The 124480-nt window shown below is 48.9% G+C and overlaps 1 protein-coding gene across 4 annotated transcripts; it reads right to left on the reverse strand.

Annotated features, from left to right (window-relative positions):
* Positions 1-15288: 15288 nt before the first annotated feature.
* Positions 15289-106351, reverse strand: LOC140720296 (NACHT, LRR and PYD domains-containing protein 3-like). Of its 4 annotated transcripts, none has more exons than XM_073035160.1 (12): positions 106242-106351; positions 84190-84357; positions 77051-77147; positions 73400-73831; positions 72668-72834; positions 67979-68150; positions 67800-67865; positions 51513-53250; positions 16851-16937; positions 16525-16695; positions 16202-16369; positions 15289-16037 (listed from the first exon to the last, which is right to left on the reverse strand). In XM_073035160.1, exons 3-12 carry the CDS (start codon positions 77058-77060, stop codon positions 15950-15952), a joined length of 3099 nt encoding a protein of 1032 aa, XP_072891261.1. In that variant the 5' UTR covers positions 77061-77147; positions 84190-84357; positions 106242-106351; the 3' UTR covers positions 15289-15949. The 4 variants fall into 4 exon arrangements, with proteins under 4 accessions (XP_072891261.1, XP_072891262.1, XP_072891263.1 ...); XM_073035161.1 differs by lacking the exon at positions 106242-106351 and adding an exon at positions 91057-91173 and having other exon boundaries at positions 84190-84353; XM_073035162.1 differs by lacking the exon at positions 106242-106351 and adding an exon at positions 91057-91173 and having other exon boundaries at positions 73406-73831.
* Positions 106352-124480: the final 18129 nt, after the last annotated feature.

The following is a 124480-nucleotide window of genomic DNA, read 5'->3' on the forward strand; positions in this document are numbered from 1 at the left end:
ACTGGAAATCTGAAGAAAGTGAGAATTTGCGGTTTGTGAGAGAGACCGAGGAGGGGAGAAAGATACAAGGCGGAGTGGGATGTGTCGATGGATGGAGAGAGGGACCGGGGTAAGGATAGATATGTACGGTACCCAGAGAGTAGGGTTGTGGAGAGATTTTGCATGGACAAAGATCGATATGTGGCGAGAGATTAGACTGTGGAAAGACAGGGAGGGGGAAACAGAGAGATCGGGGCGCAACGAAAGTGGGACAGAGAGAGACACGAGGAGATAGCGGGAAGTGTGGGAAAGAGAGACTCCGCAGAGAGACTCGAGGTCAAGAGAGTAACGAGGTGGAGAACGGGAATGGCGGAGAGTCTGCAGGAGAGCGACACCGAACGGGTATGAGTAGCGAGACAGGGGCGGGCGTTGGGAAGAGGCGCGATGTTGGAGAGAGACTGGGGGGAGGCAGAGACTGTGAAAGACGGATGGGAGAGCAAAGAGACTGCGGGTAGAGAGAGACCGGAGGATGTGGAGAGAAGGACGGGAGAGATAAATGTGGGAAAGAAGGCGGGGAGAGAGAGATGGAGACGAGAGTCTAGGCAGTTGGAGGAAGAAAATGAGGGAGAGAGTGGGAGGAGGGAAGGGGAAACTATAACAAAATTAATGTTTTGGTGTGATTATTCCAGCCGCCTCCCTTCGTAAACGGGAAATACACAATAATCAACCTCAGTCCACTACCCAAAATAATCCCACTGCCTCGTCATGTCCTCCTAACCCGTCAGTCCCTAAACTATTCCCACTCCCTGTTCATTGCCTGCAGCTCTACATCAGTCCCCAAACTAATCCTGCTTTATCATTCTTTCCCGAAAGCTCCAGATCAGTCCCGAAACTAAATCACCAGCCCGTGTCAGTCCCCAAACTAATCCTGCTTTCACACTCTCTCTCAGCAGCCCCATGTCTGTCCCGAAACTAGTTCCACAGCCCCGTGCTCTCCCCACAGCCCGCGTCCATCTCCAGGCTAATCCCAGAACTCATTCTCTCCCCACAGCCCCTTGATAATTCTAAACAGATCCCATTGCCCCTTTTCCCGCACAGCTCTGTGCCAGTCTCTAAAGTGATTAATTGTGAGGTGAATTTCTGAGCCTAGTCGGCTGCAACCTCGGAGTATAAATCTTGAAAAATGTGGAGGTTGCATGGGGGTTCTCGATGGATTTTTGCCATTGAGTCAGGGAAATAATGGTAGGGTGAAGGAAACACGGTTGACAGGAGATGTGGAACATCTGGCTAAGACGATGAAAGGAGCATTCTTAGAGTTTAGGAAGCAAGCTTCAGACAGAACTGTAGAGAGTTATAAGGTAGTCAGGGACGAACTGAAGAATGGAATGAAGAGAACTAGAAAAAAGGGCTCAAGGACGTAGCAAGGAGGATTAAGGAAAATCCCAAGACATTCTAAATTTAAGTGAAGTAGCGGATGACTCGAGGAAGGGTAGTACTGGTTAAGGAGAGAAGACTAAAAAAAAACGCCTGGAGGTAGGAGAGGGTGTGTAGGTTCTTAATGAAGATTTTACAAGACAGGGATCTTGACGTCTGTCAGGACAACGTTAAACAGGCTGATATACGACAACATTTCGAGGTCAAGGGAGACAATATGCTAGAAATTTTGACAATCATTATGATAGATAAGTTCTATCTTGTGTGGCCGGGATGCAGCCGCGGCTACTGTGGAAAGTGGGGGAAGAAATTGTCTCGCCACTGGAGATGACCTTCGCCTTATCATTGGCTTCAGAAGTAGTGTCAGAGGATTGGACATGGAAAATATTGTTCATTTGTTCAAGAGAAGGAGTAGGGATAACCCGAAAATTATACTCCAGTCTTACTTCGGAGGTAGAAAACTATTGGAGCAGGTTCTTAAGAGCCATGATTTACGAGAATGCGGATAAGCTTAACATGATTAGGGAGGGTCAGCAAGGCTTTGTGAGGGAAAGGTCATCTCTCGCGAGTCTGGTTAAAGTCTGCGGGGATGTGACAAAGCACATTGATAAAGGTAGAGAAATTGATCTGGTGTCAGTGGATTTTAAAGAGATGTTCGATACACTTCATCATGATAGGTTCTTTCAGGAGGCATGGTTACCATGGAAAGGTTACCAGGGAAAGCTGGCTGCAGGATTCAGAATTGGCGTTTGTCCATAGAAGGCAGAGGATAATTATGCAGGGAGCGTTGTCTCACTGGAGGTTGGTGCCCTGCAGTGATCGGTTCTGAGAATCGCGGCTTTTTGTGTTTCATAAATTATTTGCATGAGGAAGGGTAAGGGTGGGATATTGTATTTGGAATGATGTGGAGGTTGGTAGAGTTGTGGATAGTGTAAACGGTTACTGTATGTTACCACGAGATATTGACAGGATGCAGAACAGTGCTGAGAAGTGTCAGATGGAGTTCAACCCCGAAAGGTACGAAGCGATTCACTTTGGAAGGACGAATCTGAAGACAGAATGCAGGGTAATCGCAGGACTGTTAATTGGGAGCAGCTGTTTTAGGGAAAATCCACATCTGACATTTGGAGTATGTTGAAAGACCATTTGCACAGAGCACAGGACCGGTATGTTCTAGTCAGAAGGAAGGACAAGGAAGTAAGAGAACCATGGGTGTTGAGGGATATCATGAATATATCCAGGAAAGAAAAGCAAAAGTATATAAAGCTGAGAAAGCTGGAATCAATGGGAACGCTGGGTGGTTTGAAGAAACCAGAAAAGATCTTAAAAGGGGAATGAGGAAAGTTCCTGGCAAGTGGGAATAAAGGCGCTCTCGACATGCAGAAAGAGAATCACTAGGAAGTGCACTCGAAGATAAAGGAGTGGGGAGAATTTGATTGGATGCGAAAGATGTCAATGAAGTCCTTAATGAGTACTTTATATCAGTATTTACCAAGATAGATGTGGAGATTAAGACGATCAGTGTTGAGAACATTAACATGTTAGGGCATTTGGAAGTAAACGTAGTGTTGCGTCTCTTACAGAGCATTACGTTGGGTAAGTCCCAGCACCTGATTCCGCGGGTTATTGACCATTGCTGGGGACCTCGCCAATATCGCTGTGTCCGCCCTAGACAGAATGTCTACTCCAGATTTGCCAATCCAAAGGATTCCCACATCACACCCTGGGATTGAGAGCTTTTCTCCATCACCAGGCTGAGGAAGATGGGGTTCCCTTCTCTATGAGTTATGTGGTTTCCTGTAAACAATAAACTTGTTGAGTGACAGAGAATGGAGAAGACAATACTTGATCAGTAATGGGACATCCCAGTGACTTAGAGCACAGGAAGACACTCAACAGCCTGTGCACCCATTCTGCAAATTTCTGGGTTCAGTCATTAGCAGCAAAGTACTGACTGTGGAAATTACACATCAGAATGTTATTCGGGACACAGAGCCCAGCAGCACTTCGGCCCTTCTAGTCAATGCCGACTTCTTTGTGTTTTTACTGCCTAGTTCCATTCACCTTACTATACCCTTCATACACTCTCAGCCACGTCCTCATCCAAATTTCTCTTTAGTGTCTAAATCAAACCCAAATCCTCTACTTCCACTGGCAGCTCATTCTACACTCTCACCAACCTCTGAGTGAAGAATCCCCCTTCAGATTCCCCAAGAATATTTCTCCTTTCGCTCCGTGGGGGTGAGAGGGAAGACGGAGCGGAGAGAGATGGAGTTAAGGGGAGGGGGAGGCCAATTACAGAGAAGGAAACACAGGACAGTCATCGAACACAGAAGCAAAGATACAAACCCTGCGGCTCAACTTGTCCGTGCCAAACGGATATTTCTTCCTAGACCCACCTACCTGCATATTATCCTCTCCCCGTACATCTCCCGTTCTGTACTTCTCCAACTTTCTCTCAAATGTCAAAAGCGAACCCACATCCACCACTTCCACAGGCAGCTCGTTCCACACCCCCAACAACATCTGAGTGAAGAAATTCACCCTCAGGTTCCCCTAAAACATTTCACTTTTCAACCTTGAACTATGACTCCTGGGGGATTTGGGTGAATAGCGGGTAGGTGCGGGAGGAGGGCGAAGATGGTGGACTGTGAGAAGCTGAGCGGGGAGAGTGCATTAGACGAGGTGTTTATACTTACTGTTGCTCAGAAGAAAAGGTAATTGTTTGAACTTACTTGCTGTAAACTTACCACCCATACCCTGCACATTCTCAACCAAATAATTGATACAGCTGACAGGTAACACAAAGCTCACACCTGTGAGCTGCCTTAATGACTATCGTCCAGTGACACTCACATCTCTGGTGATGAAATACTTCGAGAATTTGGTCATGGCTAGAATCAATTTCTGCCTCAGCAAGGAACTGGACCCACTGCAATTTGCCTATCACCAAAATAGCTCTACAGCAGATGCGATCTCAATGGACTTCACACGGCTTTAGATCACCTGGACAGTTGAAAACAGTTCTGCTAAACAACGGAAAATTGCATCTCCACAAAGTCCTCACTTGAGGCGACTATCTATACCCGTGACACAGGAAATCACATCATCACTCTCCTAATACCGTGTATGATAATCTAAAACAACAGCGAAAATGGACTATTCGATAGCTCCTGTTCCCACACACCCGAGACCATGCTTCCCTAGGTAAAACCTTCTCTCCCCTCACCCCTTCCCTGCCCCTTTGTCACTCCCGATTGGCCACTACATACGAATGCACTCTCCCATTATATCTCCCACGAGGCTGTACAAACCCGTTTCCATCTCTGATGCAGAGGTCACATCGACAACCCCCCCCCCCCAACCTTCCCAATGTGCACTCGCAGCCTATGACGGTGACAGCCTTCCCAGACTCTGGGGTTTTGTAGCAAACACAATGTTAGCAGCAAGATTAGACAGTAACTAATATGAACAGAGAATTGTTGCTTTCTGAAAGAATACACGAGCTGAACTGTATTATGCATTGGACAGGATCCTCCTTTGTTATGCAAATTAATTTGTCCCGTATCCATCCTTCCCGGGTCACGGAATGTCCAATCATCCTCCAACAGCTTCTGCACCGCTGCCCTCCTCGACTGCGGCTCCAAACCTTTGCCACCACTCATCCCACATATATACGCTCACCAATCACCTCCAACCACAAACACAAACCGATCCCCTTCACCCACACCCTTTTCCAGCTTTGGGAACCACAACTAACTCATCACACAGACTGGGCTCGGGCGCAAAGCTAAACGTGCGCCGCGGGACCGGAGAACCCGGACACTCCAACCGTCCGGCAGAACTCGTTCCCAGGCCTTTCCCACTGCAAACGCCCCCGGATTTACGGAAACCAGGGATTAGCCCCTTCCTCACCGTCGCCCAAACAGGAGAACCGCCGTCAATCCCTGGGCTCGGCACTGCGCTTGCAGTGACCAGAGGAATCCGCAGCACCCCTACGCGTTGGAGGAGGTTACCGCAAAAATATCAGTGCCTCGAGGTTCTCGCAGCGCCCCTGCGCGTCGCCGGAGTTGACAGCGCCACCAGCGTCTGAGATTCCAGCAGCGTCCCAGCCCGTCGCCGAAGGTAACTACAGCGCCAACAGTGGCTGGAGGCGGACAACGCGAAGTGTACAGCTATCGGTCGGTCCTGTCACTGGGAGACGACCAACCTCCACATCAAATCCATCCAAACGAATCAGGGCGAAATTTGATGATAAACAAACATAATTCCTCTCAGCAATTAGCAGCCTGAACAATTCTTTGAATTTTAATGGAAGGGGTACCTATGGTTTACATTGTCAGACTGACCAGTTTACCAGTGACAAAGATTGTAGCGACGAGAGATCTGTTGACTAATACACTGCGTGTAGAGCCCGCTGATAATTCCGGTTTGCACGAGTAAAACAGTTGTTTATCAAAATACGAGATAGTTCACTGACGGAAGCCTCCCCAAACCACATCATCCTGAGAAGGTCCTCCCCACTAGATTTGGGGTTTTATAACCTAAGTTGAGAGGAACACCACGCTGCCCGCTCCAACAACAACACAGCACAGCCGGACACATAACAGGGGACTTTACATCCTACAACAGTGGATTCAGTGATGAAACCCGTGATTAATGTTGTTGTCCCACTGAAATCATGAGAAACGTCCATTAAGGTGTTTTAAATACAAGCGCTTCCCCACAGTTGACGTCACACTAGCGGCCCCACGCGCCTGACGTCATGCTTGGCTTCTCCTCTTCGGGAACTGTCGTCACGGACACGGTGCCTTACGTCACACACGCGCTGCTGTGCTCGGGCTTGCTTGGTGTAACAGCTGAGTAAAAATCACGCCTCCTCAGTCGCAAACAAACAGTCAACAGAGGATTCAGAGGGTCCGCTATTCTCGTTGGTGTGAAGCGATGTCATTCACTGGTTACGTCCAAAAGCAGAGGTGAACCTGTCGAGAAGGCGTTACCTCCGCTGATTCCGCCTTCCGCTCCGTCGCTGAATTCCCCATCAAAGCGGAACAAATCCCAAAGTAAATATCCTGCTTTTTCCGACGAGGGAAGTTGGGGGTGTTTGTGAGGCTTTTCCTGCGGCTGAAGTCTGATGTATCACTGAGTGGTAGAATGAGAGCGATCAGCGTATCGGCCTGTTGCCCTCTCTCCGGGGAGGAACAAATCCCGGCAGAAGAAAGGAGGAAATTTTCTTGAAAGAATTAGGATGATGTGAGAGGGGGGCGAATAGGTTGTTCTGGGTAGCCACGTCAGAGGAATCATCCTATCTACCTAAATACACTCTCGTCCTTTCAGCATTCGATATCTTTCAATGCGACCCCCACACATTTCTCTGAATTCCAGTGAGTACAAGCCCAGACCCACCAAACGCTCATCATATGTTGAGCCCTTCATTCCCGGAATCATCCTCATGAACCTCCTCCGGATTTTCTCCAATGACAGCACATCCTTTCTGCGATATGGGGTCCAGAACTGTAGACAATACTCCAAATGCAGCCTGACTAGCGTCTTAGAAAGGCGCAACAATGTCTCTTTGCATTTATATTCAATTCCCTATGAAGTAAACACTAACATTCCACTTGCCTTCTTAACCATAGAAACAACCTGTAAATTAACCTTCTGGAAGACTTGCACGGGCACTCCTGTGTCATCTGCACCTCTGTTGTTTGGACCTTCTCGACATTTCGATAATAGTCCGCTACTGTTCCTTCTACCAAAATGCATTTTCGTACATTTCCCAACAGTGTATTCCATCTGCCACTTTTTTGCCCATTCTTCCAATTGGTCTTAGTCCTGCAGCAATTTCATTGTTTCCCCAGCACTGCCGACCCCTTCACCTATTCGTAGCATCCGCAGACTTTGCCACAAAGCCATCAACACCACTATCTGAATCATCGACAAACAATGTGAAAAGAAGCGGTCCCAATACTGACCGCTGAGGATCACTAATAGTAACACCAGACCACCAGAAAAGACCCGTCTATTCCCACTCGCTGCCTACTACCTACAAGACGTTCCGCTACCTATGCCAGTATCGTTCTTGTAAGGCCATAGGATTTTATCTTGTTGAGCAGTGTCATGTGTGGCACCTTATCAAATGTCTTCTGACAAGTAAATGAACTCACTGCATCTCATTTGTCCACCCTGCTTGTTGCTTTAAAGAACTCGAACAGATCTGTCAGGGGAAAATTTGACTTTGCTGACTTTGACTTATTTTATCAGTCGTGCACATACACCCCGAAACCTCATCCTTAATAATAGATTCCAAGACTTTTCCAGCCACTGGGGTTAGACTAACTGGCCTATAATTTCCTTTCTTTTGCCTTTCTCCCTTCCTAAAGTGTGGAGACACATTTTTTCAATCTTTCAGTCCTCCTGGACCATGCCAGAATGAAGTGATTCTTGGAAGATCATGAACCAGTTAACTTTTCAGCAACAGCTCTCAGGATGTAGTCCATCTGACCCAGGTGACATGGCCCCAGGATTATGTGATGTGCCGGAGTGACGGGAGCAGTACGCTGCGTCTGAGCCCATGTCTGTATAACGGGAAAGTGAGGAGGGGGATTCACTCTGCCTGACCCTGGTAGTGTTTGAAGAGACGGTGAGGAACGAGCTTAACTCTGTGTCTGACCCACAGAACGTGTGATGTGCCGGAGTGACGGGAGCAGTACCCTGTGTCTGAGCCGAGCAGTACAATTTGTTTTCGGACGGTACGGAGGGACCTTCACTCTTGGTGTGACCTCGGGGGTCTGTGATGGGAGGGTGTTGGGGAGCTTCACTCTGTGTCTCATCCAGGGAGTGTGATGGGACGGTGTGGTTAGAGCTTCGCCGCGTGCCTGACACCCGCAGTGTGTGAAGGAATGTTGTCGAGGGACCTTCACAGCATGTCTGACACCCGGAGTGTGTGAAGGAATGTTGTCGAGGGACCTTCACAGCATGTCTGACACCCGGAGTGTGTGAAGGAATGGTGTCGAGGGACCTTCGCAGCATGTCTGACACCCGGATTGTGTGAAGGAATGGTGTCGAGGGACCTTCACAGCATGTCTGACTGCTGAACCGTGAATGTCGCAAGGAGCTTCACCCAGTTTCCGACACTTCTTTTCATACAAAATATCTTTATTACAAACTCACGACAAATAGACAAAATACGTTAAACCAAAATGTTCCCACCTCTATCAATAATGGCAATTGCACCCCGCGGAGCCCAACGGCTCCGGAACGCCTCCATGGTCGCCGCGGAATGCACGTGTTCCTTCTCAATATTTACCATGGCAAGAACATACCCCCTAAATATTGCCAGGCCGTCTACCCGGGCAGATCCTCCCGCAAGACTTTTCCAAGACCCACGGATGGCTGTTGTCGCCAGCCTAAGCAGCAAATTGACAAGGATGTCCTCATCCCTCCATGCCCCCCTCCTTACTGGATGACCATATATAAACAGGCTGGGGCTAAAATGCAACCAGAAGGCGAGAAGCAGCCCACGCAAATACGCAAAAAGAGGCTGCAGCCTCGCGCACTCCGGGTACATGTGGTACACCGTCTCCTCCAACCGGCAGAAATGACACACGGGTGGGAGATCCGTGTACTAACTATAGAACGTATTGCAGGGCACCGCTCTATGCAGCACCCTCCAGCCGAGATCCCCCAGGTGCATGGGAAGAACCCCCTCGTAAAGGGACTTCCAGTGGGGACCCTCCTCACTTCCGGGTGGAAAGATCGAACGCCATGGCGTGTCGGGACGGTGGCCAAGGGCAAGGAAGTGGAGGGTGTGGAGCAGCAGCCCATACAAATACCTCCTACTTGCATCCCTGAATGGGACTGTGGGTATCAATGAGAGACGGCTCAAGATGTGTGGACACGGCTCACGGAGAAGTTTGCGGGGCCTGGGCAAGACAAGCAGCTCGGCCTGAGTCGGTTCACACACCTGCGCCGCACTGACATCCACTGAGGTAGGGCAAGAGTCGGCCAGGACAGACCCCGCCCTCTGCTAGAGTAGGGGATTCCCGGCCTGAGGCGACCATGTTCCAGACTCTCAGTAGGTCCTGATAGAAACCGGGCAGACTCCGCAAAGCAGCACGACTGACGCCCACCGGTGGTAGCCGCACGTCTTCGTGAAGACAGCAGCCCCTCCGGAGGAAGGAAGTCCCCAACACGTGCCACCTGGGAGGGTGCTCGGCGTACAGGAATCTCTGCAGAGTCCTGAGGTATAGAGCCACCAGTCGCGTTCGAACGCACACCAGCGACTGTCCGCCCTCTCCCACTGGGAGACTCAAGACCTCTGCAGAGACCCAGTGGTTCCTGTTGCCCCAGAAGTAGTCCACTAACTTCCTCTGCATTCTCGCAACAAATGGGGCAGGAGGGGCCAAGGTGACCATCCGATACCACAACATGGAGGCCACCAGCTGGTTTATGACCGCCACCCTGCCTCGATAGGAAAGCACCCTGAGAAGGCCTGACCAGCGTCCCAGCCGGGCCAAGACTTTTGTCTCCAAGTCCTGCCGGTTCGACAGCCAGTTCTCCCCAGAAGGACTCAGGTAGTTTTCCAGATAGTGGAGGCGCCTAGTGCTCCACTCAAAAGCTCTCATCTCCTCCGGCAGGGAGTCCACTGCCACTGACCCACTAAGAGTCCGGAACATTTCGCCCAGTTGATCCTAGCGGAGAATGCCGCCGGGAAAACGTCTTGGCACTCGCGCATCCTCCGCAGGTCATTGGGATCTGTCATCATGAGGAGTACATCATCGGCGTAGGCCGACAGGATGACCTCCATGTCCGGTTCACGCAGAACCAGAGCTGTCAACCTTCGCTGTGGGAGGCTCAGGAATGGCTCGACACAGATCGCGTACAATTGACCGGACATGGGGCATCCCTGACGTACTCCCCTCCTGAAGGGAATGGGCGCTGCCAGTGATCCATTGATCTTAACAAGGCACTCCGCGGCAGAGTATAGGAGCCGAACTCGGGCCACAAACTGTCTCAGTACTGTCTCAGTACTGAACCAAGACGGATGGCCTTTGCCCGGGCGAAGATCTTGTAGTCCAGTAGCTCCACCAGATGCTTTTGAACTCCCCGCCACTTCTCCAACGAGTAGAAGAAGGGTGAGCCGCGGTCCGAATCTTGCAGCATTTGGATCCGCGACTTCACATATGCACCTTGGGACTGCTGAAGCTGCAGATGCCTGAGTGCGTCCTTCTTCTCCTGGTATTTCTGCCACGATTGTTGATCTCCTGCGGTCGGACCAAGACGGGACTCTAGGTCAAGCAACGCTCTCACAAGCCGCTCAATCTCAGAGCCCCGCCTCTTTGTCGATCCCCCAGTGTACTCCCGACATAAAAACCGGAAGTGGGCCTTGCCCACATCTCACCACAGCCGTAGGGAGCAGAACTTTCTCCGTATCTCTCTCCAGGTTGCCCAGACCGCTCGGAATGAATCCCGGAATTGGCTGTCCTCCAGCAGCCTGTTGTTAAAGTGCCAATACCCGGATCCCACCCGACGGTGCAGAGGAGTAAATTCCATCCACACAAGGTGATGATCCGAGCACGACACTGGCCGCATGGAGGACACCGACACGCGGGAGATACAAGCCCGAGAGATATACAGCCGGTCTATCCGGGAACTCCCTTCTCTAGATATTCTCGAGAAGGTGCTAGAGTCAGGGTGAACATTCCGCCAGCTGTCCACCAAGCCAAAGGAGCCGACAAGCTCCTTTAACTTTTTCGCCGATGCTGGGTCGCCTTGGAGGCCCAAGCGGTCCTCCACCTCGAGGGTACAGTTGAAGTCTCCCCCGAGGATGACGCAGTCCCCAGGATCGATGGGACTCAGCAAGGTGGACAGCTGACAGAATAGGCGCGTCTGCATCACCCCGTGCCTCGGAGCATACACGTTGATAAAATGCAGCAGTACACCATCGAGGCGCACAGCCAGGTGGAGCAGACAGCCGGGCACAACATCTTGGACTCCCACGGTTTCTGGCCGAAAGGTTGGGGCCAACAGGATCGCCACCCCGCTAGAGTTGGAGCTAAGGTGACTCATGTAGACCCCGCCCTGCCACTCCAGGAGCCAAGCGGACTCGTCCCCCGGGTTGGTATGGGTTTCCTGCAGTAAACGCATTCCTGAGGACTGAGAGATAGTTATATCTGCGGAGAGAGCCCCTGTAAGACTAGCTATGGTAAGTTTCATGTCGGGAGCACACTAGGCCTCAGCACCAGTACCCTTCCCGCTGAGAGCGGTGGCGCCCTCAGCCGCACTATCCCGAAGAAAACCAAGAATATTCTTTGCTTTCCCGGCCCGACTGCTACCATCGCTACCCTGTGACCCACCATCTCCCGAACGAGCAAGACTGCTTTTCACTCTGATGTCCCTCTCCAGGTTATCCAGGAAGGATTTCAGCTGCCGTCTGTCGTTCCTGACACAGCATTCCTGTTCCCCTTCCCCTTCCCTCCGAGGATGACTCGCAGGGACTTCACCAGCCTCGGTATGCCAGGCCAGCGAAGCGAGGCTAGTATAGGCCGATGCCTTGCACCCTCAGAGGAATGAATAAACTCTCTGATCTCCTCCACAGGTATCAATGGGGGTTTCTCAGGAGGTGTGAGGATGTCCATTGTCTCGCTATTAATAGAGTCTCCCTCCAACCCCTCACTGCAGACAGATTCCCCATCTTCCTCCTCATGTGGTGTATTAGGTGGCTGCACTTGTAACCCACACTGCGCAGCGGGTACCTCCCTCATACCTTCCCGCTCCACCGTCGCATCAGTCTTATCCACAGTTGCGACGATGGAGGGAAAACCCCCAGATACTCCCTGCAGGCCATTAGTTGATGGGGTCGGCATGCAGGTTATATCACCCTCCCCAGGAGACAAGTATGAAGGGGACCCCAGCACCTCTGATCCAAGGGATTCACCGGCAGCCTGATGCTGACAGTGAGAGAGCTTGGTCTCCTCTCCGCTTGCCCTATTTAATACATTTGCCTCCAGGGAGGCGCTTACTGCTAAGTCCTGGGTGGAGGGCTCCAGGTCTGTTTTGGTTGTGCAAACAGGCCCAGCACTAGCTTCCTGCACAACCACACCACCTACCACAGGACTGGTGGCTACATCTGGGGATTCAGGGTTAGACACATCTTCCACCCGGATTCCCACCCCTTTCTGGGATTCCCCCTCATCTACACTCTCTGCCCTCTTGGGGGACCATTCCCTTCTCCTCTTCAAGCCGGAGGAGCACACAGGTGCGGGATTCACCGATGGAGCGTTACTCTCCGCTTCCATCACCCCGTCCGACTGTGCACTTTCTCGAGCCTCCCGCTCCACATCAGGGCAAATGGGCGTGAGCTCTGCGGGCTCGGGGGCCGACTTCTTCATGTGTTTGGATTTCTTCCTCACTTTCCTTCCCCGCACAGGCCCCACCCCGTCCCTCGCCTGACCTTCCCTGCACGTAGCCTCAGGAACACCCGCCTGAACCACAGGGGTAGGAGCAGAGACTGGAACAGACGTAGGAATAGGGACAGGGGTAGAGACAGGGTCAGGGGCAGGAGCAGGGGCCGTCACAGGTGTAGGAGCAGGAATGGGATCAGGGGCAGAGGTAGCTGGGGCACTAGCTCCGGAAGTGGACTCCCTGGGTTTTCGGGTGTTCGGACAGTCCCTCCGAAAGTGCCCCACCTCCCCGCACGCATGGCACCGTGGGCGCTCAGAGCTCCAATACACCTGATAACCTACCCCCTCGTGCCGGACAGTAAACCGGCCCTGAACTTCGTCCTCCTTTTCCAGCTGCATGAATACCTGTCTCCGGAAAGAGATTACGGTACGGAGGGTGCGTCTCCTGAATTTGTGCCTGATGGCAGTTATTTCTGACCGTACTTGCCCCAAGCGTGTTAGTGCAGGAAGCAGGTCCTCGTTGGGGATGAAAAGTTTTCGTGACCGAGGACGATGCGTTGTGTGGGAGCTGTCACTAGTTCCATCTGTAAAAAATATGTTCTCCACCGTGATCCTAGTACTGAGGGCCCGATGCACCAACTCATCATTCCTCAGATAAAACACTGCCTTCCCGACCGCTTTCTCGATTGCCAAAACACCATCTCTCCCCAACAAGTCCTCCATAGCCTCCGCGCACTTTTCCAGGGTAGTTCCAGTTCGCAAAATACATTGCACCCTGCGTTCCACTTTCACCGACCGAAACAGGGCGTTGTCCGAGGCTGGAGAGGCAGCCGCCTTTGCATAACACCCCGAAGGCCTGCGACTCCCTGTAGACTGATCAGGCATGTTGCTTCTGTGTCCGAATCGAGAATGATACGGTGGTGGTGCGGCTTATACAGTCCTGGAGCGAGTTGAGCAACTGGCTGGAAAAGTTTGTACTCGACAGTACCTTGCTGGCTCAGTGCCAGAAATTCCAACGCCAGGAAAGGCTCCGTTAGTCCTGCAGAACTTCCAGGCCGTGAGAGGTCGAGACGTCTCAAACGATGTTTCGGCTCCGACACCGAACGAGAATCCCGACGATCGAGATGGAAGGATGTTGTCCCGATGTCAGTGAGGGAACAACGGCGTTTGTCTCCGGTTTTTGGAGCGACCCGGCTTCCCGGCGAGTTGCCGGCGGCCACAGCCCGGAGCTACGCAGTTCGCAGCCGTCAACGAACCCCGTCCAAACTGCAAGAAAAACTCCAAACGAAGCTTCCACACTAAACCAGCCGCTCACTTAGATGTTCAAGAGACGTTTCAAACCAATTTCCAAGTACCTCACGACCTACATGCAGCAGTTTTTCGTCGATTTCTCCCAGCGCAATCAGAACAGCTCCACTCTGTGTCTGACCCCGGGAGTGTGTGATGGGACGGTGTCGATGGAGATTCGCTCTGTGTCTGACCCCGGGAGTCTGTGATGGGACGGTGTGGAGGGAGATTCACTCTGTGTCTGATCCCGGGAGTGTGTGATGGGACGGTGTGGACGGAGATTCGCTCTGTATCTGACCCCGGGAGTGTGTGATGGGACGGTGTGGACGGAGATTCGCTCTGTGTCTGACCCCGGGAGTGTGTGATGGAACGGTGTGGAGGGAGATTCACTCTGTGTCTGACCCCGGGAGTGCGTGATGGGACGGTGTGGATGGAGTTTCGCTCTGTGTCTGACCCCGGGAGTGTGTGATGGGACGGTGTGGAGGGAGATTCGCTCTGTGTCTGACCCCGAGAGTGTGTGATGGGACGGTGTGGATGGAGATTCGCTCTGTGTCTGACCCCGGGAGTGTGTGATGGGACGGTGTGGAGGGAGATTCACTCTGTCTGACCCCGGGAGCGTGTGATAGGACAGTGTGGAGGGAGATTCACTCTGTGTCTGACCCCGGGAGTGAGTGATGGGACGGTGTGGAGGGAGATTCACTCTGTGTCTGAACCCGAGAATGTGTGATGGGACGATGTGGAGAGAGATTCACTCTGTGTCTGACCCCGGGATAGTGTGATGACACGGTGTGGAGGGAGATTCACCCTGTGTCTGACCCCGGGAGTGTGTGATGGGACGGTGTGGAGGGAGATTCACTCTGTGACTGACCCCGGGAGTGTGTGATGGGACGGTGTGGAGGGAGAATCATTCTGTGTCTGACGCCGGTTTTCCACCCCCCCCCCCATCACTCTCGTACTCGATTCACGTCGATTTTAACTGCGGGGGACAGGCGCGGGTCAATTAGCCAGGAATGGGCTTTGGTGGAGATGAGTTCTTGGGCTCCTAGACTCTGCTTGTCCGACCTCCCTCAGCCTGGAGCTGAGACGCTGCTGTGTCAGTGTGAGGAGCTCCTACCCACTGTTGCAGTGCACAGGGTGCGGGGGGCAGCAGAAACCTCAAATAAAACTCGAGTCCGACACAAGACAGGAAGATACAGTGGTTTATTGATTTTTTTATGAGAAGTATAAATAAAACAATGTGTGAGCTGCTAACGCGCGGGAATAAATGATCTGCTCACAGTCACACACAATTAACTGACCGGCGACAAGGAGTGACCGTTTGAATAATCAGTCCCGTTTCTCACCGCCACTCTGCATCGGGGAAGCGATGATTATAAAATCACACTTCAGGGCCGTGTCCGGGATCGCTGCAGATCCAGGGTAACTGCCGAGGGATTTGTCAATTTAACATCATTATATCGGCCAGGCTGCCGAATGCACCGCCCTCAGCAAAGGGAGCAAAAGGATTCTCTCCCGGGATAATCCAACCCCGGGACACCGGTGACCCAGACTAATCCCCGGACCGGGGGCTCTTCCTGTCTGGGTAATTCCCCGTGGTATCACGTGGGACTCTCGAAAACGCGCATCCGACGGAAGTTAACCAGCCGGACAACAGGCGGAAACACGTCTCTGCGGGACCGCTGCGAGCTACGCACAGCTCGAGGCCCGAGCCGGTTCCGTTAAAACAATTGGGAATCAGCCCCGGCGCGCGGCCATTAAAGGTAAGGTCGGGAGTTAAAGGGGAGGGCGGGGACATGGCCAAATGTCCCCATCCCGCGGGCGGGGATTTTCACACATTCAGATGTTCAGATCCACACTCTCAGTCGGCGTCTGGCTCCCTGCAGAGATCTCAGTTTCTTCCCCCCGGTCCGACTGAACCGATTCCCCCCCAGCCTGAAACAGATGGGAGAATAAAGATGAAATAAACAGATTACACAACAGTGTCAGTAACAGGGGACCGGGGTTAATGTTTCAACAACACTCACAGACAAATATCACCAGAAAACCCGCGGATCCGCTGATATTTTATCACATTGAACATCAACACAAACACTCACCCAATCCGCCCCAGACTCGGATGGGTCAGTATGAGGTGGCGGAGAGCAGGGACAGATCGGTCTGTCAGAGAGTTTGATCCCAGGCTCAGCTCCGTCAGTGATGGGTTTGTACTGAGAGCGGAGACGAGATCCTTGGCACCAGAATCTGTGAGACCGACTTTGTCCAGCCTGGAGATGAGAGAGAGTGAGGGTGAAGGACACAGACAGACAGGAGACGGTACAAATCCCCAGTGTTCATCAGTAACACAATTACTGATCACATTAATGTTCAGTGTCAGACACCCAGTGACTGTAAACACAATCTCCCACAGTCTGGTACTTACCGCAGTTTCTGTATTTTACACTCCGGGTTCCTCAGAGCCGCAGACACCAGTTTCACTCCTGAATCTCCCAGTTTATTACCACTCAGGTTCAGCTCCGTCAGTGATGGGTTTGTACTGACAGCGGAGGTGAGATCCTCGGCACCAGAATCTGTGAGACCGACATACCCCAGCCTGGAGATGAGAGAGAGTTTGGGTGAATGACACAGAGAGACAGGAAATGGTACAGATCCCCAATGTTTATCAGTAACACAATTACTGATCACATTAATGTTCAGTGTCAGACACCCAGTGACTGTAAGCACAATCTCCCACAGTCTGGTACTTACCCCAGTCTCTGTATTTTACACTCCGGGTTCCCCAGAGCCGCAGACACCAGTTTCACTCCTGAATCCCCCAGTTTATTATCGTTCAGTCTAAACGCAAACAGACAAATTGATGAACATAATGATTAAAACCGTGGGTCTGAGGGCATTTCTCTCACTCGGATATTTCAGGAAACACTAAACCCTTTATTAATTCACTGATCGTCGTTCCCATCACTGTCAATGTCCCTCACTGCCCAGCTCCAATCAATTCACCGAAGGTCAGTAATTTCGTCTGTCGGTGTGACCCTGTAAACTCCACATATTCTCTCTCATTCCCTGATGGTGAGAAAAGTGTTCCTGACGTGAGACAGTCGGAAAGGGCAGGGGTGAAGGGGAGAAAGTCAAACAGTGAGGAAGATTTGAGATCGGGAAATATCGATGGGAGATGGAGGAAGAGACATCATCTAAGGTAAAGGATGGAAAGAGACAGAAGAAAGCGGATGTGGAAGAGAGATCCCACAGGAGGAAGGGGGCTGGGGGATTGCGATCCCACAAGAGGAAGGGGGATGGAGGAGAGAGATCCAACAGGAGGAAGGGGGATGGCGGAGAGAGACCCCACAGGAAGAAGGGGGCTGGGGAAGAGAGATCCCACAGGAGGAAGGGGGATGGGGAAGAGAGATCCCACAGGAGGAAGGGGGATGGGGAAGAGAGATCCCACCGGAGGAAGGGGGCTGGGGGATTGCGATCCCACAAGAGGAAGGGGGATGGAGGAGAGAGATCCAACAGGAGGAAGGGGGATGGCGGAGAGAGACCCCACAGGAAGAAGGGGGCTGGGGAAGAGAGATCCCACAGGAGGAAGGGGAATGGGGGAGAGAGATCCCACAGGAGGAAGGGGGATGGGGAAGACACATCCCACAGGAGGAAAGGGATGGGGGAACGAGATCCCACAAGAGGAACGGGGATAGAGAAGAGAGATCGCACAGGAGGAAGGGGGATGGGGAAGAGAGATCCCACAGGAGGAAGGGGATAGGGAAGGGAGATCCCACAGGAGGAAGGGGGATGGGGGATAGAGATCCCACAGGAGGAAGGGGGATGGGGGATAGAGATACCACAGAAGGAAGGGATGGAGAATAGAGGTCCCACAGGAGGAAGGGGGATGGGGAAGACAGATCCCAGAGGAGGAAAGGGATGGGGGAACGAGATCCCACAAGAGGAACGGGGATAGAGAAGAGAGATCGCACAGGAGGAAGGGGGATGGGGAAGAGAGATCCCACAGGAGGAAGGGGATAGGGAAGGGAGATCCCACAGGAGGAAGGGGGTTGGGGAAGGGTGAGCCCACAGGAGGAAGTGGGATGGGGGAAGAGAGATCCCACAGGAGGAAGGGGGATGGGGGATAGAGATACCACAGAAGGAAGGGATGGAGAATAGAGGTCCCACAGGAGGAAGGGGCATGGGAAAGAGAGATCCCACAGGACGAAAGGGATGGGGGAACGAGATCCCACAAGAGGAACGAGGATAGGGAAAGGAGATCGCACAGGAGGAAGGGGGATGGGGAAGAGAGATCACACAGGAGGAACGGGAATGGGGAAGAGATATCCCACAGGAGGAAGGGGGATGGTGGGGGAAGATATCACAGGAGGGGGGATGGGGGGGAAGATACCACAGGAGGGGGGATGGGGGAGAGAGATACCACGGGAGGAAGGGGGTTGGGGAAGGGTGAGCCCACAGGAGGAAGGGGGAAGGGGGAGAGAGATCCCACAGGAGGAAAGGGATGGGGGAACGAGATCCCACAAGAGGAACGGGGATAGAGAAGAGAGATCGCACAGGAGGAAGAGGGATGGGGAAGAGAGATCCCACAGGAGGAAGGGGGATGGGGGAGAGAGATCCCACAGGAGGAACGGGAATGGGGAAGAGAGATCCCTCAGGAGGAAGGGGGTTGTGGAAGGGTGAGCCCACAGGAGGAAGGGGGATGGGGGAAGAGAGTTCCCACAGGAGGAAGGGGGATGTGGGATAGAGATCCCACAGAAGGAAGGGATGGAGAATAGAGGTCCCACAGGAAGAAGGGGGATCGGGAAGAGAGATCCCACAGGACGAAAGGGATGGGGGAACGAGATCCCACAAGAGGAACGGGGATAGGGAGGAGAGATCGCACAGGAGGAAGGGGGATGGGGAAGAGAGATCCCACAGGAGGAACGGGAATGGGGAAGAGAGATCCCACAGGAGGAAGGGGGATGGTGGGGGAATATATCACAGGAGGGGGGATGGTGGGGGAAGATACCACAGGAGGGGGGATGAGGGGGGGCAGATACCACAGGAGGGAGGATGGGGGAGAGAGATCCCACAGGAGGAAGGGGATGGGGAAGGGAGATCCCACAGGAGGAAGGGGGATGGGGAAGGGTGAGACCACAGGAGGAAGGGGGATGGGGAAAGGAGATCCCACAGGAGGAAAGGGATGGGGGAACGAGATCCCACAAGAGGAACGGGGATAGGGAAGAGAGATCGCACAGGTGGAAGGGAGATGGGGAAGAGAGATCCCACAGGAGGAACGGGAATGGGGAAGAGAGGTCCCACAGGAGGAAGGGGGATGGGGGAAGAGAGATCCCACAGGAGGAAGGGGGATGGGGGATAGAGATCCCACAGGGGGATGGGGGAGAGAGATCCCACAGGAGGAAAGGGATGGGGGAACGAGATCCCACAAGAGGAACGGGGATAGGGAAGAGAGATCCCACAGGAGGAAGGGGAATAGGGAAGAGAGATCCCACAGGACGAAGGGGGATGGCAAGAGATATCCCACAGAAGGAAGGGATGGAGAATAGATGTCCCACAGGAGGAAAGGGGATGGGTAAGTGAGATCCAACAGGAGGAAAGGGATGGGGGAACGACATCCCACAGGAGGAAAGCGATGGGGGAACGAGATCCCACAAGAGGAACGGGGATAGGGAAGAGAGATCGCACAGGAGGAAGGGGGATGAGGAAGAGAGATCCCACAGGAGGAACGGGAATGCGGAAGAGAGATCCCACAGGAGGAAGGGGGATGGTGGGGGAAGATACCACAGGAGGGGGGATGGGAAGATACCACAGGAGGGGTGATGGGGGAGAGAGATCCCACAGGAGGAAGGCGGTTGGGGAAGGGTGAGCCCACAGGAGGAAGGGGGATGGGGGAGAGAGATCCCACAGGAGGAAGGGGGATGGGGGATAGAGATCCCACAAGGGGATGGGGGAGAGAGATCACACAAGAGGAAGGGGGATCGGGAAGAGATATCAAACTAGAGGAAGGGGGATTGGGAACACAGGCCCAACAGCGCGATGCGGAAGAGAGGTACCTCAGGATGAATGTGTATGGAAAAGACAGATCCCACAGGAAGTGGGGTGATGGGAGCAGAATCCCCACAGGAGGAAGGGGGATGGGGAAGAGAGATCCCACAGAAGGAAGGGGGATGGGGAATAGCGATCCCACAGGAGGAAGGGGATGGGGGAACGAGATCCCACAAGAGGAACTGGGATAGGGAAGAGAGATCGCACAGGAGGAAGGAGGATGGGGAAGAGAGATCCCACAGGAGGAACGGGAATGGGGAAGAGAGATCCCACAGGAGGAAGGGGGATGGTGGGGGAAGATACCACAGGAGGGGGGATGGGGGGGTAGATACCACAGGAGTGGGAATGGGGGAGAGAGATCCCACAGGAGGAAGGGGTTGGGGGATAGAGATCCCACAAGGGGATGGGGGAGAGAGATCACACAGGAGGAAGGGGGATTGGGAAGAGAGATCCCACAGAAGGAAGGGGGATGGGGAATAGCGATCCCACAGGAGGAAGGGGGATGGGGATGAGAGATCCCACAGGAGGAAGGGGGATGGGGAAGAGAGATCCCACAGGAGGAAAGGGATGGGGGAACGAGATCCCACAGGAGGAAAGGGATGGGGGAACGAGATCCCACAAGAGGAACTGGGATAGGGAAGAGAGATCGCACAGGAGGAAGGGGGATGGTGGGGGAAGATACCACAGGAGGGGGGATGGGAAGATACCACAGGAGGGGTGATGGGGGAGAGAGATCCCACAGGAGGAAGGCGGTTGGGGAAGGGTGAGCCCACAGGAGGAAGGGGGATGGGGGAGAGAGATCCCACAGGAGGAAGGGGGATGGGGGATAGAGATCCCACAAGGGGATGGGGGAGAGAGATCACACAAGAGGAAGGGGGATCGGGAAGAGATATCAAACTAGAGGAAGGGGGATTGGGAACACAGGCCCAACAGCGCGATGCGGAAGAGAGGTACCTCAGGATGAATGTGTATGGAAAAGACAGATCCCACAGGAAGTGGGGTGATGGGAGCAGAATCCCCACAGGAGGAAGGGGGATGGGGAAGAGAGATCCCACAGAAGGAAGGGGGATGGGGAATAGCGATCCCACAGGAGGAAGGGGATGGGGGAACGAGATCCCACAAGAGGAACTGGGATAGGGAAGAGAGATCGCACAGGAGGAAGGAGGATGGGGAAGAGAGATCCCACAGGAGGAACGGGAATGGGGAAGAGAGATCCCACAGGAGGAAGGGGGATGGTGGGGGAAGATACCACAGGAGGGGGGATGGGGGGGTAGATACCACAGGAGTGGGAATGGGGGAGAGAGATCCCACAGGAGGAAGGGGTTGGGGGATAGAGATCCCACAAGGGGATGGGGGAGAGAGATCACACAGGAGGAAGGGGGATTCGGAAGAGAGATCCCACAGAAGGAAGGGGGATGGGGAATAGCGATCCCACAGGAGGAAGGGGGATGGGGATGAGAGATCCCACAGGAGGAAGGGGGATGGGGAAGAGAGATCCCACAGGAGGAAAGGGATGGGGGAACGAGATCCCACAGGAGGAAAGGGATGGGGGAACGAGATCCCACAAGAGGAACTGGGATAGGGAAGAGAGATCGCACAGGAGGAAGGGGGATGGGGAAGAGAGATCCCACAGGAGGAACGGGAATGGGGAAGAGAGATCCCACAGGAGGAAGGGGGATGGTGGGGGAAGATACCACAGGAGGGGGGATGGGGGGGTAGATACCACAGGAGGGGGAATGGGGGAGAGAGATCCCACAGGAGGAAGGGTTTGGGGGATAGAGATCCCACAAGAGGAACGGGGATAGGGAAGAGAGATTGCACAGGAATAAGCGGGATGGGGAAGAGAGATCCCACAGGAGGAACGGGAATGGGGAAGAGAGATCCCACAGGAGGAAGGGGGATGGTGGGGGAAGATACCACAGGAGGGGGGATGGGGGGGGGGGAATATACCACAGGAGAGGGGATGGGGGAGAGAGATCCCACAGGAGGAAGGGGGTTGGGGAAGGTTGAGCCCACAGGAGGAAGGGGGATGGGGGAGAGAGATCCCACAGGAGGAAGGGGGATGGGGGATAGAGATTCCACAAGGGGATGGGGGAGAGAGATCACACAGGTGGAAGGGGGATCAGGAAGAGATATCCCACTAGAGGAAGGGGGATTGGGAACACAGGCCCAACAGCGCGCTGCGGAAGAGAGGTACCTCAGGATGAATGTGTATTGAAAAGACAGATCCCACAGGAAGTGGGGTGATGGGAGCAGAATCCCCACAGGAGGAAGGGGGATGGGGAAGAGAGATCCCACAGAAGGAAGGGGGATGGGGAATAGCGATCCCACAGGAGGAAGGGGGATGGGGATGAGAGATCCCACAGGAGGAAGGGGGATGGGGAAGAGAGATCCCACAGAAGGAAGGGGGATGGGGAATAGTGATCCCACAGGAGAAAGGGGGTGGGGATGAGAGAACCCACAGGAGGAAGGGGGATGGGGAAGAGAGATCCCACAGGAGGAAGGGGGATAGGGAAGAGAGATCCCACAGGAGGAAGGGGGATGGCAAGAGAGATCCCATAGAAGGAAGGGATGGAGAATAGAGGTCCCACAGGAGGAAGGGGGACGGGGGAGGGTGATCCCACAGGAGGAAGGCGGACGGGGGAGCGAGATCCCACAGGAGGAAGTGGGACGGGGGAGAGAGATCCCACAGAAGGAAGGGGGATAGAGAAGAGAGACCCCACAGGAGGAAGTGGGATGGGGGAGTGAGATCCCACAGTAGGAAGGGGATAGGGAAGGGAGATCCCACAGGTGGAAGGGGGTTGGGGAAGGGTGAGCCCACAGGACGAAAGGGATGGGGGAACGAGATCCCACAAGAGGAACGAGGTTAGGGAGGAGAGATCGCACAGGAGGAAGGGGGATGGGGAAGAGAGATCCCACAGGAGGAACGGGAATGGGGAAGAGAGATCCCACAGGAGGAAGGGGATAGGGAAGGGAGATCCCACAGAAGAAAGGGATGGAGAATAGAGGTCCTAAAGGAGGAAGGGGGATGGGGAAGAGAGATCCCACAGGACGAAAGGGATGGGGGAACGAGATCCCACAAGAGGAACGGGGATAGGGAAGAGAGATCGCACAGGAGGAAGGGGGATGGGGAAGAGAGATCCCACAGGAGGAACGGGAATGGGGAAGAGAGATCCCACAGGAGGAAGGGGGATGGTGGGGGAAGATATCACAGTAGGGGGGGTGGGGGGAAGATACCACAGGAGGGGGGATGGGGGAGAGAGATCCCACGGGAGGAAGGGGGTTGGGGAAGGGTGAGCCCACAGGAGGAAGGGGGATGGGGGAGAGAGTTCCCACAGGAGGAAGGGGGATAGGGGATAGAGATCCCACAAGCGGGTGGGGAAGAGAGATCCCTCAGGAGGAAGGGGATGGGGGAACGAGATCCCACAAGAGGAACGGGGATAGGGAAGAGCGATCGCACAGGAGGAAGGGGGATGGGGAAGAGAGATCCCACAGGAGGAAGTGGGATGGTGGGGGAAGATACCACAGTAGGGGCGATGGGGGAGAGAGATCCCACAGGAGGAAGCGGATGGGGAAGGGAGATCCCACAGGAGGAAGGGGGATGGGGAAGGGTGAGACCACAGGAGGAAGGGTGATGGGGAAGGCAGATCCCACAGGAGGAAAGGGATGGTGGAACGAGATCCCACAAGAGGAACGGGGATAGGGAAGAGAGATCGCACAGGAGGAAAGGGGATGGGGAAGAGAGATCCCACAGGAGGAAGGGGGATGGGGGAGAGAGATCCCACAGGAGGAACGGGAATGGGGAAGAGAGGTCCCACAGGAGGAAGGGGGATGGGGAAGGGTGAGCCCACAGGAGGAAGAGGGATGGGGAAGACAGATCCCACAGGAGGAAAGGGATGGGGGAACGAGATCCCACAAGAGGAACGGGGATAGAGAAGAGAGATCGCACAGGAGGAAGGGGGATGGGGAAGAGAGATCCCACAGGACGAAAGGGATGGGGGAACGAGATCCCACAAGAGGAACGGGGATAGGGAGGAGAGATCGCACAGGAGGAACGGGGATAGGGAAGAGAGATCCCACAGCAGGAAGGGGGATGGGGGAGAGAGATCCCACAGGAGCAACGAGAATGGGGAAGAGAGATCCCACAGGAGGAAGGGGAATGGGGGAGAGAGATCCCACAGGAGGAAGGGGATGTAGAAGGGAGATCCCACAGGTGGAAGGGGGATGGGGAAGGGTGAGCCCACAGGAGGAAGAGGGATGGGGAAGACAGATCCCACAGGAGGAAAGGGATGGGGAAACGAGATCCCACAAGAGGAACGGGGATAGAGAAGAGAGATCGCACAGGAGAAGGGGAATGGGGAAGAGAGGTCCCACAGGCGGAAGGGGGATGGGAGAGAGAGATCCCACAGGAGGAACGGGAATGGGGAAGAGAGATCCCACAGGAGGAAGGGGATAGGGAAGGGACATCCCACAGGAGGAAGGGGGTTGGGGAAGGGTGAGCCCACAGGAGGAAGGGGGATAGGGGAAGAGAGATCCCACAGGAGGAAGGGGGATGGGGGATAGAGATCCCACAGAAGGAAGGGATGGAGAATAGAGGTCCCACAGGAGGAAGGGGGATTGGGAAGAGAGATCCCACAGGACGAAAGGGATGGGGGAACGAGATCCCACAAGAGGAACGGGGATAGGGAGGAGAGATCGCACAGGAGGAAGGGGGATGGGGAAGAGAGATCCCACAGGAGGAACGGGAATGGGGAAGTGAGAACCCACAGGAGGAACGGGGATGGTGGGGGAAGATATCACAGGAGGGGGGATGGGGGGAAGATACCACAGGAGGGGGGATGGGGGAGAGAGATCCCACGGGAGGAAGGGGGTTGGGGAAGGGTGAGCCCACAGGAGGAAGGGGGATGGGGGAGAGAGTTCCCACAGGAGGAAGGGGGATAGGGGATAGAGATCCCACAAGCGGGTGGGGAAGAGAGATCCCACAGGAGGAAGGGGATGGGGGAACGAGATCCCACAAGAGGAACGGGAATAGGGAAGAGAATCGCACAGGAGGAAGGGGGATGGGGAAGAGAGATCCCACAGGAGGAACGGGAATGGGGAAGAGAGATCCCACAGGAGGAAGGGGGTGGGGAAGGGAGATCCCACAGGAGGAAGGAGGATGGGGAAGGGTGAGACCACAGGTGGAAGGGTGATGGGGAAGGGAGATCCCACAGGAGGAAAGGGATGGGGGAACGAGATCCCACAAGAGGAACGGGGATAGGGAAGAGAGATCGCACAGGAGGAAGGGGATGAGGAAGAGAGATCCCACAGGAGGAACGGAAATGGGGAAGAGAGGTCCCACAGGAGGAAGGGGGACGGGGGAAAAGATACCACAGGAGGGCGGATGGGTGAGGGAGATCCCACAGGAGGAAGGGGATAGTGAAGGGAGATCCTACAGGTGGAAGGGGGTTGGGGAAGGGTGAGCCCACAGGAGGAAGGGTGATGGGGGAGAGAGATCCCACAGGATGAAAGTGGACGGGGGAGAGAGATCCCACAGGAGGAAGGGGGACGGGGGATGGGAGATCCCTCAAGAGGAAGGGGGACGGGAGATGGGAGATGCCACAGGGGGAAGTGGGACGGGGGATGGGAAATCCCACAGGAGGAAGGGGGACGGGGGAGGGTGATCCCACAGGAGGAAGGGGGACGGGGGGAGCGAGATCCCACAAGAGGAAGGGGGATAGAGAAGAGTGATCCCACAGGAGGAAGGGGGATGGGGGAGTGAGTTCGCACGGGAGGAAGTGGGATGGGGGAGAGAGATCCCACAGTAGGAAGAGGATGGGGAAGATAGATCCCACAAGAGGAAGGGGGTTGGGGCAGAGAGATCCCACAGGAGGAAGGGTGATGGCTCAGAGAGATCCCACAGGAGGAAGGGGGATGGAGGAGAGAGATCCCACAGGAGGAAGGGGGATGGTGGGGGAAGATACCACAGGAGGGGGGATGGGGGGGTAGATACCACAGGAGTGGGAATGGGGGAGAGAGATCCCACAGGAGGAAGGGGTTGGGGGATAGAGATCCCACAAGGGGATGGGGGAGAGAGATCACACAGGAGGAAGGGGGATTGGGAAGAGAGATCCCACAGAAGGAAGGGGGATGGGGAATAGCGATCCCACAGGAGGAAGGGGGATGGGGATGAGAGATCCCACAGGAGGAAGGGGGATGGGGAAGAGAGATCCCACAGGAGGAAAGGGATGGGGGAACGAGATCCCACAGGAGGAAAGGGATGGGGGAGAGAGATCCCACAGGAGGAAGGGGGATGGTGGGGGAAGATACCACAGGAGGGGGGATGGGGGGGTAGATACCACAGGAGTGGGAATGGGGGAGAGAGATCCCACAGGAGGAAGGGGTTGGGGGATAGAGATCCCACAAGGGGATGGGGGAGAGAGATCACACAGGAGGAAGGGGGATTGGGAAGAGAGATCCCACAGAAGGAAGGGGGATGGGGAATAGCGATCCCACAGGAGGAAGGGGGATGGGGATGAGAGATCCCACAGGAGGAAGGGGGATGGGGAAGAGAGATCCCACAGGAGGAAAGGGATGGGGGAACGAGATCCCACAGGAGGAAAGGGATGGGGGAACGAGATCCCACAAGAGGAACTGGGATAGGGAAGAGAGATCGCACAGGAGGAAGGGGGATGGGGAAGAGAGATCCCACAGGAGGAACGGGAATGGGGAAGAGAGATCCCACAGGAGGAAGGGGGATGGTGGGGGAAGATACCACAGGAGGGGGGATGGGGGGGTAGATACCACAGGAGGGGGAATGGGGGAGAGAGATCCCACAGGAGGAAGGGTTTGGGGGATAGAGATCCCACAAGAGGAACGGGGATAGGGAAGAGAGATTGCACAGGAATAAGCGGGATGGGGAAGAGAGATCCCACAGGAGGAACGGGAATGGGGAAGAGAGATCCCACAGGAGGAAGGGGGATGGTGGGGGAAGATACCACAGGAGGGGGGATGGGGGGGGGAATATACCACAGGAGAGGGGATGGGGGAGAGAGATCCCACAGGAGGAAGGGGGTTGGGGAAGGTTGAGCCCACAGGAGGAAGGGGGATGGGGGAGAGAGATCCCACAGGAGGAAGGGGGATGGGGGATAGAGATTCCACAAGGGGATGGGGGAGAGAGATCACACAGGTGGAAGGGGGATCAGGAAGAGATATCCCACTAGAGGAAGGGGGATTGGGAACACAGGCCCAACAGCGCGCTGCGGAAGAGAGGTACCTCAGGATGAATGTGTATTGAAAAGACAGATCCCACAGGAAGTGGGGTGATGGGAGCAGAATCCCCACAGGAGGAAGGGGGATGGGGAAGAGAGATCCCACAGAAGGAAGGGGGATGGGGAATAGCGATCCCACAGGAGGAAGGGGGATGGGGATGAGAGATCCCACAGGAGGAAGGGGGATGGGGAAGAGAGATCCCACAGAAGGAAGGGGGATGGGGAATAGTGATCCCACAGGAGAAAGGGGGTGGGGATGAGAGAACCCACAGGAGGAAGGGGGATGGGGAAGAGAGATCCCACAGGAGGAAGGGGGATAGGGAAGAGAGATCCCACAGGAGGAAGGGGGATGGCAAGAGAGATCCCATAGAAGGAAGGGATGGAGAATAGAGGTCCCACAGGAGGAAGGGGGACGGGGGAGGGTGATCCCACAGGAGGAAGGCGGACGGGGGAGCGAGATCCCACAGGAGGAAGTGGGACGGGGGAGAGAGATCCCACAGAAGGAAGGGGGATAGAGAAGAGAGACCCCACAGGAGGAAGTGGGATGGGGGAGTGAGATCCCACAGTAGGAAGGGGATAGGGAAGGGAGATCCCACAGGTGGAAGGGGGTTGGGGAAGGGTGAGCCCACAGGACGAAAGGGATGGGGGAACGAGATCCCACAAGAGGAACGAGGTTAGGGAGGAGAGATCGCACAGGAGGAAGGGGGATGGGGAAGAGAGATCCCACAGGAGGAACGGGAATGGGGAAGAGAGATCCCACAGGAGGAAGGGGATAGGGAAGGGAGATCCCACAGAAGAAAGGGATGGAGAATAGAGGTCCTAAAGGAGGAAGGGGGATGGGGAAGAGAGATCCCACAGGACGAAAGGGATGGGGGAACGAGATCCCACAAGAGGAACGGGGATAGGGAAGAGAGATCGCACAGGAGGAAGGGGGATGGGGAAGAGAGATCCCACAGGAGGAACGGGAATGGGGAAGAGAGATCCCACAGGAGGAAGGGGGATGGTGGGGGAAGATATCACAGTAGGGGGGGTGGGGGGAAGATACCACAGGAGGGGGGATGGGGGAGAGAGATCCCACGGGAGGAAGGGGGTTGGGGAAGGGTGAGCCCACAGGAGGAAGGGGGATGGGGGAGAGAGTTCCCACAGGAGGAAGGGGGATAGGGGATAGAGATCCCACAAGCGGGTGGGGAAGAGAGATCCCTCAGGAGGAAGGGGATGGGGGAACGAGATCCCACAAGAGGAACGGGGATAGGGAAGAGCGATCGCACAGGAGGAAGGGGGATGGGGAAGAGAGATCCCACAGGAGGAAGTGGGATGGTGGGGGAAGATACCACAGTAGGGGCGATGGGGGAGAGAGATCCCACAGGAGGAAGCGGATGGGGAAGGGAGATCCCACAGGAGGAAGGGGGATGGGGAAGGGTGAGACCACAGGAGGAAGGGTGATGGGGAAGGCAGATCCCACAGGAGGAAAGGGATGGTGGAACGAGATCCCACAAGAGGAACGGGGATAGGGAAGAGAGATCGCACAGGAGGAAAGGGGATGGGGAAGAGAGATCCCACAGGAGGAAGGGGGATGGGGGAGAGAGATCCCACAGGAGGAACGGGAATGGGGAAGAGAGGTCCCACAGGAGGAAGGGGGATGGGGAAGGGTGAGCCCACAGGAGGAAGAGGGATGGGGAAGACAGATCCCACAGGAGGAAAGGGATGGGGGAACGAGATCCCACAAGAGGAACGGGGATAGAGAAGAGAGATCGCACAGGAGAAGGGGGATGGGGAAGAGAGGTCCCACAGGCGGAAGGGGGATGGGAGAGAGAGATCCCACAGGAGGAACGGGAATGGGGAAGAGAGATCCCACAGGAGGAAGGGGATAGGGAAGGGAGATCCCACAGGAGGAAGGGGGTTGGGGAAGGGTGAGCCCACAGGAGGAAGGGGGACAGGGGAAGAGAGATCCCACAGGAGGAAGGGGGATGGGGGATAGAGATCCCACAGAAGGAAGGGATGGAGAATAGAGGTCCCACAGGAGGAAGGGGGATGGGGAAGAGAGATCCCACAGGACGAAAGGGATGGGGGAACGAGATCCCACAAGAGGAACGGGGATAGGGAGGAGAGATCGCACAGGAGGAACGGGGATAGGGAAGAGAGATCCCACAGCAGGAAGGGGGATGGGGGAGAGAGATCCCACAGGAGCAACGAGAATGGGGAAGAGAGATCCCACAGGAGGAAGGGGAATGGGGGAGAGAGATCCCACAGGAGGAAGGGGATGTAGAAGGGAGATCCCACAGGTGGAAGGGGGATGGGGAAGGGTGAGCCCACAGGAGGAAGAGGGATGGGGAAGACAGATCCCACAGGAGGAAAGGGATGGGGAAACGAGATCCCACAAGAGGAACGGGGATAGAGAAGAGAGATCGCACAGGAGAAGGGGAATGGGGAAGAGAGGTCCCACAGGCGGAAGGGGGATGGGAGAGAGAGATCCCACAGGAGGAACGGGAATGGGGAAGAGAGATCCCACAGGAGGAAGGGGATAGGGAAGGGACATCCCACAGGAGGAAGGGGGTTGGGGAAGGGTGAGCCCACAGGAGGAAGGGGGATAGGGGAAGAGAGATCCCACAGGAGGAAGGGGGATGGGGGATAGAGATCCCACAGAAGGAAGGGATGGAGAATAGAGGTCCCACAGGAGGAAGGGGGATTGGGAAGAGAGATCCCACAGGACGAAAGGGATGGGGGAACGAGATCCCACAAGAGGAACGGGGATAGGGAGGAGAGATCGCACAGGAGGAAGGGGGATGGGGAAGAGAGATCCCACAGGAGGAACGGGAATGGGGAAGTGAGAACCCACAGGAGGAACGGGGATGGTGGGGGAAGATATCACAGGAGGGGGGATGGGGGGAAGATACCACAGGAGGGGGGATGGGGGAGAGAGATCCCACGGGAGGAAGGGGGTTGGGGAAGGGTGAGCCCACAGGAGGAAGGGGGATGGGGGAGAGAGTTCCCACAGGAGGAAGGGGGATAGGGGATAGAGATCCCACAAGCGGGTGGGGAAGAGAGATCCCACAGGAGGAAGGGGATGGGGGAACGAGATCCCACAAGAGGAACGGGAATAGGGAAGAGAATCGCACAGGAGGAAGGGGGATGGGGAAGAGAGATCCCACAGGAGGAACGGGAATGGGGAAGAGAGATCCCACAGGAGGAAGGGGGTGGGGAAGGGAGATCCCACAGGAGGAAGGAGGATGGGGAAGGGTGAGACCACAGGTGGAAGGGTGATGGGGAAGGGAGATCCCACAGGAGGAAAGGGATGGGGGAACGAGATCCCACAAGAGGAACGGGGATAGGGAAGAGAGATCGCACAGGAGGAAGGGGATGAGGAAGAGAGATCCCACAGGAGGAACGGAAATGGGGAAGAGAGGTCCCACAGGAGGAAGGGGGACGGGGGAAAAGATACCACAGGAGGGCGGATGGGTGAGGGAGATCCCACAGGAGGAAGGGGATAGTGAAGGGAGATCCTACAGGTGGAAGGGGGTTGGGGAAGGGTGAGCCCACAGGAGGAAGGGTGATGGGGGAGAGAGATCCCACAGGATGAAAGTGGACGGGGGAGAGAGATCCCACAGGAGGAAGGGGGACGGGGGATGGGAGATCCCTCAAGAGGAAGGGGGACGGGAGATGGGAGATGCCACAGGGGGAAGTGGGACGGGGGATGGGAAATCCCACAGGAGGAAGGGGGACGGGGGAGGGTGATCCCACAGGAGGAAGGGGGACGGGGGAGCGAGATCCCACAAGAGGAAGGGGGATAGAGAAGAGTGATCCCACAGGAGGAAGGGGGATGGGGGAGTGAGTTCGCACGGGAGGAAGTGGGATGGGGGAGAGAGATCCCACAGTAGGAAGAGGATGGGGAAGATAGATCCCACAAGAGGAAGGGGGTTGGGGCAGAGAGATCCCACAGGAGGAAGGGTGATGGCTCAGAGAGATCCCACAGGAGGAAGGGGGATGGAGGAGAGAGATCCCACAGGAGGAAGGGGGATGGTGGGGGAAGATACCACAGGAGGGGGGATGGGGGGGTAGATACCACAGGAGTGGGAATGGGGGAGAGAGATCCCACAGGAGGAAGGGGTTGGGGGATAGAGATCCCACAAGGGGATGGGGGAGAGAGATCACACAGAAGGAAGGGGGATGGGGAATAGCGATCCCACAGGAGGAAGGGGGATGGGGATGAGAGATCCCACAGGAGGAAGGGGGATGGGGAAGAGAGATCCCACAGGAGGAAAGGGATGGGGGAACGAGATCCCACAGGAGGAAAGGGATGGGGGAGAGAGATCCCACAGGAGGAAGGGGGATGGTGGGGGAAGATACCACAGGAGGGGGGATGGGGGGGTAGATACCACAGGAGTGGGAATGGGGGAGAGAGATCCCACAGGAGGAAGGGGTTGGGGGATAGAGATCCCACAAGGGGATGGGGGAGAGAGATCACACAGGAGGAAGGGGAATTGGGAAGAGAGATCCCACAGAAGGAAGGGGGATGGGGAATAGCGATCCCACAGGAGGAAGGGGGATGGGGATGAGAGATCCCACAGGAGGAAGGGGGATGGGGAAGAGAGATCCCACAGGAGGAAAGGGATGGGGGAACGAGATCCCACAGGAGGAAAGGGATGGGGGAACGAGATCCCACAAGAGGAACTGGGATAGGGAAGAGAGATCGCACAGGAGGAAGGGGGATGGGGAAGAGAGATCCCACAGGAGGAACGGGAATGGGGAAGAGAGATCCCACAGGAGGAAGGGGGATGGTGGGGGAAGATACCACAGGAGGGGGGATGGGGGGGTAGATACCACAGGAGGGGGAATGGGGGAGAGAGATCCCACAGGAGGAAGGGTTTGGGGGATAGAGATCCCACAAGAGGAACGGGGATAGGGAAGAGAGATTGCACAGGAATAAGCGGGATGGGGAAGAGAGATCCCACAGGAGGAACGGGAATGGGGAAGAGAGATCCCACAGGAGGAAGGGGGATGGTGGGGGAAGATACCACAGGAGGGGGGATGGGGGGGGGAATATACCACAGGAGAGGGGATGGGGGAGAGAGATCCCACAGGAGGAAGGGGGTTGGGGAAGGTTGAGCCCACAGGAGGAAGGGGGATGGGGGAGAGAGATCCCACAGGAGGAAGGGGGATGGGGGATAGAGATTCCACAAGGGGATGGGGGAGAGAGATCACACAGGTGGAAGGGGGATCAGGAAGAGATATCCCACTAGAGGAAGGGGGATTGGGAACACAGGCCCAACAGCGCGCTGCGGAAGAGAGGTACCTCAGGATGAATGTGTATTGAAAAGACAGATCCCACAGGAAGTGGGGTGATGGGAGCAGAATCCCCACAGGAGGAAGGGGGATGGGGAAGAGAGATCCCACAGAAGGAAGGGGGATGGGGAATAGCGATCCCACAGGAGGAAGGGGGATGGGGATGAGAGATCCCACAGGAGGAAGGGGGATGGGGAAGAGAGATCCCACAGAAGGAAGGGGGATGGGGAATAGTGATCCCACAGGAGAAAGGGGGGTGGGGATGAGAGAACCCACAGGAGGAAGGGGGATGGGGAAGAGAGATCCCACAGGAGGAAGGGGGATAGGGAAGAGAGATCCCACAGGAGGAAGGGGGATGGCAAGAGAGATCCCATAGAAGGAAGGGATGGAGAATAGAGGTCCCACAGGAGGAAGGGGGACGGGGGAGGGTGATCCCACAGGAGGAAGGCGGACGGGGGAGCGAGATCCCACAGGAGGAAGTGGGACGGGGGAGAGAGATCCCACAGAAGGAAGGGGGATAGAGAAGAGAGACCCCACAGGAGGAAGTGGGATGGGGGAGTGAGATCCCACAGTAGGAAGGGGATAGGGAAGGGAGATCCCACAGGTGGAAGGGGGTTGGGGAAGGGTGAGCCCACAGGACGAAAGGGATGGGGGAACGAGATCCCACAAGAGGAACGAGGTTAGGGAGGAGAGATCGCACAGGAGGAAGGGGGATGGGGAAGAGAGATCCCACAGGAGGAACGGGAATGGGGAAGAGAGATCCCACAGGAGGAAGGGGATAGGGAAGGGAGATCCCACAGAAGAAAGGGATGGAGAATAGAGGTCCTAAAGGAGGAAGGGGGATGGGGAAGAGAGATCCCACAGGACGAAAGGGATGGGGGAACGAGATCCCACAAGAGGAACGGGGATAGGGAAGAGAGATCGCACAGGAGGAAGGGGGATGGGGAAGAGAGATCCCACAGGAGGAACGGGAATGGGGAAGAGAGATCCCACAGGAGGAAGGGGGATGGTGGGGGAAGATATCACAGTAGGGGGGGTGGGGGGAAGATACCACAGGAGGGGGGATGGGGGAGAGAGATCCCACGGGAGGAAGGGGGTTGGGGAAGGGTGAGCCCACAGGAGGAAGGGGGATGGGGGAGAGAGTTCCCACAGGAGGAAGGGGGATAGGGGATAGAGATCCCACAAGCGGGTGGGGAAGAGAGATCCCTCAGGAGGAAGGGGATGGGGGAACGAGATCCCACAAGAGGAACGGGGATAGGGAAGAGCGATCGCACAGGAGGAAGGGGGATGGGGAAGAGAGATCCCACAGGAGGAAGTGGGATGGTGGGGGAAGATACCACAGTAGGGGCGATGGGGGAGAGAGATCCCACAGGAGGAAGCGGATGGGGAAGGGAGATCCCACAGGAGGAAGGGGGATGGGGAAGGGTGAGACCACAGGAGGAAGGGTGATGGGGAAGGCAGATCCCACAGGAGGAAAGGGATGGTGGAACGAGATCCCACAAGAGGAACGGGGATAGGGAAGAGAGATCGCACAGGAGGAAAGGGGATGGGGAAGAGAGATCCCACAGGAGGAAGGGGGATGGGGGAGAGAGATCCCACAGGAGGAACGGGAATGGGGAAGAGAGGTCCCACAGGAGGAAGGGGGATGGGGAAGGGTGAGCCCACAGGAGGAAGAGGGATGGGGAAGACAGATCCCACAGGAGGAAAGGGATGGGGGAACGAGATCCCACAAGAGGAACGGGGATAGAGAAGAGAGATCGCACAGGAGAAGGGGGATGGGGAAGAGAGGTCCCACAGGCGGAAGGGGGATGGGAGAGAGAGATCCCACAGGAGGAACGGGAATGGGGAAGAGAGATCCCACAGGAGGAAGGGGATAGGGAAGGGAGATCCCACAGGAGGAAGGGGGTTGGGGAAGGGTGAGCCCACAGGAGGAAGGGGGACAGGGGAAGAGAGATCCCACAGGAGGAAGGGGGATGGGGGATAGAGATCCCACAGAAGGAAGGGATGGAGAATAGAGGTCCCACAGGAGGAAGGGGGATGGGGAAGAGAGATCCCACAGGACGAAAGGGATGGGGGAACGAGATCCCACAAGAGGAACGGGGATAGGGAGGAGAGATCGCACAGGAGGAACGGGGATAGGGAAGAGAGATCCCACAGCAGGAAGGGGGATGGGGGAGAGAGATCCCACAGGAGCAACGAGAATGGGGAAGAGAGATCCCACAGGAGGAAGGGGAATGGGGGAGAGAGATCCCACAGGAGGAAGGGGATGTAGAAGGGAGATCCCACAGGTGGAAGGGGGATGGGGAAGGGTGAGCCCACAGGAGGAAGAGGGATGGGGAAGACAGATCCCACAGGAGGAAAGGGATGGGGAAACGAGATCCCACAAGAGGAACGGGGATAGAGAAGAGAGATCGCACAGGAGAAGGGGAATGGGGAAGAGAGGTCCCACAGGCGGAAGGGGGATGGGAGAGAGAGATCCCACAGGAGGAACGGGAATGGGGAAGAGAGATCCCACAGGAGGAAGGGGATAGGGAAGGGACATCCCACAGGAGGAAGGGGGTTGGGGAAGGGTGAGCCCACAGGAGGAAGGGGGATAGGGGAAGAGAGATCCCACAGGAGGAAGGGGGATGGGGGATAGAGATCCCACAGAAGGAAGGGATGGAGAATAGAGGTCCCACAGGAGGAAGGGGGATTGGGAAGAGAGATCCCACAGGACGAAAGGGATGGGGGAACGAGATCCCACAAGAGGAACGGGGATAGGGAGGAGAGATCGCACAGGAGGAAGGGGGATGGGGAAGAGAGATCCCACAGGAGGAACGGGAATGGGGAAGTGAGAACCCACAGGAGGAACGGGGATGGTGGGGGAAGATATCACAGGAGGGGGGATGGGGGGAAGATACCACAGGAGGGGGGATGGGGGAGAGAGATCCCACGGGAGGAAGGGGGTTGGGGAAGGGTGAGCCCACAGGAGGAAGGGGGATGGGGGAGAGAGTTCCCACAGGAGGAAGGGGGATAGGGGATAGAGATCCCACAAGCGGGTGGGGAAGAGAGATCCCACAGGAGGAAGGGGATGGGGGAACGAGATCCCACAAGAGGAACGGGAATAGGGAAGAGAATCGCACAGGAGGAAGGGGGATGGGGAAGAGAGATCCCACAGGAGGAACGGGAATGGGGAAGAGAGATCCCACAGGAGGAAGGGGGTGGGGAAGGGAGATCCCACAGGAGGAAGGAGGATGGGGAAGGGTGAGACCACAGGTGGAAGGGTGATGGGGAAGGGAGATCCCACAGGAGGAAAGGGATGGGGGAACGAGATCCCACAAGAGGAACGGGGATAGGGAAGAGAGATCGCACAGGAGGAAGGGGATGAGGAAGAGAGATCCCACAGGAGGAACGGAAATGGGGAAGAGAGGTCCCACAGGAGGAAGGGGGACGGGGGAAAAGATACCACAGGAGGGCGGATGGGTGAGGGAGATCCCACAGGAGGAAGGGGATAGTGAAGGGAGATCCTACAGGTGGAAGGGGGTTGGGGAAGGGTGAGCCCACAGGAGGAAGGGTGATGGGGGAGAGAGATCCCACAGGATGAAAGTGGACGGGGGAGAGAGATCCCACAGGAGGAAGGGGGACGGGGGATGGGAGATCCCTCAAGAGGAAGGGGGACGGGAGATGGGAGATGCCACAGGGGGAAGTGGGACGGGGGATGGGAAATCCCACAGGAGGAAGGGGGACGGGGGAGGGTGATCCCACAGGAGGAAGGGGGACGGGGGAGCGAGATCCCACAAGAGGAAGGGGGATAGAGAAGAGTGATCCCACAGGAGGAAGGGGGATGGGGGAGTGAGTTCGCACGGGAGGAAGTGGGATGGGGGAGAGAGATCCCACAGTAGGAAGAGGATGGGGAAGATAGATCCCACAAGAGGAAGGGGGTTGGGGCAGAGAGATCCCACAGGAGGAAGGGTGATGGCTCAGAGAGATCCCACAGGAGGAAGGGGGATGGAGGAGAGAGATCCCACAGGAGGAAGGGGGATGGTGGGGGAAGATACCACAGGAGGGGGGATGGGGGGGGTAGATACCACAGGAGTGGGAATGGGGGAGAGAGATCCCACAGGAGGAAGGGGTTGGGGGATAGAGATCCCACAAGGGGATGGGGGAGAGAGATCACACAGGAGGAAGGGGGATTGGGAAGAGAGATCCCACAGAAGGAAGGGGGATGGGGAATAGCGATCCCACAGGAGGAAGGGGGATGGGGATGAGAGATCCCACAGGAGGAAGGGGGATGGGGAAGAGAGATCCCACAGGAGGAAAGGGATGGGGGAACGAGATCCCACAGGAGGAAAGGGATGGGGGAACGAGATCCCACAAGAGGAACTGGGATAGGGAAGAGAGATTGCACAGGAATAAGGGGGATGGGGAAGAGAGATCCCACAGGAGGAACGGGAATGGGGAAGAGAGATCCCACAGGAGGAAGGGGATAGTGAAGGGAGATCCTACAGGTGGAAGGGGGTTGGGGAAGGGTGAGCCCACAGGAGGAAGGGTGATGGGGGAGAGAGATCCCACAGGATGAAAGTGGACGGGGGAGAGAGATCCCACAGGAGGAAGGGGGACGGGGGATGGGAGATCCCTCAAGAGGAAGGGGGACGGGAGATGGGAGATGCCACAGGGGGAAGTGGGACGGGGGATGGGAAATCCCACAGGAGGAAGGGGGACGGGGGAGGGTGATCCCACAGGAGGAAGGGGGACGGGGGAGCGAGATCCCACAAGAGGAAGGGGGATAGAGAAGAGTGATCCCACAGGAGGAAGGGGGATGGGGGAGTGAGTTCGCACGGGAGGAAGTGGGATGGGGGAGAGAGATCCCACAGTAGGAAGAGGATGGGGAAGATAGATCCCACAAGAGGAAGGGGGTTGGGGCAGAGAGATCCCACAGGAGGAAGGGTGATGGCTCAGAGAGATCCCACAGGAGGAAGGGGGATGGAGGAGAGAGATCCCACAGGAGGAAGGGGGATGGTGGGGGAAGATACCACAGGAGGGGGGATGGGGGGGTAGATACCACAGGAGTGGGAATGGGGGAGAGAGATCCCACAGGAGGAAGGGGTTGGGGGATAGAGATCCCACAAGGGGATGGGGGAGAGAGATCACACAGGAGGAAGGGGGATTGGGAAGAGAGATCCCACAGAAGGAAGGGGGATGGGGAATAGCGATCCCACAGGAGGAAGGGGGATGGGGATGAGAGATCCCACAGGAGGAAGGGGGATGGGGAAGAGAGATCCAACAGGAGGAAAGGGATGGGGGAACGAGATCCCACAGGAGGAAAGGGATGGGGGAACGAGATCCCACAAGAGGAACTGGGATAGGGAAGAGAGATCGCACAGGAGGAAGGGGGATGGGGAAGAGAGATCCCACAGGAGGAACGGGAATGGGGAAGAGAGATCCCACAGGAGGAAGGGGGATGGTGGGGGAAGATACCACAGGAGGGGGGATGGGGGGTAGATACCACAGGAGGGGGAATGGGGGAGAGAGATCCCACAGGAGGAAGGGTTTGGGGGATAGAGATCCCACAAGAGGAACGGGGATAGGGAAGAGAGATTGCACAGGAGGAAGGGGGATGGGGAAGAGAGATCCCACAGGAGGAACGGGAATGGGGAAGAGAGATCCCACAGGAGGAAGGGGGATGGTGGGGGAAGATACCACAGGAGGGGGGATGGGGGGGTAGATACCACAGGAGGGGGAATGGGGGAGAGAGATCCCACAGGAGGAAGGGTTTGGGGGATAGAGATCCCACAAGAGGAACGGGGATAGGGAAGAGAGATTGCACAGGAATAAGGGGGATGGGGAAGAGAGATCCCACAGGAGGAACGGGAATGGGGAAGAGAGATCCCACAGGAGGAAGGGGATAGTGAAGGGAGATCCTACAGGTGGAAGGGGGTTGGGGAAGGGTGAGCCCACAGGAGGAAGGGTGATGGGGGAGAGAGATCCCACAGGATGAAAGTGGACGGGGGAGAGAGATCCCACAGGAGGAAGGGGGACGGGGGATGGGAGATCCCTCAAGAGGAAGGGGGACGGGAGATGGGAGATGCCACAGGGGGAAGTGGGACGGGGGATGGGAAATCCCACAGGAGGAAGGGGGACGGGGGAGGGTGATCCCACAGGAGGAAGGGGGACGGGGGGAGCGAGATCCCACAAGAGGAAGGGGGATAGAGAAGAGTGATCCCACAGGAGGAAGGGGGATGGGGGAGTGAGTTCGCACGGGAGGAAGTGGGATGGGGGAGAGAGATCCCACAGTAGGAAGAGGATGGGGAAGATAGATCCCACAAGAGGAAGGGGGTTGGGGCAGAGAGATCCCACAGGAGGAAGGGTGATGGCTCAGAGAGATCCCACAGGAGGAAGGGGGATGGAGGAGAGAGATCCCACAGGAGGAAGGGGGATGGTGGGGGAAGATACCACAGGAGGGGGGATGGGGGGGTAGATACCACAGGAGTGGGAATGGGGGAGAGAGATCCCACAGGAGGAAGGGGTTGGGGGATAGAGATCCCACAAGGGGATGGGGGAGAGAGATCACACAGGAGGAAGGGGGATTGGGAAGAGAGATCCCACAGAAGGAAGGGGGATGGGGAATAGCGATCCCACAGGAGGAAGGGGGATGGGGATGAGAGATCCCACAGGAGGAAGGGGGATGGGGAAGAGAGATCCCACAGGAGGAAAGGGATGGGGGAACGAGATCCCACAGGAGGAAAGGGATGGGGGAACGAGATCCCACAAGAGGAACTGGGATAGGGAAGAGAGATCGCACAGGAGGAAGGGGGATGGGGAAGAGAGATCCCACAGGAGGAACGGGAATGGGGAAGAGAGATCCCACAGGAGGAAGGGGGATGGTGGGGGAAGATACCACAGGAGGGGGGATGGGGGGGTAGATACCACAGGAGGGGGAATGGGGGAGAGAGATCCCACAGGAGGAAGGGTTTGGGGGATAGAGATCCCACAAGAGGAACGGGGATAGGGAAGAGAGATTGCACAGGAATAAGGGGGATGGGGAAGAGAGATCCCACAGGAGGAACGGGAATGGGGAAGAGAGATCCCACAGGAGGAAGGGGGATGGTGGGGGAAGATACCACAGGAGGGGGGATGGGGGGGGGAATATACCACAGGAGAGGGGATGGGGGAGAGAGATCCCACAGGAGGAAGGGGGTTGGGGAAGGTTGAGCCCACAGGAGGAAGGGGGATGTGGGAGAGAGATCCCACAGGAGGAAGGGGGATGGGGGATAGAGATTCCACAAGGGGATGGGGGAGAGAGATCACACAGGTGGAAGGGGGATCAGGAAGAGATATCCCACTAGAGGAAGGGGGATTGGGAACACAGGCCCAACAGCGCGCTGCGGAAGAGAGGTACCTCAGGATGAATGTGTATTGAAAAGACAGATCCCACAGGAAGTGGGGTGATGGGAGCAGAATCCCCACAGGAGGAAGGGGGATGGGGAAGAGAGATCCCACAGAAGGAAGGGGGATGGGGAATAGCGATCCCACAGGAGGAAGGGGGATGGGGATGAGAGATCCCACAGGAGGAAGGGGGATGGGGAAGAGAGATCCCACAGAAGGAAGGGGGATGGGGAATAGTGATCCCACAGGAGAAAGGGGGTGGGGATGAGAGAACCCACAGGAGGAAGGGGGATGGGGAAGAGAGATCCCACAGGAGGAAGGGGGATAGGGAAGAGAGATCCCACAGGAGGAAGGGGGATGGCAAGAGAGATCCCATAGAAGGAAGGGATGGAGAATAGAGGTCCCACAGGAGGAAGGGGGACGGGGGAGGGTGATCCCACAGGAGGAAGGCGGACGGGGGAGCGAGATCCCACAGGAGGAAGTGGGACGGGGGAGAGAGATCCCACAGAAGGAAGGGGGATAGAGAAGAGAGACCCCACAGGAGGAAGTGGGATGGGGGAGTGAGATCCCACAGTAGGAAGGGGATAGGGAAGGGAGATCCCACAGGTGGAAGGGGGTTGGGGAAGGGTGAGCCCACAGGACGAAAGGGATGGGGGAACGAGATCCCACAAGAGGAACGAGGTTAGGGAGGAGAGATCGCACAGGAGGAAGGGGGATGGGGAAGAGAGATCCCACAGGAGGAACGGGAATGGGGAAGAGAGATCCCACAGGAGGAAGGGGATAGGGAAGGGAGATCCCACAGAAGAAAGGGATGGAGAATAGAGGTCCTAAAGGAGGAAGGGGGATGGGGAAGAGAGATCCCACAGGACGAAAGGGATGGGGGGAACGAGATCCCACAAGAGGAACGGGGATAGGGAAGAGAGATCGCACAGGAGGAAGGGGGATGGGGAAGAGAGATCCCACAGGAGGAACGGGAATGGGGAAGAGAGATCCCACAGGAGGAAGGGGGATGGTGGGGGAAGATATCACAGTAGGGGGGGTGGGGGGAAGATACCACAGGAGGGGGGATGGGGGAGAGAGATCCCACGGGAGGAAGGGGGTTGGGGAAGGGTGAGCCCACAGGAGGAAGGGGGATGGGGGAGAGAGTTCCCACAGGAGGAAGGGGGATAGGGGATAGAGATCCCACAAGCGGGTGGGGAAGAGAGATCCCTCAGGAGGAAGGGGATGGGGGAACGAGATCCCACAAGAGGAACGGGGATAGGGAAGAGCGATCGCACAGGAGGAAGGGGGATGGGGAAGAGAGATCCCACAGGAGGAAGTGGGATGGTGGGGGAAGATACCACAGTAGGGGCGATGGGGGAGAGAGATCCCACAGGAGGAAGCGGATGGGGAAGGGAGATCCCACAGGAGGAAGGGGGATGGGGAAGGGTGAGACCACAGGAGGAAGGGTGATGGGGAAGGCAGATCCCACAGGAGGAAAGGGATGGTGGAACGAGATCCCACAAGAGGAACGGGGATAGGGAAGAGAGATCGCACAGGAGGAAAGGGGATGGGGAAGAGAGATCCCACAGGAGGAAGGGGGATGGGGGAGAGAGATCCCACAGGAGGAACGGGAATGGGGAAGAGAGGTCCCACAGGAGGAAGGGGGATGGGGAAGGGTGAGCCCACAGGAGGAAGAGGGATGGGGAAGACAGATCCCACAGGAGGAAAGGGATGGGGGAACGAGATCCCACAAGAGGAACGGGGATAGAGAAGAGAGATCGCACAGGAGAAGGGGGATGGGGAAGAGAGGTCCCACAGGCGGAAGGGGGATGGGAGAGAGAGATCCCACAGGAGGAACGGGAATGGGGAAGAGAGATCCCACAGGAGGAAGGGGATAGGGAAGGGAGATCCCACAGGAGGAAGGGGGTTGGGGAAGGGTGAGCCCACAGGAGGAAGGGGGACAGGGGAAGAGAGATCCCACAGGAGGAAGGGGGATGGGGGATAGAGATCCCACAGAAGGAAGGGATGGAGAATAGAGGTCCCACAGGAGGAAGGGGGATGGGGAAGAGAGATCCCACAGGACGAAAGGGATGGGGGAACGAGATCCCACAAGAGGAACGGGGATAGGGAGGAGAGATCGCACAGGAGGAACGGGGATAGGGAAGAGAGATCCCACAGCAGGAAGGGGGATGGGGGAGAGAGATCCCACAGGAGCAACGAGAATGGGGAAGAGAGATCCCACAGGAGGAAGGGGAATGGGGGAGAGAGATCCCACAGGAGGAAGGGGATGTAGAAGGGAGATCCCACAGGTGGAAGGGGGATGGGGAAGGGTGAGCCCACAGGAGGAAGAGGGATGGGGAAGACAGATCCCACAGGAGGAAAGGGATGGGGAAACGAGATCCCACAAGAGGAACGGGGATAGAGAAGAGAGATCGCACAGGAGAAGGGGAATGGGGAAGAGAGGTCCCACAGGCGGAAGGGGGATGGGAGAGAGAGATCCCACAGGAGGAACGGGAATGGGGAAGAGAGATCCCACAGGAGGAAGGGGATAGGGAAGGGACATCCCACAGGAGGAAGGGGGTTGGGGAAGGGTGAGCCCACAGGAGGAAGGGGGATAGGGGAAGAGAGATCCCACAGGAGGAAGGGGGATGGGGGATAGAGATCCCACAGAAGGAAGGGATGGAGAATAGAGGTCCCACAGGAGGAAGGGGGATTGGGAAGAGAGATCCCACAGGACGAAAGGGATGGGGGAACGAGATCCCACAAGAGGAACGGGGATAGGGAGGAGAGATCGCACAGGAGGAAGGGGGATGGGGAAGAGAGATCCCACAGGAGGAACGGGAATGGGGAAGTGAGAACCCACAGGAGGAACGGGGATGGTGGGGGAATATATCACAGGAGGGGGGATGGGGGGAAGATACCACAGGAGGGGGGATGGGGGAGAGAGATCCCACGGGAGGAAGGGGGTTGGGGAAGGGTGAGCCCACAGGAGGAAGGGGGATGGGGGAGAGAGTTCCCACAGGAGGAAGGGGGATAGGGGATAGAGATCCCACAAGCGGGTGGGGAAGAGAGATCCCACAGGAGGAAGGGGATGGGGGAACGAGATCCCACAAGAGGAACGGGAATAGGGAAGAGAATCGCACAGGAGGAAGGGGGATGGGGAAGAGAGATCCCACAGGAGGAACGGGAATGGGGAAGAGAGATCCCACAGGAGGAAGGGGGTGGGGAAGGGAGATCCCACAGGAGGAAGGAGGATGGGGAAGGGTGAGACCACAGGAGGAAGGGTGATGGGGAAGGGAGATCCCACAGGAGGAAAGGGATGGGGGAACGAGATCCCACAAGAGGAACGGGGATAGGGAAGAGAGATCGCACAGGAGGAAGGGGATGAGGAAGAGAGATCCCACAGGAGGAACGGAAATGGGGAAGAGAGGTCCCACAGGAGGAAGGGGGACGGGGGAAAAGATACCACAGGAGGGCGGATGGGTGAGGGAGATCCCACAGGTGGAAGGGGATAGTGAAGGGAGATCCTACAGGTGGAAGGGGTTTGGGGAAGGGTGAGCCCACAGGAGGAAGGGTGATGGGGGAGAGAGATCCCACAGGATGAAAGTGGACGGGGGAGAGAGATCCCACAGGAGGAAGGGGGACGGGGGATGGGAGATCCCTCAAGAGGAAGGGGGACGGGAGATGGGAGATGCCACAGGGGGAAGTGGGACGGGGGATGGGAAATCCCACAGGAGGAAGGGGGACGGGGGAGGGTGATCCCACAGGAGGAAGGGGGACGGGGGGAGCGAGATCCCACAAGAGGAAGGGGGATAGAGAAGAGTGATCCCACAGGAGGAAGGGGGATGGGGGAGTGAGTTCGCACGGGAGGAAGTGGGATGGGGGAGAGAGATCCCACAGTAGGAAGAGGATGGGGAAGATAGATCCCACAAGAGGAAGGGGGTTGGGGCAGAGAGATCCCACAGGAGGAAGGGTGATGGCTCAGAGAGATCCCACAGGAGGAAGGGGGATGGAGGAGAGAGATCCCACAGGAGGAAGGGGGTAGGGAAGAGAGGTCCCTCAGAAGGAAGGGGGATCGGGAAGAGATATCCCACTAGAGGAAGGGGGATTGGGAACACAGGCCCAACAGCGCGATGCGGAAGAGAGGTACCTCAGGATGAATGTGTATGTAAAAGACAGATCCCACAGGAAGTGGGGTGATGGGAACAGAGGCTCCACAGGAGGAAGGGGGATGGGGAAGAGAGATCCCACAGAAGGAAGGGGGATGGGGAATAGGGATCCCACAGGAGGAAGGGGGATGGGGATGAGAGATCCCACAGGAGGAAGGGGGATGCTGAGGAGAGATCCAACAGCAGCAATGGGGAGTGGGGACAGAGAGCCCAGAGGATGAATGGGGGATGGGAAAGTGGGATCCCACAGGAGGATTGCTGCCCGTGCCTCGTGCTAGTGAGGCTAGAAATAATGCAGCTAAATACGTGGATGAGGGGATGGTGCATGAGGGAGGGGTTCATGTTTCTGGACAATTGGGCTTTCTTCCAGGGGAGGTGGGACCAGTTCGAATTGGACAGTTTGCACCTGAACTGGAGCGGGACTAACATCCTTGCCGGTAGGTTAGCACGTTCTGCTCCGGGGGTTTTAAACAAGGTTGCAGGGAAAAAGGGCAGAGTGTTAGAGCAGATAGTGAGGTGGAGGAGGATAAGGGTCATGCGAGGACTGCCTGTATAGACAGATATCAATGGTTTGTACGTGATAGAATTGTTCTCAGGTGCATTTATTTCAATGCAAGGAGTATTGTATGTAAGGCAGATGAGTTTAGGGCGTTGATTGGCACATGATGATTTCGACATTATTGCTATTAGTAAGACTTGGTTTGCAGGAGGGTCAGGACTGGCAGCTTCATGTTCCGAGGTTACGTTGTTTCAGACGTGATAAAGGGGGAGGGATGAAAGGGGGAGGAGTGGCATTACTATTCAGGGGAATCTCACAGCTGTGCGTAGACGGGACAGCCCGGAGGACTTGTCTACAGAGGCCATATGGGTGGAGCTGAGGAACGGGAAAGGAGTGACCACACGAATAGGGTTGTATTATAGACCGTCCAATAGGCAGAGAGAATCAGAGGAGCAAATCTGTAGAGAGTTAGCAGACCGATGTAATAAACAGAAAGTTGTAATCGTAGGGGATTTTAACTTTCCACATATTGACGGGGACGCCCACTCTGAGAAAGGGTTAGATGGCGTGGAGTTTGTCAAATGTGTTCAGGAAAGTTTTCTAAATCAATATATTGAGGTACCAACGAGAGAGGGTGCAGTACCTGATCCCCTATTAGGAAACCAGACAGGTCAGGTGACAGAAGTATGTGTAAGCAAACATTTTGGGTCCAGTGACCATAATGTCATTAATTTCAAGATAATTATTGATAAGGATAGGACTGGTCCACCAGTTAAGGTTCTGAATTGGAGAAGGGCCAATTTTGTGGAAATGAGAGAGGATCTGGGAAGAGTGGATTGGGATAAGTTGTTTTCTGGCAATGATGTATTCAGTAAGTGGAGTTACTGAACTGCGCTTACATCCGGAGTTTGCATGTTCCTGCCAGGATTAAAGGCAGAGTTAACAGGGATAGGGAACCTTGTTGTTCAAGGGATATTGGCAATCTGGTTAAGTAGGTGTTTAGCAGGTACAGGCAACAAGGAACAAATGAGATACTTGAAGAGTATAAAGAATGTAAGGGAATACTAAAGAAGGAAATCAGGAAGGCAAAAAGAAGACATGAGGTTGTGTTGGCAGATAATGTGAAGGAAAACCCGAAGGGTTTCTACAAGTATATTAAGAGTAAAAGGATAGTAAAGGACAAAATTGGTCCCCTAGAAGATCACAGTGGTTGTCTATGTGTGGAGCATCATGAGATGGGGAAGATCTTAAACAGTTTTTTTGCGTCTGTCTACTCAGGAAATTGGCATAGCGGATATGGAATTAAAGGAAACAAACAGTAGTGCCATGGAACGCGGCCAGTGAGTGAGTGGGCCAGTGAAGGAGTGGAGAGTTGAGGCTTTGAATCGAGAGATTCTGGCAGTTTCGGCAGTTGGACTGTGTAAATCAAGACAACCAAGATCTGAATAGCTCAGACTCAGCAGAAAGCAGCTGATTGACCAAGCAGTTTGAAAAGCTCAAACAAATAAATAGAGGGGTAGCTCAAGCTGAGCGGCCTGTTGAAAGCGGCCAGTGAGTGAGTGGAGATTTGAGGCTTTGACAGGTCTTTACAATGGCTCCTGAGACGGTGATGTGTCTTTCCTGTGAGATGTGGCAGTCTTGGGGGAACTCCCCTCTCCCGCAGAGTCACATCTGCCAGACGTGTATGCGGCTGGGCGATCTGAAAGACCGTGTGAGGAATCTGGAGCAGCAGCTGGATGACCTTCGACTCATAAAGGAGAATGAGGCAGTCACTGATGAGAGCTACAGGGAGGTAGTCACATGCTAGGCTGCCAGAAGCAGGTCGTTGGGTGACAGTCCGAGGGGGGAAAGCGAAGTTGAGTGGACAGGTAGTGCAGAGCACCCCTGTAGCCATCCCCTGAATAATAAGTTTACCGTCCTGGATGCTGTTGGTGAGGACGACCGACCAGGTGCGAGCCACGGTGGCAGGGCCTCTGTCACTGAGTCTGACCCTGTGGTGCAGAAGGGTGGAACGGAGAGGAGGAGAGCTGTCGTCATTGGAGACACTATAGTCAGGGGAGCAGAGAGGAGATTTTGTGGACGTGAGAAAGAAACCCCCATGATTTGTTGCCTCCCGGGTGCCAGGGTCCGGGAGGTGTCTGACCGGGTACATGACATTCTGGTACGAGAGGGAAAGCAACCAGAAGTCGTGATACCTATTGGTACCAATGACATAGGCAGGAAGAGGGATGAGGTTCTGAAGGGTGAGTTTCGGGAACAAGGCAGAAGGCTGAAGAACAGGACCTCAAGGGTGGCGTTCTCAGGATTGCTGCCAGTGCTACGTGAGAGTGATGGTAGGAATTGGAGGAGATGGCAGTTGAATGTGTGGCTGAGGAGTTGGTGCAGGGGGCAGGGTTTTAGATTTTTGGACCGTTGGGATCTCTTCTGGGGAAGGTGGGACCTGTACAGATTGGATGGGTTGCACCTGAACTCAAGGGGGAGCAATATCCTTGCTGGTAGGTTTGCTAGCATGGTTCGGGAGGGTTTAAACTAATTTGCAAGGGGGATGGGACCCAGAGCGATAGAGCAGTGAAAGAGGTTCATGGAATAAACCCAGATCTGACACATGGAGAGGCTTTGAGGAAAGAGCAGCAGAATAAAGGGTATAAAGGCAGTAAGGTAGAAGGGCTAAAGTGTGTGTACTTCAATGCAAGAAGCAGTTTGTTAAGTGTGTCCGGGATGGATTGCTGTCACAGTATTTTGACAGGCCGACTAGAGGGGAAGCCATATTAGATCTAGTATTAGTTAACGAACCGGGTCAGGTCACAGACCTGTAAGTGGGTGAGCATCTGGGAGACAGTGACTACCGCTCCCTGGCATTATCATGGAAAAGGATAGAATCAGAGAGGACAGGAAAAATTTTAATTGGGGGAGGGCAAATTATGAGGCTATAAGACTAGAACTTGCGGGTGTGAATTGGGATGATGTTTTTGCAGGGACATGTACTATGGACATGTGGTCGATGTTTAAGGATCTCTTGTAGGATGTTAGGGATTAATTTGTCCCGCTGAGGAAGATAAAGAATGGTAGTGTGAAGGAACCATATGTGACGTGAATTGGAAAATCTAGTCAGGTGGAATAAGGCAGCATACATGAGGTTTAGGAAGCTAGGATCAGATGGGTCTATTGAGGAATATAGGGTAACAAGAAAGGAGCTTAAGAAATGGCTGAGAAGAGCAAGGAGGGGGCATGAGAAGGCCTTGGCGAGTAGGGTAAAGGAAAACCCCAAGGCATTCTTCAATTATGTGAGGAACAATAGGATGACAGGAATGATGGTAGGACCGATTAGAGATAAAAGTGGGAAGATGTGCCTGGAGGCTGTGGAAGTGAGCGAGGTCCTCAATGAATACTTCTCTTCAGTATTCACCACTGAGAGGGAACTTGATGACGGTGAGGACCATATGAGTGAGGTTGATGTTCTGGAGCATGTTGATATTAAGGGAGAGGAGGTGTTGGAGTTGGTAAAATACATGAGGACGGATAAGTCCCTAGGGCCTGATGGAATATTCCCCAGGCTGCGCCACGAGGCAAGGGAAGAGATTGCTGAACCTCTGGCTAGGATCTTTATGTTCTCGTTGTCCACGGGAATGGTACGGGAGGATTGGAGGGAGGCGAATGCTGTCCCCTTGTTCAAAAAAGGAAGTAGGGATAGTCCAGGTAATTATAGACCAGTGGGCCTTACGTCTGTGGTGGGAAAGCTGTTGGAAAAGATTCTTAGAGATAGGATCTATGGGCATTTAGAGTATCATGGTCTGATCAGGGACTGTCCGCATGGCTTTGTGGAGGGCAGATCGTGCCTAACAAGCCTGATAGAGTTCTTTGAGGAGGTGACCAGGCCTATAGATGAGGGTAGTGCAGTGGATGTGATCTACTAGGATTTTAGTAAGGCATTTGACAAGGTTCCACATGGTAGGCTTATTTAAAAACTCAGAAGGCATTGGATCCAGAGAAGTTTGGACAGTTGGATTAAGAATTGGCTTGCCTGCAGAAGGCAGATGGTCATGGTGGAGGTAGAACAATCAGATTGGAGGGTTGTGACCAGTGGTGTCCCACAAGGATCTGTTCTGGGACCTCTACTTATTATGATTTTTATTAACGACCTGGATGTGTGGGTAGAAGAGGAGGTTGGTAAATTTGCAGACAACACAAAGGTTGGTGGTGTTGTAGATAGTGTAGAGGATTGTCGAAGATTGCAGAGAGACATTGATAGGATGCAGAAGTGGGCTGAGAAGTGGCAGATGGAGTTCAACCCCGAGAAGTGTGAGGTGGTACACTTCGGAAGGACAAACTCCAAGGCAAAGTACAAAGGAAATGGCAGGATAGTTGGTAGTGTGGACTAGCAGAGAGATCTGGGGGTACATGTCCACAGATCCCTGAAAGTTGCCTCACAGGTAGATAGGGTAGTTAAGAAATTTTATGGGGTGTTAGCTTTCATAAGTCAAGGGATAGAGTATAAGAGACGCGATGTAATGATGCAGCTCTATAAAACTCTAGTTAGGTCACACTTGGAGTACTGTGTCCAGTTCTGGTCACCTCACTATAGGAAGGATGTGGAAGCATTGGAAAGGGTACAGAGGAGATTTACCAGGATTCTGCCTGGTTTAGAGAGTATGGATTATGACCAGAGATGAAGGGAGCTAGGGCTTTACTCTCTGGAGAGAAGGAGGGTGAGAGTAGACATGATAGAGGTGTACAAAATATTAAGAGGAATAGACAGAGTGTTGCAGGGGCCCTGGCAGAAATATTTAAAATCTCCTCAGCCACGGGTGCGGTGCCGGAGGATTGGAGGGTAGCTCATGTTGTTCCGTTGTTTGAAAAAGGCTCCAAAAGTGCACCAGGTAATTACAGGCCATTGAGCCTGACATCGGTATTAGGTAAATTATTGGAAGGTGTTCTGAGAGATCGGATATACAAGGATTTGGACAACCAAGGGCTGGTTAAAGATAGTCAGCGTGGCTTTGTTCATGGCAGATCGTGTTTAAAGAATCCTCTAGTGTTTTTCGAGGAGGTTACCAAGAATGCACATGAAGGAAAGGCTGTGGATGTTGTCTACATGAACCTTAGTAAGGCCTTTGACAAGGTCCCACATGGGAGGTTAGTTCAGAAGGTTCAGACAGTAGGTATCCATGGAGAGGTTGTAGATTGGATTCGAAATTGGCTGTGTGAGAAGACAGAGAGTGGTAGTGGATCATTGCTTCTCAGACTGGAGGCCTGTGACTAGTGGCGTGTCTCAGAGATCTCTGCTGGGACCATTGTTGTTTGTTGTCTATATCAGTGATCTAGATAATAGTGTGATAAATTGGATCAGCAAGTTTGCTGATGACACTAAGATTGGAGGCGTTGTGGACAGTGAGAAACGCTTTCAAAGCTTGCAGAGGGATCTGGACCAACTGGCAACATGGACCAGAAAATGGCAGATGGAATTTAATGCAGACAAGTGTGAGGTGTTCCATTTTGTAAGGACAAATCAAGGTAGGGCATACACGGTAAATGGTAGGGCACTGAGGAGTGCGGAGGAATAAAGGGATCTGGGAGTTCAGATACATAATTCCCTGAAAGTGGCGTCACAGGGAGACAGAGTTGTAAAGAAGGCTTTTGGCATCCTGGTATTCATAAATCAAAGTTGAGTATAGGAGTTGGAATGTTATGGTGAGGTTGTATAAGACATTGGTGAGGCCAAATTTGGAGTATTGTGTGCAGTTCTGGTCACTGAACTATAGGACGGATATCAGTAAGACTGAAAATGTGCAGAAAATATCTGCTAGGATATTGCCGGCTCTTCAGGAGTTGAGTTACAAGGAAAGATTGAAGTGAGATGCGGATGGGGAAGTGAGATCCCACAAGTGGAAGGCGGATGTGGAAGTGAGATCCGACAGGAGGTAGGGGGATGGGGAAGATAGATCCCACAGGATGAAAGGGGAATGGGAAGGGATATCACTGGAGGGAAGGGAATGAGGATGAGAGAACCTACAGGAGGAAAGGGAATGGGGAAGGGAGATCCCATAGGAGGAAGGGGAATGGGGAAGAGAGATCCCACAGGAGGAAGGGGAATGGGGAAGAAATATCCCGTAGGAAGGGGGGTGGGGAAAAGACATTCCACTGCAGGATGAGGAAAGGGGAATAGAGAGCCCACAGGAGGAATGGGGATGGGGACGAGATCCCTAAGAATCGAAGGGGGATTGGGATAAAAAGTCACACAGGAGGATTGCAAGGGTAAACGATAATCCTACAAGATGACAGGATGCAGAAAATTTTTGTACGGGTGTGTTGGGTCTGAACAGAGGCCCAAAGGAGATGCGGCCTCGCTCTCTGTGTATCTGGTAGTGAGCAAAGTCACACACTATCAAGGGCAGGGGAGGGCAATCTCACAATGGTATTTCTTTCCTTCTCACTGGGACAGTCTGCTGACGGTATCTTGTCCCTCACCGGGAAGGGGGTGTGAATCTCTGACCCACCTCTTGCAGTCAGTGTCGGTCTGGGTGTCAGTAACAGTGAGGAGGAACATTGTCAATGGACGTGTCACAGGCAGTGAGAAACACAGCCATTCCTGTGATTTACTACCATTAAACCAATGGCCGTTGTTCACTGATCTGATGAAGTCTCCAACATCCCTTCACAAGGAACAACAGAACCCTCCTGTCCTTGGGGAATTACTGACATGTCCCTGGTCATTTGTCACAATTCTTCACAATCTGATTTGCTACAAATTTACCGAAATCCCTTTACATTGAAACAACACAACGAGACAGTTTCACAGTTCAGAATGAGAGATAAATCAAGTTACCTCAACTCCTGGCACTTGTGCAGCCCGGGTCCCAGCCGCTGGATTCCTTCACACTGAATGTCGCAGTTCCCCAGGTCGAGGTGTTTTATTGTATCACAGAGTCCGATGACATGAGACAGGACCGTGCAGTCAATCGGGGTCAGTGTCATTCTACTGAATGAAAGTGTTTCCACTGATCCCAGTGCGGCCTGAGCCAGTCCACGATTCTGAGACTCAAACAGGTAGTGCAATGTGTTCAGGAGGCTCCTTTTACCAGCTTCACTCCTCATGTTTCCACTCTGGCGTTTAACCTCCTCCTTCACCCAGTCAATCACCCGGCAGGTTGTTTCATGAGGAAATGGACCCAGAAACTCCACCAGGCCCCGAGCTGTCATTGGGGAGGAGAGACCAGCAAGAAAACGGAGAAATACATCAAATCGCCCATCTGTCGTGTTGTGAGCTTCAGTGAGGAATTTCAGGATATCCCCGGGATGTGGATTCAGGAATTGTGCGACTGCAGCTACAAACTCTTGGATGGTGAGGTGTGGGAATGTATACACCACGCTCTGGGCAGAATCCTCTCTCTCCAAAAGCTCCATCAGGAACCCGGACAGGAACTGGGAAGGCTGCAGATTGTACTTGATCAAATCTCCATCTGTAAACACAATCTTCTTCTCAGACACTCCTCTGAAGGCCATCTGACCAACCCTGAGTAACACATCACGGGGGTTCTCAATCTCACGGCCGTGGTTTTTCAGGATGTTATAAATATAGTAGGAGTACAGTTGGGTGATGGTCTTGGGAACTCGCTGTGAGTCCCTGACTCTTTGTGTGAAGAAGAGGCCCAGTGCCAGAGCGAGGATCCAGCAGTAGGAGGGGTTGTAGCTCATGGTGTACAGGATCTCGTTCTCCTTCACGTGTTTGAAAACAGCTTCCGCCACCGTCTGATCTTCAAAATGTCTGATGAAATATTCCTTCCGTTCCTCATCAACAAATCCCAGGATTTCAGCCCAGACAGCGATCTTTGCCTTTTCCAATAAATGTAACGCAGTGGGACGGGTGGTCACCAACACTGAACACCCTGGGAGCAGCTTGCCCTGGATTAAACTGTACACAATGTCAGACACTTCACACCTCCACTCAGGATCTGGGCACTGGTGCTTGGGTTCTGTATCTCTCCGACTGTCCGCAAAATCGACTTTGTGTTTGAATTCATCCAAACCATCGAATATAAACAGTAATCCCTCAGCGTTCTTCCAGAATTCTCTCAGGAAATTCCCAAAGTAAGGATACTGATCCAGAATCAGTTCCCTCAGGGTTATTCTACAATTAATGGTGTTTAAATCTCGGAATTTGAAACTGAAGACAAACTGGAATTGTTGGTATATTTTCCCCATGGCCCAGTCATAAACAATCTTTTGTACCATCGTTGTTTTCCCGATCCCCGGGACTCCGGCCACTGCTGCTGAACTCCCAGATTTGGATTTACTCCGGGAAAAGCTGCTCTGGAATAACTGATCAGTACGGATTTTTTCCAGCTGTCTGCGGAGTTGTTTCTCTCTATAATCCTCATGGTCTCTGCCTCTTGCCAGCAGCGCATGTTCCACCAGTGTCCGATCTCGAACAGTAGAAATGACCGTGAGCTCAGCGTATCGATCAGCCAACTTGAAAACCTTCACCTTCTCCGTCATCAGGATCGTGTTCACTCTCAGTGTTTCAGTTTGTGCCCGCAGAGTTTCCTTGTGTTTCTGTTGAACATCTTCCATGGGAACAGAGAACATATTCAAAACGTTAAACGGCTCATCTGACGAAGATCTTTATAACGGTATTTCAGCATTCAGTGTTTGAGATTACATGAATAAATTCAATGCTTCCATGGTTATTAGCACAGAAAGTAAAATTCTGTTCGCAAACACAGAATTGTCAGCAATGGATGTCCCTGAAAATGTCCAATCCTCATGTTCTGGTTCTAGTTATTTGTGAAGGTGAACATTCCCCTGATTGCACTTTCTGAGGAAGCTTAAACAAGCATCACTCCCCACTAACATCTTAACTACACTCTGCAGAGGCGTGGTTGAGAGTGTGCTGACCTTTTGCATCACAACCTGGTACTCCAGCTGCAGTGCTGCCGACAAAAAAGCCTTGCAGGGGGTGGTTAGGGGAGCAGAGAAGGTTATTGGGGTCTCCCTACCTTCTTCCAAGACCTCTTTCAACGTCGATGTCTCCAGAAGACACGGTACATCATTAAAGAACCCTCACACCCTCTCCATGAACTGTTTGTTCTTCTGCCATCAGCAAACGTTACAGGAGCATCAAAACTAAAACCACAAGACTACTAAACAGCTTCCTCCCACAGGCAGTCAGACTGCTAAATAGCTGCTCTACCTGACTCTGCTTTGGACACTTTTAACTTGCACCGGACACTTATAACTTGATTTAAAGTGACATGTGGCTGTTGTGTTTTATATTTATTGTAGTGTTTATTATTTCGTGTTGCGTTTGTTATGTTATGATTGCATTGCTCCTGGGAAACGCTGTCTCATTCTACCATGCAGAGCTGATGTACGGTTGGAACGACAATAACGTTTTTGAATCTTGAATATCCTATTGCAATCCTGACTGCACTCCCGTTCCAACAACATTTCACTATATTTAAAGCATTGTTTGCCTCATTAACAGATGATGTTAATGTTGATCTGGTGTGGAACTATGGAGAGCAGTACACTGTGCATTTTGGCCAATCTGCACACTGGGGAGTCACAGGTGTCCACTGCTCTTGCATCAAAACAGGAGCAGAATACGCGGGAAATACTCAAGTCGGGCAGCGTCTGGGGGAGAATCACAGTGAAGTTGCAGATCGATAACCCATCAGAACGACAGGAATGAAAATGGGTAGTTTTCAATCACAGTGATGGAGGATTGGTGGAAAGATGCAATCTGTGTTAATGGAAGAAGCCACAAGCGTCTGTCTCAGTGATGTACATCATGTCTGTGGGAGAGGGTGATGAAGTCTTGGCAACTGCTACTCATCAGTCTTGCTGTGGGGGTGTGGGGCGCTGTCTAATGAGGCCTCCGTCTGTCAGAGTCGACCATGGATGTCCTGCCCCTGCAAGCCGGGACACTCCGATATGGAGAGGAATCTTCTGCAGTTGTAGCAAGCTCCCTCTCTCCATGCATCTGATCTACACAAAGGAACGACAGAGACTGACACAGCTTGGCACCAGAGGTGTCGCAGGAGATGCCAGTCTGCATTGAACACCATTTAACACTGACTCAGGGACTCCAGCTCCAGGCTTTTCCAATGGGTTTATTCCCAAACTCTTCCCCATGAGGGGTTACAGTTACAAGGCAGTGGAGTTTTGAGATCAGAGTTTTCTTGTTCCTGGGTGAGCTACCAATCACAGCCAACAAGCCCCATCTGCCCAAAGCGACTGGTTGTAAGTCACCAGTAACCCACCACTGCCCCTTCTCCTGTCAGAAGAAACGCTTCCACCGGGATTAGTGGCTAAACCGCACGTGAAGGCCAAGAGCTGGACAGAGGCTACTCGCCACTGGGAGCATTTAATAGGTCGTGGCAGCTCATCCGCACTGTAACCCCCACCACCCTCCCCCGGGTTATAACAAACTTAAGCAACCAAGGGGCGCTGTATTATTGACAACGAATCGGTAAATTGGTTTATTATTGTGACATGCACCACTGTAAAATGGAAAACTTTTCTGCACGCGATCTAAATAGATCATTACATCACATCGGTGCAATGAGGTTGTACAAGGAAAAATGGAACAGAATAGTTCAGGGAAACAGTGTTTCAGTTGCCTAGAAAATGCAGTGCAGGCAGACGATAAGGTAGAAGGTCAAAGGATCATTGGGAGGTCAGCGTGGAGTTTTTTTGGGACTATGTTCCTAAACTGTAGAATTCAACACCTAAAACTACAGTACTGTGCAGACGTCTGAGGTGTATATTAGGACTGACACATTTTGTCTTTTATTTTCTAGTTTGCAGTTTATCTCGTTGTGATGCGGTCTGAACGGCATCGTCTGGATGAAAGGTGCTTTATAAATAAGTCATTATTATTATTATTATTATTATTAATAATAATAATAATAATAATAATAATAATAATAATAATAATAATAATAATAATAATAATAAAAATAATAATAATAACAACAATAATAATAATAATAATAATAATACTAATAATAATAATAATAATAATAATAATAATAATAATAATAATAATAATAATAATATCATCTTAGCCTAAACTGATAAAACTTGAGGTACAGGCATAGCCAAGCACAATCATGTCTCAATTGATAGGAGATTTCAGACTATTCTCGTGGTGTATAGTGTTATGTGTTTTCGAAGATTTACACAAGTATCGCCGTGTGGGCCTAATTTATTAATACTATTCTGTAAAGCCTTTAGGACGATACCAGTTATTGATATTACGATTGGGATAAATAATACCCTGTTCGTGTTCCATAGTCTTTCATTTTGCACTTTCAATTCAACATATTTCTGGTATTGTTTTTTACTAATTCATTTCTGTAAGTTTTGTGTGTTTGGAATGGCTATATATATTTAAAAAGTTGCTTTTGCTTGTTTATCCTGTAAAATTACATCCGAACGCAGATCATGTATTATCCTATATGAAATAATGATCGGACGCAGTATGATATGAAGGACTCTAACTCTAAAAGTGGAAGAGGCTTGTACGTTTAGTAAATTATGGTGTTTTTCATCAGTTGTAGTTGAAGCAATATTTTTGTGAATGTTGTCCGCCATTTTATTCTGCTTGTGCAAGTAATGAGATTCAGTTGAACTACTGCAGGATCTTGTAAAGTCGGATTGTTTGTAGTTTCTCTTATAATTTTCAGCATATATCGTCTTGGACCTATCAGTCGTTTATTCTGTATTATTGATAACTACATGTGTCAACAACCTTGTCCTGTATTGCTACAATGATCCCTTCTGTTTCTGGGAAGAGGTCTCCAACTCTGAGCCAGGGGCTCGACGCTTCCTTGTCGACATCTAATCGGCTCAGATCGGTGGATGTCCTCCGTGGGGAGTCAGACTCTTCCATTGGTTAACGTTTTCTACCATTATGATAGTTTCTTCACTTTTATGGTCTATGCATTCATTTACGTTCAGTGATGTGTACCCCTTATCGGTGTTGCATATGCGTGTATGGAGTGCTGAATCCTGCTTGCGTTATGACAGTGTGTCAATAGAGCGAATTGTGGATTTCAGAAAAGGCGAGATGAGGGAATACTACACACCAATCCTCACAGAGGGATCTGAAGTGGAAAGATAGATAGATATATAGATAGATAGATAGATAGATAGATAGATAGATAGATAGATAGATAGATAGATAGATAGATAGATAGATAGATAGATAGATAGATAGATACTTTATTCATCCCCATGAGGAAATTCAACATTTTTTCCAATGTGATTCCTGGCTGTCAATATCTCCGAGTATCTAACCTGGACCCAATATATCGATGCAACTGCAGAGAAGGCACAACAGTGGGTATATTTCATCAGGAGTTTCCAACATCACTTGAATATTTCTACAGATGTAACTTGCAGAGCGTTGGAACTGGCTGCATCACCGTCTGGTTCACGAGGAACGGAGTAAGGCGCACACTCAACGATTCAGAACAACTTCTCCTCTACCATGTAGTTTCCGAATGGACATTGAACCCATCGATACTGCCTCACTAATCTCTTTTTAAATTTCTATTTCTGGACTACTTATTTAGTTTAATATTTCATATAATCACACAGACATGCACCGCTATATGTGTTCAACTTCCAGGCCCTGAAGCCACTTTGCTGCTTAGCCAGATCCACCGTCTGACAGGCCACATATCTCGCATGGATAACTCCAGGTTACCGAAAGCAGTACTCTGCAGAGAACTCTCTCAGGGCAAGAGAGATCGTGGTGCCCCGCGCAGGAGGTACAAGGACCAAATTAAGCAGAGGCTCTCTCAGGTAAATATGGAGGTCAACGAGTGGCAGCCGCTGATCCATGGAAAAGCCAGGAATTTTGAGGAACCCTGAAGAGCGACTGCTGAAAAGAAGAGGGGATGCAAGAAGGATCCAACTACCAAGCGCCTGCATCCCAGCTGTCCCTCTGTCCCAAATGCTCCCGAGTCCAAAGATCCAGAATTGGCCCCTTCCGTCACCAACGATCGTGTCGTCATCCAGTACCACCACACACACACACACACACACACACACACACACACACACACACACACACACACACACACACACACACACACACACACACACACACACACACACACACACACACACACACACACACACACACACCCGATTTGGGAAGAGAACAGGAATTAGGGTATGTTTCATGATCATTAATGCTTGGTGAACCCCAGAATGTGCATGCCCTCAAACCCTTTTGTTCCCCGGATCTGGAGTACCTGGTGCTGCTGTGTAAACCTTTCCGGCTGTCAAGGGAGTTCCCGGCTGTTATTATCACAGCTGTGTAATAACAACATCCCCCAGCTGTATGTTATTGTCACAGAGGGGGGATGATTTCCTTCAGAAATCGGTCAGGACTTCCCAAACCACAACATTTGTATCAACAGCTCTGTGTGAACAGCACTTGCCGTGTGACCGACTGCTTACAATGCCGGTGATCAGCAGGAGCTCAAGAAATTCAGCTCCGATCTGTGCAAAGTCATCCAGGCAGCGAAACGACAATACAGAGATCGTATTCAGGCACAGCTCTGCACCAACAACACACACAGCTTATGGCAAGCTCTGCACCCCAATGCAGACTTCAGAGCTAAGTGCAGTGGTGCTGCCAACATCGCTGCCTGTCTCCCAGAGGATCTAAGTCTCTTTACTCTCGGTTTGATATCGCCAACACTGAGACCCCGAAGAGAGCCGACAAAGCAACCTGCACATTGGTCATCTCTGAGGCTGAAGTTCGCAGGTATTTCCAATGAGTGGACAGTCGCAAGGTTGAGGGACCGGACGGCGTCCCAGGGCGGGTACTCAGGATGCGCGCGGCACAACTGGCAGGTGTATTTACGGATATTTTTAATCTCACCCTCTCCTAGTGTAGAGTTCCCTCCTGCTTCAAATCATCCACCATTGTTCCTGTACCTAAAACAACTAAGGCAACATGCCTGAACATCTAGCGTCCTGTCACATTCACCTCAATAATAAGCAAATGCTTTGAGAGGCTGGTCAAGGACTGCATCTGCAGCTTGTTAACACCCACACTGGAACCCCTACAATTCACCTACCTACACAACCGATCAACAGATGACACAATAGCCACAGCTCTGCACACCTCCCTAAACATCTGGAGAAGAGGGGTGCTTATGTGAGAATGATGTTATTAGACTACAGTTCAGCATCCAATACCATCATTCCCTCCAGGCTTGACAAGAAGCTCAGAGACCTCGGCCTTCACCCTGCCTTGTGCAGCTGGGTCCTGGATTTCCTGTCAGATCACCAGCAAGTGGTAAGAGTGGGCTCCCTCATCTCTACCCCTCTGAACCTCAACACAGGAGTCCCTCAGGGCTGTGTCCTAAGCTCCCTCCTTTACTCTCTGTATGCGAATGACTGTGTCGCTACCCACAGCTCCAATCTGCTAGTTAAATTTGCTGAGGATACTATATTTATTGGCCAGATCTCAAGTAATAACGAGGCAACCTACACAGAAGAAGTCATCAGCCGGACACAGTGGCGTCAAGAAAACAATTTCTCCCTCAATGTCGCAAAAACAAAGGAGCTGGATGCAATGTCGCAAAGACAAGAGGAATGGAGATAGGCTAACCCCTACTGATATCAATGGATCTGGGGTTGTAACCGTGAATAGCTTTAAGTTCCTCGGCATTCACATCACTGAGGACCTCACGTGGTCTGTACACATCAAATGTGTGGTGAAAAAAGGCACAACAGCACCTCTTTCACCTCAGATGCAACCATAGAACATTACAGCACATAAACAGGCCTTTTGGCCCTTCTTGGCTGTGCCGAACCATTTTTCTGCTTAGTCCCACTGACCTGCACCTGGCCCATATCCCTCCGTACATCTCTCATCCATATACCTGTCCAAGTTTTTCTTAAATGTCAAAAGTGAGCCCGCATTCACCACTTCAGCTGGCAGCTCATTCCACACTCCCACCACTCTCTGCGTGAAGAAGCACCTTCCCCAATGTTCCCTTTAAACTTTCTCCCTTCACCCTTAACCCATGAAATCTGATTTTTTTTCTCCCCTAGCCTCAGTGGAAAAAGCCTGCTTGTATTCCTTCTATCTAGACCCATCATAATTTTATACACCTGTATCAATCTCCTCTCTTTCTCCTACATGCCAGGGAATAAAGTCCTAACCTATTCAAACTTTCTTTGTAACTCAGTTTCTGAAGTCCCAGCAACATCTTTGTAAACCTTCTCTGCACTCTTTCAACTTTATTAATATCCTTCCTGTAATTAGGTGACCAAAACTGCATACAATACTCCAAATTCGGTCTCACCAATGTCTTATACAACCTCACCATTACATTCCAACTCTTATACTCAGTACTTTGATTTATAAAGGCCATTGTACGAAAAGCTCTCTTTAAGACCCTATCTACTTGTGACGCAACCTTTCGGGAATTAAGTATCTATACTCCCAGATCCCTCTGTTCTACTACTTACCTTTTATGTTCTAACTTGGTTTGATCTTCCGAAGTGCAATACCTCACACTTGTCTGCATTAAACTCCATTTGCCATTTTTCAGCCCATTCCTCCAACTGGTCCAAATCCCTCTGCAAGCTTTGAAAACCTTCCTCACTGTCAACTACACCTCCAATCTTTGTATCATCAGCAAATTTGCTGATCCAATTTGCCACATTCTCATCCAGATCATTGATATAGATGATAAATAACAATGGTCCCCACACTGATCCCTGTGGCACACCACTAGTCACAGGCCTCCACTGAGAGAAGCAATCCTCCACTACCTCTCTCTGGCTTCTCCCATTGAGCCAATGTCTAATCCAATTTACTACCTCACCATGTATACCTAGCGACTGAATCTTCCTAACTAACCTCCCATGCGGAACCTTATCAAAAGCCTTTCTGAAGACCATACAGACAATATCCACTGCCTTCCCTTCATCCACTTTCCTGGTAACTTCCTCGAAAACCTCTAGATTGGTTAAACATGACCTACTACGCACAAAACCATACCGACTTTTTCTAATAAGTCCCTGTCTATCCAAATACCTGGAGACCCTATCTCTTAGTATTCCTTCCAATAATTTATCTTCTACCGATGTCAAACTTACTGGCCTATAATTTCATGGCTTACTTTTTGAGCCTTTTTTAAACAACGGAACTACATAAGCTATCTGGCACCCGGTCCGTGGATATCGACATAATAGTTATGCCAGGGCCACTGCAATTTCAACACTAGTCTCCATCAAGGTCTGAGTGAATACCCTGCCAAGTCCTGGGGATTTATCTACTCTGATTTGCCTCAAGACAGCAAGCACCTCCCCCTCTTTAATCTGTATAAGTTCCATGACCTCCCTACTTGTTTGCCTTGTTTCCATAGACTCCATTCCAGTTTCCTTAGTAAAGACGGATGCAAAACACCCGTTTAATATCTCTCCCATTTCTTCCGGTTTCATACATAGCCGATCCCTCTGATTATCCTTTTGCTCTTAACATACCTGTAGAAGTTCATAAAATTATCGTTCACCCTGACGGCCAAAGCAACCTCATGTCTTCTTTTAGCCCTCCTGATTTCTTTCTTAAGCATTTTCTTACTCTTTTTATACTCCTCAAGCATCTTATTTCCTCCCTGTTGCCTATATATGTTATACATCACTCTCTTCTTCTTTATCAGAGTTCCAATATCCCTCGATAGCCAAGGCTCCTTATTCTTATTCATTTTGCCTTCAACCCTGACAGCAACATACAAACTCTACACTCTCAAAATTTCTCCTTTGAAGGCCTCCCATTTACCAATCACATCCTTGCCAGAGAACAACCTGTCCCAATCTACGATTTTTAGATCCCTTCTCATTTCTTCAAATTTGACCTTTTTCAGTTTTAGAACGTCAACCCGAGGACCAGATCTATCTTTATCCATGATCAAGTTGAAACTAATGACGTTATGATCACTGGAACGAAAGTGTTCCCCTACACACAGTTCCGTTAGCTGCCCTAACTCATTTCCTAATAGGAGATCTAATATTGCATTTTCCCTAGTTGGTACATCTATATATTGATTTAGAAAACTTTCCTGAACACATTTTGCAAACTCTGACCCATCTCGACCTTTAAGAGGATGGGAGTCCCAGTCAATCTGTGGAAAATTAAAATCCCCAACAATCACAACTTTCTTTCTCCTACAGTTGTCTGTTATCTGTCTGCAGATTTGCTCCTCCAATTCTCGCTGACTGTTGGGTAGTCCATAATGCAACTCTATTAATGTGATCATACCTTCCTGTTTCTCAGCTCCACCTATATGGCCTCAGTAGACAAGCCCTCTAATCTGTCCTGCCTGAGCACTGCTGTAATATTTTCCCTGACTAGCAAAGCCACCACCCACCCTTCATCCCTCTGCCTCTATCACGTATGAAACATCGGAACCATGGAACATTGAGCTGCCAGTCCTGCCCCTCCTGTAGCCAAGTTTCAGTAATGGCTATGATGTCATAATTCCACGTGTCAATCCAGGTCCTCAGCTCGTCTGCCTTTCCCACAGTACTCCACGCTTTGAAAGATACACACCTCAGAAGATTATTACCATCACACACAACCTTGCTATTTGTGGCTTTACATGAACAACCAACATTATTTATTTTTACCACCGTTCCACTATCTACTCTGGCACTCTGGTTCCCATCCCTCTGCTAATCTAGTTTAAACCCTCCCCAATAACACTAGCAAACCTCCCTGCAAGTATATTGGTCCCCTTGTAGTTCAGGTGTAACCCGTCTCTCTTGTACAGGTCCCACCTGCCCCAGAAGAGGTCCTGATGATCTAGAAATCTGAAACCCTGCACCCTACACCAGTTTCTCAGCCACGTGTTCACCTACCAGAGCATCGCACCTTTACCCTCACTGGCACGTGGCACAGGCAGCAATCCGGAGATTACTACCCTCGAGGTCCTGTTTTTCAACTTCCTACCAAGCTCTCTGTACTCACTCTTCAGGACACCCTGACTCTTTCTAACTATGGCATTGGTACCGATGTGTACCACGAAATTTGGCTGATCACGCTCCCACTTCAGAATGCTGTGCAGGCGATCAGAGACATCCCTGACCCTGGCACCCGGGATGCAACAAACCATCCGGGAGTCTCTGTCACGACCATAGAATCTCCTGTCTGTACCTCTAACTATTGAATCCCCTATCACTACCGCTCTCCTCTTCCTCCTCCCTCCCTTCTGCACTGCAGAACCAGACTCAGTGACAGAGATCCGGCTGCCGCAGCTTGTCCCAGGTAATCCTTCCCCCCAACAGTATCCAAATGGGTATACCTATTTTGGAGAGGAATGGCCACAGAAGAACCCTGCATTAACTGCCCTTTCCCCTTCCCTCGCCTGACGGTAACCCAATTACCTGTGCCCTGTTCCTTAGGTGTAACTACCTCCTGGAAGCTACTATCTATAAACTGCTCAGTCTTTCGAATGCTCCGGAGGTCATCCAGCTCCTGCTCCAGTTCCCTAACGCAGACTGTTAGGAGCTGCAGCTGGATGCACTTCTTGCAGGTATCGTTGTCAGGGACACCGGATATCTCCGTGACTTCACACATCCTGCAAGAGGAACATTCCAACATCCTGCCTGGCATATTCTCTAGACTGAACAAAAAAGAAAGAAAAAACAGAAAAACAGATGGTTGAGGACGTTTGGGATGGGCCCCTAAATGCTAACGATTTTCTATAGGGACACAATTTTGTGCATCCTGACTGGCTGCATCACTGCCTGGTATGGGAACTGTACTTCTCTCAATCGCAGGACTCTGCAGAGAGTGGTGCGGACAACCCAGTGCATCTGTAGATGTGAACTTCCTACTATTCAGGTCATTTCAGAGACAGGGGGTACAAAAGTGCCCGAAGGATCATTCTGGACCCAAGTTTCACCAAGCACAAACTGTTCCAGCTGCTACCATCCGGGAAATGGTACCAACAGGACCAACAGGCTCCGTGACAGCTTCTTCCACCAGGCCATCAAACTGATTAAGTCATGCTGATACAATTCTATTTCTACAAGTGTATACATAAATACAGACTCACTGCACACACTTTACTGTAATTGTGCTGCTGGCGCAGAAAAACTATTTTCACGACATATGTCCATGATATTAACCCTGATCCTGAAAATTTTTATCTGGCTGTTGTCTCATTTTTTAGATCTGTTATTCATCATCCTCATACTGTCCTCGTTCATATAATTCTAAGCGCGTTCCAGTGCACACGGTGTTTTCCAGAAATTGCTATTAAAGTTCTTATTTTTTGCATAATTTCCAGATCTGTTTGAGAAAGAGATATTATACCAACATTATACGTCAATATGGGCACAGTGAGTGTTTACTACCTTTGTTATATTTTTACTGTTCAGCTCTGTTTGGCAGATTTTGTTGATCTTTGATGTAAATTCAAAGTTTGTTCAGCCTTGCAGTAAATTCAGATTTTCTTTAGCCTTGAAGTAAATTTTGTTGGAAGGTTTCCCTTTATCGCACGATTATCTATTTTCTTTGCTTATTGATATCCTAAATATACGCTTCATATTCTGTTGCATTGTATCCTGATGCTCTGTTTGATATTCTACCGGCTCTATTGCACATTACTTTAAGTTTAATCATGTTCTGTACTTTCCTAGTCTAAAGTTCATGCTTATATATTTGGAAAATAGTTCCATTATTTGAATTATTTGTTTCAGCTTTACTGATGCAAGAGCAAATAATTTCAAATCATCAATGTATAACTGTGTCAAGGTATAATTCGTATTTTTTTCTGATTAGATACCTGATTTTTGTCTGTTTCATTAAATTATGAGTGGGCTTAAAGCTAGACAAACCAACAGTGGGCTTAGTGAGTCGCTCTGGAAAATCCCTTCATTTATATTGATAATGGTCGTTGTTCCTCTGTGGTTGTTAATAGGACGTAAATTTTACGCGAATGCTTCATCAGATGTTGTAGAAATTTCACAAGTATTGTATGAATTTTATATTTATTTGGAACCTCTTAAACACACGAGGAACAGAATCAGATGTGTTTTTTGATAGACAATATAACTGAAAGATTTCTGCTTTCCACAGGGTTTGAAATAGAATTACATAATCTGTTATCTGTTGTTCAAACCCGAACGGTATTCTGTCTGCTCGCCTGTGAGTATATTGTGGTTAGCTAAGTTGTTATCTGAGTTGTTATTAGTTACGAGATGTACGATGCTATAATTCTAGATATAAAATTGTCTTATTATTATTAAGAGCCAATAATAACATAGTAGGTGACCATTTAGTAGTCTTATAAATGCAGAATAAAGCTGTCGTTGAGGCTGGTGGTACATACCTTCAGCCTTTTATATGTTCTGCCTCATGGGAGTATGACAGAGAGGATATATGAGGTGGTTTGGGGTTCAGTATCAATGCTTTGGGTCGGGTTTGTGTCTTGCCAACTGGTTTGAGTTCCTCCAGGAGGTGACAAAGGTGATGGATGAAGTTACACATAGATATTGTCTACTTGTATATTGGTAGAGTGTTTGACAAGGTCCCACATGGGAGGCTCATACAGAAAATTAACATGCTTGGGAACTGTGGGGAATTGTCTTGGCTGCCGGGGACCCAAACTGGGAGAAATTTCTTGGCTGGCGGGTGGTGAATCGCTGAGATTATTGCCATAGACGTCTGAGGAAGAAACTTCATTGGATAGATTTAAAATGCAGGTCGATATGTTCCTGATTAGGAAGAGTGTCAACGTTTACTGGGATAATGGGGTAGAGAGGAATTGAAGAGCAAATTCACTGCGCCGAATGGCTCCTAAGTCTGATGGCTTTAGGGTGCATCTGGAGTATTGTATTCACTTCTGATTGACCAGCTCTGGGAAGGATTGGAGAGGGTGCAGAACAGGTTCATCAGGTTGTTGCCTGGATTCGGTGGCATGTCAGCAAGTAGATGTTTGATAAACTTGGTTTGTTTACTCTGGTGGTAGAATGAGATCTGACAGAGGTGTACAAGTTTGAGAGATAGGAGTTTGGGTTGACAGCCTGTATTTTGTTTGTTATTGTTTACTTAAGACTGGTGTCTAATACCAGAGGGCATTTGGTTAAGGTGAGATGGGGTAAATTTACAGCAATTGTGGGTAGTTTTTTAACAGAGTTGTGGGTGCCTGGAACTTACTGTCTGTGTCAACATGGCTTTGTGAAGGGAAGGTCGTGACTCACGAGGCTAATTGAGATTTTTGAAGAGGTAACAATAAGCAATTGATGAAGGTACGGTAGTAGATGTGGTCTACATGGATTTTAGCAAGGCATTTGACAAGGTCCCTCACGAGAGACTCATCTAGAAAGTCATGAGTCACGGGATAAGTGGAACCTTGGCTGTTTGGATAAATAATTGGCTTACAGGAAGAAAGCAGAGGTTAGTAGTGGAAGGAAAGTATTCTGCCTGGAGGTCGGTGACTAGTGGAGTGCCGCAGGGATCTATACTGGGAACACTGCTATTTGTGATTTTTATAAATGACCTGGATGTAAAGGTGGAAGGATGGGTGAGTAAATTTGTGGATGACATGAAGATTGAAGGAGTTGCGGATGGAGCTGTAGGTTGTCGAAGGTTAAAATAGGTTAGAGACAAGGTGCAGATTTGGGCAGAAAGGTGGCAGATGAGGTTCAATCTGGATAAGTGTGAAGTGATAAATTTTGGAAGGACAAGCCAGAAGGCTGAGTACAAGTTTAATCGTTGGTTACCTAAGAGTGTGGATTTACAGAGGGACTTTGGGGTTCAAATCCTTTCATCCCTTAAGGCCGCTGCACGGGTTGATAGGATAGTTAAGAACTCCTATGGGATGCTAGGCTTCATTAATAGGGGGATTGAGTTCAAGAGTAGAGAGGCCTAGTTGCAAATCTACAAATCTCTGGTGAGACCACACTTACAGTATTGTGTTCAATTCTGGTCACCTCATTATAGGAAGGATGTGGAAGCTATGAAGTGGGTGCAGAGGAGATTTACCAGGATGTTGCCTGGTTTGGAGAAAAAAAAAATTCATGTGAAGCAAGGTTAGCAGAGCTGGGATTTTTCTCCTTGGAGCGTAGAAGGATGAGAGGGCATTTGATAGAGGTCTACAGAATTATGAGTGGCATAGATAGGGTGGATTGCAAGTACCTGTTTCCCAGGGCACCAATAGCAAACACTAGAGGGCATATGTATAAAGTTAAGGGAGGAAAGTTTAGGGGAGACATCAGGGGTAAGTTTTTTTACAGAGGGTTGTGGGTGTCTGGAACGACTTGCCAGGGATGGTGGTGGAGGCTAAAACATTAAGGGTACTTAAGAAGCTCTTGGACAGGCACATGGATGAAAGAAAAATAGAGGGTCACGGGTAGTGTGGGTTTAGTAATCTTTTTAAAAGAATATATGGGTCGGCACAACATCCAGGGCCGAAGAGCCTGTACTGTGCTGTAGTATTCTAGTGTCTAGAGTCTAGTGACTAGGGTCATGTCGGAGGCAACTATGTTATAGATGCTCCTAGTTATACATGAATGTGCAGGAAATGCAAGGATATGGTCAATAATATAAGAAAGGATACCAAAGTATTTTTTTTCTTTCCCAGATATACAAAGAGAGAAAAAAAGGGACAGGGTCGATATCGGCCCACTAGAAACTGCTGTTGTAGTTGCTGTAACGGTTGAAAAGGAAATGCCAGACAAACTCTGTGCAAGTCACTAGCGGAATTCCAAAAGGTGTAGAGCATCAGTGAACAGAATTGCGTGTGGTGCTATTACAAAGGAAAAGGGGCTTGGAAGATGAAAGGTCTGAAGATAGAAAAGTCACCTGGACAGGATCATACCAGCCTGCCTGGGGTCTGTGGGGATTCCCAGAGCGTTAGGACCTGGAGTGAAGGCTTCAGCAGAACCAACAGCTGGATTAATAGAAAAATATATTGTAGAATATTCAGGCTGCAAAGAGAGATTCTTTGAATTGTTGCTTGAATCCAGAGATCAGCGAATGATTAATGGCGAATTTTGATTCCCAAGTTTTGCCAAGTCACAGACTAACATTTGAGATGCGGTTTGAACTGTGCATTTCATCACTCACCTATCAGCTCAGTGGGTAATTCAGATAAACCTTGGGCAATGTCCATGTATTCCTGTGGATCAGGACCTGTTTAAATATATATTAAAAAAAACAGCCATGGAAACAGAGCTAAAATAATTAAAATAACTAAAATGTTTATTTCAATGTGCCTTTGTGTTCAGTGCGTGGTTTTAACATACCGAGTTCCTGTATTTCCCTCAGTATTCTGTCCAGCTTCGGTAACTCAGTCCTCCATGTCACAAAGGATTCCCACATCGCCCTCCGGGCTCGGGAGCCTTTGCCCATCACCAAACTGAGGAAGAGTCTGGAACTCTCTGTCCGGTTCCCCTTCTCTGTCAGTTCAGTGACTTTCTATAAAAAGAAACGATGAATTTATTGTGGAGCAGACAGACAGGCATGGAGAATGTGGAGGAAAATATCTGTTCATGGCCCCAGTAGCTTCAGAACAGATGCAGTCACTGGGCTGCTGCCTCATCCTCCCTGGGTTGAGTCATTAACAGAGAAACAGTAACTGAAGGAAATTCTAAATCAATATTGTGAAAGAATGAGGATTTACTGACATCCTGCAGTAGATGCAATGTAATTAATTTCCTCAATCTGTCAATGTGCAGAATTACATCAACAAGATGTGGCAACAACAACGGAAGAGAGGAGAAAGCGAGAGCAAAAACAAATGGATGGCGGGCATCACTGAATCGTGGCTGACAAAAATTTATAGTTGGGTGCTTACATCCAAGGATAAATATTGAATCGAAAGGATAAGCAGGTGGGTGAAAGTGTTGGGTTGACTCTGTTGTCAGTAAAAATGAAAAGTCCTGAGAAAGAGTTGATATTGGATTGGACGATGGAGATGTTAAGAAACTGCATAGGTAAAATGACCCTGATGGACATTATATACAGGCCTGTTAACAGTAATCAGGATGTGGGCTACAAATTACAACGGGAGAGAGAAGAGGCACGGAAAATGGTCAATGCTAAAATTGTCACAGGTCGTTTCAATATGCAGCTAGCTTTGGAAAATCAGGTCAGTTCCGACTCCGAAGTGAGGAAAATTTATAGAATGCATATGAGATGGCCTTTGACAGAAGCCTATGGTTGATCCCACTATAGGAATGGCGTATCTGGAGTCTGTGTTGTGTATTGCACCAGATTTGATTGGTGAGCTTCAGATAAATAAACCCTTAAGAGGCAGTGATCATAAAATAGCGGAACTCACACTGCAGTTTGAGAGGGAGAATGTAAAGTTAAATGCATCGGCATTACAGTGGAATAAATGAATTACAGAGGCATGAGAGAGGGGCTGGTCAAAAATAAATTCGGAAATGGCATTAACAGGGACAATGGCAGAGCGGGAATGGTTGAAGTTTCTCGGAGCAATTCAGAAGGTGCAGGACAAATGATCACAAAGATGAAGAATTATTCTAAAGGGAGGATGATAAGCCGTGGCTGACGAGGTAGCCAAAGCAGCACAAAAGCAAAGGAGAGGGCACAGAGTATTACAAAATATAGTAGAAAGCTGGAGGACTGGGATGTTTCTACAAACCAACAGAAGGCAATTAAAAAGCCGTAAGTAGAGAAAATATGAACTATGAAGGTAGGCTAGCGAATAATGTAAAATAGCTTCCCAAAAGGTCCGTCTGATATATGAAGATTGAAAGAGAGGAAAGTGGATATTGGGCTGCTTGAAAATGACAGTGGAGAGGTACTGTCAGAGGACAAGGAAATGCCGAAAGGTAGTAGACGGTATTTTGTGTCAGTCCTCACTGTAAAAACACTAGAACGTGCAGGATATTTGAGAATGTCAGGTGGCAGAAGTGAGTGTATTTGCAATTATTGAAGAGAAGACGCTCGGGAAGCTGAAAGTTCTGAAGACAGAGGAGTCCAGGTCAACGCACCTGATTGCTTCTGAAGGAGGAGGCTGAAGGGATTGTGGAGGCATTAGTAATGATCATTCAAGTATCACTAGATTTTGGATTGGTTCCGGAGAACTGATCATTTTATATTATAGGCCAGTTGGTCTGATCAGCGTTTGGGAACGATGTCAGCAGTCGATAATTGAGGATAAGGCTTCGGGGCATTTGGACGCACGTGATAAGAAAAAGGCCAAAATCCATGGAAGGGAATCTTGCCTGACAGACCTGTTGGAATTTTTTGAGAGAATAGCATGCTGGGTCGACAATGGAGTGTCAGTGTTAATTGTTTACTTGGACATCCCGAGGACCTTTGACTGGGTGCCCCACATGACGCCGTTTAACAAGACAGGGGACGACAGTAGGACAAGAAAGATACAAGCATGGATAGAGGATCCATGTTTTTCTCCAGACAGATTTTGTCTGACTGTCAGGAAGCACAGAACGGGAACAAATGAGGCTTTTTCTTGTTGGATGTTGGTGACTAGTGGTGTTCTGCAGTTGTTGGTTTTGGGACAGTTTCTTTTTCCGTTATGTCAATGATTTGAAGGCTTTATGGACAAGATTGCGCACGTTACGAAGATATGGGGAAGGACAGGAAGTGTTGAGGAAGCAGCGATTTCACAGGAGGACATGGACCGATTGAAAAAATGGATAAATCAGTGGCAATTGGAATGTAGTTTAGGGAGGTACGTGGCCAGACACTTTGGCAGAAATAATGAAGATGTAGACTGTTTTCGAATCTGGCAGAAAATTCAGAAATCAGAGTTGTGAAGAGTCTCGGGAGACCTAGTGCAGGATTCCTTGCAGTTTGAGTCGGTGTTAGGAAAGGCAAAAACAATGTTAGCATTCATTTCGAGAGGATTAGAATATAAGAACAAGCAAAGGCCAGACCGCACTTGCATATTTTGAATGGTTTTAGTCCCCTGATCAGAGAAAATATGTGATAGCATTGTGAAAAGTCCAGAGAGGAATCAAAACTGACAGAACCAGTGATATTAAACCAAATTTTGATGAGATTGAGTGCTGGATGCGCCTGTACTGGCTGGAGTGTGGAAGGATGAGGGGAATCTAATTGTAACCTGTGGAATATCGAAAGGCATTGAGTGAATGTGGAGATGACGTTTTAAAGTGGGGGAGTCTAGAACCAGACGAAACGGCCTCACATTAGAGGGACGTCCATTTAGAACAGAGATTAGGAGATTCTTTAGCCGAAGAGTAGTGAATCTGTAGAATTCATTGGCACTGACAGCTGCGGAGATCAGGTTATTGGGTATATTTAAAACAGAGGTTGGTACATTCTTGACTAGTCAGGTCAGCAAAGTTCACTGGGAGAAGGCAAGAGAATTGAGTTGAGATGGATAGTAAATCACCCATGATGTAATGGCGGAACAGAATCGATGGACGAAGGGTCTCGGCCTGCAATGTCGACAGTGCTTCTTCCTATAGATGCTGCCTGGCCTGCTGTGTTCCACCAGCATTTTGTGTGTGTTACTTGGATTTCCAGCATCTACAGATTTCCTCGTGGCTAGACTGCTGCATTACTGATTGACGCCTGTGCCTCGTGCAGTGTCACTGGGATCGTTGCTCTGTCCGTTCTTGTATGTCATTTATATCAATGATCTGTATGAAATTCTGATTAACTGGATCAGCAACTTTGTTGATAACACCAGCATTGGTGACAAGGAGGAAGACTACAAGAGCTTGCAGTGAGATCTGGACCAACTAGAGAATGGGCTTAAAAGTGGCCGATGCAATTTAATGCAAACAAGTGCAAGATGTTGAACTTTGGAAGGACCAAGGAGGGTAGATCTTACAGAGCAACCGGTAGGGCACTGAATAGTGTGGTAGAACAGAGTGATCTGGGAATACTGGTAATTAACTCATTGAAAGTGGCGGCAAATGTGCTCAAGTTGCAGATCTGAAAGAAAGTTTCATAGAGTATTAACCTTCATAAATGAAAATATTGTATACAGTAGCTGGGATATGATGTTTTATAAGACGTTGGTGAGGCTTAATTACTATATTATATGTAGTTCTGCTCACCTACCTACAGGACAGACGGAAATAAGTTTGAAAGAGTACACAACACAAAAAAAAAAACAAGGATGCTGCCGGGACTGGAAGACCTAAGTTATAAGAAAAGAGTGAACGGATTAGAACTTCATTCATTGGAACGTGAAAGACTGAGGGGATATTTGACAGGTGTACACAATTACATGGGGTACAGATAGGATAAATGCAATCAGGCATTTTGTACTGAGGTAAAGAGGTACTACGATAGGAGGTTATCAGTAAAGGGTGAAATTTGAAAAGTTCAAGGGGTACAAAGTTGAAACTCGTTGATTCAGAGGGTACTAAGGGTGTGAAACTAGCTAGCAGCGCAAGCAGTACAAGCGGTTAAGAGAAGTCTGGATAGATACATGAATGATAAGAGTATAGAGCGCCATGGCGTGGTGATGGTCAATGGGAATAGGTAGTTAGGTAGTCCAGCATGGAAACAGTTAGGTCAACCGCCTGTTTCTGTGCTGTACTTTTCTATGACTATGACAAGTCAGCCACACATTGTTTGGGAACTTACGGAGACAAGACCAGATGTGGTTACAATCTGACATTTTAATATTCAGCCTGGATTAATGAGATGAGATGAATCTGCCCAACGGTACAGACAAGATTTGAAATTTGTTTCATAATGAATGCCTGTTCAAAGTCCAGATATGCAGCAACTGCTCTTAAATCACACTGATAAATACAGCAGGTGTGAGATGAAAAAGTGTCGTTGAATCTGTGGTTCCCAGTGCTCCCCACCTTAACAGCTGAAACCAGATCTGCGAGAGACAAATCAGAGATCAAAGTCTCCATTCCAAAGTCGATCTCCTAAAATATGCAGGACATTAATGTTGATCACTATTCCTTCTGATACCAGCAGATCAGTGACAATACACGAACTGCACTCACCTCATTTTCTTCTCTACTGAAATGTCTCTCCTCTGTCAACATCAAACTGATTATCTCAACCTTTTCTTCAATCGCTTGTTTGAGTCTGTCTCTGTAGAACTTTGTCAGTTGGTACAGTCGATATTCCTCCCCCTCTGCTAGGAGGTCAGAGATTGTAAACTCTGGCTCTGTGAATATAAAAAGGAAAGTGCAGTCTTGAACTCAAATATCCCTTGTCTCCACCGCTGACACCAAATTCAACAAAAAAAATATGACTTAAGCCTGCCTGCAGACACAAAAATGGATCTATTCCCAATCTCCAAAACTGGTCTTAAAACCTACCGAACAATGCTATAGGCATTACATTAATAGAAGGACCACATTTGAAGCAAACTAGTCTATCGCCTATCTGACCCACTCACCTATTTCAATTCTGGGTGGGCAATAAATGTTGGGACAGTCGGTAATATTCGCTTCCCAGAGATACTCTCTCCATCCTGGTGAATACATTTCTCTTGAATCACATCCTGGAAATACTCTTATCTGGACAACTGTGTTTCCTCCAATACACATACTGGAAATCCTCAGAGCAGGTAGTACATTTCCTATAGTGGGGTAATGGTTGCCTCACTGCACCACATGTACCACACCCACACATTCCCCCTCTCCTCTGTCCAAACTTCCAACAAGGTCTCACCTTTACCCTCATCCCTGCCACATTCTGCGAACCCATCGCCCTCATATTTCACTCACCCGCACCTTGTTGGGGACTTGACAATTCCATGTTTAATGAGCTTTCGAGCAGACAGGCGGTTGCCTCACTTGTGCTGGTTCCAGGGTCCTGATCGGTGTCTCTGACGTAACTGTCTCTGGGCTGACAGGCAGTCGCCTCACTTGTGCCGGTTCCAGGGTCCTGACCAGTGTCTCTGACGTCACTGTCTCTGGGCTGACAGACAGTTGCCTCACTTGTGCCGGTTCCAGGGTCCTGATCGGTGTCTCTGACGTCACTGTCTCCGGGCTGAATTTGCTCCTCCTCCTCTGCGGCCGGATCGCATTCCACTGGGACATCGCTCTCAATCTGACCCTGCTTCGGTACCTTGCTTCCCGTGTCCCAATCATCTTTCCCCGATGATCCGCCTGGTAAAAGCCTCGTCAGTACTTTCCGTACTCGTTTCGATTTCCTACCTGAAATAAGTGATGAATTGCAGGTTATACGATTATGATTTAGAGATGAGCTAAACTGATTCAGATTGCAATGGAGCCGAAACTCTCTCTGACCAGATTTGGAGTGGGACTGTGCTGGTTACTGTGAACCGTACATCCTGCCAGGTGACCACCCCAATAAGCCGGTGACTTGACACATTCACTCCCAGTAAAATAACAGGATAGACACAGTAATGCTAATCACTGAATTTACAGCATTTCAACACACGGATGACCACGGGATTTTAGTGCAACGGTGTCCGGTGATACTGGGAAATTAATTTAAAATTTGACGTCAAACTTACCAGCCTGTAATTTCTCGGATTACTTTTAGATCCTTTTTTAAACAATGGAACAACATGAGCTTTCCTCCAATCCTACGGCACCTTACCCATAGATACCGACATTTTAAATGTATCTGCCAGGGCCCCTGCAATTTCAGCACTAGTCTCGTTCAAGATCCGAGGGAACACCCTGTCAGGTCCTGGACATTTATCTACTCTGATTTGCCTCAAGATAACAAGCACCTCCTCCTCGTCAATCTGTATAGGTTAGATGAACTCACTACTTGGCTGTCTTATTTCAATTGACTTCATGCCAGTTTCCTTTGTAAATAGAAACGCAAAAAAGCATATTTAAGATCTCCCCCACTTCTTTGGGTTCCATACATAGCCGACCACTCTGATCTTCAAGAGAACTAATTTTATCCCTTGCTATCCTTTTGCTCCTAATATACCTGTAGAAGCTCTTAGGATTATCCTTCACCCTGACTGCCAAAGCAACCTCATGTCTACCGTTAGCCCTCCTGATTTCTTTCCTAAGTATTTTCTTACTCTTTTTATACTCCTCAAACATCTTTTTTACTCCCTGTTGCCCATACATGTTAAACATCTCTCTCTTCTTCTTTATCAGAGTTCCAATATCCCTTGAGAACCAAGGTTTCTTATTCTTATTCATTTTGCCTTTAACCCCGATTGGAACATATAAACTCTGCACTCTCAAACTTTCTCCATTGAAGGCCTCCCACTTACCAATCACATCATTGCTAGAGTATAACCTGTCCCGATCTACGCTTTTTAGATCCTTTCTCATTTCATCAAATTTGGCTTTTTTTCCAGTTTAGAACTTCATCCCGAGGACCAGATCTATCTTTATCCATGATCAAGTTGAAATTAATGACGTTATGATCACTGGAACCAAAGTGTTCCCCTACACACTCTTCCGTCACCTGTCCTAAATCGTTTCCTAGTAGGAGATCTAATATTGCATCCTCTCTAGTTGGTACCTCTATATATTGATTTAGAAAACTTTCCTGAACACATTTTACAAACTCCAACCCATCTAGACCTTTAACAGTATGGGAGTCCCAAGCAATATGTGGAAAATTATAATCCCCTACTATCACAACTTTATGTTTCCTGCAGTTGTCTGTTATCTCTCTGCAGATTTGCTCCTCCAATTCTTGCTGACTATTGGGTGGTCTATAATACAACCCTATTAATGTGGTCATACCTTTCCTGTTTCTCATCTCTACCCATATGGCCTCGGTAGACAAGCCCTCTAATCTGTCCTGACGAAGCACTACTGTAATAATTTCCCTGACTAGCAAAGCCACCCCTCCACCCTTCATCCCTCTGCCTCTATCACGTCTGAAACATCGAAATCCTGGAACATTAAGCTGACAGTCCTGCCCCTCCTGTAGCCAAGTTACAGTAATGGCTATGATGTCATAATTCCATGTGTCAATCCACACCCTCAGCTTATCTGCCTTTCCCACAATACACCTTGCATTGAAATAGACACACCTCAGAAGATTATTACCACCTTATAAGACTCTTTCTGACTTTGCATGAACTTTTAACATCATTTATTTTCACCCTTATTATCTGTCCTGGAACTCTGGTCCTATAGAATGGGCATGATTAAACTGGAACAAGTTTAGTGGCGAATGACCAGTATGGTGCTGGCCTAGGGTGTTGGCTTTTCTGTTATATGGTTCGCCTAGGACAGTTTGTCCTGGATAATGGGAGCTGGAAGGGTGACCTTGCACACGTACAGAAAATAATCAGGGTGTAGATAGGGTCGACGGCCACAGTGTTTTTGCCAGGTTAGGGGAGTCTATGTCTTGAGGGCAGAAATTTAAAAGAGACCGATGGGGCATTTTTTCACGTGGTGGGTGTTGCGTATAAATTACTTGCAGTCAGAGGAGGCTGTAAACAGAAATAAAATTACAAAGTTGAGAGGATGTGTGCAGGCAAAAAGGATAGAAGAAGTCCATAAAGGGAATTTGGGAAAAGCTGTGGCAAAAGTGAGCAAGCTCAAAAGACATTTAGATCAGCATGAATTAGCTGGGCCAAAGGACATGTTCCCAGGCTGAAATCTCTGTTTCATTCCACCTGGACTCACCGAGTTGACACAATCACAATTCCTACAGGAGACAGGGACAATTGGTCATTGGTTATAACAGGATTCCCGTCAAAGATCCCGGGAATTTTTAAATCCAGGCAGCAGATAGGGAAATATTGAGAACTCACTTTCACTATTTGTCCACAGCCCAGACATGGATTAGGGTATTAAAACACCCAAGCAGACCGCACATTTATCTACAATGAGCTGTCTTCTGTTCTTCAACCATTCCCAACTCCGGCAACGTTCTCGGCTCGGCTATAGAAAACAGATTTCGGAAACTCTCCTCATCTTCTTTCCGCAGCAGCCGAGAAAACCAGGAGAGAGTTGATAGCTGCCCTTCCAAAACCTGAAATGCTCTGTTATCATGCAATCTCTGAATTCCTGGGAATGCTCCTGCTTTCCGGTTCTGAATTTTATAAATGAAACTTGAGAGATATCTTACACATCAGGGCCAGTCAAGAGGTGAAGCAGAAACTGACCCTGGACTTTTACATAACCCACAAGCCCGCTGTTGCATTACTGTGTTTCACTCACAGCCACCTGATTCAGGAGACCCTGTTCCTTTCACTCAGGTGAAGCTTTGCATGGTGAGCGGAGTGATTCGACCATCACCGGTGTCAGGTCCCTGAGCTGGAACTGTTAGATCGATCAATGACTCAAGGCCGCTTTACCAGTGGGATCAATGGCCCAGCTTGATGAAAATTTTCTGTGCCCAGTTAATAAGTTTCTTCATCTGTACTAGTGTGCGCCAACCGGACAGAAGTTTAATTATAAAGATCCCAATGATCATACCTCTATCCATTTTGATTGTGACTGACGATTGTTGATTGTCGTCTTCTTGTTTACATTCCGATCCCGGTGCAAGACAGCTCCACCTGCTGCTGATGCCCTGAATTACAAACAAGCAGACTGTGAGTCAGAGAGAGTACGATTACAGTACTTTGCAAATATAACAGTATCGCCATCCCCTGTATCACAGCATCCGTTGGCTTAGGGACAGAACATTCCCTGTTAATATCAACTACCACACCATGTCTATACATCTGCCCGGTGCGTCTACCGATAGAATCACAGAGCACAGATACAGGCCTTTCAGCCCAATGGGACAATGCTGACCACAGTGCTCATCGAGATGGTCGCAATTCCCTGTGATGGGTTTATTTCCCTACTGGCCTCTTCTTTCCATCTACATATTGTTACGGACTCAGCAACAATAAATATATGAGTGAGGCAGGGTTTTGATAACAAATAAAACGTTTATTAAAACACTGAAAAACAAACCCACAAAAGTAAACAAATCACTAACTTAACCGGAAATCAGCTGCTGTGCGGCAGCTTAAACAGTTCTTAAAGCAATGAAGCTTAAACAGTTCTTAAAGCGATGTTGCAAAAACCGTTCTTCAAAGTAGTATTGCAAAAGTTCAAAATGCTTACAGTCCATTTAAGGGAGAGACTTTTTAAACGATTTAAATTCTCTTTCACGTCGTCTTGCTTCAGTTCCAAATCGAACTTTTCCCACAAAGAATTTAGGAAGAATGAAATGGCTTAAGGGCACTGACCTTTTCTTTACAAAACTGCTCTCAATCCTTTCTGCTATTCACAGGGATTAACATGGGTACAGTCAACGAATTCCTTCCGAATGAGGATCAAACAAGGTCGAACCCGTTTCACCGTCGAAATAGACTCTCGTCGATCTTTTAATTCCCGAACTCCGATCTTCACTCTCCACTGATTCTCAACTAGCAGTATTATAAAGGAACTGCTGGCAATGACCTTTTAAACTTTAGGCATTAGATAAAACTCCAATTTTCAACTAAACTGCGTCATAATACTAAATCACGCAGTGGCATGAAGTCAGCATGGCAAATCCAGCCACGAACTGTTCCTCCTCACAGGGAGGGGTCCTCCTTTTATACCCTGTAAAAAAAACCTGTCACATGACCTCTACTGGCAGGGAAATGACGTCACTCCACCATCACAAGACCATTACCTCAAGTCCACTATAGCTTCAACACCTGTCACGCGACATGTACACCACTGTCACGTGTCACGGGTACGTAACAATATTCAAACTGTTTCTGGAATTATACAATTGTGCCTGCCTCGTCCACTTCCTCTGGCAGGTCCCTCCACATATTGACCAGCCTCTACATGAAAACATTGCTGCTCGGGTTGGCTTTGCAATCTATTTACCACTCCTCTGCCCATTTAGATCCCCTACAAGCTACGATAATCTTCACTGTGAACGCCATCTATTAATTTTGTGCAATCTGCGAACTTACTGGTCAAGTCTTGTACATTCACAACCAAATGTTTGTAAAATTATAACTGTTCTGGAGCCTGGTGTTGCGCGTCCTGAGGCACCTGTACCTTCTACCTGATGGCAGAAGAGATAAAAGTGCATCGCCTGGGCGTTGAGGATATTTGATGATGGATGCTGCTTTTCTACAACAACATTTCATGCAGATGTGCTGAATGGTTGGGAGAGATTTACCCGTGACATGCTGGACCAAATCCAATACCTTCTACAGGATTTTCTGTTCAAAGCCATTGGTACTTCTTGACCAGTCCATAATGCAGCCAATCAATAGACTATCCACCACACATCTATGGAGGTTTGCCAAGGTTTTTGATGTCATACCGTATATCCACAGTCTCTGGAGGAAGTAGAGGCGCTGTTGTACTTTCTTCATAATTATATTTATATTATGGGTCCGGGACAGAACCTCTGAGAGTGAAACCCAAAAAATTAAAGTTACTGACCCCCTCCAACACTGATTCTCCAATGAGTACTGGCTCAGGGACCTCGGGCTTCCCGCTCCTGAATTCTACATTCAGTTTTTTGGTCGTATTGATATTGAGTGAGAGGTTGTTGTTATTACACCACTCAGCCAAGTTTTCAGTCTCCCCCCTGTATGCTGATTCACCACCCCTTTTGACAGAGTCCACAACAAAGGTATCATCAGCAAGCATATATAGATAAATAGATAGATAGATACGTTATTCATCCCCATGGGGAAATTCAACTTTTTTCCAATGTCCCATACACTTGTTGTAGCAAAACTAATTACATACAGTACTTAACTCAGTAAAAAATATGATATGCATCTAAATCACTATCTCAAAAAGCATTAATAATAACTTTTAAAAAGTTATGGTGGTGGAGCTGTACTTAGCCACACAGTCACAGGTGTAAAGCGAGTAGAACAGGGAGCTAAATACACATCCCTGTGGTGCTCCTGTGCTGATGGAGATTGTGAAGGAGATGTGTTTGCCAATCTGAACTGAGTGGGGTCTATAAGTGAGGAAATCCAGGATCAAATTGCACAAGGATGTATTGAGGTCAGGTCTTGGAGTTTGCTGAATAGTTTTGAGGGGATGGTGGTTTTAAAAGTACTCTGATAATTTTTACTTTGAACTTCCTCAGCGTCCCGTATGAGGCAAATGACATCGAGCTGCAGCTCCAGTTCCTCAACTCATTCTCTGAGGATTTGCTGCTTGGTGCACCTGGTGCAGATGTGGTTATCTGGGAGGCTGGAGATCTCCCAGAATTTCAGTAATTTCTCTTTTTTTTATCTTAAACAATGAACAAACATTGACTGATTTCACAATGCTTGTGATGTCCTGAACAGATTTTGCTGAAATGCAATGCCCATATTCACTAGTTTTCTCTTTATTCCAATACATCAATGTTGACAACATCCATCCCCAATACCTCCGCACCTCACTGTCAATTTGTTACATCTCCTCCTGAAGTTACTTGTCTCTTCACTGAGGGGCAGTGATAAGAGAATTAAAGAAAAAAACAGGCAGCACTCCTTCTTGGGCTGTTACTGAGTAATTGCTCACCGAAGATAACCGAAAAAGCAAATAACAAAGCTCTACATCATGTACTGCGAGTTTCATTATGAATAAGAGTAACGCGGCAACAGTCCATAATAATGAAATTGAAGTTGTATTGGCTCCTTTTACCCTGCCTCACGCTGCATTTAATTCAGCCTGTGCTGGTGATGTTCCCCCAGTTCACTGCCCCAGGGGCGAGGGTCCTCTCCCAATCCCGACCCCGCAGACAATCCCAACACAAAATGGAAAGGAAACTGCCGCCCATCCAGGAACAGTGAGCATGCGCAGTGATTGTTGCACCATCAGAGCAGGGGGTGGCGGGGCTGAAATGAAACCTGCAGATGCTGCAGATCTGCGGTAAAATGAGAGGGGGACACAGGATCCTGTGACTGGTGGAGTGTCTCCCGTGGCCATAAGCCAGATCCTCATTTTAATTGTGTGGGAATATCAGATAAACTGGAAATTCTGGAGGGAGGTTTAATAAAAGTGTACATATTTTTGAGTAGCTCAGAAAAATAGAAAAGACCAAATTCTCACACAAATGGGTAATATACCCAGAAACACAGGCTGCATTTCGGCAGGTTGGAAGAGTGGAATGGAGTCAGGAGAAACACATTCCCCACTTGCAACGAAAGGACATGACAGATGTAGATCTCACTGCCTTGTCCAAACGGGCGAAAGATGGGTGTGTTCCCAGCATCACCGCCTCATCCTCACCCCTCCCGAGGAGCAGAATAACAGGGGCTGAGCGTTAGCTCATCCAAGGCGGTTTGGGGTGCAGGTCCCACAACCCGGACTGACCCCGGCAGTTTCCGTCCAGGAAGCGGGGCGAAGGCCGCCAGTTCGATTGAGATAACGGGTCTCACTGCCCAGCATCAGACCTCCTCACTCGGGACTGGTCTCAATACTCACCGATGGGAAAGTTATGTCTTCACCCCGCAGTCAGTGACCCATCCCCCGGCTCCCCGCCCGGGGGACTTTTTCCGACCCCGAAACCTATTCAACAAAGAATGGAAAGGAAAACACCGCCCTTCCGGGAATGCGAGCATGCGCAATGAGCAATGCGTCATCAGAGGGGAGGACTGTGCAGGGTGGTCTGCTTTGGGATGGAGTGGCTGCAGTCAGGGTAGAGTCTTGCTGTTTAGGATTTTCATAAACAGCAGTTTTATTGATGTTAACTGGAATTGTCAGGAGGGAAAACACAGATTGCATCAGGTAACAGAACACCTCTCGTCCACAGTCTTGGCACCTGGGAAACTAAACACTTCCACAATGTCAATTCTAGGTATCCCTTCCTCTAAAAGCGACTGAATCATTCAGATCGCTGATCACTGAGAGCAATTATGGTTTGTTGGTCATTAAAGTTCGCCCTGGGTGGTTTGGATGGAGTTGATGTGGAGTTCGGGGTGTCACAGTGAAAGAACCGGACAGCCAAACGCTCTGACCTAGTGACCTCCGGCCACGGATGGTGCCGCTCAAATTATTCCTCAGATAAATTGCTAATGCAAGCAGGGAGCAACCATACTCCAAGCATCTTCAGGTTCCTGGGAACCACCATCTCTCAGGATCTGAAGTGGGAGCAGAACATCAGCTCCATCCTGAAGAAGGCCCAGCAGCGGATGTATTTCCTGCGGCTCTTGAGGAAATACGGTCTGCCTCAGGAATTGCTGCTGCAGTTCTACACTGCAGTCATTGAGTCTGTCCTGTGCCCCTCCATCATTGTGTGGTTTGGAGCCGCCACCAAGCAGGATAGAACCAGACTACAGCGCACAGTGAGGACTGCCGAGCGCATCATTGGCGCCTCCCTGCGCTCTATTGTGGACCTGTACTCTTCCAGGTTGAAGAAGAGGGCGGGGAACATCATAAAGGACTCCTCCCATCCTGCGCACGGGCTGTTTGATCTGCTTCCGTCTGGTAGGCGCTTCAGATCGCTCCAGGCTAAGACTAATAGGCATTGGAGAAGTTTTTTTCCTACTGCGGTCACTTTGCTGAACAGTTAACTGCCGGTTAACTGTCGGCTAACTATTACTTGGATTGCACTACCTGTATGTATAATCTATATTTTCATTTATATTTATCATTAGTATTGTTTTGAGCAGAGAGACAACATCTGCCGGAAGTAAATTCCTTGTATGTGCATAGGTACTTGGCGAATAAAGTCTGATCCTGATTCTGTCCCCACAACAGCCACTGGGACAGCCTGCTGGCCTAAGGTGAGTCAGTTTACTCCTTTTTTTAAAAGCCAGACATTAAAAAAATGGCAGCCATCGGTTCCCATTGTGTCCCATAGTATGATCGTGACTTGCTCTCAAAATCACTTCCTTCCCCACACCGCACTTGCAGGGCAACACTTTACCAGTGTCTGCAACAGATATACTGAAGCCTTCTTCGTCCTCGCCACTTCTGAGAAGAGAAACCCCCTATTCTCCCACTTCAATGTGTCACCCTTACGGCTCCGCCAACTCCTTGGCGAAGAAAAATGACATTCAAAAACAAGCTTGTTGGATCTTTCCCAGCAGTCAGGTAGGAAACACGTGGTGGGGTCTACGGAGGCAACTCCTGAATGACAAATGACGAAGCTCATATCCCCATTGGTTGGTATACTAATTAGGTATTTGAAATCTCCAATGAGAGGCAAGTAAATCTCACGTCACTTCACGAGACATACCGGGCACGTGCAGCCCGCTTAAATCGTCTCAACGTCAGCCCGGGAGTGTTAGTGTGACGAAGCTCCGTGAGAGGGCACGCACAGGCGGTAAGCGGGAGTGCGCGGTAGCGTAACAGGGAACGGGGAGCGCATCCTTCGGTCCCGTACCGCGCTGGCCAGATCACCGAATGAGTCATGGTCGATCTGCAACCCGCTGGCGTCCAACATTAACGTACAAATCTCAATGTATATTGTTAATCAATGCAGTGTTTCTTTCCAGTTCCACAATATAATTAATATGCTGAAGTTACATTGTCTTACACTAATTGAACTGTCAGAACTTTTCTAATTAACACAACAAATGCATAAGGAGACCACTCGGCCCTCCAAAACTGCTGATGATCTGATTTAAACTTCCGTTACGCATTCCCCCATGTTCATCTCGATAACACTTCAACCCCACTCTTTATAAAGAAACTGGGCTTTGAATGGAATCACAGGCTTTAATTTCACTGTTCAGTGAGTAGAAAGAGTTCCTAACTCCCGCGATTAACACCAGCAAAAAATAGGAAGGTGAGAGGGGGAGTGTGTGGGGGGGGTGCGGAAACTGTTGCTGCTTTTCACAGCACACAGCCAGTCCACAGCCAAACCTCTCACAGTCTCTCTGAACATTGGATATATCTTAATATCAACAGCTTCATCATCTGACCCAACACGCTGCTTCCCATCCCGAAATGATTGAGTTTAAACCGATTCCGGCAGCTCCAGCAATCCTGGCTGCAAGAGCACTTGTTCATCTCAAGGACAGATATAACCCATGGTACAGGGTCAAATGGGAACATTGCAAAACCTATTTATGCTTATTCACAGATTCATAGGTTCTGACTATTTGTTAGAAGAAAAGTGTTTGCTGACGACGGGGTATGTAAATGTAAATTATTGTTTGACATTTGCTAGTTTGGACTGAATGAAATGTGGTGCCGGGACATTTGGCTTCAAGAGGGTTTGCTCTTAGCAGAGGCTTGCACGACGATATACTCGAGGGCAAGTATATCATTGCAGCTTGCTATAGACAGAGGAGTCAATGACATGTTGCTGTAGTTCACGGTAATTCCACATTTCTGCAATCACTGGAGCAGGAAAAAACTGCGGCCTCTTATAAAGGGAGGAAATTCTCAATGCATTTTGAGATTATTGTGACCTAACACAGACAAGCAAGGAAACATCAGAACTGATAAGAGTTTCAAATGAGCAAACAATATGAGGAATGTGCGTGGCTTCACGGAGCTGATGCTGACAGCACATTAGCAGATCTGGAATGATTGCAACTGGCATAACTGGTATTTCTACGCTTATTCAGTCTCACTCCGGCTATTTCCTGCCTTCCTTGGTACAGAAATGTAATGTCTAAAGGACCAGTGTTTGAGAAAATGAGACTCACCAAACTTTCTCCTGACTGAATCAATGGAAACTCCGAGTCAGAAGGGTTCTCTCGAATTGGTGCTCTCCGTCGTCGGGCTGGTTCATTGTTGCTGTTCCCTCGTCTGCATTTGGGATTTGCTTCCAGTCGTGGACTTCTCTTCCAATAAATCTCTCACCGCAGGTCTAACTTTAACCAGAGAGATAATGAAGTATGTTACTAAAACAAACGAGAACAAAGCATTAACCTGACATTTAAATTTTGAACGCGTATGTCATGATCCGAGTGAAGAAATCTGTAACTGTCCCTCACACCTTACAAATCCTGACATGGGATACAAAGGAACACACACAAAATGCTGGAGAAACTCATCAGGCCAGGCAGCTTCTGTATGTCGACGCTACCCTCTTCCATAGATGCTGCCCGGCCTGCTCAGTTAGTCCAGCATTTTGTGTGTGTGTTGCTTGGACTTCCAGCATCTGAAGATTTCCTATTGTTTGTGATGGGATACAAGGAAGTCATCGTTCAGTCATGGAATAAGATACAAGTCACAATATATAGGAGTAGAATTAAGTGATTCGGTCATTCCAGTCTGCTCCATAATCAATCATGGAGGATTATTTTCCAACACCGTATTCTCGCTTCCCTGTTATAACACTCAACCTATTTGGCAACCCAGAACATGAATATACCCAGCGATCTCCTCCATCACTGTTTGTGGTGACAAATTCCACAGATCAAACAACCCTTGGCTGAAGTAATGTCTCTCATCTCAATTTTAAAGTGATGCTTCTTTATTCTGAGGCTGCACTCTCAGATCCCAGACTCTCCGTCTAATCCAGACACCCTCTCCATTTCCACTGCATCCGGGCTTGTTGTTATTCGGTTGGTGTAAATAATCACTCCCGTCCTAACTGCCCCCCTCCACCAACTCTAGATTTTATGGGCGGGGTTGATTTACTTTTCAGCATCTTGAGTTTCTGTTTGACTCCCACTGGCAGATAGACAGGTGACAGTGAGGGGGAATGTCCAAATGTGAATTGAATTCTGAAACCCCGGTCTATTTCTACTGGTGCAAACACAAAACCAAACATGTGAGCACAGAACAGAAATACTCGCTCAACGTCACATAAACCCGGACAACTTGATCCCCTGATTCATTTTATCTGGGTCAAGACATGTGTGGTAACCCAGGATCCAACCTCAGAGGGTCACAGCCCACACTGAGAGCCTGGCACATCTTTTCCACATCTCACACTGGGTATTCACACATCTCACATTGAAAGATTCACGCTACCAATATCCAGACACCGGAGATATCTGCTTCTGTAAAAGCACCAACGTAGACCAAAGCACAAACAATGCAAATTCCATCTTCCTGGAGCCCCCATCCCAAGATTACTTCTCAAGCACCAACTCTCCCAATGCTCTTTGCTGCCAGTAATATGCGGCAGTGTCTCAGCTAATCACAGTTCAAAAACTTACACTCCCACACCAAAGCAGGGCAGAACTGGAGCCTGGTGATCCCCTTTCTAGACGGGGATTAGCTGTAAAACATGGGTCTTGGATCACAAAGAGGGTGCTGATACATTCTAGCTTGTTCCCACAGTTACATTGAACACAGTTGTTCATTATTTTATTGTTGAGTGCAGTGCAGCCCAGGTCAATTAGCAGCCACTTTCCTCGTCGTGAAACAGGAACAAAATGTTTTAAATATAAAATTGATAATATAGCACTGGAAACTCAGTGCAGGAGATTTCATTTTGTTCTTTTGATGCAGAAATGATTGACTGACTGCAAGATGTTTGACACCCAGAACAGAATCGCACAAAAACATTCCCTACAATCTTCTTCATTCGATCCCGCACAGTAAATGCTCAAAGCATCCTCGTATCTGAGGCCACTCTCTCCCCGCTGAGAGTCAGCAACCAGAGAGCGATAAACATGTTCAACACTCTCTGCAGCTCTGGTGAGCTGTTGCCCTGGTGACGGAGGAAGAGGCTCGCAAAGATAACCGAGCGGGGAAATAACAAACTCAGTGTGACACGTTCTCGGTTTCATTGTGACAAAGATGAACAGAACATTCAGGCATTTTGTAATGGTGGTACTAAAATTCCAGTGGTTGTTTTTACCCTTTTGCGGTGCATTTAGTAAGTCTCATGGTAGTTCCTGCTTTACAACACTCTTAGCAGTGCAATTGAATATCAAAATGATCTCTTTTTATGTTTTATTGATTTCACTAAAGCATTTGACAAAGTGCAACATGGAAAATTATTTCAAGCTCTCACTTAACTAAACATTGACAGAAGGGACCAATAACGGCTTCAAAATTTATATTGGAATCAAACAGTGGCGGTAAAAATGATGATAACATAAGCAGTTGGACTAAAATTCAAAGGGGAGTTAGAGAGAGATGCGTTGCCTCACCGAAATTATTTCATATCTATACTGAAATGATACTCAGAGAAACAGAAGACCTAGATGGGATAAAAATTGGAGGAGTTTACATCAACAATATAAGATACGCAGATGATACCACCCTAATAGCAAGTGCTGCAGAAGACCTACAAATCCTCCTAGACAAAGGATACAAACAAGTACAGATTTTGGTCTAACCATCAACGGTTAAAAAAAATGTATATATGGTAATATAAAAAGAGCAGCATACTCCCAACTGCCAATTGTCCATCGGTAACCAAGAGGTTGAACAAAAGACCAGCTTTAAATACCTTGGTAGCTTTATATCACAAGATGCTAGAAGTAAAGTAGAAATAAAAAGAAGAAATGCCATTGCCAAAACCAACTTCCAAATAATGAAACCCATTTTTACCAACAGACATATTTCTATGACAACAAGGCTCAGGCTACTAAAATGCTACATCTGGTCAATCTTGCTTCCGAAACGTGGACTGTAACACTAGAACTCCAAAGAAACTTAGAAGCAACAGAAATGTGTTTTTTTTAGAAGAATGCTGAAAATATCACATAGAGATAGTTAACTAATGAGACAGTACTCCAGCGGGCCCATAAAAAAAGATCTTTAATGACAACATTAAATGAGATGAATCTTAAATTCCTGGATCATGTCATCAGAAAGGGAAAAACGGAATGCCTTACATTGTAAGGCCGTATGCCTGGGAAATGCGGAAAAGGAAGACAAAGAAGAAAATATATGGACACTGTGAAAGAACTAACAGATCTAAGTGTGCAGGATATCATTGACGCTGTGAGGGATCAGTGGATGTGGAGAGCCATGATCGCCCAAGCGTGTAACGCGCAAGGCACATGCAGAAGAAGAATCAATGCCAGTCTCTCATGTCCAGACACCCCTGTGATTAACATCACTTTATGGACAGACAATCAATCGTTTTAAACTATCATACTTCATGTATAGTGTTTTGTTTATTATTGTGGTCTCCATCATTTTGGTTTTTTCTTCTGTCCTGAGTAACAATTATTTTGTTCTCCTTTACACTTGTTACTGGAATGACATTAAACAATCTTGAATCTTGAAACCTGGGTAAAATATCACGACCAACCACATTATCTATATTCCCTCTTGATTTCATGAACTCCTATAATGTCACCCTCATTCTCCTCTGCAATGAAGATCCAGCTCGGCCAAAAGCTTCCTATGACTCGGCCCTCTAGTCCAGGCAACATCTTCAGCAATCTCTTCTGCACCCTCTCCAGCTTGATAATATATTTACTACAGTAGGGTGAACACAACGGTACATAATACTCTGTGTAGCCATGTACGTTCATATACAAATCAATGGCATGAATAATAAGTTACAGAGGTCTCAACACTGACACTCACATCCCACTCGTCACAGGCCTCCATTCGCTAGAACCATCTACATTCATCCCCCTCTCCTTCTTGTTCTCGAGACCGGTGTGAATCCACCTCGCCAGCTCCCTGTGAATCCCACGTGACCCAACCTTCCCGATCAGCTGCGATGCAGAACCTTGTTACAGACTTTAAAAAAGTTCAGATGAACATCACTGCCCAACTTCACCTAACGCCCTAGTTCATTCTTAAATAATCTCCAAAATACTTGACAGATATGATATCCTATTGGACAGTGTAGACGGTGATGTCCCCATAACCAATGCCCAAACGCCCGGGATTTCAGCTTCACTGCAGACTGAGAAAATTCCGATCCCAGCTGTCGAATTACCAACCTGGACTGTAGCCCGTACACTGCCAGTTCCATTTTCTCAGAGTCACCAGCCCAATATTATCACCCATACAAAGACACCTTGGTGCCGGCAATTTTCTGTGGTGTTCCTGCCATGTCCGATTCACAAACTAAGGTGGAGTTGGAACCTAATGACCCTCTGTCGGGGCGGGTACTCAAGCTGTTTCCCCGGTCTGCATAGAGGATGCGGATACACTTCAGCCTGATCCCAGCAGCTAAACCGAGCACATTTGATCACAAACTTCCTGCTGTGTGGGATCTTGCCCTGCACAGCTGGCTGCCATGTTTCCTGCAGCGTAGCAGGAACAAAATGTAAAGTTATAAAGTAGAAAATGCTGGGAGCTCAGTACATCAGACTACATCTCTGAAAGGACAAATGGTGGAAGACCCAGTTCCAGAACCGAGACTGTCCAAGATGCTGCCGATCTGCTGAGCGTTTCCAGTATTTTCTCCTCCTTACTTTAAATTTCCTGCAACTGTAGTATTTCTCCCTCTTCATTTTAATGCACAGATAGCAACTGATTGCCACCCTGAACTGTAAACGCCACCCCACCCTAACCACTCTGTTAAATCTGAGTTCATTCTGACCCTGGTGTAACACATCCCACACAGTCAATGCTGACAGCATCCTTTCCTCCCACTATCACTCTGTTACATTTGCTCCCGAGGCCACTGTCTCTACACTGAGAGGCGGTGACCACAGAGCGATAAAAACTGCAACACTTGCTGCAGCTCTGACGGGCCGTTACCCTGGAAACAGAGGAAGTGGCTCACCGAAAATAACCGAAAAGGGAAATAACAAGCTTAACATCAGATGCTATGTGTTCCATTATGACAAAGATTAACACTGCAGCCATTTTGTAACGGTGAAACTAAAATTGAAATGGCTGCTTTTTCCCTGCCACGTGCTGTATTCAATTAAACCTGTGGTATTTCTAGTTATCAAAAAAAAAGCACAACCCTGGAAAAGGGGCAAAACAAAACTTCACAATGAGGACAAAGTTTAGAAGAAAGATTGCTTAAAGATATCATTGTGGCAATGGGATACAGTCTGAATTGTTGAACAAGATGTTTGATATATATCATTGAGGTGGGGGCATACAGACTGGACAGAGGTTGAACAAGATGTTTGATATATATCATTGAGGTGGGGGCATACAGACTGGACAGAGGTTGAACAAGATGGTTTATATATATATATATCTTTGAGGTGGTAGCATGCAGCCTGGACAGAGATTGAACAAGATGGTTTATATATATCTTTGAGGTGGTAGCATGCAGCCTGGACAGAGATTGAACAAGATGGGCAGGGAATAAGCAGATGGAACCAGGTGGGAGAAGGAATCAAGTGCACTCTCTGATGGTGGTCCAGTAATACAGATCCTGAAATAATAGTACACACTAGTAGATAACAGATTCTAATATAACAAAACCAGAACAAACAATAAGAACTTCAGTACATGTCCTTTTCCACTCTACAGGCTGTATCAATGCACCGCAGAAAATATCCCATCCCGATACTTCACATCTTCATACGGCTACTGCTCTTCCTGTAACTGAATGAAATAGCGGAGAACTGTGGACACAGCTGAGTACATCATAGAAACCAACCTCCCCACCATGGAGTCTGTCTACACTTCCCACTGACTCGGTAAAACAGCCAACATAATGAAAGATCCCCACAACCCTGAACATTCTCACTTCTCACCCTCTCATCGGGGCAAAGAAAAAATAAAACAGAAACACACCACCGGGCTCAAGGACGGTGTCCATTCTGCTGTTAGAAGCGAACAGCGTGATGAGTGGACTCCTGACCTCACAGTCTAAATCGATGTGACCTTGCACCACATATCTACCTGCACCGCACTTTCTCTGTATCCAGAATGATTTGTTTTACCTCAATGTACTGCTGCAATGTATTGATCTGTGTGGAGAATACCGGAGACACGATTTTCACTCAACCTCTGTACAAGGAAAACAAAACAAAGATTCCCCATTTCAATCGTGTGGGAATATTAGACAGCCTGGGTTGCTCCTTTGGAAATTCCGGAGGGAGTGTACACATTTCCGAGAAACCCAGATAAATGAACAAGACTTAATTCTCGCATTAATAGGGCCAGATATCGGGAAACACTTTCAGCATTTTGGCAAGTCGTAGCAATGGAAAGAAGATGGAAATAAACTTCCAAATCCCCCGAGAGGACGTGAGAGATTTGGATCTCACTATCCTGTCTGAACGGGGAAAGATGAAGCTACTCATACACGTGGAGGAGTCTCCCGAGAATGCGATTACTCTGTTTAACCCTCGAGTCTGCAAGAACACAACGGGCCGAACGGCCGCTTCCAGTGTGCTGCAAAAATATAAAACAATTATCGACCCCAGGCGTCGATCCGGGTGAAATTTGGATCCGGTACCGGGCCGGGTGATGGAGGTAAAGTTCACCAGGTACATCTTAATGGGTGGGTTCAGTCTCGGCATCACCACCTCATCCCGCTCCTGGGACCAGAACACCAGGGGCTGAGCGGCGGCTCATCTCAGGCGGTTCGGTGTGATGGTCCCATAACCCGGACCGACCAAGACAGGTTGTGTCCAGGAAGCGGGACGAGGCCGCCAGTTCGAGGAAGTTGACGGGACTCTGTGCCCCACATGAGGTTCCCCGCCCCCGGGATCGGCTTCAGTACTCACCGATGGGAAATTTTCACTTGCGTTCAACCCCAGTGACCGGCCTCAATACTGACCGATGAGAACATCATCAATTTGCTGGAGAGCAGCGAGATCCTTCCACCGGCTCCCCACAGACGATCAGCTTCAACAGAGAACGGAAAGAAAACCCCCGCCCATCCGGAGACTGTGAGAGCGGGGGCGGGGCCTCGGAAGGGAAACCACAGATGCTGCAGATCTGCGTTTGAAATGGGAGCGAGAAACCGGTGACTCTGATCCTCGCCCCTCACACGCTGCCCGACCTACCTGCCGCATTCCCCACATTATTCCATATTTACACCAGCTCCATTTTTATTTTTCCCTAAGAATCTCCCCCGTCCCCATGGCTCCATCTCCCGGTTCTCAGAGTTAAGGGTTCGATTCCCATCCCGGTCCGACATACAATTCCCACCCTAACCCTAACCCGAAAAGGAATTGTGCAGGCTTCACTGAAATCGCTTCTATGTTTATAAACACTTTTTTCTATTCACATTCCTCCGGCCTCACTGGACAGGAACACTGAAACACCAAGTCAAAAACAGCAGGAGGCCATTCAGCCCCTCTAACCATCAACAAGATGGCGGCTACTCTCCCATCTCAGCCACATGTTTCAGTCTGATCCACATTCCCTCGATCCCTTCCGTCTCCACACATCTGCCGGCCTCTGTTTTATGCGAAGACGATCAATAAGGTGTTGCTCCTCCAGCCTGAGGGGATCTCATCTTGGCACAAGAGGAGGCCGTTGATCGAAACGTCGGAATGGGAATCAGAACTAAAATGTCCGGCCACTGCAAAGTCCCCCTTGCGGCAGATGATACAGAGATGCTGGACAAAACGGTTTCCCAATTGATGGTGGGACTCACCAATGTAAAGAAGGCCGCATCGGGAGCACAGGACACAATAGATGACCCCAGCAGTAGATTCGCAGTGAAGTGTTGCCTCACCGGGAAGGACTGTTTTGTGTCTCTGAATGCAGGTCAGGGAGGAGGGGTACGGCAGGTGTAGCACTTAGGCTGATGCAGGGATACGTATCTGGAAGAAGATTAATGAGGAGGGATGAATGAACAAGGGAATTGTGGAGGGAGTGATCCCTGTTGAACCCTGTTTGTGACATCCTGAACAGATTTGCATGAATGCAATCCCTACATTCATTAGTTATCTCTTTCCTGCGATAGAAACGTTATACATTCCATACAGTGGATGCTCAAGGCATCCGGGCCTCCACACCGGCTCCTGAGGTCACTGAGGGGCGGTGACCAGAGAGCGATAAATATGTTCAACACTCTGCAGCTCTGCTGGGCTGTTACCCTGGTGATGGGGGAAGTGGCTGAGCAGAACTAACTGAAAATAGGAAATAAGGAATTCAACTTCACATGCTATTTTCATGAATTTATGAACATTTGGAGAGGCATAAAATTGTTACAAATAGACAGCTTGGCTTTGTCAAAGGCAGGTAGTGCCTTACGGGCCTGATTGAATTTTCTGACGATGTGACTATACACATTTATGGAGGTAGAGCAGTAGATGTAGATGTAGTGGATTTCAGCAAGGCACTTGATGAGGTAACCATGCAAGGCTTATTCAGAAAGTAAGGAGGCATGGGATCCAAGCAGACATTGCTTCGTGGATTCAGAAATGCCTTGCTCACAGAACGCAAAATTGTTTGTAGATGGGTCATATTCTGCCTGGACGTCGCTGACTAGTGCTGTTCCTCAAGGATCTGTTCTGGCACCACTTCTCTTCGTCAGTTTTATATAGGACCTGGATGAGGAAGTGCAGGGATAGGTTAGTACATTTGCTGATGACACAAAGGTTAGGGGTATTGTTGATAGTGTGGAGGGCTGTCGAGGTTATAGCAAGACCCCGATTGGAAGCGAAACTGGGCTGAGAAATGGAAGATGGAGTTCGACCCAGGTAAGTGTGAGGTGGTTCACTTCAGAATATGATGGCAGAATATAGTATGAATGGTAAGACTCTTGGCAGTGTGGAGGATCAGAGGGATATTGGTGTCTGAGTCCATAGGACGCTCAAAAATGCTGCGCAGCCTGACTGTGTGATTCAGAAGGCATCCGGTGTATTGGCCTTCATCAACCTTGAGATTGAGTTCAAGTGCCAAGAGGTAATGTTACTGCTATATAGGACCCTGGTTAGACCCCACTTGGGGTACTGTGCTTGGAGTGCAGTTCTGGTCGCCTCACTACAGGAAGGATGTGGAAGCCATAGAAAGGGTGTAGAGGATATTTACAAGGATTTTTCTGGATTGGGGAGCACGCCTTATGAGAATAGGGTGAGTGAACTTGGCCTTTTCATCTTGGGCAGATGGAGGATGAGAGGTGACCTAATAGAGGTGTATAAGATGATGAGAGGCATAAATCGTGTGGATAGTCAGAGGCGTTTTCTCAGGGCTAACAGGAGAGGGCACAGTTTTAAGATGCTTGGGAGAAGGTACAGAGGCAATGTCACGAGTAAGTTTTTTTACGAAGAGAGTGGTGAGTGCGTGGAATGGGCTGCCGGCGACGGTGGTGGAGGCGGATACAACAGGACCTTTTAAGAGACTTCTGGATAGGTACATGGAGATAAAAAGAAGAGGGCTGATGGGTAACCCTAGGAAATTTCTAAAGTATGTTCATGTTTGGGAGAGCACTGTTGGACAAAGGGCCTGTATATTATGCTGTAGGTTCTCTATGCTTCTCTAGTTCTATGTTCTCAGTTCATTCCATACAGTCAATGCTCACAGCATCCTTTCCTCCCAATATCATACTGTTGCATTTGCTCCTGAGGCCACTGTCTCTACCCTGAGAGGCGGTGAACACAGAGCGATAAAAAATGTGCAACTCTTCTTGCAGTTCTGGTGGGTTGTTACCCTGGAAACAGAGGAAGTGGCTCACCGAAAATAACCGAAAAGGGAAATAAAACACTCAACATCGTACGCTGTGAGTATAATTTTGAAAAAGGTTAACACTGCAGCCATTTTGAAATGAAGAATCTAAAATTATAAAGTCTGCTTTTAACATGCTGTATTCAATAATCCTCTAATAGTTCTGGCTAACAAAAAAGGACAGTAGTTAGCGATCTATAATATATTAACCTCTGCCGGAAATATAACCAGTGACAGCCCCAATCAGAATCTGTTGCAACAAACTCCACAGATCGACCACTCCTTGGCTGAAGAAGTTTCTCTCAGTTTTAAAGGGAAGCTTGATTATTCCGAGGCTGTCCTCTCAGACCCCAGACTCTCCGTCTGATGGAAACATCCTCCACGTGTCCACAGTATCCAGGCTGTTCAGCATTCTGTGGGTTTAAATAAGATCCCGTCGACCTCTGTACTTCTGAACTGAATAGAGTACAAGCTCAGAGTCCTCAAATGCTTGTCATACGAGCGGTGGTTGATAAGTTCGTGGCCCAAGGTAGAAGGAGACAAGTTTAGAAAACCCAGCACATTTATTTTTCAACATAGTCCCCGCCTACATTTCCACGCTTAGTCCAGCGGTCGTGGAGCAAACGGATCCCTTCTTTGCAGAATTCGAAATCTTGGACCTCCAGAGTTGGTCGACAGTAAGATTGATTGATAGGTTCATGGCCTAAGTTAGAAGGAGACGAGTTATACAGCTCTCGTTACATGTACATTCAGATCAACTCTTTGAGTGATTATGCATAAAGTTTGGTTAATAACATCTCCTTCCACCTCAGGCCACAGACTTATCAATCACCCCCGTACATAAACCCTCTCGTTCCTGAGATTACTCTTGTGAACCACGTGAGCCGCAGTTGTACTGAACACAACTGCTTCATTTCCAACGATTGACAGACTGGAGACAATGAGGGGCGATTTCCAAACACAGTTTGAACACCAAACTCACGGGTCTATTTCTACTGTTGCAAACACGGTACAGCCCGTTTACTCACAGCCTCTCACTGAGGGAAGGGATGGTAACTCATCCTCTCCTCGGTATGGCAGTCATTTCTTCCAAAGAAACTCCCGAAACGAACATCTCTGCCTAGAACAGAAATACTGGCGCAACACCTCATGAACCTGTGCAGCTTGAACCCTGGGTCCATTGTACTTGGATCTAAAACTGTGATATCTCAGGACCTAACCTCACAGGGTCACACTGCTGAATCTGCCACTCACCGACCCCCGAATCCTCACACATCGTCCCCGCATCTCACAGTGAGTGGTGTAATCAGAAATTTCCCCATAGCCAATGCCCAGCACCCCAAGGCTTTTGATTCATTGTGAAAGGAGGAACATCCAGCCCCCATCTGTGGAAGTACTGACCTGGGTCAAATCCCCGACACTGACAGCTACATAGGCCCAGTGTTTCCCAGGATTACAGCTCAAGCAGCAACTCGCACAGGACTCCTTGACGCCAGTAATATGCTGCAGTGTCTCGGCCATTCATAGTTCAAACACCAACACTCCGACATCAGCCTGTGTCAGAACGGGAACCTGATGAACCTCTGACTGGGCCAGAGATCGGGCTGGAAAACCTGGGCGTGGGGCACCAGCAGGCGGGTATAATGTTTCACATTGTCTCCACCAGCTAAACTGAATACATTTTATTATTATGCTATTGTTAAATGAGATCTTGCCCAGCAGAATTGCCCGTCACATTTCCTGCAGGCTAATAGGAATAAAACATTTTAAATGTAAAATTGAAAGTAAAGTGTTGGAAACTCGGTACAACAGATTGGATGTGTGGAAAGAGAAACTGTGGAAGACCCAGTATCTGATCCGGGACTGACCAAGACGCTGCCCGATCTGCTGAAGGTTTCCACCATTTTCTCTTTTTACTTTAAATGATGCACAACTATTAAATGATTACATGATATTTGTGACGGTCAGAACAAATTAGCACAAATGTAATCCCAATATTCATTAGTTTTCTCTTCAATCCAATACAGGGATAATGCAGTCAATGCTCACAACATCCATCCCACCCCACTATCAATCTGTATTCCCTGCTTTCAACCCTTCTTCTGCCAAAGATTAATACAGCCGACATTTTAACTTTGAAGCTAAAATCGCAATGGCTGTCTTTAACTTACTATGTGCTGTATTCAATAAACCCTCCGGTAGTTCCAGGTAACAAACACCGATTTCAGTGTCAACTCAGTGAGTCAAAAATACGTCATAATGAAGACAACGGTAGAAGAGAGATTGTTGATATATAATCGTTGATGGGATACAGGCTGGACAATGGTTGACCAAGATAGTTACACTTACATCCTTCATATACATGAGTAAAAATCTTTACGTTTCCGTCTAAATATGCAATGTGCAATTTATAGTAATTTATAATAAATAGTATGTTCAGCAATAGAACATAGAAATACGATTTTGTCAGCATGAATTAATCATTCTCATAGCCTGGTGGAAGAAGCTGTCCCGGATCCTGTTGATCTCCCGGCGGAAACACGAGGAAAACTGCAGATGCTGGAAATTCAAACAACACACACAAAATGCTGGTGGAACACAGCAGGCCAGGCAGCATCTATAGGGAGAAGCGCTGTCGACGTTTCGGGCCGAGACCCTTCGTCAGGACTAACCGAAAGGAAAGATAGTAAGATATTTAAAAGTAGAGAGGGGAGGGGGAAATGCTAAATTATAGGAGAAGACGGGAGGGGTGGGATGAAGCTCAGAGCTGGAAAGGTGATTGGTGAAAGTGATACCGAGCTGGAGAAGGGAAAGGATCACGGTTTCGGGAGGCCTAGGGAGAAAGAAAGGAGGTGGGGGGGGGGGGGGGAAGCACCAGAGGGAGATGGAGAACAGGCAAACAACTAAATATGTCAGGGATGGTGTAAGAAGGGGAGGAGGGGCATTAATGGAAGTTAGAGAAGTCAATGCTCATGCCATCAGCTTGGAGGCGACCCAGTCGGTATATAAGGTGTTGTTCCTCCAACATGAGTTTGGATTCATTTTGACAGTAGAGGAGGCCATGGATAGACATATCAGAATGGGAATGCGACGTGGAAATAACATATGTGGCCATTGGGAGATCCTGCTTTCCTTGGCAGACCAAGCGTAGGTGTTCAGCGAAACGGACTCCCAGTCTGCGTCGGGTCTCACCAATATATAAAAGGCCACACCGGGATCACCAGATGCAGTATACCACACCAGCCGACTCACAGGTGAAGTGTCGCCTCACCTAGAAGGACTATCTGGGGCCCTGAATGGTGGTGAGAGAGGAAGTGTAAGGGCAGGTGTAGCACTTGTTCCGTTTATAAGGATAAGTGCCAGGAGAGAGATCGGTGGGAAGGGATGAGGGTCCGAATGGACAAGGGAGTCGCGTAGGGAGCAATCCCTGCGAAAAGTAGAAAGAGGGGAGGGAGGAAAGATGTGCTTGGTAGTGGGATCCCGTTGGAGGTGGCGGAAGTTACGAAGAATTATACGTTGGACCTGAAGGCTGGTGGGGTGGTAGGTGAGGACGAGGGGAACCCTATCCCGGGTGGGGTAGCGGGTGGATGGGGTGAGGGCTGATGTGCGGGAAATGGGAGAGATGCGTTTGAGAGCAGAGATGATGGTGGAAGAAAGGAAGCCTCTTTGTTTAAAAAACGAAGACATCTCCTTCGTCCTGGAATGAAAAGCCTCATCCTGAGAGCAGTTGCGGCGGAGACGGAAGAATTGTGAGAAGGAGATAGCATTTTTGCAAGAGACAAGGTGGGAAGTCCAGGTAGCTGTGAGAGTCTGTAGGCCTATAGTAGATATCAGCAGATAAGCCGTCTCCAGAGATGGAGACAGAAAGATCAACAAAGGGGAGGGAGGTGTCGGAAATGGACCAGGTAAATTTGAGGGCAGGGTGAAAGTTGGAGGCAAACTTAATTAAGTCAACGAGCTCAGCATGCGTACAGGAGGCAGAGCCAGTGCAGTTGTCGATGTAGCGAAGGAAAAGAGGGACACGGAAACCCGTATAGGCCTGGAACATGGACTGTTCCACAAAGCCAACAAAAAGGCAGGCATAACTGGAACCCGTGCGGGTGCCCATGGCTACACCCTTGGTTTGGCGGAAGTGGGAGGAGCCAAAGGAGAAACTACACTGGACGTCCATGGTTCCTCCGGCAGTTTGTTCTTTGGTCTGGATAACCCGTGTTAGTATGGAGAGCGGGATATTACGCCATATTCCAGGTACAATCTCAACAAGGCCCAAATACTTGTTACGGTAATTACCACACTTAAACACAAGAAAGCTTGCAAACGCTGGAAATCCAAAGCAACACACACAAAATGCTGAAGGAATTCAGCACAACAGGCAGTATCTATGGAAAAGAGTAGACCGTTCGACATTTTGGGCAAAGAGCCTTCTTCAATACTGATGCGGGAGGGAGAAGATATCTGAAGAAAAAGGTAGGTGAGGGGAAAGAGGCGAGCTGGAAGGTGATAGGTGTTCAAGGGCTGGAGATGAAAGAATCGGAAAGTTGTCAATAGGAGAAAGGGAAGGAGGGGACCTGGGAGCAATAACAGGCTGGTGAACAGAAATGAAAGTTCAGAGTAGGGAAGAGAGAAGTTTTTTGGTGGGGGGGGGGGATTTCTTTACTGGAAGGATAATTCAATATTCATACAATCAGGTTGGAGGGTACCCAGATGGAATATCAGGTGTTGCTCCTGCACCCTGAGGACGGTCTCATCTTGGCACAAGAGGATGCCATTGATCGAGGTCTCTGAATGGGAATCAGAATTAAAATGCAAACACAAGGAAATCTGCAGATGCTGGAAATTCAAACAACACAAACAAAATGCTGGTGGAACACAGCAGGCCAGGCAGCATCTATAGGGAGAAGAGCTGTCGACTTTTCGGGCCCAGACCCTTCATCAGGACTAACTGAAAGGAAAGATAGTAAGATATACCGTAGTGAAACAGTAAGAAAATGCTTTTAATATAACATTGAAAATAAATCACTGGAATCTCAGTGCAGGATTTTGCCTTTTTGATGCACACATATTGGCTGACTGCAAGATGTTTGTGGCATCCTGAAGAGATTTGCATCAATGCAATCCCAAGATTCATTCGGTATCTCTTTATTCCAATATAAACATCGTATTTTCCATACAGTGAATGCTCAAGGCATCCTCGCATCCACACGGCCTCCTGAAGTCACTGTCTCTCCGCTGAAGGGCAGTGACCAGAGAGCGATAAAAATGTCCAATACTCCTTGCAGCTCTGCTGGGCTGTTACTCTGGTGATGGAGGAAGTGGCTGAACAGAACTAACGGAAAATAGGAAATAAGGAACTCGACCTCACATGTTCTGAGTTTCATTATGACAAAGATGAATACTGGCCTCTCAGCCATTTTGTAATGGGGAAGCTAAAAATCCAGTGGTTGTTTTAACCCTGTCTCGAGGTGTATCCTCTAAATCTGTTGGTATTTCCAACTCTACAGAACTTCCAGCAGTGCAGAAGCTGTTCCAAAATCAAAACACGTTCTTGGATGCGGCCTATCTGCTTCAAATGGCAACTATGGGATATTTACAAAAGATATCACATGGTGATAACCATAAAGTGTACTTCTTTGTTCAATTAAGTGGCTAAAATTCCATCATGTTCTTATGGATGCCAATAGCTTATATCTATGATCAACTCCAGGCATTGATTCATGTTCAATTCGGATCCTGCTACTGGACAGAATGATGGAAGGGAAGGTCTGCAGAAACAACTGAATATACTGAGATTGTAACCTCAGTTAATAGACTCCCCTACTGTTGAATACATCTTGTCCCTATCCGCTCTATCCAGACCTCAGGATTTCATTGAGCTTCCTGTGCTGAGAGTCACCACCCCTCCATTGAGATCAGGCCCAGAAACACCAAATGCTCCTCATACATAAAACTTTTCATTCCAGAATCACTCTTGTGAACTTTGAAAACAACAACTGTAATGAGCACATTCGCTCGGATACAGACAGTTTGCCGGGGGAATAATTTATTGAGCCTAATGTACTGTTTCGTAGTGCCCAATTAATTGTCAAAAAAGAACATTGTGCTATCTAGTCAAGGAACCGAAAGGGATGGGGTAGATCTTCAATGATTTTTGTTTGCCTGTATTTACCTGGGAGACAGATACAGAGACTATAGAAATCGGGAAAAGCTCGTCTTGCTATAGATTGTATGCGGATTACAGAACAGGTGTTTGCTGAATTAGAATGGACAAATCCCCCGGGCCTGACAAGTTGTTCCCTTGGACCTTGTGGGAGGCCAGTGCAGAAACTGCTCGAACACTGTCAGAGACAAATAAAATGCACAGAGCTGTAGCTGATATTGAGGTGGTAGGATACAGACTGGACAGAGTTTGAAAAAGATGGTTGATATATATCACTGAGGTGGTGGGATACAGATTGGACAGAGGTTGAAAAAGATGGTTGATATATTTCATTGATGTGGAGGGAAATAGATTGGACAGAGGTTGGACAAGATGGTTGATATGTATCATTAACTTAAAGAGATACAAGCTGGACAGATTTTGAACAAAATCGGCATGGGGTAAGCTGATGGAACCATGTGGGAGAAAGGATCAATGACAATCACAGATACTAAATTAAAATCGAATGGAACGATAGAGATAGAACAAACAACGGGAACTTTGAATTGTGAACTCTATCCCTCAGTAAATTTCATCAACCTACCAGAGAGGGGAAAAGCCTCTGACTATCCACACGATCAAGGCCTCTCTTTGTCTTGTACACGTCTATCAGGGCACCTCTCGTCCTCCATCGCTCCAAGGAGAAAAGGCCGAGTTCACTCCAGCTATTCTCATAAGGCATGCTCCCCAATCCAAGCATCGTCTTTGCAAATCTCCTCTACACCCTTTCTGTGGTTTCCACGTACTTCCCATAGTGACGCGATCAGAATTTAGCACAGTACTCCATGTGGGTCGGACCAGGGTCCTATATAGCTGCAACATTAGCTGTCGGCTCCTAAATTCAATTCCACGATTGATGAAGGCCAATACACCGCATGCCTTCTGAACCACAAAGTCAACCTGCGTAGCAGCTTTGAGTGTCCTATGGACTCGGATCCCAAGATCCCGCTGATCTAGCACACTGCCAAGAGTCTTACTATTGATGCTAAATTCTGCCATCATATTTGACCTACTAAAATGAAACACCTCGCACTTATCTGGGTTGAAATCCATCTGCCAGTTCTCAGCCCAGTTTTGCATCCTATCCAAATCCCGTTGTAACCTCTGACAGCCCTCCACACTATCCATAACACACCCACCCTTTGTGTTATCAGCACATTTGCTAACCCATCCCTCTAATTCCTCACCAAGGTCATTTATAAAACTCACAAAGAGTAGGTGTCCAAGAACAGATCGCTGAGGCACACCTCTCGTCACGGGGCTCCATGTAGAATATGACGTCCAGTGCCATCTGTAGTAGCAATAAGCTCAGACGAACGCCAAACAGTACAAATACTATATCCCTGGATTCCCCATCCCAGGATTTTAACCTTGGGCTGGACTCTTTGCTGCCGTTGATTTAATTTGGTGTCTCAGCTATTCCCAGTTCAAAGAATAAACTCCTGAACCAACCCATGACGGAATAGTAACCAGTGGAAGCTTTGTCTGGACGGGGGTCGGGGTTGAATTCCGGGCCTTGAGTCACAGCGCGGCCGCGGATATATTTCAGCAGGTAAACTGAAAATACTTGTTGATTATTTTATTGTTGAGTGGAGGGAGCAGATTTGCCTTTTCTATCGATGCATAAATATTGACTGATTGCAAGATGTTTGTGACAGCCTAAAATGATTTCCACGAATGCAATCCCAACATTCATGACTCATCTCTTCATTCCAACACTGGCATCATATATTCCATACTGTAAGTGCTCAAAGCATCCTGGAATCCACACCTGTTTCTGAGGCCACTGTGTATCCATACTCTATGTGCGATACAACTTTCAACCCTCCTTGAATTTCTCCTTGAACCCTTCCAACTGAGGAAGAGGCCCAGCAGAAGTAAATGAAAAAGGAAGTAACAGTCTCAACCTCACATGTTTTGAGTTTCCTTATCACCACAATGAATACTGAATACTCAGCAATGTTGTAATGTTCAAACTAAAATACCAGTATCCAGTAAATCTGCTGTTAGCTCCTTCTCCACCGCCGTTTCAGCAGTGCTGAAGCTGGTCATTAAATACGGTCAGTCTGCTTCAAATTTTGTTATCAGTTATTTACAAAATACATTACACAATACATTGTTGTGATATTCATGAAGTTTCCTTCTTTGCTTAGTTAAGCGATTAAACATTCTAACAAGTTTGTGCAGCTTCGAATAACGTAAAAGTACAGTTGACAGTACAGGCAAGTTTCTGATCCTATTGCTGGGTAGAATGATGGAGGAGAATTTGCATACATCTCAGTGGTTTGTGAGGTCTTGTTCTCTGTTCCATGACACCTCTCCTGATGAAAACATCTTTATCCGTCCACTCTATGGAGTCAATGAGTTTCCCCCTCCTAGCGTGCCCCATCATCCCTTTGAGAACAGGCCCAGGGACAGTAAATGGTCCGCATACATTAAGCTTTTCATTCCAGAAATCGTTATTATAAACAACTACTGTAATGAACACATTTCCACGAGTAACAAACTATTTGGTGGCAGTAAATTCATTTGAGAAAACCTGTTGTTTCCCTACTGCCACATTAACTGTAAAACGAACTTCTGAAGATCTGTGTGCTCATGTACGCATGGAGCCAAAAGAAATGGGGGAGATCTTCAATGATTTATCCGGGTGTGCATGTACTTGGGAGACAGAAATAGAGATGATAGAAATGAAGAAACGTTCGTAAGGTCATGGATTGTATCCAGTTTACGGAACATGTGCTTGCTCTCTTGAAGTGAGTATAGATGGATAAATCTCCAGGGCCTGACAACATATTCCCTGGAAGCATTTGGGACGCTAGTATTGAAACTGCGCGAATGCTGGCAGAGACATATAAAATGGTCATAGCTACAGATGATGTGCCAGCCGACCAGAAGAGAGCTAAATTTTCTCATTTGTGTGGGAAAGGTTCGGTAATAGAACATAGAACATAGAACAATACAGCACGGTTCAGGCTATTCGGCCCACAATGTTGTGCCGACCCTTAAGCCCTCCCACCCATATAGCCCGTCACCCTAAATTCCTCCATGTACCTGTCTAGTGGAGTCGTAAATTTCACTAGTGTATCTGCCTCCAACACTGGCTCAGGCTGTGCATTCCACGCACCAACCACTCACTGAGTAAAAAACCTTCCTGTAATAACCACCTTGAATTTTCCTCCCATTACTTTAAAGCCATGTCCTCTTGTATGAGCAGTGGTAGCCTGGGGAAGAGACGGTGGCTGTCCACTCTATCTATTCCTCTTAATATCTTGAATAACTCTACCATGTCTCCTGTCATCCTCCTTCTCTCCAGAGAGTAAAGCCCTAGCTCCCTTAACCTCTGATCATAATGCATACTCTCTAAACTAGGCAGCATCCTGGCTAATCTCCTCTGTACCCTTTCCAACGTTTCCACATCCTTCCTATAGTGAGGCGACCTGAACTGGAAACAGTACTCTAAGTGTGGCCTAACCAGAGTTTTATAGAGCTGCATCATTACCCAGCGACTCTTAAACTCTGTCCCTCCACTTATGAAAGCTAACACTCCATAAGCTTTCTTAACTACCCTATCTACCTGTGAGGCAACTTTCAGGAATCTGTGGACATGTACCCCCAGGTCTCTCTGTTTCTCCACACTCCCAAGTATCTTGCCATTTACTTTGTACTGTGCCTCGGAGTTTGCCCTTCCAAAGTGTACCAACTCACACTTCTGAGGGTTGAACTCCTTCTACCACTTCTCATCCCAGTTCTGCATCCAATCAATGTCTGTCTGCAATCCTGGACAATACCCAACACTATCCACAACACTGCCAACTTTTGTGTCGTCTGGAAACTTGCCAACTCACCCTTCTACCCCTACGTCTAGGCCGTTAATAAAAATAACGAAAAGTAGAGGTCCCAGAACAGATCCTTGTGGGACTCCACGTCACAACCCTCAAATCTGAATGTACTCCCTCCACCGACCCTCTGATTTCTGCAGGCAAGCCAATTCTGAATCCACCTGGCCAAACTTCCCTGGATCCCATGCCTTCTGACTTTCTGAATAAGCCTACGTGTGGTACCTTATCAAATGCCTTACTAAAATCCATGTAGATCGCATCCACTGATCTCCCCTCCTCTATATGTCTGGACATATCCTGAAAGAAAACTCTATCAGGCTTGTTAGACACGATCTGCCCTTCACAAAGCCATGCTGGCTGTCCCTGATCAGATTATGATTCTCTAAATGGCCATAGATTTTATCTCTAAGAATCTTTCCCAACAGTTTTCCCGCCACAGACGTAAGGCTCACTGGTCTATATTTACCCGGACTATCCGTACTACCTTTTTTGAACAAGGGGACAACATTCGCCTCCCTCCAATCCTCCGGTACCATTCTCCTGGACAACGAGGACATAAAGATCCTAGTCAGAGGCTCAGTAATATCTTCCCTCGCCTCGGAGAGCAGCCTGGGGAATATTCCGTCAGGCCCCGGGGACTTATCCGTCCTGTATTTTAACAACTGCAATACCTCCTCTCTCTTAATATCAACATGCTCCAGATTTCAACCTCACTCATATTGTCCTCACCGTCTTCAAGTTCCCTCTCATTGATGAATACTTAAGAGAAGTATTCATTGAGGACATCGCTCATTTCCACAGCCTCAAGGCACGTCTTCCCATCTTTATCTCTAATCTGTCCTACCTTCCGTCCTGTCATCCTTTTGTTCTTCACATAATTGAAGAATGCCTTGAGGTTTTCCTTTACCCTACTCGCCAAGGCCTTCTCATACCCCCTTCTTGCTCCCCTCAGCGGCTTCTTCAGCTCCTTTCTTGCTACCCTATATTCAATAGACCCATCTGATCCTTGCTTCCTGAATCTTATATATGCTGCCTTCTTCCATCTGACTAGATTTTCCACCTCACTTGTCACCCATAGTTCCTTCACCCTACAATTCATTACCTTCCTCACTGGGACAAATTTATCCCTAACATCCTACAAGAGATCCCTAAACATCGACCACATGTCCATAGTACATTTCCCTGCAAAAACATCATCCCAATTCACACACGCAAATTCTAGCCTTATAGCCTCATAATTTGCTCTTCCCGAATTAAAAATGTTCCTGTCCTCTCTGATTCCATCCTTTTCCATGATAATGTTAAAGGCCAGGGAGCGATGGTCACTGTCCGCCAGATGCTCACCCACTGAGAGATCTGTGATTGACCCGGTTCGTTACCTAATACTAGATCCAGTATGACATTTCCCCTAGTCGGCCTGTCAACATCCTGTGACACCTTCCCTGGAACAAGGCCCAATTGTCCAGAAACATGAAGCCCTCCCTCCTACACCAACTCCTTAGCCACTTATTTAGCTGTATTATCCCGCTATTTCTAGCGGCACGAGCACACGGCACTGGTAGAAATCCTGAGATTACAAACCTGGAGGTTCTGTCCTTCAACTTTGCACCTAACTCCCTAAACTCTCCTTGCAGGGCCTCGTCCTTCTTCCTATCCTTCCTATCCATGTCATTGCTCATCTCATTCTTGATCTTTACAGAGAGAGAGAGAGAGAGAGAGCTCAAGGAGAAAAAATGGAAAACACAACGATGGCCACTCAAACCGGGAGGCCGTGAGAGATCTGGATGTCTCTGCCCTTTCTGAACGGGTGAAAGGTGGATCTACTCAGACAGATGGAGCAGTGTCCCGAAGGTGCGATTACTCGGTTTAACCTTCTCTGTCTGCAAGAACACAACAGGTGGAAGGGCCGCTTCCCGCGCCCTGGAATGATGTAAAACAATTGTAGACACCAGTTATCGATCCAGGTGAAGTTTGGACCCGATGAGGGGCTGGGTGAGGAAGGTAAAGTTCCCGAGATAAACCTCAATGGATGAGGGCAGTCTCTGTATCACTACCCCATCACGCTCCTACAACCAGGGCAAGAGGGGCTGAGCGGCGGCTTATCTCAGTCGGTATGTTGTGAAGGCCCCACAACACAGACCGACCCCGGCAGGTTCTGTCCAGCAAGCGCAGAGAGGCCGTCAGATCGGGGAAGTTAACTGGGTGCATTACCTTACATCAGACGTCCACACTCGGGACCAGGCTCAGTACTCACCGATGAGAACTTGTTTTCACGCCCGGACTGTGAACCCTCCCCCGGATTCCTGACTCTGGGGGTGATGGTCGTCTCCCAATCCGGATCCTACAGACGATCCGCCGCCGCCGCCGACCCGCTTCAACACAGAACTGAAGGAAAGTCAGGACTGTAATACATGTCATCAGAGCTGGGGGCGGAGCCTCGGAAACAAGGCAGATCTGTGGTAAAATGGGAGCGGGAAAAGGGCTCACGTGACTTACACATGCATGTACGTCCATGAAATTTTCGCCGTTAGCTGAGATTCTAACAACAAAACTTTCTTAAAAATATGCGAATATATCACAGATCTTGTAGCTATGTTTAGACTGTGAGGAGATCTGAAAGATTATTCTAAAGTGGACTGTTCCTTTAAACGAGAGAGAGGGGGAGCGAACAGCTTGTGTGCTAAATCAGCAGCAGGGAGACAGAAAGTCTGTGCGTTGTCTTGGAAACTGAAAGGCGGAACTATGTGATGGACAGCTCGTGTTCAGCACTTGGAGATATATACAAGGTCGTTGACTTTTTACTCAGACACACAAGACACACCACAGGAGACACACGCCTCCAGTGGCAAGGGGGACACTGGTGAGCTTTGTGTGTCCACGACAAGGGTGGGGTTTTCTGTGGTCACAAGTTGGTGACTTTAAATAAGTTTCGGAAGCGAGGAGGACGACGTGGAGGATCGGCATCGGCATTGGAAAATAAACCAACACTCTAACTCTCTCCCTCCAACTCTACTCAAACCAAATTCCAGAACTGAACTGATCACTTAAGACTGTATCACCCAATCACCTGAGCTGGGGAAGCTTGGAAAGCTTATTACTCACCTATATATGTGCATAAACTCTGTTAACCTGCTTACTTTATCTCGTTTTATATCACTTTATTCACGTAGTTACTAATAAAATAGAGTTTATAACGGCAGACTCAGACTCCGTGTGGGCCCATTTCTCCTGGTTCTTTAACCCGTTAGGGAGTACGTAATAGGGGTCCAAACCCAAAGGCAGTATTCCAAGTTCGGGCTCATCCACCTCGTCAATACCTGCTGCCTCCCGTCTGAGGTGTCTGACTTTGTCTGACTCGGTGAAAAAGGAATGCAGTCTTTTTCAGCCGGATGGACTTGGTTCAGTGAATAAAGGGTTAACCTAGGTGCCAGTGGAAATTGAGGATTCTCAGTTATTTGTGTTGGACGGTGTTCTAAAAGTTGGTGATGAGTTGAAAGTTGGTGATGTGAATCTTATTGGAAATATGGAGAAATGGGCTGTTTCTGTATTTTTGCAGGACAATGGCCTGTAAATATGTGAAACTGTTGAATTTTGCTTTCGCACTAGGAAGTAAACACCTTCAAGGTTGTGGAGCTGTTTTTCACGATTGCAATGTGAAGAGAAAGGATTGTTTTGGTTTAGAGAGACCACCTGACTGGGTTACTATGGAGAAGAGTCATGCTTCAAGTCGAAACAACAGAATGGATGGGTTGTTTGGGAATGTTCATAATGTAAACGTGGTCTTCGTAAGCTTAGTAATGATACTGGGTTTGGTAAATATTAGGTTGGCACCTATCCAGGGTGAAGTTTATGCAGCAGTACAGCTAACAAGCAAGCTTGTTGCTGACGACACACGCACAGATACTGATGTGAACCGCACATGCGCAATGACGCGAAGCATGTCTATAAAGGCTGGTGACGCAGTTCGACAAGACAGGCGTTTAATTTATGAGAATTTGTCAGAGACTTTTCTGACTTCCATGTTGCATCAGGATTTGGGTAGTAAGGAGGGTAAGAAAGGTTTGTCCTTGTCCAGGGATGAATTTATAGGGGAACAAAGTCGAGATTCTGAAATTGCTGCGTTGAAGGAGACAGCTCTCACAGAAGAGGAAGTTCAGAGAGAGTCGGTAGGATATTATCTTAAGGACGGGGTGTTACTGAGGAAGTGTTCACCTGCTGTGCCTGCAAATGCGGATTGTGCCATTGAACATGAACCTGTGTTCCTGAAAGTTTACAGGGCTGAGATTTGAAACATGGCTCACAGTATGCCTTTAGCTGTACACTTTGGAGTGAGGAATACAGTAAATAGAATTATAAAGGAATTCTGCCGGCCTAATTTAAGGAAGGATGCTGTTAACATTTGCAGGACTTGCCATACCTGTCGGGTTGCGGGAAAACCAAATCAGGTGATCCCAGCGTTACCACTTAGACCAATACCTGCTTTTGGTGAAACTTTTTCTAGGGTCATAGTGAATTGTGTTGGCCCATTGCCAAGGACTGCAGCTGGTTATGAGTGTTTGTTAACCATCATGTGTGCAATGTCTAGGTTCCATGAAGCGGTGCCTCTCTGGAACATCGAGGCCATGACTGTGGTGAAAGTACTTATCAATTTTTTCACACTGGTATGTCTACCTAAAGAAATCCAATCTGAAGTAACTTTACTTCGAAGACATTCCAGGGGATAGTTAAAGAATTGAGAGCTAAGCACATTAAGTCACCTTTGACCCGACTCAGAGAGCAATGGTCAGATCAGAATGTGAGTAGGAGCGTGCTTAGATATGTTTTGGAATTCAGAGACAGACTTAACAAGGCTTGTGACCTTGCAAAGCAGAATTTACAGCACTCTCAGATAAACATGAAACGGGGAATGACAGAAGAGCGAGGGAGTAGAGATATCGTGCTGTAGAAAGGGTCATGATGCTGTTCCCCATCGTTACCAACCCCCTTCAAGCGAGATTTAGTGGACCATATGAAATAATGAAGAAAGTTGATCCTTTAAATTCTGTTATTAGGACTCCTGACCGGTGAAAGGCTACCCAGCTCGTCCACGTAAATATGATCAAGCGTTATCATGACCCTGATCCTGCACCGGTGAGTACTGTTATGACAACGGAGGAGATTGTGGTGTCTGGTACTGGGATACCAGAGCACCATGCAGTCTCCACAAGACTCAGAAACTCTGATACTTTGAAAAATCTTGAAGGAAAGACTCAGCATTTGCAGTCAAAGCAATGAAAACAACTGAAGAGTTTAATTAACAAATATAAAGATTTATTCCCTGACATTCCAAGGCCGTGTACGGCTGCAGTGCATGACGTAATTGTAGACGAAGTTGATCCAATTAAGCAGCACCCTTACAGAATGAACCAACACAAAAGTAAAATGATCGAAGAAGAAATTGACAACATGAAAACAGCCAGCATAATTAGGTCAACCATTTCAGACTGGGCGTCACCGTTCGTGATTGTCCCTACGTCGGATGGGAGTATGAAATTCTGTACTGATTACATGAAAGTTAATGCAGTAACTAAGGCAGATGCTCATCCCATCCCAAGAGTGGATGACTGTATTAACAGAACGGGGAATACTAAATACCTTACAAAGACTGCCCTATTGAAAGGTTACAGGTTTGTTCCTTTAACAGAAAGGGCTAAAGAAATATCTCTCTTTCTGACACCATCTGGATTGTATGCATATAATGTTTTACCCTTTGGGAAGAAAATTGCTCCAGGGATGATCCAAAGGATGATGAATTCAGTAACTCGGGGTTTAAAGAATACAGTGGCTTATTGATTACTTGGTTGTATGAAATAACACCTGGGAGGAGCATATCTTTAGCAGTAGAGAAACTGTTTGAAAGGCCGTCCAAGGGAAATCTCACTGTAAACCTCGCTAAAAGTGAATTTGGCGCGCCACTGTCACGTATCTTGGCTATGTAGTAGGCCAGGGACAACTGGCACCTGTGCAGGCCGAGGTGCAGCCTATTACTGAGGTTCCTGTTCCGACGGGCAAGAAAGCGTTACGAAGGTTTTTGGGAATATAACCGTACAACAATTACAGCACGGAAACAGGCCATCTCGGCCCTTCTAGTCCGTGTCGAATGCTTACTCTCACCTAGTCCCACCGACCCGCACTCAGCCCATAACCCTCCATTCCTTTCCTGTCCATATACCTATCCAATTTTGCTTTAAATGACAATACCGAACCTGCCTCTAAAACATCTACTGGAAGCTCATTCCACATAGCCACCACTCTGAGTAAAGAAATTCCCCCTCATGTTACCCTTCAACTTTTTCCCCCTAACTCTCAACTCATGTCCCCTTGTTTGAATCTCCCCTACTCTCAATGGAAAAAGCCGATCCACGTCAACTCTAGCTATCCCCTTCATGATTTTAAATACCTCTATCAAGTCCCCTTTCAACCTTCTACGCTCCAAAGAATAAAGACCTAACTTGTTCAATCTTTCCCTGTAACTTTGGTGCTGAAACCCAGGTAACATTCTAGCAAATCTTCTCTGTACTCATTCAATTTTCTTGACATCTTTCCGAAAATTCGGTGACCAGAACTGTACACAGTACTCCAAGTTCGGCCTTACCAATGCCTTGTACAATTTTAACATAACATCCCAATTCCGATACTCAATGCTCTGATTTATAAAGACCAACATACCAAAAGCTTTCTTCACCACCCTATCCACATGAGATTCCACCTTCAGGGAACTATGCACCATTATTCCTAGCTCACTCTGCTCTACTGTATTCTTCAATGCCCGGCCATTTACCATGTACGTCCTAAATGGAATGGTTCGGTATTACCGTAAGTTTTGTAAGAACTTCGCAAACAACGCTCTCCTCCTAAGGAAACTCCTAGGGAAGAGTGAAAGATGTGTGTACCTTTACCAGGAGGCATTTGACCGCCTGGAAACCACTCTGTGTTATCACACTGTGCTCAAAGCACCTGATTTCAATAAACCATTTTCAATCGCGGTAGACGCTCGTGGTGAAGATGCTGGGGCTGTATTGTTGCAAAAGGATGATGATGAAATTGAACAACCGGTAGCTTATTTCTCAAAGAAATTTAATGTGCATCAAGAAAATTACTCCACTGTTGAAAAAGAGCTGCTGGCATTGCAATACTTCTATGTCTACATATGTTCTGCGCAGAAAGCACATGTGGTTTACACGGACCATAATCCATTAGTGTCTCTGGGTAAAATGAAGGATAAGAATAGAAGGTTGCTTAACTGCAGTCTGGTCTTGCATGAGAATGACATGGAAATAAAACACGTGATAGGTACATGATAGGTAGCAGATTGTTTCTCGAGATGTTAAGTTTAAGATTGTAATGCTTTGCTATGTTACTGATAATTACACATGTATTGCTTTAAGCTGTATAATAGTTAGCTAAGACAAAGCTTTTGCTGTTTCATGAAAATTTTTCCTAAAAGGAGAGAGGTGTGACGAGATTTGAATGATTATTCTAAATTAGACTGTTCCTTTAGCAAGAGAGAGAGAAGAAGCAAACAGTTTCAGTGCTAATTCAGCAGAGAGAGAGAAAGTCTGTGAGTTGCCTTGGAAACTGAAAGGGGTTGCTATATGATGGACAGCTCGTGTTCAGCACTTGGAGACATATGCAAGGTCAGTCGACTTTTTAATCAGACACACGAGACTCACAGGAGACACACGACACCAGAGCCAAGGAGGACACTGGTGAGTTTTGTGTGCCCACGACGAAGGTGGAGTTTTTGCTCACAGTGTGGACAAAGGAGTGACCGGTGGAAGGCTATCCGTGTGTTTTACCCTGGCCTGGGTTGATAGCGTTAACGTGGAAACGGTCGCCTTTCTGTGGCCAGAAGTTGGTGACTTTTAAATAAGTTTCGGAAGCATAGAGAACGACGTGGAGGATCCGCATCGGCACTGGAAGACAAGCCAACACTCTAACTCTCTCCCTCCAACTCTACTCAAACCAAATTCCAGAACTGAACTGATTACTTACCATCCCACCGTGAGACTGTATCACCCAATCACCTGAGCTGGGGAAGCTTATTTACTCACCTATATATATGCATATACTTCGCTAACCTGTTTAACTTACCTTGTTTTATATTGCTTTACTCACGTGGTTACTGATAAAATAGAGTTTATAACAGAAGACTCAGACTCCAGGTGTGTCCATTTCTGCTGGTTCTTTTTAACCCGTTAGAAGTTCTTTTTAACAGCTCTATCTCGCCATTTCCTTCTCTAATCCGTCTCCGCGAAGACCCTCACTTCTTGTCCCGCCCACCCTCTTCTGCCTGACGCCCTCCCTCCCCTCCTCCAACCTGACCCTCACTATCTCTGCGACCCTCCACTGAAATAGACTTCCGTTCCCTATTTGGCGCCCCTTGTCCTTCCCGATCGGTACCGTGCCTGCATGCCGGCGACAGGTGCAATGCCCCCGGGGGGGGGGGGGAGGGCGACGCTGATGGGATACAACCAGCCCTCTTACCAGTCGGCAGTCGGATTTAGAGTCGCAGCCGGAGCTCAGTGCAGACTAGAGCCGGGCCGGACTGGTAGTGGGTAGGGAGAATCTGGCTCGTGTCGCCGTCGCCTGTACCTTGCGTTCCCCCTCCACCCACCAGGTCCCTTCTGCTCCTATTCAATACGGTGATTCACCGGTGCCTGTCCTCATCCGGACGCAAAACGCCCCCGACCTCCTGCTTCTGTCCCAGGCGGTAAGTGCTGCGGGCGCGGGCGCATCCCGAGTGTGTCTGCAGAGGGGCCTCGCTTGAGAGGCGTTTCGGGTCGATAGGTCCTGAGGCCGAAGAGCCGGTAGGAAAGTGAGGGAAAGTTGGAGATTTACCTCACGTCTGTGATCCATTGGGGAGAACCGGCCCGGCAGGTGGGTGATCAGAAGTCCAGGCGCTCCTGTGTTTGGCGGTGCTCCTGGGCTCGGTTATTCCGTAGCATGGAGATCTGAGGAAGGATAGAGTGAGAGAATGGGAATGCGGGATTGGGCCGTTAGGGGGAGCTACTGGATGGAGGGAGGGCTTGGGGGAGATCGATTTGCATTTCAATTATTTATGGAACAACACAAGTCCAAGTCTTGTGAAAAATACAGTAAAATTCATATTTTAGTGTGCTTCCCTCTGGACTAGCTCCCACCTTTCGTAAACGGGACACAAACTAATCCCAGAAACCCGTACCGGTCAAAAATAATGCCACCATCCCGCTGTGTCTGCACATCCTCGCGTCACCGCAGACTCACCCCACTGCCACGTTGTCCCAGCTTATTCCCCAGATCCCTATGCCAGTCCCTGAACTAATCTCGCTGCCCGGCTTTCTTCCCACAGCCCTGCATCTGTCACCAAATTAATCCCACTGCCCCGCTATCTCCCCAAAACCCCGTGTCAGTCCCCAAACGAATCCCCTTACCGCGATCTCTCCCCTCGGACCTATATCAGTCCTCGAACTAAGCACATTTTCCTGCTCTATTCCTACAGGCCCGCATCCGTTCCCAAAGTAATTAATTGGCTAAATGGAATTATGATGCTATTAGGCCGGAATCTCTGAGCTAAAAGGGAACGTGTGCGCTCTGGAAAATGTAGAACGGAAATGAGAAGGTATTTTAGACAGCACCTGCATAGGGTTCTGGATAGGTGGAGGAGCCATGTTTGACACAGATGTGGATCATCTGGTCAAGAGAAAGAAAGAAGCTGACCAGGTTTAGAAAGCTAGGATCGGACACGGCTGTAGAGTTCCAAGGCAGCCAGGGTCGAACTGAAGAATGGAATGAGGAGAACTTGAAACCTCTACAGAAGGCCTACAGCAGGATGAATGTAAACCCCGCGACATTCCAGATGTATGTGAAGAGGAGGATGACTAGACTGACAGTAGGACCGGTCAGGGATAGAGATGAAACACACGGCTGGAGTTGGTGGAGGTGGGGCAGGTCCTTAATGAGGACTTCACTTAAATTTTCACCAGTAAGACAGATACTGACGTTTGGGAGGACAGTTTAAAACGGGCGTATGTGCAAAGACTGGACGAGGATAAAAAAAAAAGTGGATGTACAGGAACTTTTGAAAAAACATTCGGATAGATAAGTCCTCTTGTGAAGTTGCGAGAAACCCCAGGTTACTGTGCGAAGCGGAGGAAGAGATTGCTGCGCCCTTGGCGATTATCTTCGCGTTATCACTGCCGCAGTTGTAGTATCAGAGGATTGAAAATGGAAATATTATCTCCTTGCTCAGGAAAGGGAGTAAGGATACTATTGTAATTTATAGCCCAATGAATCCTACTTCAGTGATGGGCAAATTATTGGAGAACATTCTGCGAAACCGAATTTCCGAGGTTTGGGAGACACTGATTTGGGAGAGTCTGAATGGTTTTGGGAGAGGCAGTTCATGCCTCACGTGCCCGGTTCAGTTCTGTGAGGATGTGACAAAGCACATTGGTAAAGGTAGAGAAGTTGATCTGGTATAAATAGATTTTAACAAGGCATTTGATACGGTTAACTATGGTAGGACCGTTCATAGAGTCAGAAGGTTTGGTATCCAGGGAGAGTTGTCTGGTGGATTCAGGACTGATGCCCACTAAAGGCAGACTGTAGTTGTGATGGAGCATTTTCTCCCTGGATGTCGGTGTCCAGTGGTGCCCTGAAGAGCTCAGTTTGAGACCCCCGGCTTTTGTGTTTTTATGAACGATTTGGATGAGGAGGTGGAAGGGTGGATTATTGTATTTGCAATGATGTGGAGTTTGGTGGAATTATGGATAGTGTAGAAGAGAGTCACAGATTACAACAGGACAGTGACAGGACGCAGAGCAGCGCTGAGAAGTTACAGATGGTGCTCAACCCGGAAAAGTACGAAGTGATTCTCTTTGGAAGATGAATTTGAAGTCAGAGGTGATACTTTCTCGAGTCAACCGAGGGCCTCACGTTAGTACAAGTTCCACAATGGAAACAGAGTTTTGAGACTCTCTCCAATAAGCCGAGGGCCGCTCATCGGTACGAGAACCACAATAGGCACGGAGTGGTGCACTGCAGGAGCAGAAGGAAGTGTGATTGACAGATGAGCTTCACCACATCCGCTGTTTTGCACATACTTACAGTGAGGCTCGAAAAGCAATATACCTGACAGTAAATCAGGAGAAAGAAAATACAACTCCCTGGCAAATAATAGAACAGCCTTGGAATCTACGGATTTTGATCACAGGTCTCTGGAATATCGCTGTGGATCTTTTACAGTGTTTGCAGAAATACTTGCAGTGTATTTTATTGTAACACATGTCAGCTGTCACTGTGATCTCCATCACTCAAACCGCACGGAATGACTGAAACGAACAAACGAAAAGAAAGAGCGAATGTTCCCATTTAAAAAAGAAGTGTTCTCCATTTCACCTGCCAGAACAAACTCCTTTCCTTTATTTCAGAAGCGAATATACTCCGTCAACTGTTACAAAATAAATCGACTTCAACATGAATGCCTAGTTTAAAACTAACACAGATTTAAAAAAATATTCTATCTAAATAGCTGAAGCCATGTATCATGGAAAATAACATGGAAAATTCACATCATATTTTGTTTTAAAGTAAATAGATTGCAATATCCCTTGAGGAGTCAAGTAAATGACACGGGAACAGTGAATAAAAATTGTTTAACTTAAGTGTTTGTGCAGTTGGTTGTCACTAATGTCCCTGACGTGATCGCCACGCTAATTGCCTCAGTGGAATTGCTCTATCCTCAATAAAAGTCTGCTAAACCGATCACCAGTCCAGCTGAGCAGCTGAAACGTTCCGCACAACTGAACGCTGCTTCTGACGGAATATGGGATATTCGACGATTTACTACATTGCGGCCATTTTCTATCCCACACTTGTAGCGGTTGGTGTCCCCGGTAAGATGCCGGAGCTGGTCACTTTATGTATGGTGCCGTCGTTACTCTGCTGCGGTATCCGCACTGTTACTGAGCACAGATGCTACCGTCGGCTGAAACGTGTTTCCGGAATGGAGGAATCAAGCTTCTCATTGTTTTATTTTCATTTTCGTACTTTGATCGAAGTGATTTTTCTTTTGTTAATTAGGTTCGAGCCGATATTGACATTGTTTCATAATTTCACCTCGCTAGGCTTTCTGAAGTGATGCCGGTCTCTGCTTTTCTGGGTCCGCGTCTCTATCAGTGCAGACACTTCCACCTTATGACAATGTGGCAACTTGTTTAAATGACGGTCCAGTCTATTTTCGACAAGTAGATGTGTTCTTACATAAATCAGTAAATGATAAATTGTGTTTTGTATCTTTTGATTCCACTTTCTCATCGCTGCAAACAATCCCTTCAAATGTTTCTCCCCTAATAATGGGAATGGTGTTATTTACAATCTTCCATTCACCGGTCCGTGAGTCGTTGAACTCGGATGCCTCGCTTTAAACTGTGGGAAGGTCGCCAATCCACTGACACTCACATCCGTCACTGTCCTCCAGCCGGAGTGCAGCGACGGGGACCGCACACACTGGATTCCCGCTTTCCACTTCCAAACAGACCATACCCTGCATAGCATCGGTAGAATGGGGGCATTCTGGGAGCTGACCATATTTCTACTATGTTTCTAAATTTCTTGCAGTTAACTTAACGGCGATTGTGATCCTATCTCGTGGAAAATGCGGACTCTCCAAATGCATCACCCGTTACCTGGTTGGAATGGCAACAGCGGATCTGATGGTGGTTATCGTTGCTGCTTTAGTGGAACAGACCAACAATATCTACATTTATTCTAGATTCCTGCTTATGACTCCTGTATGCGCTCTGACACTTGTATTCAAGGTTGTAACGTCGGACTGTTCTGTTTGGTTTACGGTCAGTTTTACCTTCGATCGCTTCATCGCAATATGTTGCCGAAAGCTGCGGGAGCGGTACTGCACCGAGAGAACAGCAACGGTGGTTATCGTGACCGTGGTTATAGTGAGCTGCGGGAAATGCGTCCCGTTTTACTTTGCTCTTGAACCTTACGTCATCATTGACAACACACCGTGGCGGTGCATCCGCACATATGAATACGCTACTTCACCCGTGTGGAGAGGGTACACATTACTGCAGAGCATTTTAACACCATTGCTACCAATCGGCTTAATCCTGGTGTTTAACGGGTTAACCGTAAGGCATATCGTTGTGGCAAATAGAGTCCGCAGAAGGCTTCGGCACAGCAGCGACAATCAGAAAGATGCCGAGGTGGAAAAACGCAGAAAATCGATGATTTTGTTGTTTTCTATATCAGCTAATTTCATATTATTTTGGACGCCCTATGTAGCCCATTCCCTGAAATGGCAAACGCAAAACTATTTTTACCAGGACAGATATTTGAGTTCCCCGGTATACATCCTACAACAATTTGGGTTCATGTTACAATTTCTCAGCATGTGCACCAATACTTGTATCTATACACTGACACAGAGGAAATTCAGAGAGGAGCTGAGGAATGGAATGAAGTATCTGTTTACATTAAATGGCCATCTGTGTAGATAACGCCAGTGTCTAATAAAAATTCAGCGGAGTTTTCAAATAAAGTCGTTTTACAATGAACAGATTTGGCAAATATGTCATAAATTCAAATAATCATATACCTGCTCATCCGGAAATTGCAAAGTTGGCGGAAGATTGTTTGCTTCATACAGTTCAGGTAGGTAGCAATATAAACGTTCAATGCTCCTGGCGTGATTGTCACTTTGGTTGAAGTATGTTCCAAACTATCACAGACACTCGACTGTCACAAGGACAGAGATGGATTCAGGAACTTCTGTGTTTCAGATGTTTCAAAATGGACAGGGTCGGGTAACTGAGTGTAAAGGAAGTGCGACGGGAAACCAGGGATAGTACCGCAGCTGCAGAAAGGGAGGACAACGAAAGGGAGGAGCGTTCGTTTGTTAATAGACTGGGAGACGAACACTGCTTCTGTTCTCCCTTTTGAAATGGGCGCGATCTCCCCATTTGGAGTATTCTGTACAGCCGCCCACATGATTAACAAAAAATAAACGCAACGGGAACAGTGAGGAGCCAACCGGGAAGCGGAAACTGGACATGAGCCGTTATTGGCACGGGCAACTGCAACTGCCCTAATAGTCTTTGGCACCTACCCAAGGTAAAATGTTTAGGAATGGCATAAATTCTCAGTTGTGTTCAGGAAGGATTCATGTCACTGTAAGAAGAAAGGCTGACTGGCGAACTTTCCATACCAGATCTAATATTAGAAAAGGAAACGGGTCAGGTGACAGATCTTTCCGCGGGTCCGCATTTCAGAACAACAGGGAGAACTCCCCGACATTTACCTTGCACAGAGTTAGGAACAGGGAGCATGGGATCTATTTAATTGGGGGACAGCGATGTGTGGTGCTACCTGGCAGGAGCTTAGGAACGTACATTGGGAAATGATGCACTCGGGGTATTGCGCAACAGATATGTGGGGATTGTTTAGGGAGCACTTACACAGGGTTCAGTATAGGCTTGTCTCAGTGACGCAGGGAAAGGATGATAGCGTAAAGTAACCCTGGGAGACAAGAAAGTTGGAACAACACATCAAGAGGAAGAAAGAACGATACTTACAGAAAAGGAAGAAAGGATCAGGTAAAGCTACAGCGAGTCACAATGTAGACAGGAAGGAATTTAACAATGGACTTAAAAGACTTATAGGGGGATTTGAGAAATCCTTGACGAGTTGCACTGTGAAGAACAGGAGGAGACTGGAGAGAGTGTGGGCAGATCAGAGGTAAAAGAGGAAAACTTGTGTCTGGAGTCCAAAGAGGCGGTGAAGCTCCTCACTGAATACATTGATCAATGTGAACACAGCGGCAAAAGGCAGATATGCTAGAACATGCCGACGCTAAGAAAGAGGATGCGCTGGAAATTTGGAAAACATTATGATAGATGATTCCCCGATGCCGCAAGGGATATAGTCCAGGTAATTTTGGAAGGCGATCTCGGATATTGCTGCGCTTTTGGACAGGATATTTGTGTCTTTGCTGGCCACGGAAGTAGAACTAGATGATTGGAGTGTGGAAAATGTTGTTCATTTGTTGACTAAAGATAATAGGGATAGTTTTTGGAATTATAGACCAGCGAGTCTTACATCAGTAGTGGGTAAACTACTGTAGAGGATTATTGAAAAAGGAACTTATGAGTATTTGGAGAAACGTAGTCTTGCTACGGAGAGAAAACATGGCATGTTGTCCTTAATGAGTCAGATTGAATTATTTGAAAGTGAAAATAAAGTAAACAGATGAATCCGAACAGTCGATGTGGGTGCATTAATTCTGGTCAGGAGTTTGATCAGTTCCCCATAATGGACTCATTCAGAAAGTCAGGGGACATGGGATCGAGGGAAACCTGGCTGCGTTGATTCAGAATTGGTTTCCTAACAGAAGGCAGATGATGCAGTAGACAGAGTGAATTCTGGCTGGAAGACAGAGCGCAGTCGTGTTCATCAAGCAGAGTCGAAATTATGCTGCACTTTACAACTCTATTCCGAGTCTGCAGTTACCAGTGCTCTCAGAAATAGGGCTGAGGAAATAATCGATTTAATCTGATCACACAGCAGCACCTGAATAATTAATGGAATGAGGGCTGACGACGTCAGCAAATCGCTGAGTGATTGACTGCACCAGCGCGTTTTCTAAACTGACCTGTCATTTATACATTACAGGGCAAATGCTACAACGACTTCAAAGCATCTTTTCCAATGGAGCCCTACAACTAGAAACCAGAATTTCAAAGTGTTCAGCTGCAGCTACTGGTGCTCACTAAAAGAACCAGCCGTCCAAAATGGCAATCCGAATTCCCAATTCAAGTACACACCAATGTATCCAAATGCCAATTTACCTCTGAATCGTGGTTTTATCATATCGGGTGTAGATACGCTTATATTTCGATCCATTTAACCCTGAATCCACATGGCCGGAGTGGAATGCGTGTCTCTCTCTGAAATCAATAATAAATGAAACATACAAAACTACACAAACTAAAAACGCAGCGAAGACAAAGCAAATAATCAGGCTCACACTTGCCTCCCTTCAAAACTATCGCAGGCAATTGGAGAATACAGAATAACCATCCAAATTACTTCAATGTTGCAAGGACAGATGGATCGAACAGTACCAACGACTTTCTAGATTGGTCGGTGCTGTGTGACACTGAAGTTCTAACCCAGATACACAGTCAGACAGTCATAGGACACCACTGCAGAGAAACAGGGTCTCCAGCCCGTCAGGTCAGTGAGGAATTATTTAAACTGCCTACTGCCATCGGCCTCACCCGGACCGTGCCCATCCATATCCCTCTCATCCGTGTACTTCTCCAATCATCTCTTAAACGTTGGCCTCGGAATCTCAATTACCATTTGTGTTGGCAGCTCTGTCTACACTCTTACCACCCTCTGAAAGAAGAAGTTTCCCCTCATGTTTCCCTTAAACATTTCACATTTCACACTTCACCCATGATCGTCAGTTGTATTCTCGCCCGATATCAGTGGAGAGCGTCCGCTTGCATTTACACTCTCTATACGCCTCATAATGTTGTATACCTCTATCAAATCTCCCCTCAGTCTTCTACCCGCTCGGGAATAAACTGCTAACACGTGAAATCTTTCCTTTTAATTAAAAACATTCAGTCCGTTACGGCATTAGCCGTATAATTTTTTTCTGCATTATTTTAATCTTATTTTCATCCTTCCCGCACATATTTTTCCAAATTAGGCCTCAATAAAGCCTTAAACAACAGCAAGGTAACGTCACTACTCCTGCACTCAGTACTTTGGTCTATGAAGGCCAATGTGTGAAAATCTTTTTTTACGACCCTGTCTAACTGCGCCGCAACTTTCATTGAATTATGAACCTGCATTCCCAGATTCGTTTGTCCTGTCGTACTCCTCAGTGCCCTATTTCTCATTGGGTCAGACCAACCCTGGCTGGTCCGCACAAAGTGCAAAATCTAACTCTTGTCTGTGTTAAATGCGATCTGACACTTTTCAACCCATTTTCCAGCTGGTCCAGATTCCGCTTCATGCTCCGGTTCTCTTCATCACTGTCGACTACACCCGCAATGTTGCTATCATCGGCAAATTTGCTGATCTTGTTAACGACATTATCATCCAGATAGTTGATATAGATTACAAATAACAACGGGCACAGCAACGATCCCTGGGACACTCCACTCATCACAGGTCCCCAGTCAGAGAGACAACCGTCCATTACCACACTCTAGCTTCCCCAACGAATCCAATTTGCTACCTCATCGTGAAAGCCAAACGACTGAACCTTCTCGAGCATCCTCCCCTACGGAACCTTGAAAAATCCCTGGCTGAAGTCCCTGTTAGACGGCATCCACTGCCTTGCCTTCCACACCATTCTTGATAACGACGTCGGAAAGCTCTGTGAGATTGGTTAGACATGACCTACTACGCACTGGCCCATTCTGACTATCGCTAATATTCTTGTTTGTCCAGTTACTTCCCTTCATACCCCATGACCAGCGTAGTCTGAACAACGAGGACAATTCATCATTACATAATACTTGGCAAGTCCCTTTCAAGCAAAGCTATCGAGATCATCCAGCGGTCGGGACTGATATTTATGGCCTAATATTTTTTTAATTCTCCTGCACTTGATTATCCGACGCATTGACAGTCGTCTGGAAGAGCAAGGCGTTGTAGCTTTAAATAATTAATCGATTTACTTAACTATAGCAAGACACGGTACGCTCGGTCGACCACAGAACATAGAATATTACAGCACAGTACACGAGGTTCTGATAGGCTTTCAACTAATGTAAGTTCGATCTAACACATCCCCCCTGCATCTCCATCAGAATCAAAGGTTTCAAAGGTACATTTAAAGAATCAGAACCAGATTTAATATCACAGACATACGTCGTGAAATTGTTAACTTTACGGTAGCAGTACAATGCAATACAGGATAAATAAATATAGAGAAAGCAAAACTGAGATACAGGTGGTAGCGGGGAAAGAAAGCTGTTACTGAATCGCTGAACCTGAGCTTTCAGGCTTCTGTATCTCCTTCCCGATGGTAACACTGTGTAGAGGGCACGTCCTGTTAGTGGGCAATGTCAATGATGGGCGCCACTGTGACAAGAATCATCCCTTGTAACAATGATCAATGAGATACAGAGAATCTGTATTTACCAACAAGTATTTTTTATTACTTCTACTAAAAGCACGTAGATTTACACACTGTCGCTGACAGCAACATTACGGGTGTAGTCGACAGTGATGAAGAGTACAGAAGCATGAAACGGAATCTGGACCAGCTGGAAAAATGGGTTGAAAACACTTGTCTTAACAAGTAGCTACTCTTCTGAGCATAGTCTCAGGTTTATTGCTCTGATTAGATTGTCCCAGAGTCAGGAATCAGTTCAGAGTCCACGCCCTTCACATAACAAATGGCGATTTGTTTGAGAATGGACTCAGGTTTAGCAGATCATTACCTGAAGCTTCCTGTGTCCACATTCAGTTCCTCTGATTAAATTATTCCAGTGCAAGAATCAGTTCATAGCCAACAAAATGGGGGGAAACAGAGAGAACTGGTTTGTCTGCTTCCCTGTCCTTGATCAGTCTGTAGTTCCTTTTGGCCAACAATGTTTAATGAGCCATGCAATCTGACACGACGGTATCTTTCTCGGGTCTGCTGTCGTCTGTATGCACCAGGGTGGATGATGGAGGTTTTGCAGAGATGCCGAGTGCTGTAGGGGTCGAAGGGGTTTACAGAAATGCGGTGTGATGTAGGGGTTGGAACGGTTTTGTTACGTGCCCGTAACGGGTTAAAAGAATCAGCATAAATGGAACACACCTGGAGTCTGGTATTGTTACAAACAAAACACTACTTATCAGTATCCACGTAATCTCGTAATATAAAACCAGATAAACCAAACAGGTTAGCAGAGTTTATGCAAATGTAAGTGTGTAAATATAAAACCCCAAACTTCTTCAGCTTAGGTGGTAAATGATACAGTCTTACGATGGTATAGGAATGACGTAAGTTCAGTTCGTGATATTGAGTAGAATTGAGAAGAGAGAGAGAGAGGTGATTTGTTTTCCAAGTAAGCTGATGTCGTCGATCTTTCCGTTGCCTTCCGAAGTACCTGTTAAAGTTTTGTGATCACACAAGAGTACCGCCTTCAGGCAGTAAAGCTATCAAAGGTTAAACACACCGATAACATTCCACCGGTCACCCCTTTCCCACACTGCGATCAAAACCCACCCTTTCGTGGGCACTGAAAGTTCATCCAGTGTCTATTTCTTCTGTATTTCTGTCAGTGTCTTCCGTGTATCTGTGTGTCTGTCTGAAAATCTAGCTGACCTTGTATATATCCCAAACATGCTGAACGCCAGCTGTCCATCATATAGCTCCGCCGTTCCGTAACCATGGCGACTCACGAGCTGCTCGGTGCTCTCTCTCTCTGAATCGGTGTACACCAACTCTCTCTCTTTTTAAAGGCACAGTCCATATTGAATACACCTTAGCATCTCGTCACAGTTTTTACAGATAGCGAGGGGTGTCAGCACACTTCTCCACCAATGTGGAAATGCAGTTTACTTGTAGTACCAAACTGGCATTTCTGTCTGTAACAAAATGAAACCCGTCTTGTGTCGGAGTGTTTTGCTAATAATGTTCTTGCAACATTATGCTGAGTGATCCTGAGTACCTGACTGCAGACCGCAGTCCCTACACTATAATGGCAGAATATGGCATTAAAGGCAAAACTTTTGGCAGTGCGGAGGATCAGAGGGATCTTGGGGTCCGAGTCCCCAGAACACACAAAGCTGCTACACAGGTTGACTCTGTGGTTAAGATGGCATATAGTGCATGGGCCTTCACCAATTGTGGGATTGAGTTTAAGAGCTGAGAGGTAATGTTGCAGCTATATAGGACCCTGGTCGGATCCCACTTGGAGTACTGTGCTCAGTTATAGTTGCCTCACTACAGGAAGGACATGGAAACCATAGAAAGGGTGCAGAGGACATTTACGAGGATGTTGTCTGAATTGGGGAGCATGCCTTATGAAAATAGGTTGAGTGACCTCGGCCTTCTTCTCCGTGGAGCGATGGAGGATGAGAGGTCGCCTGATAGAGGTGTACAAGATAATGAGAGGCATTGATCTTGTGGACAGTCAGAGGCTTTCCCCAGGGCTGAAATGGCTAGCATGAGAGGGCATAGTTTAAGGTGCTTGGAAGTAAGTACAGAGGAGATGTCAGGGCTAGTTTTTTTTTTTACGCAGTGTGGTGTCAGTGCGTGGAATGGGCTGCCGGCGGCGGTGGTGGAGGCGGACACGATATGGTCTGTTAAGAGACTCCTGGATGGTTACATGGAGCTTAGAAAAAGAGGGCTATGGGTAAAGCCTAGGTAGTTCTAAGGTAGGGACATGTTCGGCACAGCTCTGTGGGCCGAGGGGCCCATATTGTGCTGTAGGTTTTCTG

Source organism: Hemitrygon akajei, unplaced genomic scaffold, assembly GCF_048418815.1.
Source record: "Hemitrygon akajei unplaced genomic scaffold, sHemAka1.3 Scf000041, whole genome shotgun sequence".
In the NCBI taxonomy this organism is placed as follows: domain Eukaryota; kingdom Metazoa; phylum Chordata; class Chondrichthyes; order Myliobatiformes; family Dasyatidae; genus Hemitrygon; species Hemitrygon akajei.

Coding starts and splice junctions, on each gene's coding strand:
- LOC140720296 (XM_073035160.1), bottom strand. Junction 68,151..72,667: donor TCAGTAGAGAAGAAAATGAG/GTGAGTGCAGTT, acceptor TTCTTTTTATAG/AAAGTCACTGAACTGACAGA. Junction 67,866..67,978: donor GAGGGAAATACAGGAACTCG/GTATGTTAAAAC, acceptor ATATTTAAACAG/GTCCTGATCCACAGGAATAC.